The 144,179-nt window shown below is 45.0% G+C and overlaps 4 protein-coding genes across 12 annotated transcripts in view; 2 read left to right on the plus strand and 2 right to left on the minus strand.

Annotated features, from left to right (window-relative positions):
* The first annotated feature begins 26,425 nt into the window (after positions 1-26,425).
* On the plus strand, positions 26,426-38,050 carry LOC127295920 (DNA (cytosine-5)-methyltransferase CMT2). Of its 3 annotated transcripts, XM_051325930.2 has the most exons (21): positions 26,428-29,152; positions 30,594-30,625; positions 30,716-30,809; positions 31,131-31,238; positions 31,387-31,506; positions 31,603-31,696; positions 31,998-32,191; positions 32,275-32,340; positions 32,445-32,678; positions 33,154-33,212; positions 33,281-33,347; positions 34,432-34,761; positions 34,876-34,944; positions 35,237-35,323; positions 35,402-35,489; positions 36,325-36,455; positions 36,532-36,636; positions 36,725-36,768; positions 36,861-36,930; positions 37,012-37,115; positions 37,463-38,050. In XM_051325930.2, the coding sequence occupies exons 1-21, from the start codon at positions 26,462-26,464 to the stop codon at positions 37,632-37,634; spliced, it is 4,959 nt and encodes a 1,652-aa protein (XP_051181890.1). In that variant the 5' UTR covers positions 26,428-26,461; the 3' UTR covers positions 37,635-38,050. The 3 variants fall into 3 exon arrangements, with proteins under 3 accessions (XP_051181906.1, XP_051181907.1, XP_051181890.1); XM_051325946.2 differs by lacking the exons at positions 36,532-36,636; positions 36,725-36,768; positions 36,861-36,930; positions 37,012-37,115; positions 37,463-38,050 and adding an exon at positions 35,672-35,738 and having other exon boundaries at positions 26,426-29,152; XM_051325947.2 differs by lacking the exons at positions 36,532-36,636; positions 36,725-36,768; positions 36,861-36,930; positions 37,012-37,115; positions 37,463-38,050 and having other exon boundaries at positions 26,426-29,152; positions 36,333-36,455.
* A 1,498-nt stretch (positions 38,051-39,548) lies between these two features.
* LOC127295923 (ankyrin repeat-containing protein At5g02620) lies at positions 39,549-42,218 on the minus strand. Of its 3 annotated transcripts, none has more exons than XM_051325951.2 (3): positions 42,082-42,218; positions 40,976-41,367; positions 39,549-40,892 (listed from the first exon to the last, which is right to left on the minus strand). In XM_051325951.2, the coding sequence occupies exons 2-3, from the start codon at positions 41,301-41,303 to the stop codon at positions 39,604-39,606; spliced, it is 1,617 nt and encodes a 538-aa protein (XP_051181911.1). In that variant the 5' UTR covers positions 41,304-41,367; positions 42,082-42,218; the 3' UTR covers positions 39,549-39,603. The 3 variants fall into 3 exon arrangements, with proteins under 3 accessions (XP_051181911.1, XP_071675372.1, XP_051181913.1); XM_071819271.1 differs by lacking the exon at positions 42,082-42,218 and adding an exon at positions 41,494-41,766; XM_051325953.2 differs by lacking the exon at positions 42,082-42,218 and having other exon boundaries at positions 40,980-41,116.
* Positions 42,219-60,686: 18,468 nt separating this feature from the next.
* Positions 60,687-63,764, minus strand: LOC127295924 (ankyrin repeat-containing protein ITN1). The gene is made up of 4 exons (XM_051325955.2): positions 63,567-63,764; positions 62,726-63,466; positions 61,895-62,304; positions 60,687-61,809 (listed from the first exon to the last, which is right to left on the minus strand). Exons 1-4 carry the CDS (start codon positions 63,586-63,588, stop codon positions 60,979-60,981), a joined length of 2,004 nt encoding a protein of 667 aa, XP_051181915.1. The 5' UTR covers positions 63,589-63,764; the 3' UTR covers positions 60,687-60,978.
* Positions 63,765-139,514: 75,750 nt separating this feature from the next.
* Positions 139,515-144,179, plus strand: part of LOC127295925 (uncharacterized) — a 7,741-nt gene continuing 3,076 nt past the window's right edge. For 2 of the 5 annotated variants that reach the window (XM_051325958.2, XM_051325956.2), the window contains exons 1-3: positions 139,518-140,536; positions 140,614-140,811; positions 140,887-141,235. In XM_051325958.2, coding sequence (XP_051181918.1) covers positions 139,613-140,536; positions 140,614-140,811; positions 140,887-141,195 — 1,431 coding nt within the window. In that variant the 5' untranslated portion in view covers positions 139,518-139,612 and the 3' untranslated portion in view covers positions 141,196-141,235. Of the gene's footprint in view, positions 140,537-140,613; positions 140,812-140,886; positions 141,258-144,179 lie in introns of those variants that run through there. The other 3 variants (XM_051325959.2, XM_051325960.2, XM_051325957.2) reach the window with 3 other exon arrangements.

Genomic DNA, 144,179 nt, shown 5'->3' on the forward strand with positions numbered 1-144,179 from the left:
CAGAACGGATCTGGGGTCTTACCTTCGCAAAGCTTTGCGGCATTCAGAAATTGATCGCAACTTTGGCGTTCTAAGAATATATTGTCGAGTGCTTATTCGGCTGTTGGAATGACACATTTTATTGAGTCAAAGATGACTTATATTGCTCTCCCGATGGGAGTATATGCAGAGTTATTTATAACTCAAAATATACTCTTTTGCTCTTATCTCTTTCTTCTTTTCATTCTTTCTTTCTTTTTTATAATTTCATCGGGCACGCGAACAGCGTTCCTGATGGGAGTAGCCCCCGAGGCTACAGCCAAGGACTTGTGCTTGGGTGTAGGCTCCACGCCTTATGCTGCTATATTTTCTTTCTCTCCCGAAGTTTTATAATTTCTCGGGTGCGCGAACAGCGCTCCCGATGGGAGTAGCCCCCGAGGCTATGAGCAAATATTTGTATTTGATCATAGGCTCTCGCCATTTCTATTTTGTCTTTCTTGATCTTTTCATTTTTTCAAAGTAGCCCCCGAGCATTTGATCGAAAACTTGTATTTGATCAAAGGCTCGCCAATATTTTTCCATGTCGCCTTTTTATGAAACTGTTGAGGCGAATTTTTATCTGCAAAGGTGACGTTATTGCTGACGATAGCCACGATTTCGAGTCCGAAAATCGCGAGAAGTCTTCTCCCGCTGCCTTGCGGGCCCAGATTATCCATTATCTTGACACGTTGTGCAGGTGGGGGACACACGTCCTCCGCTTTTCCTGGCGCACGTACCGTAACTTCTCCAGTGTTAAAATACTTTCTTACCCCTATTCCACGTGGTTATCATCTGCCACACAATTTTTCCATCCAACGGTCCGCCGCTTCGCCGCACCTCTATATAAGATCTCCTTCTTCTTCCTCGAGCACTTCCGCTCGCGCCGTTCTCCTGCTCTCCTCTGCAAAACTTCCTCCTGCGCCCCACAACTTCCTAAGCTCATCTTCTCCAAGCTGCATTCCTGCGCCATTGTTGATGCCACCGCGTCGGTTGATCAAACACAGCACGCCAGAATCGTCAATGGCTGCCGTAGATCTGGGAAGCGCGGAGTGGGAAAGGTCCAAAATTTCCACCCAGGACATCAACCTCTTGAAGAAGCTGGGGATCAGCAAGAAGACCAAGGCGCTGTGCTTTCCTAGTGAAGAAAGCTACCCAACCCCTCCAATGGGGTATCGGGTAAGTTTTGTCGACCATCTCATCCGCGGTCTTTCCGCCCCCATTCATACTTTCCTCCGCGGATTGCTTTTTGTTTATGGTCTGCAACTCCACCACCTCACGCCCAATTCTATCCTCCATATTTCCATTTTATCACCCTCTGTGAGGCCTTCCTTGGCGTCCAGCCTAACTGGGCGCTATGGAAGCACATTTTCTTTTGTCGCCGCAATGGCTCTCCCAATGTCGCCTATAATATAGGCGGCGTTGTTATTTCCGTTCGCCCCACAGTCGATTACTTCGACGTCAAACTCCCTGACTTAGTTCAAGGGTGGCGCAAGAAGTGGTTGTACATTCAGGAGGAGAACCATGGATGTGCTGAAGACAACATCCCTCCTTTCGATGGTGCCGAGAAAATCCTTCGCCGCCGCTCCTGGGATGCAGAGGCTACCGAAGAAGAAAAAATGTCGACAGAAGCCCTGATGACTCGCATCCATGAGTTGCAGAATACTCGCGGCAAAGAGCTGTCAGGTATTCAAATCACGACGTATTTTCTTAGAACCAGAGTGCAGCCTCTTCAGGCTCGCAAATACCCTCTCTGGAAGTATGCTGGCGACAAGGATGCAGATCGGCTGTCAGCGGATTTAGAGGTCAAGGACTTAGAGAAGCTTGTCCGAAAAATCTCCTCCCTCAGCAAAAAAGATCCTGTCCCTTCTTCTTGCCGTGTAAAACCATATAGCGCCACCAATGCGCTTCCCAAGGTAACCTTTTGTCGATTGATTTGTTATTGCCTTGCTATCTTTTTTGTTACTCCTTTTTTGACATCTTCCCCTGTTTTTTGTATAGAACCATCCAAATCTTGTCTCGCTTCCTCCCCTTCCTGAAGGTGGAGAAGTCGATGAAAGGGCCGTTGTCACCGACGACAACCAAGATGCCCCCTCTTTTGTGAATGAACCCGTAGATTCTCAAAAATCTGCGGGATCCTCTGAAAAGGAGGCTGTCTCCGAAGGCACTGCATCAGCACAATCTCCTCCTCCTGCTGTTTCTCCAAGGAACAAAAGGAAAAGGGATGATGTCGAAGATTCCGGCACCTCCAAAGCCGAAGAAGCTGTTCCTTCACGCCAGAAGGCAGCTTATGATCCATACCTTGAGGCCCTCATCAGCTCGTAAGTCACCTTTTATTTCCCTTTATTTTTGTACTCGAAGTTTTTTGTCTATCTTGTTTTTTATGCTGCCGACATTTAATCGCAGTGATGATGAGGAAGAAGTACCAACTCTTGATGTGGCTGATCGAACGAGTACATCACATACTCTAGTTGTTTCGGAGACGCCAGTCGAAGGAGAGGAATCCTCGCCTCCTCAACAAAACGTCGGCGCTCCTACTCCTCCTTCAAGCCCCCTTGTCCCTTCACCAAAAAGGACAAGGGCTGAAACAATCCCGGAGCCTACCCTCCAATTGGGTAGCTCCTCTAACCCTCTCTTGGATGATGTAAGTTCTTAATTTTCTTGTCACTGTCCATATTTCCTCCGTTTGCTTCTTTATGCCATCATATTTTTCCCATACCGACATTTTCTTTCTTTGTCCTTCTTTGACAGCCTATGATCAAAGAGCTTATTCGCATCGGTGCCCAATTCATTGGGTACCGTGAGTATGCCAGCAAGACTGAAGGTAATAACTCTTTGCTGGCTCTTGTTTATAATTTCTTGTTCCTGTTTTGTCGCAATTTTGATGATTCTTAACTATTTTGGCAGAAAAACTTGCGGAAGCCAACAAGCTTGTCGACACGCTTGCTCAGAAATTAGAGCAAAGTGAAGCGGCTCGCAAGAAGGCTGAACTTGATGCTGGCAAAGCTAAAGCAGAGGCTGATAAGGCCAAGGCAGAAGCTGCTGGTGCCGAAGATCTGCAAAAAAGACTTGATGATGCCGAAACTGCTTTGAACGAGCACAAAGCCGCACAGGCTACTCGTGAAAAGGCGATCATCAAGCGCTTGAACACGCAGAATCGGCGCTTTGTCGGTAATTTTGTCGATCCATTCTATTTTTCTTAGACTTGCTTTTCTTTACCTACTGTCGACCAACATATATTTTCTGCAACAGGTAAAACAAACCAAGAATTTGAGCTTGAAGATCCCGACAACGATCCTCTTCTTGACGCGCTCTCTGTCCTTGAGTTTCGTGGAACCGAAGCTCGCGAAGGCATTGAACAGGCTGACGTAGGATTGTCATGGCTGTTCCCCTACTTCTTCCCGAAGAAAGCGGAACCCAAGACTTTCCTTGCTCTTGCCAAGGACTTCAATCCACCAGAGAATCTTGGACTGAAGATGCGCCAAGAAAACATGAAGATTGCTGTTGAAAGCACTGTTGCCTTGGTCGCTGACAGCCAACAAACTATCAACTGGATGAAGGTTGGCGACACCGAACAGATGGAGACCACGAAGTGGCAGGCACTGATTAGGGCGGCAAAGCCCAATACGAAGAAAATTCTTGCCTATCTTGGAATCAAGCCAACTTCGACTCCTAGCTCGTCGAAGCCGGAGGTCTAGTTGAATGCCTGATGTCTACGGGAGCTTCTATTCTTGTAGACAGTGTTGGGCCTCCAAGAGCAGAGGGTTGTAGAACAGCAGCAAGTTTCCCTTAAGTGGATCACCCAAGGTTTATCGATCTCAAGGAGGAAGAGGTCAAAGATATCCCTCTCAAGCAACCCTGCAACCACAAAGCAAGAAGTCTCTTGTGTCCCCAACACACCTAATACACTTGTCAGATGTATAGGTGCACTAGTTCGGCGAAGAGATAGTGAGATGCAAGTAATATGGATGAGTATGAGTGGTAATAGCAATCTGAATAAAATATGGCAGCGAGTAAACATGCAACAAAACAGTAAACAAACGGAGATTCGATGCTTGGAAGCAAGGCCCAGGGATCCTGCTTTCACTAGTGGACACTCTCAACAATGATCACATAATAGGACTACTCTACACCCTCTTGTTGGATGATGAACACCACTAATTGTGTAGGATTACACGAACCCTCAATGCCGGAGTTAACAAGCTCCACAATATTCAATGTTCATATTTAAATAACCTTAGAGTGCAAGATAGATCAACACGACCAAACCAAGTACTAACATAGCATGCACACTACTACCATCACACTATGAAAGGAGGAATAGATCACATCAATACCATCATAGTAATAGTTAACTTCATAATCTACAAGAGATCACAATCATAGCATAAACCAAGTACTTCATGATGCACACACTGCCAACATTACATCATGGAGGAGGAATAGACTACTTTAATAACATCACTAGAGTAGCACATAGATGATATTCAACTTGATCACAAAGAGAGAGAGATGAACCACATAGCTACAGCGGAGCCCTCAGCCCCGGGGGTGAATTACTCCCTCCTCATCATGGAGACAGCGATGGCGGTGAAGATGGCGGTGGAGATGGCTCCGGGGGCAATTCTCCGTCCCGGCGGCATGCCGGAACAGAGACTTCTGTCCCCCGAATTGGAGTTTCGCGATGGCGGCGGCTCTGGATGGTTTTCTCTGGTTTCGTCGAACTGGGTCGAGGTTTTAGGTCAAGGACGATTAAATAGGCGAAGAGGCGGAGTCGGAGGGGCCACGGGGTGCCCACACAGTAGGGGGGCGCGCCCCCCTGGGCCGTGCCGCCCTGTGGGGTGGGGCCCCCCTGGCTCCCCTCTGACTTTTCTCCGGTGCTCTGGAAGCTTCCTGGAATTATAAGATCTCCGGTGTTGATTTCGTCCGATTCTGAAAATATTTCCTTACTAGGATTTCTGAAACCAAAAACAGCAGAAAACAGCAACTGGCCTTTCGGCATCTCGTCAATAGGTTAGTTCCGGAAAACGCATAAATATGACATAAAGTGTGCATAAAACATGTAGATATCATCAATAATGTGGCATGGAACATAAGAAATTATCGATACGTCGGAGACGTATCAGCATCCCCAAGCTTAGTTTTTGCTCGTCCCGAGCAGGTAAACGATAACAAAGATAATTTCTGGAGTGACATGCCATCATAAACTTGATCATACTATTGTAACCATATGTAATGAATGCAGCGATCAAAACAATGTAAATGTCATGAGTAAACAAATGAATCATATAGCAAAGACTTTTCATGAATAGTACTTCAAGACAAGCATCAATAAGTCTTGCATAAGAGTTAACTCATAAAGCAATAATTCAAAGTAAAGGTATTGAAGCAACACAAAGGAAGATTAAGTTTCAGCGGTTGCTTTCAACTTGTAACATGTATATCTCATGGATAGTTGTCAATGTAAAGTAATATAACAAGTGCAATATGCAAGTATGTAGGAATCAATGCACAGTTCACACAAGTGTTTGCTTCTTGAGATGGAGAGAAATGGGTAAACTGACTCATCATAAAAGTAAAAGAAAGGCCCTTCGCAGAGGGAAGCATTGATTGCTATATTTGTGCTAGAGCTTTGATTTTGAAAACATATAGAGAGCAATAAAAGTAAAATTTTGAGAGGTGTTTGTTGTTGTCAACGAATGGTAGTGGGCACTCTAACCCCCTTGCCAGACAAACCTTCAAAGAGCGGCTCCCATTTTATTTTATTTTTATGTGGCACTCCTTCCATCCTTTATTTCACAAACCATGGCTAACCGAATCCTCGGGTGCCTGCCAACAATCTCATACCATGAAGGAGTGCCTTTTTATTTTAGTTTTATTATGATGACACTCCTCCCCACCTTTGCTTTCTCAAGCCATGGCTAACCGAATCCTTCGGGTGCCGTCCAACAATCACATACCATGGAGGAGTGTCTATTTTTGTTAATTAATTTGGGACTGGGAATCCCATTGCCAGCTCTTTTTGCAAAATTATTGGATAAGCGGATGAAGCCACTAGTCCATTGGTGAAAGTTGCCCAACAAGATTGAAAGATAAACACCACATACTTTCTCATGAGCTATGAAACATTGACACAAATCAGAGGTAATAAATTTTGAATTGTTTAAAGGTAGCACTCAAGCAATTTACTTTGGAATGGCGAAGAAATACCATGTAGTAGGTAGGTATGGTGGACACAAATGGCATAGTGGTTGGCTCAAGGATTTTGGATGCATGAGAGGTATTCCCTCTCGATACAAGGCTTAGGCTAGCAAGGTTATTTGAAACAAACACAAGGATGAACTGGTGCAGCAAAACTCACATAAAAGACATATTGTAAACATTATAAGACTCTACACCGTCTTCCTTGTTGTTCAACCCAATACTAGAAAGTATCTAGACCTTAGAGAGACCAATTATGCAAACCAAATTTTAGCAAGCTCTATGTATTTCTTCACTAATAGGTGCAAAGTATATGATGCAAGAGCTTAATCATGAGCGCAACAATTGCCAAGTATCACATTGTTCAAGACATTATACCAATTACCACATGTAGCATTTCCCGTTTCCAACCATAGAACAATTAACGAAGCAGTTTCAACCTTCGCCAAGAAAATTAAAAGCTAAGAACACATGTGTTCATATGAACCAGCGGAGCGTGTCTCTCTCCCACACAAACATTTATTCAAACAAAAACAAAAACAAAAACATACAGACGCTCCAAGTAAAGTACATAAGATGTGACCGAATAAAAATATAGTTTCAAGAGAAGGAACCTGATAATTTGTCGATGAAGAAGGGGATGCCTTGGGCATCCCCAAGCTTAGACGCTTGAGTCTTCTTGAAATACGCAGGGATGAACCACCGGGGCATCCCCAAGCTTAGACTTTTCACTCTTCTTGATCGTAGTATATCATCCTCCTCTCTTGACCCTTGAAAACTTCCTCCACGCCAAACTCGAAACAAACTCATTAGAGGGTTAGTGCATATTCAAAAATTCACATGTTCAGAGGTGACACATTCATTCTTAACACTTTTGGACATTGCCCAAATCTACTGGAAGTTAATGGAACAAAGAAATCCATCCAACATTGCAAAAGAAGCAATGCGAAATAAAAGGCAGAATCTGTCAAAACAGAACAGTCCGTAAAGACGAATTTTATTGAGGCACCATACTTGCTCAAATGAAAATGCTCAAATTGAATGAAAGTTGCGTACATATCTGAGGATCACTCACGTAAATTGGCATAATTTTCTGAGTTACCTACAGAGAATTCAGCCCAGATTCGTGACAGACAGAAATCTGTTTCTGCGGAGTAATCCAAATCTAGTATCAACCTTTCTATCAAAGACTTTACTTGGCACAACAATGCAACAAAATAAAGATAAGGAGAGGTTATTACAGTAGTAAAAACTTCCAAGACACAAATATAAAACAAAATTGTTGTAGTAAAATAAACACATGGGTTATCTCCCAAGAAGTTCTTTCTTTATAGCCATTAAGATGGGCTCAGCAGTTTTAATGATGCACTCGCGAGAAATAGTATTTGAAGCAAAAGAGAGCATCATGAGGCAAATTCAAAACAAATTTAAGCCTAACATGCTTCCTATGCATAGGAATCTTGTAAATAAATAAATTCAAGAAGCATAATGCAACAAGCATAGAAAGATAAAACAAGTGTAGCTTCAAAAATTTCAGCACATATAGAGGCATTTTAGTAACATGAAAATTTCTACAACCATATTTTCCTCTCTCATAATAACTTTCAGTAGCAACATGAGCAAACTCAACAATATAACTATCACATAAAGCATTCTTATCATGAGTCTCATGCATAAAATTATTACTCTCCACATAAGCATAATCAATTTTATTAGTTGTAATGGGAGCAAATTCAACAAAGTGGCTTTCATCAAATATAGGAGGCATATTGTAATCATAATCAATTTCACTCTCCATAGTAGGCGGCACCAAAAGACCACTATCATTATAATCATCATATATGGGAGGCATATCATAATCAACATAAACTTTCTCCTCAATACCCGGAGGGCTAAAGAGATCATTTTCATCAAAACCGACCTCCCCAAGCTTAGAATTTTCCATAGCATTAGCAACAATAGTGTTCAAAGCATTTATATTAATAACATTCCCATTAGCATGCATATAAAGTACCATGGGTTTTTTAATTCTCTCTTCAAACACATCATGTCCTAATTCAAGATAAAGTTCATAAAGATCTCTCATATTTTTGTTGTTTTCCATTATGCCTAACTAGTGTAAACAAGAAACAAAAAGATGCAATTGCAGGATCTAAAGGAAATAGCTTCGAGCACAAAAACAATGGCGCCAGAAAAGTACTGTTACCTGGAACCGGAGTATGAGTGCCTTTTACCTTTCCTCCCCGGCAACGGCGCCAGAAAAGTGCTTGATGTCTACGGGAGCTTCTATTCTTGTAGACAGTGTTGGGCCTCCAAGAGCAGAGGGTTGTAGAACAGCAGCAAGTTTCCCTTAAGTGGATCACCCAAGGTTTATCGATCTCAGGGAGGAAGAGGTCAAAGATATCCCTCTCAAGCAACCCTGCAACCACAAAGCAAGAAGTCTCTTGTGTCCCCAACACACCTAATACACTTATCAGATGTATAGGTGCACTAGTTCGGCGAAGAGATAGTGAGATGCAAGTAATATGGATGAGTATGAGTGGTAATAGCAACCTGAATAAAATATGGCAGCGAGTAAACATGCAACAAAACAGTAAACAAACGGAGGTTCGATGCTTGGAAGCAAGGCCCAGGGATCCTGCTTTCACTAGTGGACACTCTCAACAATGATCACATAATAGGACTACTCTACACCCTCTTGTTGGATGATGAACACCACTAATTATGTAGGATTACACGAACCCTCAATGCCGGAGTTAACAAGCTCCACAATATTCAATGTTCATATTTAAATAACCTTAGAGTGCAAGATAGATCAACACGACCAAACCAAGTACTAACATAGCATGCACACTACTACCATCACACTATGAAAGGAGGAATAGATCACATCAATACCATCATAGTAATAGTTAACTTCATAATCTACAAGAGATCACAATCATAGCATAAACCAAGTACTTCATGATGCACACACTGCCAACATTACATCATGGAGGAGGAATAGACTACTTTAATAACATCACTAGAGTAGCACATAGATGATATTCAACTTGATCACAAAGAGAGAGAGATGAACCACATAGCTACAGCGGAGCCCTCAGCCCCGGGGGTGAATTACTCCCTCCTCATCATGGAGACAGCGATGGCGGTGAAGATGGCGGTGGAGACGGCGGTGGAGATGGCTCCGGGGGCAATTCCCCATCCCGGCGGCGTGCCAGAACAGAGACTTCTGTCCCCCGAATTGGAGTTTCGCGATGGCGGCGGCTCTGGCTGGTTTTCTCTGGTTTCGTCGAACTGGGTCGAGGTTTTAGGTCAAGGACGATTAAATAGGCGAAGAGGCGGAGTCGGAGGGGCCACGGGGTGCCCACAAAGTAGGGGGCCACCCCCCCGGGCCGCGCCGCCCTGTGGGGTGGGGCCCCCTGGCTCCCCTCTGACTTTTCTCCGGTGCTCTGGAAGCTTCCTAGAATTATAAGATCTCCGGTGTTGATTTCGTCCAATTCCGAAAATATTTCCTTACTAGGATTTCTGAAACCAAAAACAGCAGAAAACAGCAACTGGCCTTTCGGCATCTCGTCAATAGGTTAGTTCCGGAAAACGCATAAATATGACATAAAGTGTGCATAAAATATGTAGATATCATCAATAATGTGGCATGGAACATAAGAAATTATCGATACGTCGGAGACGTATCAATGCCCCTTCTTTTTCTTTCTTTGTTTTTACGGTTTCTTTTGCTATTGTCGCCATACTAGCTTTGGCGACAATTACCTTAGCAATCCCTTTGAAGAACTCCTTCTGTAATATCCATGTAAATTTCCTGAAGATCAATGGAATTCTGTCTTGTGCCCTCATTTGATATTGAAATTTTCTTTTCCAGTTGATATTTGATAACTACTCTGCCAATCCTCATTCTGCCGATACTTCTCCTGCTTCCTCCTTCTCGAAGAAAACACTGGTCGATGATAACCTCATCGAAGGTTCTTCAAGCCAACATTTGTCGCAAGATTTACAAGAACTGCGCCAACAACTTCAATTTATGAAAAAACAGACTCTGGCAATGATGGAGCAATCTCGACAAGCATCCGAGAGAGAGAAAATTGCTCTCCAACAAGCCAAAGAGGCCACAGCTGCCAAGGATGCTGCTGTGTCGGAAGCTGAGAAAGCTACTACTCGAGAAAATAGCATGCTCGAGCTAATGTCTGAAGCTAGCGCGGATATGCTAGGTATGTTTTTCCAACCTCACACTGCTTCTTTTTTGTTTTACTGTGCCTCCCCTTAGATTTCTTGCTTTGTCGCTTAATAGGCTCGGTTCTCGACGCTGCCGCTGAAGATGAAAGAGTGAATGTCAGAACGAATCTCCTCGTCAATCTTTCTCTTAACCATGGCTGTCTGTTCTGGGCCACCCCTGAGCGAACCCAGCAAATTGTCAGGTTCCAAGATCGCGCTTGTCAGGTGCGCGAATTTCTCAATTTCTGCACGAGAACCTTAACCCTTGTTTACAAGACTTTATTTCCTCGAGATGAGGCTCCCGAAACTCTTCTTGGACTCATGGAGAAATTTAGAGATGCCCCTCGCATTCATAACTTTGTGCGAGCTCAATTGACTGCTGGAGCAAGGTTCGCCATGATTATGATACACATTTGCCATCCCAAGTTGGACCTGACGAAGATTGTTGCTGATTGCTTGGCCAAGAAATCGCGGCGAAAAAATAACATTGACTCAATCAATGAGATGGTTACTCTTGTGGCTGAGGCGATGATGGATGAACTTCTTCGGATGGATTCAGAATTCTTCGTCAAGGGGACCTATGCTGAGCACAAGACAACCAAAGGTTTATCCATAGATAGTATATTAGGCCTAAACTGAGCTGTACTATATTGCGAGCAATTATGTCTATATCTTGTCGATCTCTTTTTGTTCCGAAGAATTTGTTTATATTGTAAAGTAGCCTATATTGTTGGAGCCCCCGAGCCTCTGGCTGGAGTTTATACTGTTTTGCTATCTCAAAGATTTTTCTCTTGTTGCAAGAAGATATATTTATTTTTCCGTCGGTTACGAGCCCCCGAGTGTCTTGGTGGCGAAGTTCTATATTTTTGTTGCGAGGTTTTCAGACCAAAGCAATAGGATTTTGATGAGTATACTATATTTATAGTTGTTAGGTCCCGATGTTCTATTTAGCGAGGTATTCTTGTACCAAGGCGAAATATTTCGGCAAGTCTAGTTTATCTATATTGTGTATATTTTGTAACTTGAAGGCATTGAGCCCCCGAGCATGTCGAAGAATAAGAAGTATATCTCCACTATCTTTATTATATTGCAGCACCGCGAGCCCGCCTCATTAAAAACCTTTTCGGCCCCACTCGGTGCCCCGAAAAGGAAAAGAGTGCGTCTAAAAACTCGCGGGCGTTTCAGTACATTGTATTTTTACAGAGGAGGACTATATTTCGGCTCTAAGCGTAGAACCGCCTGAGCTGCGCCACGTTCCAGGGATTTTTCTCGGGAACCCCTGTCTTCTTGTCCTTGATCCTGTATGCTCCTCCGTCGATGACTTCCGTGACGACGTAAGGTCCCAACCATGGTGACTCAAGCTTTTCAGTACTTTGCTGGTTGAGCCGTAAGACCAAATCGCCGACCTGGAAAGATCTGGGCCGCAATCGTCGACTGTGGTAGTTTTTTAGGTCCTGCTGGTACTTGGTAACTCGTGATAGTACTTCATCTCGAGCTTCATCGAGTGCATCCATATCGTCCTCCCGAGCTTTTCGTGATGTTTCCTCGTCATACTCTGTTACTCTTGGAGAATCATGCTCTATTTCAATTGGTAGTACTGCTTCGGCTCCGTGGACGAGGAAAAACGGAGTTTCTTGTGTCGCCGTATTTGGTGTTGTTCGAATGCTCCACAAAACACTTGGCAATTCTTCTAGCCAGGTATGTCGAGCTTTTTCAAGCGGTCCTAGCAGACGTTTTTTAATGCCGTTGCAGATGATACCATTGGCTTTTTTGACTTGGCCATTGGTTTGTGGATGTCCTACTGACGCAAAGTGCAATTTAATGCCTACTTCTGCGCAGTATGCCTTGAACTCCTTAGCTGTAAAGTTAGTACCGTTGTCTGTGACAATGCTGTGAGGCACTCCAAACCGAAAAACGAGGCCTTTGACAAACTTTATTGCCGACGCTGCATCTGGTGAGTTTATTGGCTTCGCTTCTACCCACTTGGTGAATTTGTCGACAGCAACCAGCAGGTACTCATATCCTCCTGGCGAAGCTTTGTGCAACTTTCCCACCATATCAAGTCCCCATTGGGCAAAGGGCCACGACAATGGTATTGGCATCAGCTCTGCCGCCGGAGAGTGAGGTTTTGCGGCGAATCTCTGGCACGCGTCGCAGGTTCGTACTATCTCTTTTGCATCCTCGATTGTTGTCAACCAGTAAAATCCTGCCCGAAAAACCTTGGCTGCAATAGCTCGGCTGCTCGCGTGGTGACCACATATTCCTTCATGCACATCCTTTAGGATTATCCTTCCTTCTTCGGGTGTGACGCACCTTTGCAGGACGCCTGAAATACTTCGCTTGTATAACTCCCCTTTGACCACTGTGAAAGCTTTGGACCGTCGAATAATTCGCCTTGCCACAACTGGATCGTCGGGTATTTCTTTCCGAAGGATATACGATATGTACGCTTGCATCCAAGGAACTTCTACCATCATCACAAGCTCTTGGTCCTCTTCATCCTCCACGGCTTCTTTGAGGGGCACCGAAGTTTTTCTTCCTTTGCTTATTTCTACGTTTTCTTCGGCTTTGTGGATCTCTCCGCTATTTCTTCCCAAAATACACCTGGCGGGATTGGGAGGCACTGCGACCCGATGTTTGCGAGAACGTCGGCTTCATCGTTGCTCAACCTACTGATGTGATTTACCTCGCATCCATCAAACAGCTTCTCAAGCTCATTGTACACCTCCTTGTATGCTATCATGCTATCATTGACTGCATCACATTGGTTCATAACTTGCTGAGCCACCAATTGTGAGTCGCCAAAGATTTTTAGTCGAGTTGCGCCGCAAGCTTTTTCCATCTTCATCCCGTGTATGAGGGCTTCGTATTCTGCTTCATTGTTGGATGCATTTGGGAACGTCATCCGTAGGACATATTTTAACTTGTCGCCTTCAGGTGATATAAGTATCACTCCTGCGCCAGCTCCTTCTACTCTCTTGGATCCGTCAAAGTTCATGGTCCAAGTTCTCGACAAATCTGGGGGTCCCGTGTTTTGCAGCTCCATCCACTCTGCAATGAAATCTGGCAAAACTTGCGACTTGATTGTCTTTCTTTTTTCATACGTGATGTCCCGAGGGGAAAGTTCTATTCCCCAAAGGGAGACACGTCCTGTAGCTTATGGATTATTCAATATATTTGAAAGAGGTGCTTCATTGACTACTATTATCGGGTGTGCCGAAAAATAGTGGCGCAACTTTCTTGCCGTTGTAATCACTCCATATGCTAGTTTCTGGTACTGCGGGTACCGCTGTTTGGAAGGAGATAAAACTTCACTGATGAAATATACCGGCCTTTGCACTCCATGGAGTTTTCCTTATTCTTCTCTTTCGACAACTAGCACCGTGCTAACCACCTGGGGTGTGGCTGCAATGTACAGCAGGAGAGGTTCCTTTTCCTTCGGCGCCACCAAGATTGGTGGTGTCGAGATTGTGCGTTTCAGATCCTCGAAAGCTCTATCGGCTTCTTCGTTCCACTGGAATTTCTCCCCTTGCTTTATTAAAGCGTAGAACGGTAACGCTTTTTCTCCCAGCCTGGCGACGAATCTGCTTAAAGCTGCGACTCGCCCAGTTAGTTGTTGTATTTCTTTCAACTTTGTTGGCTTCCTCATTGTTACGATAGCTTGTATTTTGTCGGGATTTGCTTCAATCCCTCTTGCTGAAACTAGGAACCCAAGAAGTTCTCCTGCTGGGACGCCGAAGGAGCATTTCGTCGGGTTCAGCTTGAGGCAGAATTTGTCGAGGTTGTCGAAGGTTTCCTTGAGATCCTCGATCAGCGTCATCCCCTTTTTTGACGTTATGACGACATCGTCGATGTACACTTGCACATTTTTTCCAATCTGTGTGGCCAAACACTTCTGCATCATCCTCTGATATGTTGCTCCCGCGTTTTTCAAACCAAATGGCATTGTTCTATAGCAAAACACGCCGTAAGGTGTGATGAAAGCTGTTTTTACTTCATCTTCTTCTTTTAATCTGATCTGGTTATAACCAGAATATGCGTCCAAAAAGGAAAGACGTTCACATCCTGCCGTGGAGTTGATAATTTGGTCGATCCTCGGGAGGAGAAAGTGATCCTTTGGATAATGTTTATTGAGACACGTAAAGTCGACGCACATGCGAAGGACCTTAGTGTTTTTTTTCGGCACCAACACTGGATTTGCTACCCACGTGGCCTCTGTGTGCAGCTCCTTGATAAAACCAGCTTCTCTTAGTCGATCAATTTCTGACAGCATAGCCTTGCGGTTTGGTTCCGAAAAACGCCGCAAAGGTTGTTTGATTGGTCTCGCTAGTGGATCCAAGTTTAGGTGGTGCTCAGCAAGTTCCCTGGGTACTCCTGGCATGTCAGCTGGACACCATGCGAAGATTTTCCAGTTCTCACGGAGGAACTCGACGAGCGCGCTTTCCTATGCGAGGTCCATGTCGTTTGCGATGGATGTCATCTTTTTCGGGTCTGTCGGGTGAATCTGCACCTCCTTAGAATTTTTCTCAGTATTGAAAGTTGATTCTTTATTTGACCGTCCAACGTCTGGCAGCACGTCGTAGTCAGTCATGAGCCTTGACGCCAAATATTCAGCTTGCATCCCGAAAGTTTCTGATATTCGATGAAAATCCTTATCACATTTATCGGCTAGGGCGAAGCTTCCTTTGACTGTGATTGGTCCCTTAGGTCCAGGCATCCTCCACAACAGGTACGTGTAATGTGGTACCGCCATAAATCTAGCATATGCTGGTCGTCCCAACAGAGCGTGGTACTGTGACGGGAAATCTACGACTTCAAACTCCAACTTCTTGATTCTGTAATTTTCTCGGGTCCCAAACTGAACGTCGAGATTAATCTTCCCCAGCGGATAGCTTGGCTTCTCTGGTGTGATACCGTGGAATCTCGTGTCTGTTGGCTTCAGGTTTGCTAGGGATATGTTCATCTTCCTTAATGTATCTGCGTACATAAGGTTTAAGCTGCTGCTGCCATCTATAAACACGCGAGATACGTCAAATCCTGCGATGACCGCTGGTAGTATGAGTGCTGACTGCCCTGGTCGAGCAACTTGCTGTGGATGGTCCGCTATGATGAAGCCAATGTCTTGCCCTGACCAATTAAGGTACTCGACTGTTGGTGGAGGCATTTTTTCTGCCATGAACACCTGCCGCGAGATTACTTTCTGAGCTCTATTGGATGGCCTTCCCTTCTGAATCACCGAGACCGCTCTGTTAGAGTTAGGATCAACGTAAGGCGGTGGTGGAGGTGCTGCCGCTATTCTGAGCTGATGTCGATTGTCGTTCGTAATCGCGGGAGGAGGTGGCAAGTGAATCTCACTCCTGGGTTCTCGAGGATTTCTCTGTGCTGCCTGAGCATTAGCATGCCCTGCATACCTTAGCATTGCTTGGAAATTGCGACAATCCTTCTGCAGATGTCCTGACTGTCTTTTTCCGTTGCTGTCGAGGAAAAAGTGCATCTGACACGGCCCGTTCATCATCTCTTCGGGAGACACGAAAGGCCTCTGGAACCTTGGCCCGCTATTTTGCCTATTGTTTCGAGAGTCATCTCTATTGTCGCCTCGTTGCTCGTTGCTTCTCTGGTACTCATCTCTGTTGTTTCCTCCTGCGTTTGCTCGGAAACCAGCCGAGATTTGTCCTGGAGCATCATAGCTCGAGTACTGCCGAGGAAATCGTCGCCTTGGTTGATAATTTCGACCGCGGTCTTCCTCTGGCGACCTATGCCGTTTGTTGTGAACAACATCTTCCCCATCTGCCCATCTATTTGCTATTTCCATTAGTGCGGATACTGTCTTTGGATTGGTCCTCCCCAAATCCTCGACAAAATCTCCACGCCTGATTCCTGCGACAAACGCATCTATTGCTCTCTCATCAGATATATTTTCTGCCGAGTTTTTGATGATATTCTACCTTTGGATATATTTCCTCATTGGCTCGTCTGGCTTTTGTCGGCACGCTCTCAGCTCCTCTAGTGACGCAGGTTTTTTACATGTGGACCGGAAGTTCTTGACGAACACGTCCTCGAAGCTATCCCAGCTGTCGATAGATCCTGGAGGAAGTTTCTTTATCCAAGATCGTGCGGCTCCGCTCAAATGCACCTGGATGCTTTGCATAGCTGTTGCTCTGGTTCCTCCTGTGAGCTTCACTGTCTCGAGATAATCGATTAGCCAATCCTCTGGATCTTGGAGGCCGTCGAATTTCTTGAAGTTATTAGCTAACTTGAATCCCGAAGGGACTCGAGTTTTTCGAACTCTCCTTGTGAAGCATGGCAAACCACACATGTCCTCGTCGTTTAGCTCTGGGGACTGCCGATGTTCCCTTCTGCTTTGTCGCGCTCTGTCGACCCTTGCTTGTGCTGCCGTGTCCCTTGCCCCACTTGGTCCTTCGGGAGCTGCTGCTGTTGCTGCTGCAGGTCGTGGGCTATTTTGCCTTGCTGCTCCTTCGGGAGGTGTTGACACAAATGCCGTTCCCATGGCTCCAACTCCTGCCATCGCCATGTTGTACAGTGCCTCTCTTGGATCTCCTGGGGGTGGCCTGGATGCAAAGATGAAAGCTTGTGTCACCATATACCCAGCTTCTGGTTTCTTGGGGATGATGTTCCCTCTCGTGTCTATCGACATAAAAGACATGTCGAGGTTTTGAACCAAGTGCTCTCTTTCTCCTTCAGGTACGTTTTGTAACCTTGATCTTGCTCTGTTCCGAACCTCCCTGTGGCTATCACCCGAAGTTCTAGATTGTCGACTCAACTCTGCCCTTCGCCTACTTGATGCAGAGGCTGCCTCCTTTCTTCTGTTTAACTCAGCTGTCTGTTTTTCCAATTCCCTTGCAGCTCGTGCGAGCCTATATTGATATGCTTGTAATTCTTCTGGCGTGGCTGTGGTGGCCATTGGTTCTGAGCCATCCATAGCCCTTGCGGCTCTATCCCATGCTGCTTGCGCAAGTTGGACTCTGTCTCGCGGCTGTGGCCCGATATATTTATTGCCTAGGCCTCGCCGTAAATCAGAGGGATCAACGTATGGATTTCCCAAATCATCGAAAGCCTCAGATGTTTCCTCCTGATCACGACTTGGCTCTCCGATGACATAAATCTGATGATACTTTGTATTCAGATCTATGTTGGGTTTGGTGACACCATCATGAAGATTGGCGAAGACCTTGCCCACTGTAGTAGATTTGTCGATGAAGTCGTAGCTGTCGACACTGCTTGAGCCATCACTTATATAGGAGTCCGCAGATGACTCAAACGATATGTCGCTGAAGATCTTGGCAAGTTTTTCTCTTGCCCTGGTGCTGATGAAGCGTGACGACGAAGTTTCTTCCTCTCCTGATTCGGTTGACGATGTATAGCTTGATAAATCGGAATCGACCACCGACGATCCCGACGAAATCAGAATTTTGACACGATACGATCCCTCTTTCTCGACGCGAAAGTGAAATCTTCCGAACGTCATCTCCATAGGCTCCTCCAGATACGCATATGCATCCAAACGGGAGGGCGGGTGAGGAACAAAATCGACAAGACCAGTTGCGATCTGTTTACCTCGATCCATCGCGTTGCTTGCGGTTGATGAAGTCAACGATCTTGAACGTGCCATCGAGATCAGATCCTTGACGCCTCTAGTTCCCACAGATGGCGCCAATTGACAAGGTATCAACTTGTCAATGCCTACGGATTGTAGACTAGGGTTTAGTTAGAAGTAGAGGGCAAGTAGATCTCGAAGGTTTCAGCCGAAAAGTACTCGACGATTATGAAAACTAGGGTTGAGAGACAATGATTCGATGATTGCTTTGTCCCTCGACTCCCCCTTATATAGGAGGCGGAGCCGAGGGATTCGTATTGTACAAGTTACAGAGTCCTGGAAGGTTTCTAACTCATCCCGCAAGATTACAAATAATACTTCCTATTACAACTCTAGCTTTCCTTAACAATATCTTGGGCTTCCGAATCTTCTTATTCTTCGGGTAGTGGGCCTTCAGTAAACCCCGGGTACTATCTTCGGCAGGCCCATTGGGGATGCCTATGTCAATACTCAAACCATTTAACTCATCGAAAATGCCTATGTCAATACTCAAACCATTTAACTCATCGAAAATCTTCCTTATTTCAGACAAGACGAACATGCATAGCAACTCACATGATATTCAACAAAGGTGTGACAGGTTGATGGCGTCCCCAAAAACATGGTTACCGCTCAACAAGCAACTTATAAGAACTAAGATACATAAGCGACATATTCTTTACTACAATAGTTTTTTAGGCTACTTTCCCATGAGCTATGTATTGCAAAGACAAGGAATGAATTTTTTTAAAGGTAGCACGCAAGCAATTTACTTTGGAATGGCAGAAAAATACCACATAGTAGGTAGTTATTGTGGACACAAATGGCATAGGTTTTGGCTCAAGGTTTTGGATGCACGAGAAGCATTCCCTCTCAGTACAAGGCTTTGGCTAGCAAGGTTGTTTGAAGCAAACACAAGTATGAATCGGTACAGGAAAACTTACATAAGAACATATTGCAAGCATTATAAGACTCTACACTGTCTTCCTTGTTGCGCAAACACTTTTACCAGAAAATATCTAGACTTTAGAGAGACCAATCATGCAAACCAAATTTCAACAAACTCTACGGTAGTTCTCCACTAATAGGTTTAAACCACATGATGCAAGAGCTTAAACATGATATACTTGAGAGCTCAAAACAATTGCCAAGTATCAAATTATTCAAGACAACATACCAATTACCACATGAAGCATTTTCTGTTTCCAACCAAATAGCAATAAATGAAGCGGCTTTCAACTTTCTCCATGAACATTAAAAGTAAAACTAAGAACACCAGTGTTCAATATGAAAAAGCGGAGCGTGTCTCTCTCCCACACAAGGAATGCTAGGATTCGAATTTATTCAAACATAAACAAAAATAAAAGCACACAGACGCTCCAAGTAAAGCACATAAGATGTGACGGAATAAAAATATAGTTTCACTAGAGGTGACCTGATAAGTGGTTGATGAAGAAGGGGATGCCTTGGGCATCCCCAAGTTTAGATGCTTGAGTCTTCTTGAAATATGCAGGGATGAACCACGGGGGCATCCCCAAGCTTACACTTTTCACTCTTCTTGATCATATTATATCATCCTCCTCTCTTGATCCTTGAAAACTTCCTTCACACCAGACTCAAAACAATCTAATTAGAGGGTTAGTGCATAATCAAAAATTCACATGTTCAGCGAGGACACAATCATTCCCAACACTTCTGGACATTACCCAAGGCTACTGAAATTTAATGGAGCAAAGAAATCCACTCAAACACAGTAAAGGAGGCAATGTGAAATAAAAGGCAGAATCTATCAAAACAGAACAGTCCGTAAAGACGAATTTTTTCGAGGCACTTAACGTGCTCAGATGAAGAAGCTCAAATTGAATGAAAGTTGCGTACATATCTTAGGATTACTCATGAATTTTTACATATTTTTTAGATTCTCCCACAGAGAGAACAACTCAAATTCGTAACAGCTAAAAATCTGTTTCTGCGCAGAAATCCAAATCTAGTATCAACCTTCTATCAAAGACTTTACTTGGCACAACAATGCAATAAAGTAAAGATACAAAGGTATTTCTACAGTAGTAAAAAGCACCTTGACTCAAATATAAAACAAAAATTGCAGAAAGTAAAATAAAGCAAGACAATAAACAAAGTAAAGAGATTGGGTGTGAGAGACTCCCCTTGCAGCGTGTCTTGATCTCCCCGGCAACGGCGCCAGAAAAATAGCTTGATGACGCGTGAAGCACACGTCCGTTGGGAACCCCAAGAGGAAGGTGTGATGCGTACAGCAGCAAGTTTTTCCTCAGTAAGAAACCAAGGTTATCGAACCAGTAGGAGATGAAGGCCACGTGAAGGATGTTGGTGAAGAAGTGTAGTGCGGCGCAACACCAGAGATTTCGGCGCCAACGTGGAAGCTGCACAACACAATCAAGATACTTTGCCCCAACTTAACAATGAGGTTGTCAATCTCACCGGCTTGCTGTAAACAAAGGATTAAACGTATGGTGTGGAGAATGATGTTTGCTTGCAAAGAACAACAGAGAACAATGATTGCAGTAGGTTGTATTTCAGATGTAAAAGAATGGACCGGGGTCCACAGTTTACTAGTGGTGTCTCTCCAATAAGATAAATAACATGTTGGGTGAACAAATTACAGTTGGGCAATTGACAAATAGAGAGGGCATAACAATGCACATACATATCATGATGACTACTATGAGATTTACTTAGGGCATTACGACAAAGAACATAGACCGCTATCCAGCATGCATCTATGCCTAAAAAGTCCACCTTCGGGTTAGCATCCGCACCCCTTCTAGTATTAAGTTGCAAACAACAGACAATTGCATTAAGTACTGTGCGTAATGTAAACAATACAAATATCCTTAGACAAAACATTGATGTTTTATCCCTAGTGGCAACAACACATCCACAACCTTAGAACTTTCTGTCACTATCCCAGATTCAATGGAGGCATGAACCCACTATCTAGCATAAATACCCCCTCTTGGAGTTACAAGTATCAACTTGGCCAGAGCCTCTACTAGCAACAGAGAGCATGCAAGATCATAAACAACACATATATGATAGATCGATAATCAACTTGACATAGTATTCCATATTCATCGGATCCCAACAAACACAACATGTAGCATTACAAATAGATGATCTTGATCATGATAGGCAGCTCACAGGATCTAAACATGATAGCACAAGAGGAGAAGACAACCATCTAACTACTGTTATGGACCCATAGTCCAAGGATGAACTACTCACGCATCAGTCCGGAGGCGGACATGGTGACGTAGAGCCCTCCGGTGATGATTCCCCTCTCCGGCAGGGTGCCGGAGGCGATCTTCAGAACCCCCCGAGATGGGGTTGACGGCGGCGGCGTCTCAGTAACATTTCTCGTATCGTGGCTCTCGGTACTAGGGTTTTCGCGACGGAAGGATTATATATGCGAAGGGGCAGAGTCGGGGGACGCCCGAGGGGCCCACCCCATATGGCGGCGTGGCCAGGGGTGGGGCCGCGCCCCCCTATGGTGTGGCCGCCTCGTGGCCCCTCTTCGTCTCCTCTTCGGTGTTCTGGAAGACTCCGTGGAAAATAAGACCGTGGGCTTTTGTTTCGTCCAATTCCGAGAATATTTCCTGTGTAGGATTTCTGAAACCAAAAACAGCAGAAAACAGGAACTGGCGCTTCGGCATCTTGTTAATAGGTTAGTGTCGGAAAATGCATAAGAATGATATAAAGTGTATATAAAACATGTGAGTATTGTCATAAAACTAGCATGGAACATAAGAAATTATAGATACGTTTGAGACGTATCAGTGCGCGCCGGTGGAAGGGATGGAGTAGGCTACGATAGCGGCGCAAGCAGAGAGAGGTGAAAACCCTAACTCATCTATTGGATGTATTTCTGCGGTAGCCGGGCAAGAGATTATATAGGGTTAGGAAACCCTAGGCAACGTATGCCGCACCCACGTCGCAAGGAAGGTTTGAGTTGGTTACAGATAGCCCACGGTCCGGGAGCGACCTAGACCAACTAACTGCGACGCATCCGTCTAGGACTCTGTTTGTTTTCCTGAACTGGAAAAAAGAAAGGAGTGACGTGACGTGTCGAGTCGAGACGAGCGAGGAGGAGGAGCGCGTGTGTACCACTCCTCTTCTCACTCACTTACTAGTAGTAAAACAACCCACCTTATAAGGTGGTCTATCTTCCTCCCAACTTTACATATGGGACTAAACATCCCACCTTTTGCCACTCCCTAGTGAGCTGACACCAACTTAAACTCAAACTCACATGGGTTGCCACTAAATCTAAAATCTGATTTATGCCACTTCATATAGACCCAATATTTCAACATAAGCTAGCTACCCGGGAGCTAAGCGTGCATGCATCTATTTAGCAGCCAGCTTGCCCATGTAAGCTACTAGCGTGCGTGCATGCGGCAGCAACAACAGGGCCGTACCGCAGGCATGTGCAGCATGTTCGATCGCACAGGGCCTCCCGATTTAGAGGGCTTCCAAATTAATATGTTAAACTAGTACTCTAATGATCGATTTTATTTAATTGGACCTCAATCAATTCGATGAGAGATGCTACGTAGTACTATACTCGATTAAGGCTAGCCATAGTGCTAGTATCTTAGCTAGTATCATGCATATTGGTCCCACAAAAATACTGATGTGACAGCTAATTAAGGAGGAGAGAGGAGATTAGAGTAACATAGGTGGATTCCGTATCATAGCGCATATTACGAGAAAAGTTAATGCCTAACAAATCTTGTACACAAATTTACACTGAGATTCTAAAAAAAATATATAGCATATCTATGATATAGTACTCCATGATACACCCACTATAGAGATAGTATCATACACAAGTATCATATGAATGATACTACTACATGATACTTAGCACTATGGCCATCCTAAGGCAGTACTAGTACTTAGGAAATTTGCAATCGCATTAACTTCAAAGGCCCCCAAGCCACCCACGCCTCTTTACCCGTATCTTTTCTTTCTCTTCCATCGCGAGTGCAACTAATTCAGTTAGTCTTCCAATGAATATTAAGATTTTGTCTCAAGGATTTTTATGAAGAACTAATTAAAGATTCATTTTTGAAAGATGACACATTTCGACTAGAAATTAGCACTTTTAAATTCTTAGATTACTTTTTCACATGATGCACTTCTTTTAATTTATTTTATCACATACTACCTCCATTCCTATAAATAAGACGCACACACATTTCAATGTGAACCCTGACCAAATAAATAGGACAACAATATCACGATCATATAATACATAAGCAATATTGTTAGAATCGTGTTGTAAAATACTTTCTAATGATACCAGTTTTATATCAAATATTTTTTATATACTTCATCCTGAAAAGTATGTTTCAACTTCATCAAAACTTGCATGTATCTACAAACTAAACTCATCTAAATACATGTATATCTAGATAAAATTGAAACATCCTTTTTAAATAGAGAGATATAGATTAATATTTTATTAAAGGTAAAATACGAAAAAGGGCGCATTGTTTATTTAAATGGAGTGAGTAGTATATATAAAATTATCTTAGTTGCCAATGATTATGTTGAGGGCCTCTATTTCTTGTTTTGCTCAGGCCTCCGTATTCTCAGGTACAACACTTGGCAACAAGCTAGCAAGATATTAGCAAGTTTAAGCAGACACCTAGATCATGTACAGCTAGCAAGGTATTAGCATGTGTGCATGCAACTCCATTTAGCTAGTTTAAGCAGGCACCTAGACCATGAAATGTATGCGCTACGCTATTGGCGTGTGCATGCATGCTAACTAGGAGCAAATTTAATAGTATAGTCAGCCGTTGGCTATAAGCCAAGTGCCATGTCATTTATAGTTAACATAGAGCTAATATGTACAATAGTGAGCTATAGAATTGTACAACTTTATCAATACATGGTCCACCTTTCACTCTCACAAAGTACCTAAGAGCACGTGCTAGATGTTTCGGTCATGTATGGTCTTGGTGACTAAAGATTCAGAGGAGATGCAAACTAGTACTCTCTCCCATTCATATTAATTGAATTAATTTTATCTAAATATAGATATATCTAGTTAACAAACAACTCGTATACATACATTGGTATCTAGATAAATTTAAATCAACTAATTTAAGTTGGAGAAAGTATTACATTGTATTTCCATAAGCAGTTCTATACATGGCAGAAGGCACATCAAGGATTGACGAAGTTTTAGCTCACGTGCATGTTGAAGTAATAAGAGATATGTATAGCGATCTACCGCATTCGTTTTCAGCCGAGGAAGTTAAAGTGGCATCAAAATCAAATGTCTCCAGCCAAAACAACAAGTTGCACTGCGTGGCTAGGTTTAATCTAGCAAATTATATGTGGCTAAGCAACGAGTTTAAGGGCAGCATTTCAAATATCAAATATCAGTACCATCTTGTTTCAGATTGCAGGAATTGTGAAAATTGAAAATATTATTTGTTTAGTAAATGTGAACTTTCTGTTGTTATTTTTAATATTTAGTGAATCCGTGGCCTTAGGCCTTTCACAATGCATCATTTTCTTACCACGTTATCATAGGTAACTATGCATGTTAAGAAATAACAATCACAATGCATCGTTTCTTAGTGTTGTATTTAATTTAATGACTTTGGGCTCACGCATGCATGAGCTTAGAAATGTATTTTGCATATGGCCGCGTGCAAGTGTTGTATCTTTAGCTAAGATATACTGTAACAACCATCTCCTTCATCATTAATTATGGTGTCACATCATTACTTTGCGTATGATAGCGCGTAGAGACATGCATTGGAGAAGGCCTTAGGTGGCAGGCAGCAAGGAGCGAAGATAATAAAAAGAACACAGAAAACCAACAAACATTAAGTGGTGGTATGATCTTACATTCTGTGCGGTAACACAAAGCGGTACAATAGTGTCAAACAATTTCGATAGTAGGAGTTTATTATATAAGCGTGACACACCTAACGACCATTCAATATGAAAAGTATTTATTACATATTTAGTCCACATCGTACATCTACAATCGTCATGAGCTAAATATTTTCCCACCTAACTTCTCTTTTGCACGAAACAACCAACCTTTTACATTTAACATTTTACTTTAATGTTATTTATTTGCAATCTCTACTCAATCAATCTTTCACCATACAATTCATTTTCATGTTCTTCAATCACAATCCTTGCAATCAGTTCACTGAAAACTAGTGACACCTCGGATGCGACCGACACAAACTCACCAAGACGATATACGATTGGGAGAATACTTCCACGAAACTGTGCTTCAACAAACATGTTGATACCTTCGATCTAGATTATAGATGTAATATAGTAGTTTTTTCATGGAGACTTAAGTTTTACCGAACAAAGAAGTAATTGGTTGAAAAGATTTTTTTAACAAGTCTACGAAAGTCTAAAATGGTTTTGTTTACGAGAAAAACAATCTATCTTGATTTGTGTGTGTGTGTGTGTTGGGGAGGGGGGGGGGGGGGGGGGGGGTGGGCCCCAGTGTCGGCGGACGCACCACCTAAGAATCCCGGAATAGATCACATGTTGTTTATCTCATGCTTTTTTTAATATCCTTGTTGGATAATGCATGGTGAGCAATGTTGGGTCCATGTGAATATGAATGTGATTATAGATGTTCGTAAACCTTTGTGCGCGATCTTAAGATCATTTTTATTTACAAAAAAACTGAATCGACATACTAACACCAAACCAAAACACGTGTCTTGTTTTTTCTCTCTTTATTATAGCTCCTTTGTCCACGAGTAGCCTTGTTATAACACTAAAGAGGGGAATGCGAGGGAGGAGAAACGAGAGCAAAAGGTAGATTGCAAAATGCATGAGTATAGACTGCAAAAATAATTTTATTGTGAATATAGCTAATCCTACCAAGGTCATATGTGGTCCTATACGACATCTAAGACCAAACTGAGTAGCCTAATTGCATAACTAATGCCGAACTAAATAATACACGCTGTAATTTGCTCACGAGCTGAAATACCAATCTGCCCTTGGGGCTCATCTTTTCCTTCTAAGAAAGGAAAAAAAAAACACATTTGTCTTTTTGCATAGGGTGCAAGATTAATCTTTTTTTGCGGGTAAGGTGCAAGATTTATCTTGTGTATTAATAAATACACAAAAGAACTCGAGGTCTTATACGCTCTTGTGTTTTTAACACTTGGAAAATCAATTTTGTTTCAGATTATTTTGACATTAGAATTTGTCCCACTGGACCAGTGCTCTTGGGTTATGGCCATATCTATTGACTTACCTAACTTGGTGCCACGTTTGCATTTCCCTGGTGAGCTGAGCTCACTACTGACAGCTCAGTTTAGTTATGGCCGATATCTATTGACTTACCTAACTTGGGCTGCTCGGTCCGGTCACCGCCCCATGGAAACTCCGCCCCACAACCCCATCTCGCCCCCCTCCCCGCCTCCGGTCGCCGATGGCTCCCCGGCGGCCGACGCCGGGGCGGGCGGAGAGCAGGCGGACGGAGGATTCGGCGCCGGGCTGGAGCCCCTGTGGTCGCTCCTCTTCGGCACCCCGGAGGAGCTGGAGCCCATGTGGTCGCCGCCAAGGGAGTTCGACGTCAGCGCCGAGTTCGCCGCCGCTGTGGCAGACCCGGAGCCCCTGGTGGATGACGGAGGAGGTCCCTGGGATGGCGCCGCGTGGAGGTCAACGGGGCTCGTCGCCGGCGAGGGCTCCACCCGGGCGCTATCTCCGCCCACCGCCGCGCCGGGCTTCGCGGAGTTCGACCTCCCCGCGTCTGATTCTTCCCAAGGCGCTCCCGAGGTGAGGCCGCTCGATCATTATTCACCCATGCCGGAATCTCCGTCTACTCCGGTTGCCGTAGACATGCGGGAAAAGCTCGTATTCATCTCCGACATCTCCGCGCCGGTGCCGGAGTCTGTACCATCGCCGGCGCCGGCGCCGGCTTGTTTGGAAGCTAATGTACAGGAGAGTGCACCGGAGTGCACGCTGAACACCATGCCATCGCCTCCTGCAACTTCCGGGGACGATGCCGATTTGTCTCGTTTGGAGACAGAGGATGCTTCCAACTATTGCTCTGCTTCAGAGAAAATTGCCTCAGCAAGCATGGCTGCTGTTGATTTGAACGCAGAGTATGACCCCGGGGCCAATGTCGACGGTTGTGGTACCTCAGGTGCCATCAGTACAGATGCCAAATCTCTTTGGGGATCACAGAAGATTGCGACACCCACAGTGGCAGCAATTGTCGCACCCCCAGATTCGAATGAATACTCATTTGGAGCTTCCAAAATCACAGTGGCAGCAAATGCTGCACCTCCAGAATCGAATGAATACTCATTTAGAGCTTCCAAGCTACGCTCTGTGGATAAGCCGATCAAAGAGGCCACCACTACTACACTACACACAGTAGGGAAGCCAATCAAAGGGACCACCACTGCTGCACCAGGCAACGTTGGTAAGTCGATCAAAGATACCACCACTACTGCACCAGACAACATTGGTAAGCCGACCAAAGAAACCACCACTACTGCACCAGACACAACACGTAAGCTGATCAAAGAGACTACCACTACTGCACCAGACACAGGTGACTTGCCCAACAGGGTGGAACAGCAAGGATCACCAGAAATTGTTAAGAGGAAAAGCACCTCCAGTGGCAATGAGAACAAACGAGGTGGTCTAAACATTCAGGTTGTGGTGGCTTTACCAGCGGTGAATTATAGGTCCATAAAGCGGGGAGCAGTATCTGTTCGTGCTCCAAAGAAGACTAGGATGGCTTCAAAGGCATCATCAGTGGGTTCAGGCAGGTTACCACCTATTTCGCCAGTGGTAAACAGTGAACCTCCAATGCATAAAACAGAGCCTTATCCGCATTCACCACCTAGCAAGTATGATCTTGACACTGTAAAGAACTCGCCATTAAAGAGAGTGGATAATACTGATGTTGTACCGTGCAATTTGGGGCTACTGAGTGCAGAGTCACAAGTGGTAACTGAGGTACCCAAAGAACTAGATGGAAAACTTTCTAAGCCTGTAAGGGCAAAGAGGTTGAGGGGCTCAACAGAGTCACAAGTGGTAACTGAGGTACCCAAAGAGCCAGAGTCTAATCCGCATTTACCACCTAGCAAGTATGATCTTGACACTGTAAAGAACTCGCCATCAGAGAGAGTGGATAATACTGGTGTTGTACCGTGCAATTCGGGGCTACTGAGTGCAGAGTCACAAGTGGTAACTGAGGTACCCAAAGAGCCAGATGGAAAACTTTCTAAGCCTGTAAGGGCAAAGAGGTTGAGGGGCTCAACAGAGTCACAAGTGGTAACTGAGGTACCCAAAGGGCCAGAGTCTAATCCGCATTTACCACCTAGCAAGTATGATCTTGACACTGTAAAGAACTCCCCATTAGAGAGAGTGGATAATACTGGTGTTGTACCGTGCAATTCTGGGCTACTGAGTGCAGAGTCACAAGTGGTAACTGAGGTACCCAAAGAGCCAGATGGAAAACTTTCTAAGCCTGTAAGGGCAAAGAGGTTGAGGGGCTCGACAGAGTCACAAGTGGTAACTGAGGTACCCAAAGGGCCAGAGTCTTATCCGCATTTACCACCTAGCAAGTATGATCTTGACATTGTAAAGAACTCGCCATTAGAGAGAGTGGATAATACTGGTGTTGTACCGTGCAATTCGGGGCTACTGAGTGCAGAGTCACAAGTGGTAACTGAGGTACCCAAAGAGCCAGATGGAAAATTTTCTAAGCCTGTAAGGGCAAAGAGGTTGAGGGGCTCGACAGGTAAATGCTCGCCAAATTTGAAGAGGACAAAGAAAAATAGTGGCTCAATTTGTGAATCGCCTAGTGTCACAATGATGCTAGATCCAAGCAAGAAAAATAGTGGCCTAATTTGCGAATCGCCAAGTGTCACAATGATGCCAGATCCGAGCAATAGTGCAAAAGTTATCTTTGATAAGAATTTGGTTGATTCAGAGATGGTGGAAAGTGATGATGGATCCTGTTGTTTTGTGGGGGAGGCAGTGCCGGAGGAGGAGGCTAGGCAGAGGTGGCCTCATCGCTACGAGAAGAATCATCACTTTGTGGAGAAGGTAGGCACTTGGCTCCACTACCTGCTCTTTGCACGGTTGCATCATCATATAAATGATATAAGAACGACTGAACAAGATATTGTTATAGTGAAACATAAGAATGAGATATTTGTTGTTGTAGATTGATTGAGAATAAATAAATAGTGTTGTTTGACGTTTAGACTCGCCAAGAGTAGGAATTGTTTACTAGAACTATATTCATGTGTTCATTCAGCAGTACACAACCACAAATATAACAATACACCGCTGATTAGTACACATGCAATGCAATACCTTCCTAGCAAAAATATTCAAGCATGTAGGCGACATCAGAAGGCACACATGTCAAACAGGCATACATATTAGACGTATATGATGGATTGTAGCAAGTGCCAACATGATGGTTAGTATCAAGTAGCAACAAATAGGGAAGATAAGCATTAATGCTAGAGATTTATATAGTTTCCATATTAGCTGTACAATGCCCATGTTTATGAGGTTTTTCTCTGCATATTTACCACATCTGTATGTGTATATACACTGGACTAGGGCCTCAAGGGAGTACAAGTTGTGTTTATGTAAGAGTTAACACCCCGAAATCTCTGCTCCCTATATCAATATAATCATGTAATTTTATAATAATTCCAACCATTCTGTTTGCTCCAGTACAGGTTACGGTTATATCTGTAGGTAATATTTCTGCTACTTAGTCCAATATGCACTATGGAAATTGGAAGCCACCATGCTTTTGAATGAGAAAGTATTTTAATTTCAAACCCAGAAAATGGACCCTTGAATCCTTGATCATTCGTTTTTGCAAGTCTATCTTGTATGCAGCTAGCCAGTTAGGGACACGTGAGTCACAAATAAATTTAAACAACGGTTTGAACAATGGATATTGAGTTTAATATGGTAACAGAAGTGAACAAAGTTCTTAAATCTGGATAGACATCACTAGTGAGGTTGACTAGATGAAGGTTCAGCCCAATTTTTACCTATTCAGTATAACGAATAACAACCTTTGTGTTTTCTCAAAAAAATAAAATTCAATCCAATGAAGGATTTACTTGTGTAGGAAACACAGAACTAAGAAGAAATTTTATGAAAAAACAGGAAGAAACTAACCATTTCTCTGTGTGGACAATAGCGAAATCTTGTAATAAGGGTTACCCAGACATGTTGGCTACGTAGTTTATACTCCCTCCGATCTGTAGTAATTGTCTCTAATATAGATGTATCTAGACACATTTTAGTTCTAGATACATCCATACTAGTGACAAGTAATATGAATCGGAGGGAGTAGCTTCTTACATAAATTCTGTAGTTCTTGTATTTTTATATGAAATTTGTTAATTCTTGTACTACCACATACTACAAGTTTATAGTCTACCTTATGTTGTATTTGTAACAATTGAGTTTTATGCAAGTAACGTTTTTGTGTTTGTCGTTTCTCTGTTTGAAGGATATGAGGAGCGATATCCAACTGCTTGCAAAGTGAGCACACAATGTGTTATCTTTTTTGCTTTCTGATTAATTTACTCCTGTTACTAGGCTAACACCAATACATCCTACCTTACATTACAGTGCTGCCGATGCTGTCTTGGAAGTTAAATGTCACTATTTGCAAGCCAGCATATCTGGATCTACTTTTTGCATTGGAGATTGTGCATTTGTGAAAGTGAGTTTCCTATATGTATCTTTATTGCTTGTGCCTCTTCATTTTCATGGATTTTTAACTCATTAAATGTTTCAAACAAGTATCTGAAAATATTACTCAGTGATCAGTCTTATATATCCTTTTCCCATTTTTTGAGTGTTGTATCTAAGTGATCAAGTTCATGCACATTTTATTTGCAGAATCTTTATCTACGTTTATCTAGAACTGATGCTTGACTGTGAAGTATAGCTAACATGACTTTGCTATTTCGTTATAGTATTGAACATTTACCATGGTATCAGACACTTGTTGTACAACCCTAACAGGGTTGATTTTTTGCAGGGTCCAGAAGGAAAACCAAATTACATAAGCAGAATACTCGAGTTTTTTGAAACAGTTACCGGTGAACGTTACTGCAGAGTGCAATGGTTTTTCAGAGCTGAAGACACGGTAAGTTATGTTGCCTTGCTGTTTGACGGAGAGCTACACATGTCTTGAAGAACCATTTTCATGTTATAAATATGAAACTTTATAGTGAGATTAGGTTTATGTCATAGGATCTCTAACCATGCTTTCGACTTCTTATTCGATCTCTCAGATCATGGAAAACCAAGCACAGTCTCATGACCCAAGGAGGCTCTTTTACTCAGATCTGAAGGATGACAATTCACTAGATTGTATTGTCTCCAAAATTTCAATTGTGCAAGTTTCTCCTTGTGTATGGCTTCATCTTGCATCTTAGATATTTTCGTGTAATGAATGGTATGCTGAATTTTTTTCCAGTGAGAAGTATGAATTTTTGTTTATGTTACAGGTTGATAAAGAGTCAAAGTCGATATCTCCATCCCAATATTACTATGACATGAAGTACTCTCCGGACTACAGTACTTTCTCTACCTTGGAAATGGGTCTGTGTTCTCAAACAACAGTGATACATACATGGCTATACTCTGAATGAAAGAGACGGGAAATGCTTTATAATGCCAACCAATCATGGCTTATATTTGAAAGCTGCTCTCAACATTTTGCATTTGTTCCAAGTAGTTTTCAGATTTATCATTATTATTATCATTTTCATTCTGGTCATAGTTTCTGAAATTTCAAAATATATGGTTTTGTAATTTTTTTGTGTAGTTTTTGCTGTATCTTCTGTTTTTATTATTGTTTTGAGCTTATCTCAGCATTATGACTTTGTTTTACGAAATGCAGGAGATATGCATGCCAAATTGCAGTCAAGTCACGTAAGTAGTATCAATATGAAAAAGGTTGACTTCAGTAAGAAGCAAAAGTCTCCTGTACCAAATAAGAAGGATCTCTCTTTGCTAGATCTCTACTGCGGTTGTGGTGGAATGTCAACTGGACTTTGTCTTGGGGCTAATGTTGGTGGTGTGAATCTTGTGACGGTACTTCTGTTACACGACATATTATATGTGCTATAACTTAGTAAGAGTGCATGCTTTGTGAATGTTTTGCTCATTGATTACAGAGATGGGCTGTTGATAATGATGAAGTTGCATGTGAAAGCTTCAGATTGAATCATCCAGAAACTCGGGTACTATGACTTTAATCAGTTCATGGCCCATGCTATATTTTCTTTCAATAGAGTTTTAATGCTATTTCTGGCCCATGTCTAAACACTGACATTCTGCTAAATAGGTCCGGAATGAAACTACCGACGATTTCCTTGAATTGCTGAAAGAATGGCAAAAATTATGCAAAGAATATGTGAGGCAAAGTGAAGTAAAGGACCAGGCTGATGCTTTAACAGAATCCAGCAATGGAATTCCAGACGAGTCTTCAGTCCCTCCCGAAGAGCTTGAAGTATGGAAGCTAGTTGATATTTGCTATGGTGATCTCAATAATGTCAGAAAACGGTGCTTATATTTTAAGGTTTGTAATGATTAGTTTCCTCCTTACATTTATGGTAATCACCTGTCAGATTTATCAGCACAAGCAGAAATTCCAAATCCCTAAATTCCTTTTTGATCGAATTAACAGTAATTACTCCTGCACTATTTTGTTGTGTTTTCGATGGGATAAACAGGCCTCATTAGGTTCAGTCCAAACTAGGCTAGAAGATAACACTATAGGTCACTTTAGTCCCTATAAATAACCCTCCACTATGGCGGGGGCCCTGAATAGTCATACTTCTTGAAGAGGCCACCAAATACTTTAATTTTTGTACCCATGACAGAACATATTGATTTCCTTGTGTGCATTCAGGTTATCAAATAAGTTCACTCTCTTGCCTTAACCTAGCATGCTCTTTCATTTGTGCGTAGATCACATACTTTTCTTCTTTTTGTTCATATATCGCTTTTATTCTGAACTAAACGTGCTATTTTACTACGCAATATGTATCCAGGTCCGTTGGAAGGGTTATGGCCCTAATGATGACACATGGGAGCCAATTGAAGGATTAGGGTATGCAAAAATTATTCTTACCACGATCCATTTCACGTAATATGAACTGTTCGACTTTATTAATGCAGGAACTGCACTGATGCAATTAGGGATTTCGTTATTGAGGGTCATAAGCAGAAGATACTACCACTTCCTGTGAGTGCTATTCTTCAGAGTCGGCTTTGGTGAATCTGAGTTTACTGAGTATATGATACTACTAGACTAACCCCCCACCCAAAAAAAAAGGAAACCGAATATTGATACAAATTCAAGTCCAGTTCAATCAGTGACCTCCAGAATAGAGATCCAAGGCCACATTGCAAGACCTAAACTATGCAATTTTGACATGATGCAGAATTGTCCTTTGTGGCTATGCATCTCTTTGTGCTGCGATGTTATGTTTTAAATAAATGATAAATGACATCAATTCTTCATTCCATGTGGGATCCATCATAATGTGTATCACATCAAAGCTATACCAGGCGCGTGGCACATCTCTCTGAGTTTGTAATAATGGTTATAGATACTGGCTGCAATCTGTAGATTTGTTAGTAGTTGATAAATGAGCATATAAATAATTGGGAGCATGATTATGAAATCCAAAACTTCCAATTTTTTAACCTTTACAGTAAATTCTGTGAAAGGAGTAACTCAAAGGGCGAAGAGTGAACCGTTCTGGATGTCTTGGGTAATGTGACATATATGTTGCATCATTGTCTGTAACAACTGCCCTAGAACTAGTCGAGGTGAAAACTGCTAGACGGCTTTGATACTTCAAGGTTACAATCTAGAAAGCTTTTGTCCTCCCCATTCAATCTAGAACATTTTTGGGTTGAAAAGCAGCCTCGTTCCGTACTTTAGGGTTAGAAAGGAAAATTTTAAGATAAATATGACATATTATTGCTTTTAAACTGCACTTATATAATAATTGACATATGTTGCCTGCTCTTCTCTATTAGTTTGAACTTTTAGGGGAACTGGCAGGTGAATGCATGTTGAAATATATTGCCCGTCCTTCTCCATCAGTTCGAACTTTTGGTTGAACCGGCTAGTGCATGCAATTCAATAATCACATTACAACACTACAATTCTTGTGGTATTCAAGCCCATGTATTGAATCAATTCTCTCCATGGAAAATTCTGTCGTTCATATCAATACTGGTAGTTAGATATTACACATGCCTGCTATGGCCTCATTGGTTAATGTTTATTTTCATATTTTGCTTTTGTGTATTTTCAGGGTGATGTTGATGTTGTATGCGGGGGTCCACCATGCCAAGGCATTAGTGGCTACAACCGCAATAGAGAATTCGATGCACCATTTAAGTGTGAGAAGAACATGCAGATTATTGTCTTTATGGATGTCATGCAATTTTTGAGGCCCAAATATGTCTACATGGAAAATGTCCTTGATATATTGAAGTTTGCTGACGCGACACTTGCAAAATATGCTTTAAGTCGCCTAATTTCTATGCATTACCAAGCCAAACTGGGGATCATGGCTGCTGGATGTTATGGTCTTCCACAATTTCGGATGCGTGTATTTTTGTTGGGCTGTCATCCTGAGGAGGCAAGTACAGTCTTTTCTTGGGGAACTATGACAGAGAGAGCCTTACTAGCAAATTCATCTTCTGATATTGGAAAGTTACTTTGGTGTTACCTTATTACCAATTTTACTATGTAGAAATTGCCCCCATTTCCTCTGCCTACACATGAAGCGATTGTGAAGAATGGTTGCCCTTTGGCTTTTGAGGTAAATGTTAACTGGCTGAATTTGGTTTGTGATAAAAATATAGCGTGTTCCCACCTTACCCATACATTTATATGGAAGGGTGTCAGTTCGTTCTTTGTATCTCACATCATTATCCTGTTATAAGTCAGAACATGCTTTCTCTTGCATCTGTACTGTCTCGTATATTTACACTCATTCTGTGGGTTGTAATCTGCTTGTTTTGCATATCCATCATCTGGGAATTTCCACATGTTGATGCAGAGTATTCTTTGACCTCTAGTGCAATTGTGACACTTTTTTTTTAATCTTGTAGCGTAATTTGGTTGGGTGGTCTGACAGCACGAAAGGGCAACTAGCGAAGCCAATTGTCCTTGAAGACATTCTTTCAGATCTTCCAAAAGTAATTCACAATCTTAGAGATCTTAAATCTCTAATTTTAATAACCTTTTTTTTCATAAGCTGTTGTACACCTTTGTAGGTGGGAAACGAAGAAAGTCGTGATGAAATGGCATATGTAAAGGGCCCTCAAACAGAGTACCAAAGATACATTCGAACATTTAAATCTGGTGGGTACCTAAACTTTAATGTCTTGTATGCTTTGTAGTTTTATCATTCCCGACACCATGTGGGGCCAGCACTATGTGCGCGCAGTGTTAGGCCAGAAAACGGATGGAAGACAACATGAGGCTTAGCCTAATGTTTTCTTTTAACGCGAGTTGTTGACATTGGAAGATTTACGGTTGTTTAGGCAAGTCTGATGCGACTTGAGGGTCAAGTCGAGTCGTCCAGATAATGTACATATCCACCATGCCACGGTACGCAGTCATCCCTGCACAACTACACTCTCAGAAGCTTACTTCGTGATCAGTTGGGGAGGGTAGGGCCCAGGGTTGTATTGCATAAAACGAAATATATTCAGTACTAATGGTGGGGAATACTCAGGGATAATAAATACTCCCTCCGTCCCACGAAAGTTGTTTGAAATTTGTCTAGATTTGGATGTATCCAGACACTAAATAGCATATAGATACATCCAAATTTTGACAAACCTCAGACAAGTTCCATGGTACGGAGGGAGTAAAATTCAGTTGAAAAAATATTGATAGCAGAAGGGGTGGTGCTAAAGGGTATTGTTTTTATTTTACCAGCAGTCTAGGGTTTGGGTGTGTCCCTTGGAGTTCTTGTACTATATATTTTCCCTTTGGACTGTTGAGTACAAACAATATCCATTTGTCTACTCCAGTATTGACACGTGGGATGTAATAAGCTAATATTAGAAGAAAACTTGTTTTGCTTCCTCACATAATTTCTGTAATTTTTATTTAGCACTGACCAAGTCTGTTGATGGTACTTCATCATAATTGTGCATGAAACTCTCGCATAAATCTCTTATGTGTGCAGAAGTGCAGGGTCCTAAATCTCATGTTGCAAAAGCTAAGTCAAAAAAAGCTAAGCCAAAATTGTATGATCATCGGCCGTTGGCACTTGGTAATGACAACTACTTAAGGGTGTTGCAAATTCCCAAGAAAAAGGTTTGGCAAGACACTTATATGCTCAGATTTCATCTTAGACAAGACATTCCTCTCAATCTCACCAGTCCTATTCCAGGGAGCTAATTTTAGAGACCTTCCGGGAGTTGTAGTTGGTCCGGACAATGTAGCTAAATTAGACCCAACAAAGGATAGAGTGCTTTTACCATCTGGTCGTCCTCTGGTAAGATGCTTAAGATGCACCATACTTCCCTATATGTGCAATTTAAAACAAAAACCACCAGGTTGTGATTCTTATTTTCTTTTTTCAGGTGCTTGATTGTATACTAACGTATGAGGATGGTAAATCCTTAAGGTTGGTTTCAATTGGTTTTAAAAGTACACTGTTGTTTCATAGATACGTCTTCCTGTTTCTGATTGAACTGTTTCTTGTATGATGCGTTTTAGACCTTTCGGCCGATTATGGTGGGATGAGGTAGTTGGAACTGTGCTGACGTGTCCAAATGCTCGTATGCAGGTTACTTACGATTCTGTCTTCATTATTTACTTAGCCCATGATTTTAAATATCACCTAAGAAACTAAGAGAGTATGTTTCAGGCCTTGATACATCCTGCACAGGACAGACTGCTCACTATTCGTGAAAGTGCTCGATTGCAAGGTTTTCCTGATAGCTACAGATTCCGTGGAACAGTCAAAGACAGGTAATTGTTCTCATTTTTTTTCATGTAAGCTTTGAACATGCTGTAGAACTTTATGTACATATATTAAGAAAAGAATTCAATAGGCCTTAGAAGGCCAACAAGAGCAGCACATCTGCAAGAAGCAAACAGGTCCGCACCAACAGAAAACACAAGCACACCACGACCTAAGCCTAACCATTGCTATCTCTTTAGTGCTTAGCACTGTGACGACCCAGGACCTATACTCCCACCTAAACGTTTGAGTACTTCAATTTCTCATTATGTATAGAAAAGCACATAATGTTTAGGTATTGTCAATTTTTCCAACCTGTAGCACAAATGTTAACATGTGACACACCTGGCTGCAGGTATCGCCAAATTGGAAATGCCGTGGCCGTACCTGTTGGCCGTGCACTTGGGTATTCTTTGGCCATGGCCTATCTGAACAAGATTGAAAATGATCCCCTCATGGCGCTACCACCCAAGTTTGCGTTCTCCCATAATATAGAAGATACTACATATTCCAGAGTGGACGGTTGACTTGTTTACCCACATCTGTCTGTTCATTCTCTGCTAGAAAAGCTGGGTCGTGCGATTCATGGTCGTGAATATCGTTAGGGTTGTGAATATCCAATAGGTCATGCCCATTTTAAAATAATTCTTGATTCGTTCCATTGACATGTTGTATCTTGTAACATTTTCACTAGTTTTTTAAAAGTTGATGAAGACAGGTATAAGTGGCTCAGTAAGGTTTCTCCAGAGAGAACCTTGTGTTGTACTGTAAAAGAGTTCCATGTATTCCTTAGAAACTCACATAGGGAGGTAGGTGTAGGTGGCTCCAGTAAGGTCTCTGGCTAAGTTTGGGGCCGAGAGAGACTTTGTTGTTGTACTATGAAAGAATGTATGTATAGACATGTTCGGTAGTCAGTGGAATAAAATGCATGTACATCATCTGATGTGTCGGTGTTTGTATTTGAGATTTTTTAGCAGGGAGTGAACATACCAAAAATAATTATGTAAGTAGTTCAATAAATGTACTGCAAGTTGTATTCTGGATGTAGTAGCTTCTTTGAATCAACCAACTGAGTGGCAACGTCTATATGGTCATTCCTTTTTCAGGTTAACTCTATGCCACTACAGCACTCATCCTGCTATCCGCGTTGTAAGCACGAAATTTGACGAGAATTCTAGCATGGTTTGACATACCTTTTTCCAGACCAAGAAACGAACATATGACACAATGGAAAGGTTCACAATTTGGACATTAGGCATGTTTCATAACTCCTTCATTTCTAAAAAAGTTTCTTAACTTTGTCTAGATACGGAGATATATAGACATGTTTTAGCTATTGATTTATGTGTATCTAGAAAAGTTGCGAAGCTTTTTTAAAAACGGATGAAGTACAAATATTGGGAGGAATATAAATTTAAGAACAACTTGTGTACTATTTAATCTACTTGTTGGGTACCCAATGTGTACGGGTATCTGTTGGATATGGATGTGGGTAAAATTTCATATTTTTTTATCCTGACCATACCCTACATATTGCCATCCTTAATAAGCACAATGAATCAGTGACGGTGCTTAAATTTTCATTGTGTTTGTTTTATTCTTGATGAAACATGAAGCTTCATTACATAATAGAGTAGGTCTTCATCTAATGCATCTCAATCTGGAAGGACATGTCCCATTTTTAGTATTTACATGTATATACTCTCTTCGCGTTCATAAAAAAAATGTTAAAGATTTATCTAAATTTAAATGTATGATTAGTATGATTTTTAAATAAGAACCGGGAGACAGCCCATCTTCTTAGGATAAATTCAAAACATCCACTTCCACGTTATCATTGACTAGTATATGTGTTTAATCACAAGGATTGATCGCTCCAATCTTACCATTTCAACTATCAATTAGTGTTTCTTATATTATATAAATTTAAAACTATGAACAAATGCTTAGTACGTTGGTATTCCGTGAATTACCATGATACCAACAGCTCATAAAATATCACAAATAAACGTATTCAAGTACTGTATCAAATTTCACACCAACATAAATGCAGCCGTCATATACGTGCAGTGATTTTTTCTTCCAGGTTTTTTGGAATTTACAAATACAATTTTCTTGTGCCTAAAATATAGACTTTTCCTAATACTTTTTTCTTGCTATCCCTCCCTCCTCTCTCGCCATTGACTACCGATTCAGGTTCGCCGCAGCGTTGAATTTGTTTCAAGATTCATGATGATCTATGAGTTGCACATAAGTTGCAACCAAGTTATATCTGAGATTCGATGATATCAGCGTCCGAGATTTACTTAAATCTAAATCGCATGAGACGATGAGATGTAAACGTGCCCTTCCCTTACGCTTTCAGAACACACCGGCGAACCATTGTGACACGTATTTACTTGGAGCTACCGATCGAAGAGATGTGATTAGCATTCGTGAGGGTATTCAAGCGTGCCTGCCTACTCGATCGTCAGGGTAATTTAATTTGAATGCTGTTCAGATTGCGTACATCTTCTTGAACTCCTCGTCCACCCAGTCGTGCTCCGACAGTCCAGAACCCGAGTGGGAGCGCGAGCGGCTCATCGACGATCGCTTGATGCTGCGCAGGCGCTTGGCCTCAATCCGGTGCGCGATGACCCAGTAGAGCATGGTGCCGATGGTGGTGACCAGTATGGTGGCGCCCATGACGGTGACCGCCACGGCGAGCCACCGCTCCGTCCTCCCCACCACCACGAACGAGAGCGCCAGGAAGGCGACGCTGATGAGCACGCACGCCACCCACATGAGCTTGTTGATCACCGCCATCATCTGCTTCTTGGCCTTGCGCTCGATCACCACCACCGACGTCTGCACCACCACCACCGCCAGCGAGATGAAGAGCGCCACCGAGTCGAACACGAAGAAGATGATGAAGGGCGTCTCGTGGGCGATGTTGGCCTCCCCCAGCTCCTGCCCGGGCCCCAGGCTGTCCGCGTCCACGTACTCCCCGGGCACCGTGAAGATGGCCGCGAACGCCACCGTCGCGATCAGCACCGCCACCACGGTCGTGGAGTTGATGGCGTTGTTCAGCCCTTCCTCGTGGAGCTTGTTGATGCGCTTCTGGATGCCCTGCATCCGCACCCGCGTCTGCCGCGTCTGCTCCAGCTGCGAGTGCACCTCGTGCTTGATGTCGCTCACCTGCTGCTTCAGCTCGCGCCCCGGGTTGCCGCCCCCGCCCGTGGGGCTCAGTGCGCGGGCCGACACCACGCCGTGCTCCGCCAGCACGCCGGCCACCTCCCCGTTGCCCATCTTCTCCGCCGTGTCCAGCGGCGTCTCGCCCGACCGGTTGATCGCCTTCAGGTTCGTGTCGGGGAGCTCCAGCAGCCGCTTGATGATCTGGTGCCGCGCCTTGCGGGACGCGATGTGCAGCGCGGTGTTGCCCTTGGTGTCCGGCAGGTTGAGCAGCGTGGCGTCGGCGGCGAGGAGCGCGTCGAAGAGGTCCAGGCTGGTGCCCTTGGCGGCCATGTGCAGCGCCGTCTGCCCCTTCTTGTCCACCCGCAGCGCGATGCTGGGCTCCGCCTCCAGCAGCGCGCGCACCACCTCCACGTGCCCGTTCCTCGCCGCCGAGTGCACCGCCGTCTTGCCGTTGCTCCGCGCGATCAGCGCCAGGCTGCCGTCCACCTCCAGCAGAAGCCGCACCACCTCCATGTGCCCCTGCGTCGCCGCCGTGTTCAGCGCCGTCGTGTTGGACGCGTCCACCGTCATCGCCAGCTCCGGCAGAGCCTGCAGCAGCTCCTTCACCACCTCTGCAACCCACCAGTCGGTCAGTGTCTGTCGCACTCGCATTACCACGACACGATCCACAGACAAACATCAGTATCAGCAGTACCTACATCCCCTTGCTTGGCGGCAATGTGGAGCGCGTCGTAGCCGCTGCGCGCCTTGATGCCGGCGGTGGCCACGTCGTGGTACTTGACCATCTCGCTCACCAGCTCCACGTACCCGTACTCCGCCGCCACGAACAGCGGCGTCTCCCCGGCCTGGTTCTGCTTGGACAGCAGCGCGCGAAGCTCCTCGGGCTCCGCTCCCGACAGCGTCTCCCGCACGGCGGCGAGCTGCCCGGCGCGCGCCGCCCCGTGCAGCGCCGTGTCGTCCCGCTTGCCGGTCAGCTGCTTCGTCATCTTCTTGCGCCGCGTCGCCGCCCGCGGCGAGTCCATTGCCTCTAACTTAAAGTTAACCAGAGGCGCGTCAAGACGAGGTAGCAGCAGTTAGCAGCAAGCCCTGCAAGAACAAGACGACTGAATGAGCACGAGACTCCATCATCAGGCCATAACACGAGAGGATTAGCGGCCATTCTTCGACCATTTCCATCGTTCTTTTCTGCCCACTTGCATGAATTTCACCTACCAGATTACCCTATCGATTCTAGCCCCATTACTTCTGGAGCAAAATAAAATCTACCAAAGAAAAAGCTAGAGAATGCCAAAAGAGAAAGTTCGATGGAGAAGAAAAGCGAGTATGAACCAAACAATTGTAAAATGTGACCAGCTACATAGTGCCATGCCAGTGCAGATGCCCCTGCCCACTGTCGATTTAATCTGTCTACACGGTTTTTTTTCTGTCTACAAGGTTAAAGGTGCCTCCATTTGCAATGCGCCAATCGGATTAGACATCTAAACTCTAAAAGAAAAGAGAGATCTCAATGGCAATCACCACAGGCTATACGCACTGCGACCTCTGACGATGATCAGTCTTTCCATTCCCCACTAATCCCCACCCCACGGCCAGGCTTTGCGATAAAGAAAGAAGAGGCCATCGGCGACGCCACATAGGAAAGGAACACGAAGGGGATCAATCGATCGATCAATCAATCACATGGTTCGAATCCAAATTCGCATTACAATATAGTAGAATCCCTAACGCCATGACCCCATGAATAAGGATTTTTGGGCGCCCACATGGTCGGCATTGGCAAGAAGAACAAAGAAAACATACCGGCGTGATGAGCTCTGCGCCTCCATGTGAGCCATGGGGCCGCCGGTCGATCCGCACGCACGTAGAGCAGAGTATGTCGTAGGAGGAGGCAGGAACACGATCGATTATTATGATAATTTCGAATTGGATCAATGGATGAGCAGCCAGCCACAGATCGAGTGGAATCTTAGTTTTTTTTTTCTTTCAGAAACGTTTTTGCTCGGTTTCATTTGATTTCATGCGTCTATATTAAGAGAGCGACTGACTGGACTAATCGTGAGCGGTGACGCGGATACGTAACTGTCGCGGTACGTATTCATATCTTTGTTCTCGATATCGTTTATAAGCAGTTGGTGATGATGCACGCATGGTTAGGTGACGATCGATTCTCGTTTCTGTTCCGCGTGTGCTTTCTTATTGGTCTCTATTAATATACCTTGCATTTTATTTTCCGGTTCTTGGTTTGGTGGTGACCAATTGGAGCAGTGGGAACTTTGAAAAGGAATCCGGGCAAAGGTGGTCGCTGACCGTTGACGCAGCAAGATTGCAGCCCTCGTCCAGTGACTAGTGCACCACACAATCTCGATTAATTAGGACATGGCAACCTATTATGGGGCAGCCGTGGAACCAGAAATTTGTCGAAACCTAGGACAACAATTTGTTTTCGGGAATATAAGTATCATATGCAGTAAATATTGTTTCTGCAATACTTCTAATGCTGAAACACAAGTATAACGCATTACACGTTCACAACACATTCAAATGTTCATAAATCCATAACACTTTTAAATGTTCATATGTGTTAATATTAGATAGGATAGGAATTCACAAGAACTCCCAAAAGACTAATGAAATTCGAACGATCAACAATAAAAGTTGAAATGCCCAATTGCACCCACAAAGAGACTCTATAAGATAAAAAGTGTGAGAGATGGATTAGTAAAGCATATGAACATGCCCTCAAAACAATTCATCTTGATTCATGATGTAACGAGATTTACAGAGAGAGTACCAATGATGTGCTAATTAGCCCTAGGTTTACAAGGTAAGTCCTCTTCTTAATGGCTTGAAACGGTTAAGCAATAAAGCCAAAATCAAGTTGTCTAAATAGCTCTTTCTCGGTGTAACATATATATCATCAAGTAAATGAACCATTCATTTTTAAGCTTGTCACACAATTTAGACTCGATGATCTATATTACTGAAAAAGGACTCTCAACCCATGCTTTTGACACCGGTAACATTAAGGACAACTCAATAAGCTTAGACCAATGGGTAGACCAAATGCTTCCATGTTTTTTTTCGAGGATGACGGGGGAGAAATCCCCACCGTTTGTTATTCATATCTCGAAGCAGCTACGTAGCCAGTCTGTATGTACAACAAGGTGAAAACATGGGGGAGGGGGGGGAGAGTACAAAACCATCCAACCACCTATACAGATCGAATACAAGTGAGGAGAAAAGACCGGAGCTGGTCAAGGGAGGCTCTATCATCGATCCGGTACCGCCATCTCCAGAGGGTAAGGTCATCGCAAATCCTCCGAAGAACCACGGCCGATGTAGCAGTGCAGGCATTGAAGACAAGATCGTTCCGGGCCTTCCACAGCCCCCAGAGGACGGCAGCCACGCCGGCGTGCCAAACCTGGGCGGGGATGGGAAGGGGTGACGGGAGCTCCCAAATAGAGAAGTCCATCTGGGGGATCCGAACCCCCAGGCAGCGCCAAGTCTCTCGCGCAAGGAGGCAGTCGAAGAAGAGGTGTCGTCCGGTCTCAACCTGAGGACAAGCCGCGCATACATCCGAAGGCGCGCAGCTTTTGAAGAACAGGTTAGCCCGGGTACTCAGGCGGTCGATGTCAGTGAGGTAGGCGAAGATCCTCAGCTTCGTGGGGAGGCGCAAGGCCCACGATCGGCAAGCAGAAGTATCATGCGGGTGAACGGGCGAGAGAAGCCGGTACGCCTGTCGGGTGCTGAAAACCGGCGCGGTCGGAGAAGCCATACGCCGCAGGTCCGGACCCTCCCGAAGAGGGGTGGCGTGGAGGTGCTGCAGAGCCAGGCGAAGCTCCGTCTCCGCCACAGAGGAGAGTCGAGCCTGGAGGTCGAGGCCGAGGGCGGCCACCGTGGCCACCGAAGCGTGGGGTCGGGTGCAGTGGGAGTAGAGCGCAGCAAACCGCTTCGCCAGCGGTTCGCCAGGAAGCCACCTGTCGTGCCAGAAGGAGGTGGTAGTGCCGGACACCACCGTCACCCGGGTGATATCCCGGTAAAGTGGAAGGCACTCCTCGACGATCCTCCCAAGGAAGGAGGGGGAAGGAGAAGGTTCTCCAAGGTCTCGACCTGCATGTGAGAAAAACCAATTCTTCCAAGGTAGTGGGTTAGGTTGGTGGAGTTTATGGACAAAATTAAGCAACAAACTCCTGTTCTACCGGCGAAGATCCTTGATGCCGAAACCACCCTCCTGCTTAGACAAAAGAACCTTATCCCAAGCAATTAGACAACGAGCACCAGAACAGGAGTCTTTCCCAGTCCAGAAGAAAGCCCGGCGCCTCTTATCCAGACGCTCAATAACACCCTGAGGAAGCAAGTACGAGCACATGTAGTAGGTAGCAAGATTATCCAGTACAGCATTACACAAGACAAGCTGTTGTGGGTATACTTCATGGGTGTACCATCGACAGTGCCTAGATCCGGCAAGCCCGGGTGGCCCACAGACGGTGATGAGGCATGTGGCCCATCGGGCGGCCCAGTTGCTGTTGATCATGCAGGAAGAAGTCCACCCAGATCGCAAGCCGGATCCGTACCGACATAAGAGTAACCCGGATCCATGGAGGCCCATGAGGAACCCGGATCCAGTACGATGTATATGGAAGGCGGATCCGTGACGTGCACGGCAAGATATTGTACCGTAGCTAGGCTGTCTGTAATCCGGCTAGGACTCTCCGTGTAAACCCTAGATCCGTGCGCCTTTATAAGCCGGATCCCGGGAGCCTAGAGGCACAATCACAACTCATTGTAACAACGCGAAAGCGCCCAGATAATTCCAGACAAGCAGCAGTAGGCCCTGTCATCGTGCAGGTGTTCCGAAGCTGGGTAACTCGCGTACCACCGTCCCGTGTGCACTCCGCCCTATGGCCCCTACTTCTTCTCCCCCTCGTGAGGATCCCTCCTCCGGGGTACCGTCGATTAGGCAACGACAGTTGGCGCCCACCGTGGGGCCTGTGGCGTCTGGAGGCCGGAACCGGGAGGGTTCCGCCATGGGAAGCTACGACGACACCATCGCTGTGGGACGCGTCCTTTACGCCGGAAATCTGCCGATTGTCCCTCCGGATGAGTGCTGGATTCCGGCTAGGACAAACCCCGTCAAGCTCTCCATCGTCCCTATAGGCGGCATACACATCTTCATCGGGGAAACCGTCGATTCCGACGGAAACCCACTGGTAAGTAACGCAGACGCGACCGCCGCAGAGCTGGACGCTGTCGCGAAGATCCGATCTGAGATGCAGGAGCTTCCCAAGGAAGATTCCGCCTTAGATCTGGAAATTTCAAAGCCCACCCAATCCGCCTCGAGCAGAAACAACGGTGGAAGACCAATGCAGATCCGCCCGGGTCTCCTGTGTGTTAGAAAAGCAGAGGTGCCACTTCGTACACTTCTTGGCCCATACCGCCGGAACCGCCCCTCAAGAAGCCGGAGCTGGTCCTGAGCAGGTAGAGGCACCGGAAAACGGCGCAGATCCGGATCAGGCTCAGCCTGTCGGAAAAAGCGAAGCTCCGGTTGAAGAGTCGATTTTGGGCAATCTGAGCCCAATTTCCGGAGATACCTCCTCCATGGAGTCTGATGACTTCGTTCGCAAGATAAGGGAATACGGATACAGTGATCAGCCCGAAGTCGACTCCGCCCAGCCTAAGGTGTTCTCGCAACGATAGCAGCGCAGGGAAAACCGGATCCGAAGAGCCAACCAGCCAATCTGACCCTCAACCATCCCAACAAGGATCTCCAATGTCTCGGTGCGACCCCACAGGTGATCCTTCCTCGGAGGAAATCCTGTCAGCAGAAGAGATGGTCGCGCGAGCAGTCCTTAACACACCTATAACCCCGGGCGACGCCGCAGATCTGGAGGCCCTAGAGGCTACTAGAAAGGAAATGCTGGCCACAGCCAAGAAGCTCGCCGGTACCGAAGCCGCGTTAAGGGAAGAGAGGGCAGAAGCTGCAGGATTGGCGGAAAACTTCGACAGACAGGACCGCGAGATCGCTGCCACACTCGAGCAAGTCAAGAGCATGAGGGCTGAGTGGGAAGTAAAAATGATCTATGCGCAGGCGGAGGCCGATCGAATTGTTAGAGAAGCAATTCCGCCTCGCAGGATACCCTTCAACACGCCCGCAGAGCACCAGCCGCTGGAAACCCCAAAGGACAACATGCAAAAAGCTGCGGAATTGCTGAAGAAGAAGGACGAAGAGGTTGATATCAACTATCTCCGCACACTTGTCGCTTCAGCAATGCAGCAGCAAAGCAAGGCGGATACTTCGCGCAGGTTGGAATCCAATCCGGATAACTGTGTATCTACCGCGCAGAAGGACGCCCGCGCTGATCGGCATCCCGACGATGAATCACACACCGGATCCTCGGAGCGCAGAAGAAGGAAAGCCAGGGAACACCCAAATCCGATCCCCGTACCATCAAAGACGCCACCGTCAGATCCAAGAAAGGGGAAGGATGCAATGTACTCTGGACGAGACAAATACCGCAACCCCTCTCCTCCGCCCAACGGTTACCCGCGACCCCCTCGCCGCCGTAGTCCAGCCGGAAACACCAGGCCCCCAGGGCATGGTGGGATTGTTATCCGCGACAACGTGCTGCCAAGAAACAGAAATAGGGAGCGCTCGCCGGAACCTCGCCGGAACCAGAACAACGTTCATGAGCCCGAGCCCAGAAGGAGTCGGAATGAGGACCGTGGTCCAGAACCTCGCCGGAACCGCGATCCAGAGCCTCGTCGGAGCCATGACCCAGAGCCTCGCCGGAGCCGTGACCCGGAACCGCATCGGAACGACCAGGGCAGCCAACGCCAGGGCGAAGGCAGCCACAGGAGCCGGAGCCAGCACCTGGAAGGCCGAGGAGAGTCAGAAGGCGGAAGCAAGAAATCGCACCGCCCACCTCGCAGGTCTCCCTCACCACCACCTAGCGGTGGAGGCGGAGGTGGAGGCGGAGGCAACGGTCGAAGATCTCGCTCTCGCTCAAAGTCTCCTCGCCACGGCTCACGCGACGCACGGGATCGCCTCAACGAATACAGAACCGACTACATTGGTCCAAAGTGCTTTGGCAGGATGATTCGAGAGGAACCAAAGCCAAGGATGAACCTCAAGCTACCCGGAAACCTGAAGCATTATGATGGCACCGAAAGGCCGGATACCTGAAGCATTATGATGGCACCGAAAGGCCGGATACCTGGATTGAGGATTACTACAATGCTGTAACCTTCGCTGGAGGAACCCCTAACATCGCCTGCCGCATGCTTCAGTTGTACCTTGTAGGTCCAGCCCGGATCTGGCTCAGCGACCTCGAGAAGAATTCCATCTTTTGCTGGTTCGACCTGAAGAACGCTTTCGAGAAACACTTCAGGGGCACCTACAAGAGACCTGCCACAACAAGCGACACTGTGCATGTATCCAGAAGAAGGGCGAAACATCGAGGAATTTCCTCACCCGATGGTTGGCATGCAGAAACGAGTGCGAGAACGTCGACAACCGCACAGCAATGCACGCCTTCATTGGGGGCTTGCAGCGAGGAGGATTGCTACGGCACAAGCTAACTTGCATGGTCAATGCAAATCAACTGACGTTGGACGACATGATCACCATCGCCAGCGATCACACTGCCGCCGATGACGACGCAGGCGGTGATCTCGCAGCCACAGCAATCCCCTTGCATCAGCAAAAGAAGAACCGTGACAACGGTAGCAACAGCAGCCATAAGCGCAAGAACCCTGATGACCAGAAGAGTGGCGGATCCGAGATGATCGCCATGGCGTTTCAACGCGGAGGTTCAGGAGGCGGCAGAGGACGCGGACGCGGAGGCGGAGCCGGCAGGGGTCAGCAGCATACCTCCGAGGTCACAACCCGGCGGATCCCGCGCCCCGCAAACCTATGAGGAATACAGAGACATGCCCTGCCTGGCCCATCTGGATCCGGCTACGGGGAAGTCCACTCACACCAACCGCAACTGCAAGTGGGTCAATGATCTAAAGAACGACCCGGAGGCAGGATACAAGCGCGCCCGGAAGCACCGCCCACGCGGCAAAGGTGGCAAGGGCAAGAACAAGGACAAAGAAGATGATAGTTCCGAGGCGATGGATGAGGATGATAACTCGCCGGATCCCAAGGCAGGAGCCGCAGGTAAATCCAATCCATTCGACAAAAAGAGCGTGGGGGCTTACCACACTTTCCTCGGAACCCCAACAGTACGCGCCTCCAAGTCAGCTACCCGGATCCTGAACGCCATAGTTCCGGCTGTGCCGCAGTACGTCAGGTGGTCGGAGATACCGTGCACATTTGATAGGAAGGATCACCCCGCAATTGTGCCAAAAGAATGCTACGCCTTGGTTGTAAGTCCCCGCATTGATGGGTATGACTTCTCCAAGTGCCTCATGGATGGCGGAGCCAGCTTGAACATTATGTACCTGGAGACTCTAGAGCGGATGAACCTCACCAAGGAACAGCTTAAACACAGCACCACTGAGTTTCACGGTGTGGTTCCGGGTAAGAAGGCGAACTCCCTCGGCAGCATTACACTTCCCGTGGCTTTTGGCGATGTTCATAATTTCCGCGAAGAGAAGATCACGTTTGAAGTTGTGCCCTTCAAGAGCTCCTACCACGTCATCTTCGGCAGGCCCACCTACCACAAGTTTCACGCAAGAGCGTGCTACATCTACAACAAGCTCAAGATTCTGGGTCCTAAAGGTATGATTACCGTATCCGGAGACTACAAAAAGGCTCATGAGTGCGAGTTAGGCGAAGCCGCCTTCGCAGAGTCTGTGATATCTGGAGAAGAGCTGAAAGGCTACAGAGCCGCGGTGGATCCGACTGAGATGCAGACCACCAAGAAGCAGATCTCCGAGGAGAAAACCTCCTTCAAGGCCGCGATAGAAACCAAGAAGCACGACCTCATCAAAGGCGACTCTTCCAAGCAGGTTTCGGTCGGAGCCAACATGGACCCCAAATAGGAAGACGCGCTCGTCGAGTTCCTCCGCGCTAACATGGATATCTTCGCATCGCAACCTTCTGACATGTCCGGAGTACCTAGGGAACTCGCCGAGCACTACCTCAACATAAATCCGGGGGCCAAACCAGTGAAGCAAGCTATGCGACGCTTTGGAGATAAGAAGCGCCGCGCCATAGGAATGGAATTAGCAAAGTTACTAGAAGCAGGTTTTGTAATAGAAGTTATCCACACCGATTGGGTCGCGAATCCCGTCCTTGTACCCAAAAAGAACACTGAAATACTAAGAATGTGCATCGATTACTCTGGCTTGAACAAACATTGCCCGAAGGATCCGTTCCCCTTGCCGCGCATTGACCAAGTCATTGATTCGACGGCGGGGGCGGAACTTCTATGTTTTCTTGATGCGTATTCCGGGTATCATCAGATCCGGATGAAGGAATCCGACCAAAAGGTGACTTCATTCATAACCCCGTTCGGTACTTACTGCTATGTTACTATGCCTTTTGGTTTGAAAAATGCAGGTGCTACTTACCAACGTACGATGCAGCGGTGCCTGAAGGACCAAATTGGCCGGAACGTGCACGCTTACGTCGACGACATCGCGGTCATGACCCGGAAAGGATCCGACTTGATCAGCGACCTCACGTAAAACCTTCGACAACCTCCGCAGTACAAGATGATGTTGAATCCGCTGAAGTGCGTTTTTGGCGTGCCACCGGAAAACTCCTTGGCTTCATAGTCTCACACAGAGGCATTGAGGTTAACCCGGAAAAGATCAAGGCAATCCCGTGCATCAAAAGGCCAACTTGTCTCAAAGATGTGCAACGACTAACCGGTTGCGTCGCAGCAATCGCAGGTTTGTTAGCCGTCTTGGCGAGAAGGCGCTACCTCGTACAAGCTGCTAAAGAAAATGCAGACAAATTTGCTGGGATGACGCAGCCGACGCAGCTCTTCGGGGGTTGAAGGAAATACTTACCTCCCCACCTATCTTGGCAGCCCCAACAGAGTCGTGAGCCAATGCTCCTTTATCCGCAGCTACCAACAAAGTCATCAGCCTCGTCATCGTGGTGGAGCGAAAGGAAGAAGGTCATGAATATGACGTCCAAAGACCTGTCTACTACATTAGCGAGGTGCTGACGGAGTCAAAACAAAGGTACCCTCACTTTCAGAAGCTAGCCTATGGTGTATTCCTAGGCAGCCGGAAGCTGAGACACTACTTCCAAGAGCATCCACTAACAGTTGTGAGCAAGGCTCCGCTGTCAACAATTCTCAACAACGCTGACGCAACAGGACGTACGGCTAAATGGGGCATCGAATTATCCGCCTTCGACATCGCTTACAAGCCCAGGACTGCGGTAAAATCCCAAGTCTTGGCAGATTTCGTCGCAGATTGGACAAGCTCCGGATGCAAGTCCTGGAGCCGGAACCAGAGACATGGGTCATGCACTTCGATGGATCCAAGCAGCATCAAGGCTCAGGAGCCGGAGTCACCCCGAAGTCCCCTACCGGAGAAGAACCGCAGATGTTCCCGTGCATCCACTTCGAAGCTACTAACAACATGGCGGAATATGAGGCTCTACTACACGGTCTGCGCATCGCTAAGGAAATTGGGATCAAGCACATCATATGCCGTGGAGATTCCGACCGGTGGCACAACAAGTAGCCGGAACCTCGGAACGCCGAAACTCCGTCATGGCGGCCTACAGAGACGAAGTTGATGAGATCGCCAAGTGCTTCCTCGGATACGAAGTCAAGTACGTCAGAGAGACGATAACACAGCGGCAGACATGCTATCCAAGCTCGGATCCGGCAGAGGAAAATTCCGCCCGGCATTTTCCCCGGAGCATCTCCGGATACCCTCGGTGAAGGGCGCTAACCCGGAAAACCTGCAGGTGGCAAGTGTCTCCGGCTAGGGAAGTGATGGCTATCATTCCGGCTTGGACACAGCCTTTCTGGACTACCTCATCGATCAGAAGTTGCCAGCAGGACGAGGTCCTCGCACGACAGATCGTCGACGAGCGTAACCTACACAATAGTTGATGGACAGCTCTATAAACGAAGTGCAGCAGGGGTATTTCTTAAATGCGTCTCCAATCAAGATGGCATTGAAATCCTCAGAGAGATCCACGCAGGGGATTGCGGGCATCATGCCGCTCCCAGATCACTCGTTGCAAAAGCTTTTCGGTTAGGTTTCTATTGGCTTACAGCTAAAGAAGACGCTGATAAAATAGTCAAGACCTGCCGAGGTTGTCAGTATTACGCTACTCAACCAAACGCTCCAGCCCAAGAGCTGAAGACCATACCTATCACCTGGCCATTTGCGGTCTGGGGGCTCGATATGGTTGGTAAGTTAAAAAGATCATCTCCTGGCGGTTTTGAATACCTCCTGGTCGCCGTTGACAAGTTCAGCAAATGGATCGAGGCTAAGCCGGAGAAAAGCCGATGGTGCTACGGCACTAAAATTCGTCTGCAGCCTCGTGATGAGATTCGGCATCCCACACAAAGATAATCACGTATAATGGCACAAATTTCGCTCAAGGAGAGTTAAGGGATTACTGTGACACAATGGGGATTCGACTGGACCTTGCATCTGTGGCTCATCCACAATCTAACGGTCAGGTTGAAAGGGCTAACGGTCTAATATTATCAGGAATTAAGCCGCGCCTTGAAGAACCGATGCGACGAGCAGCCGGAGCTTGGGCTGACGAGTTGGAAGCTGTTCTGTGGAGTCTACGAACTACCCCTAACAGATCAACAGTGGTTTACCCCATTTTTCCTGGTATACGGATCCGAAGCCGTGCTTCCTCCGACATCATCCACGACTCACCGCGTAGTTTCCGCCTACAATGAAGAAACAAATGATGAGGCCAGACAGCTATGGTGGACCTGATCGAGGAAGCTCGGAACTTAGCTGACCAGCGCTCCGCCATCTACCAGCCAGTAAGCTCCGACGCTATCACAGTCGTCGAGTTCGGAAACGCTCCTTTATGGCAGGGGACCTGGTCCTCCGCCTTCGACAGGTGAAAGACCATAAGCTGCAATCTCCATGGGAAGGACCCTTCGTCGTTAGCAAAGTGCTTCATAACGGGTCATACTACCTTGTTGATTTCCGCGAGCTAAGGGATAGACCTGCTAATTGGCACCGGAAACGCAAGCGTGAGGATCCGGATGACATCTACGATGAAACAGATCGCCCCTGGAATATCGCACAGCTACGTCCTTTCTACACTTAGCATATTTTTTCCGAGTTACAAACTCTGTAATAGTTATACATGATCAATGAAATAAAGCTTATGGTTCACTCTTTGAGTCTTTTACCTCCTTTACTTGTTCATTTTAGATCGTGTATGTTTTTTCCGACTAAAACCGCAGAGCTGGATATTTCCGCCTAGGCGTGTATGAAAGTTGTGATTTCCAAAACCGTCCTTTAGGGCGTAAGCTTAAGTTTTCTGATTAAGTTGTTCTGTTGCGAACTTGTGGATTCCTAGTAGCGATTTCCGGCACCTATGCCTGGGGGCTTGTTTCCGCGGTTATTGACGGATTGCCATTGGGCTTCGTCGCCGCTGGCGAGCGTTTCCAGCTAAGGTCTTCCGGCTCGCGGAAGGTCAAGCGAGTAAGCCGGAAAACAATGAAGTCAGCACTTGCTTTCCGACATAAAACGAAACATGCACATAATATTACCGGATAGCAGGATAAGTGTTTCCGCCCCATGCATAATCGTTTTGTTCCTAGCTACTTAAGAATTTAAAGTCTTATTACAAACCCTCGCTGGGGCCAAAATGATGCAACTTGTTTCATTGTTTAAAACAGAACTCTACTCGAGTCCCCCTCTTCGTATTGCCGGTAGGTGGAGCCGTCGTCGCCGTCACCGCATCCGGCTTCGTAGTCGTCTCCGAGTTTCCTCCGAATGCTTTCGCTGCTTGACCCGGATCCTTCCCCATAATACTCTGCTCGCCTGCCTCCTCCTCTCGCATCGGAAAATCCTTCGGGCAGATTGTGCTTGTTATACCGTAACGAGTGATCCACTCGCCGACAAACAATTGCTCATAGCCTTCGGTTTCGCGAGGAGGGCACCCATGTCGGAACTTCCTGGGGCTCCGCGTGCAACGTCCGCCAAAGTTGAGCGAGGGGAAGTGAGCCTTGCAGGTGGCCAAGACTAGGGAGGCGGCTCCGCGTGCCGAAGACTTCTGCGCCCTTGATGAAATCCGGCACTGTCGCATAAGCTTGGTCATCGTATCGATGACCGTGGTTCTGGCCTTCTTCAGCGACAGAGCCGTGGCGATTCCGCGACATGTGCTTCAAATAGCGCGTCAATTGAAATCCGCGCTTCATCGTATGCTTCCGTCCTCTTAAGGTTTGACTCTTTGGACCACTCAAAGCCAAGGCTTGCTGTGGAAGAAAGAGGTTCAGTTCCGTCAGAGAGAAAACATACAAGGTGGTCGGAGCAACAACGCGGAAAAATGCTTACTGAAGATAAGGTTGTCAATGGCCTCCGCCTCCACCTCCGTAACTCTGTTCTTGGATATCACGGAGAGCACGCGGCCCTGGCTTTTCTCCAGCTTGTCAATCAGCTCCGCCTGCTCGCGGGCATGCTTCTCGGAAAGTTCTTTCCTCGCCTCGCCTCCTTGCTTGCGGATTCTTGCATGAAGGTTACGAGGACTCGTTCTCCGCCTCAAGCACCTTGACCTTGGCGGATAGTTCATCAAGTGAGGAGTGCTTGGCGCTTTCTTCCGAAAGCAGAGTTGCACATATTATGCACCCCGAACAGCTATGTCAAGACAAAAAGTGAAGATCCGGATCTCGTACCTTGAAGTCGGGTCTCAAGCAGCTGGATAGCCTTTTGACTATTTTCCGCGTTTCGGCGCAGCCCCTCGATCTCTCGTGATTTGCTCCAAAGCACGTGCACGCGCAGATCTTCGTGCGCTTCCGCGTGGTCTGAGAAGCAGCAGAGAGTTAGTCGGATATTAAAATCTGGGGGGCTGGCGAAGATTTCAAAGTCTTAGATAAAAATTTCAAATTTCCGCCTAACAGTATATTTTGGGTAAGCATCGGCTAATACATGTTACACGGAACTATATCACCCAATGCTTGGGGGCTAGTATTACCTGCCGCACTTCCTTGTGCTTGGCGAAAAAATCCTTCAGGCTGTCCTCCAGTTCCGCGAGCTCTCGCATCTCCTCGTCCGGCTTTCCCCATACCTTGTTCAGCATCGCGGAAACTTCCGCGTGACGTTGTGCAAGGGTAAGCTTTTGGAGGGACGGAGTTGGTTGGAGGTTGACTCGAGTCGCGTTGGTAACTTGGAGGAGCTTAACTTTTTGCTCTTGTTCTTCTCCAGTAGGCCCCGCGAAAGCGGAGCTTGGCTGATCTGGCGGAGGAACGGGTGAGGAGGTCCCCTTGGCGGAGTCGCCATGGTGGGCAGGATCTTCAGGAAGGTCATCAAGGTCGACGACGTCTTTCGGATCCGGCTTGCTGGCAGATGAAGCCTTGGGCGGAACTTCCACCTCAGGAGTAATTGGAATGGAAGCCGGAGATGGTTTGGCTTTCTTCTTGGGGACCCTTGGGGCCTTGGGGGGCTGGCTTCCGGAGCTTCAGAAATGACATAAAAGCATAAGTACGAGTTTGAGCGTAAAATCAGAACTTGGATCTCGGAAATAGACGCTTACCCGGAAGGCTTGAAGAAATGCTGGATGGCAGGCTGCCCCTGTTAATCAGCGAGAGGCGCTTCTTCTCCGCCTCCGCTTTCCGGGTAGCCGCAATGCTGAGTGCTTCGCGGGGGCGTTTCGCATAAGGGCTGGAGGGGGCTGGCTTCTTCCTCTTCGCAGGACGCGGGGCTTCAGGAGCTTCCGCCTCCGATGCGGCTTCCGGATCCGCGTTGCCGGTGGATGGGACTCGAAGGAGAGTTCCGAGTTCATTTTCCTCAAGTGCCTCGAGCTAATGCAAAGTTAACACTTAGACAAAGTTTGAAGAAAAACAATAAACCAAAGTTAAGACGACGTACCGCGGTTCCGGATCCCTCCGTGTGGATGTCTTTGTTGCATACGTGAACGTGGAGTTCACGTGGGATTTTGATGAGGACCCGGATCCTCTTGTCGATGGCGTCGGCGGAGAGATTGTCTTTGGTGGCGCGCATTGGATCATCGCGCCCTGTGTATTCAAACATCAGGCGGTCCCTGTGTTGCAGCGGCTGGATCCGCTTGGTGAACCAGGAAAGGGTTAAATCCTTCCCCGTCAGCCCCTCCTCCGTGAGCTTGCAGATCCGCCTAACAGCGCGGGTCAGCTGAGGCGAGTCGGAGAAGTGGGGGCAGTGCGTCCATGACGGAAGCTCGGTGGCGGGGCAGTTCTTGAAAGGCGGCAGCTTCCTGTCGCTCGCGGGGTCGGAGACGTCCTTCAAGTAGAAGAAACCCCCAGACCAGTACCTCGCGGATTCGTGGCGGTCGGTGGGGGGTAGACGCGGCCCGGGCGGATTATGAAGGTGACGGAGCCGCAAGTCGCCAACTCGGAAGTCTGGCGGATCTTCTCCTTCTTGACAGAAAAATAGTATTGGAAGAGGGGAAGCTCTGGAGTTACCCGGAGGTGGCCTTCGCAGAGAGCGACGTGGTTGCTGATGGCGAGCACGCTATTCGGAGATATGTTGTGGGGTTGGAGTCCATACGTCTTCAGAATCTCCCGAAAGAAGTCCGAAGGCGGAAATGAAAATCCGCGCTCCACCAGTGCCTTCGTCAGCACCATCTCGTCGTCCTTTGGAGCTGGAGCTGGTTCATGTGGAACTGGCCTCCAGCTTCCGGGTTGCAGGAAGCCCTCCGCCTCGAGGTTCTTCAGCTCCATCTCGGTGGTGGTACAGGGCCACCATTTTCCCTTAGCTTCGGAGTCGCGCTTGCGAGCTTTTGATTTCTTGGCAGCCTCTTCCGCCTGCTGCTCCGTCTGACCCGCCCCGGAGGTTTTCTCCGGGTGAGCAGAGGTCCCCTCAGCCTCCGTGCCGGAATCCTTTGAAGGATCCAGCCTGACTGGAGCGAAGGGAGGAGGGGCGGAGGAGATTGGCGTTGCCATGATTGGTTCCGAGTTCGGAGGTGGAGTCGTTGAAGACATCTGAAGAAAAAGAGTTTGGCGGAAAATGTAATTTAGCCGGATCCAACGTCATCTTCCCCAGGTTCGTCCCTACCAACTACGGCGCGGAGGTGAAGCTCGAGGACTTACCGTAATGGCGTATGCGGTGGTCGGAGCTGCCGGCGACGAGTTTTCCGCACGGTGGCTCGCCGGAGTTAAGAACACGAAGAACACTGCGGTGGTGGGCTCGCTCCGGTGATGCTCCGGCGACTTTTCCGGCACGGCGGAGGAAGAGCTCACGGGCGGCGCTCGGCAGAGAGGTGAATAGGGGGGTGAATGGGGGTAAGGGGTTTCGACGGCGGATATTTATAGGCTGAAGGGATAAGATTCGTGCTCCGCATCCTGTGGTCGGAACGCAAGCGTCGCGCCGTTGGATGCGTGACACGTGTCCCAAACCCTAACGGTAAAAATGGCTAGAGATAAGTTACCGCACAAATCGCGCGAAAATGGCGCCAGAATTGGCGGAACCGTTTGAGTCTTTTAAGATTCCGGGTAATTGCGTGAGGATAAGTTGGCTCTCGTTCGCGAGCAGGGAGTAACCCGGAAATGTTCTTTGGAACGTCGATGGATGAAGTCTCGCAGGATGAGAGCATTTTCCGGCTGTAAGTTGGAAAAAGAAGAAAATGCAAAGTTGGAGTTCTTCAAGTTTCTCCGCGTTGCCAACGATGCCGGAAACTTAAGGTACAAGCATGGCGGAAACTGCAGGTGAAACTCGGAGAACTCTGGGGGCTACTGTTGTGGGTATACTTCATGGGTGTACCATCGACAGTGCCTAGATCCGGCAAGCCCGGGTGGCCCACAGACGGTGATGAGGCATGTGGCCCATCGGGCGGCCCAGCTTGTCGTTGATCATGCAGAAGAAGTCCACCAGATCGCAGTCGGATCCGTACCGACATAAGAGTAACCCGGATCCATGGAGGCCCATGAGGAACCCGGATCCAAGACGATGTATATGGAAGGCGGATCCGTGACGTGCACGGCAAGATATTGTACCGTAGCTAGGTCGTTCGTAATCCGGCTAGGACTCTCCGTGTAAACCCTAGATCCGTGCGCCTTTATAAGCCGGATCCCGGGAGCCCTAGAGGCACAATCACAACTCATTGTAACAACGCGAAAGCGCCCAGATAATTCCAGACAAGCAGCAGTAGGCCCTGTCATCGTGCAGGTGTTCCGAAGCTGGGTAACTCGCGTACCACCGTCCCGTGTGCACTCCGCCCTATGGCCCCTACTTCTTCTCCCCCTCGTGAGGATCCCTCCTCCGGGGTACCGTCGATTAGGCAACGACACAAGCCTACCCCCCGAGGATAAAAGTTGTGCACGCCAACCAGAGAGACGACGATCGAAAGATAGAACAAGCGGAGCAAAGGCCGAAGCTGGAAGTTTTGTGGGAGAGAGGGGCAGCCCTAAATAGGGCTGGGGGAAGGAGGAGATGGTGCATCCCAACTCCATTGCCATGGAGGTGGCAGCGGCAGGGTCCACGTGCATGGGAATGAAGCAGGACTTGTGGAAATTGATAGCAAGCCCAGTGGCATCCGCGAAGTCGCTAAGCACCTTTTTCAGGCAGGTAGCCGCTTCAGGGTCGGCTCTGCAGAGGATGAGGGTGTCGTCAGCGTACTGAAGGACGGGGCAGGGGGAGTTGTGGAAAATATTCAAGATTTATGGAAGTAGAAAAAAAGAGGAATGGATTCTCACGGTGAATGTAAGTATCAAGTTGGCCTCTTACGGTTGCACAATCATCATTAGAGAAATCTGCATGATAAATGGAAGATTGCAAGCAAGCTTGTCCGTATCAAACGATGAGAAATAATTCTTTGGACTAAAGAACAAGAAGCTCTTTAATACCTTTATAGATGCCGCACAAAAGCGATGGTCCATCTCAACACATATCTTGCCAGCGGGAACATAGAATATCTCAACTTCAAAGGATGAAAGTTCGTGTAGATCATCCCATCAAGCCTCAAACGACACCCATTTGGTATTTGTTCATCCATATGCGGAACTGGAATACCCGTTGCCATTCAAAATTGTTGGACATCATCAAACAAGTTATCCCAACCACATTCTCTCATAGAGGCCAACCGATCTTTCACATCACTAACTAATTCCATTGCATGCACAATACTTAGATCTTTCTTTTGCAAAACATGTGAAAGCTCATATGATGTGGCAGGAAAACTTATTATAACCTTTAAAATAAAAATAAAATTTTGATTCCCCATTTTATCTATTAAACCGGTGCTTGCATCAATCCATGTCTCTCATCATGGAGAACAAACAATGTTGCCAACCACGTTTGTTGCAATCAAAGCAAAGCTATATAATGTGAACCCCATCTAGTATCCCCGGGCCCAGGGACGGAGCTCCCTTGTAGGCAATGGTGTCAGCTGACACCGGTGGATATTAGCAAATCCTTCACTAATTAATGTTAAATATTAATAACTATATAGCATGACACCACTGGAAAAGAGAGAAGTAAAGCTAACCCTAGTGCCAAAAATTTCTAGCTTCGTCCCTGCCCGGGCCTAGTGAGACTTGTTTCTTGATTCAAGCCTCTTCCACCTGATCTATCACCCCTATCAAGCATATCCATAATATGTTGATGATGTTCTTCCTTAAGCACATCTCTTGTTTTGCAAGATGCACTTGATGTGTTCACAATCCCGATGATGTACTCAAAAAAATCAAGAATGGATGAATAAGAAGTAGTAACAGAGACAACTACCAATTGCAAACGATAGGGAAAGCAATGAACATAGAAAACATAAGAGTTTTTCATCTAAGATTTTTTTTTGCAAGACATTTAATTGACCTCTTATATTGGAAGCCCCATCTGTGCTGGAAAAAAAATCATATAGTGTTGTTCGTTGATACTATTGTAGTCAGTCTACAGAACTCTTTTGTGCAGCTCAGAAATGAATGTGTTTATTCACGACACTTTGTATATTCATAGTGTATTCGCGCACATATGCGTATTTACAAATTGGCGGAGCCAGCACATAAGCATTGGGTTCAGCTGAACCCAATGAGATTATGTAAATCCCTTTATAATTGCCATTAATTTCCTCTAAATTACTAGTTTGAACCCATCTAGTTCTATACACCATGTGGTGTACCCAATGATGAATTTTTCTAGCTTCGCCCCTTACAAGTGTCATATATTTTTTAAACGCAGTTGATTTGTGATTCAGGGTTGCAAATAAGAGCAGATAAGACCACTGGAGCTTTGAGAGCCAAAGGAATTGCTGTTGTTCATTACTTTCACCATCCACAGCGTACCAGAGATAAATAAACAGGCCATGCAACTTGCAAACGATGTTAACATATAAACCTTTGATTTAGATCCGTAGAGTCCTAGAGAGCACAAGGGTTTTAGACTACGGGACGCAGCCTTTACACTTCACTACATCAGAGCTTTGCGAGATTCGTATATGCGTAAAGCCTCAAAGTGAACTCTTTTCCTGCTGGTGGCGCACCGCCGCCTCCATGCATCTTCTGAACTTAAGCGCGAAGTAATGGGCAACAAAAAACCACAAGAACTGTAAAGTTGTTATCTTTTGGCCTCAGCTTCACTCGTGGAAGCTTTTGCTGCTGCTTTGGTCCCTGCAGGGCTTTCTTCTTCTGAACCTTTCTGAAGCCTAGACCATGGCAGCGAATTCTGCAGCTCATGATTAAGCTCCAATCTGTCGCCACCGATTTGATGGGGCAATCAGGTGTCCTCCTTAACTTGCCTAGATGATCAATCAATTTTATGGAATGCCCCCCAAGGGACTAGATGGTCGATCAACTTATGCACAGAGTCACCGAGTATTTTTCGATAAGAGGAAATATACTACAGTACTAATATCAAGCTGATCATATCAGTTATACGCAACCCACACTGAATCACAAGTCAACCAAGTCCACTCTTATATGCTCTAGAGCACGCAGGAGAACCACCTAATCCTTTGGTGACGTTTCTCCTTTATTACCCGGTGACCAAGTTGAGGTCAAGCTTTTCTTTGATCGCCAGTCTCTATCGCGGCGACATGTTAGCGTGTTATCACCACTCCAGGTTTGTCCTGTCCGGAGGAAGAGAACATGGAAAATCTTGCACTCCTCGCGTGCCGTGGAATAGGAATAGTAAAGGAGCCCTGCTCTCCATGTCTTCACACTACAGGATTAGCAGATGCTTCTAGAACCTTCTCGGTTGTTCCAGACGGCATTGCAGGCAGAGCAAGATATACAAGGAACAACCGAGTGCTAAATACACATATTATTCTTCTACCACTGTACTATTAACAAAATGAGAAGAAAATAAAAAAGTAAAGAGAAATCTGATGAAAGCCAGCCATGCATAGGGAGCACAGCACAGGCTGCATTCGTATTCTGAAGACCAATCTATCTCAAGTACTAGTATACACTATACAACAAGACCCCTGGCTCCTGGCTCCTGCTAATCCAGGAACGAGAGAATAACAGTTCACAACAGCTTATTCAAATGTATACAATAAACCCCTAGCACCCCCAGGGTCAAGCTGTCTATAGCGAGTGGCATCCTTTTTTTTACATTCGTGTCGTGTCGCTGCCAAAAATACTCTGAATCCATTCACTGGAAACAACATCTTCATCAGATGGCGTATATCCGGTCTATCTCGGAGTCTGATTCTGAGTTGTGTTGCCATGAGTTTGAGCCGCTCCGCCTCGTCGATTTCACCTTCTTCCTGATATACCGCGTGCGCTTGGATTTCACCACATAGTATGTCATTGTGCCAAGCACACCAGCCATGATCACCCCACCTATGACCGTCACCAGGATCGCCGCCCACTTGAAGCGCCGGCCCACCACTATGTAAGATGAGGATATGAATGCCACTGTGGTGCACACAGAAGCCAGCCACATCAGCTTGTTGATCACCTCCACCACTCGCCTCTCTGCTTTGGTCTCACCCCTAACAAGTGTTATCTGGACCACCACTACTGCCAATGATGTGAACAAGGCGATGGCGTTGAAGATGAAGAAGACCTTGAAGGATACCGCGTGCACAACTATTGCTTCGCCCTTATCGTTGTTGCCGCCTGGCACTGTGAAGATCGCAGCAAATGCAACCGTAGCGAAGAGCACGGCCACGACCGTGACGGAGTTGGTCGCATTGTTGATGCCTTCCCTGTGGAGTTTCCTCAGCTCCTTCGCTATGCCATATACATTTTTGTTGGTCTTTCTGGCTTGCTCAAGTTGAGTGTGTACATCCTTCTTGATCTCAGTCACTGTTTTCCTGAGCTCATCACGGGGCTGATTCAGATCATTTGCTCTCACTGCACCAGCACGGGATAAACAATCCTTGATCTCTGCAGACTCCTCTGATAGCGGAAGGCCCTCTGCGATGTCGAATGCAGTCTTGCGATCCCTAGTCAGCGCATTCACGTTCATGTCCGGGAGAAGCAGAAGCTCATTCACAATCTACAACAGACACAAGTTTGTAAGAACAAGATCAAAAATTAGTATGCTTGCACACCAGATTTAACATGGCAGAAGGAAGAGTTACCTCTGATCTTTTCTTCCTGGTGGCCACATGCAAAGCTAAGTTGCCGTTTCTGTCAGGTAGCATGACTATGGCCGGATCAGCGTTCACGAGTGCTTTGACAACCCCAGCGCTCGTCCCTTTAACCGCCATGTGCAAAGCAGTCTGTCCTTTCTTATCAGTTCTCCGAGCAAGCTGACGGTCGCATTCTAGCAAAGCCTTAACTATTTCAACATGACCCTGACGGGCAGCGAAATGCAATGCGTTCTTTCCGTTCGCCTTTGATAGTTCAACCAGGCCAGAAACCCGCTCGAGCAGAAGGTTCACTACTTCGAGGTGGCCTCTGATCGCCGCGGTTATCAGCGGAGTCACGTTTGATTGGCCAAAGGTTTTCCCAAGGGATGGATCATGGTCCAGGAGTACCTTCACAATATCTATGAGCAATGTCAGTCAGATGCCCAGGTTAATTTGTAGCACAAATATATACAGTAAAGATGAAAAAAAAAACATGAATGATGAACTAATGATTGCACAAATATATACAGGCCGCATAAGAGTATGACAATTTAAAAACTAACTAGTGGCATAGGATTCATGGAGATAGATCGAAGAGTAGATAAAAAAGTAAACACATACTATTTGGAATCTGGGTGTAAAGGATAACAACAACCTTCCTTGGTGATATTTTAAGTAATAAGAACCAAAGTGCCATATACAGTAGTAGTTATTCGTCATGCAAATGGAACTATGAGATTCAGCCTACAACACCCAGGCTCAGCATGTAGGAGTAGTAAATATGTGCTCCACTAGAATGGGAAGTGGTGGTTTTATGCGGTTGTGAAGAAGTGTGCTCACCACGGTGTCCTTCCTTTGCGGCGACGTGCAGCGCATCGAACCCTGATTTGTTCTTCCTGGCAAGGCTATCCTTGTCCGAGTGGTTGAGCAGCTCGAGGACGATGTCGATGAATCCTTTCTCGGCGGCGATGAGCAGCGCGGTCTCCTCGACCTCGTTGGCCTCGTTGACGACGGCGGCGCGGATCTCGGCGACCTCGGTGTCGAAGTCCTCCCCCGTGCCGGTCATCTGCGCGTCGATCTCGGCGATGATCTGGCGCACGGCGTCGAGGTCCCCGCGCTGCGCGGCGAGGTGGAGCTCGGTGTCGTTGTGGCGGCCGGTGACCTGCTTGACGTACTTCTTGCGGTCCATGCGCTTGCCGGAGTTGGAGAGCACGAGCACGGGCGGGGCCGCCCTGGGCGACGGGGACGGGGAGTGGTCGAGGCGGTTGCTGGAGCGGGACATGACGAGCGCCGGGCCCTTGGAGGGCGTCGGGGAGGAGGCGGGCGAGGGGTGGTGGTCGAGGCGGTTGCTGGAGCGGGACATGGCGAGCGCCGGGCGCGAGGGGGACGCCGGGGAGGAGGGCTGGTCGAGGCGGTTGCCGGAGCTGGACATGACTAGGCCGGGCCGCCGGGCGAGGCGCGAGGACTGCGACTGGTCCAGGCGCTTCCCGGAGAGGCAGGACTCGAGCGGCCGCCTGCCCAGCGGCGACACCCCGCCCTCCGACCCCGGCGACGCCAGCCCAATCTCCAAATCCCCCTCGCCTGCAGCAGCAGCACAGGGGAATGAAGGAATCGTCAGCCAGCACGATCACCAAAAAAAAAAAACACGACCGATCAAATCAATCAGTCGAGCGACACATACCTCTGTCGGAATCGACGGCCATGGCGGCGGCGGCGGCGGGGTCAGGCGCGGAGGGGCCGGGCCGGCATGGGCGGCGACGAACGGGAGGTGGGGAGAGTCAGAGACGAATCGAATCGCGAGGAGACGAGTGTCCAGGCAGGCTCGCGTCGCGGTCTCCCCCGCTTCTGGTTGGTTTGGTTGTGTGATGGAATGAAATCGATGAAGCGACGATTGCTTTCAGTTTTGCGCAGTCTGGGCTTGGTTTTGTTTATGTGGCTTTGGCTCCGGTTTGGTTTGGTGCGCTGCATTCGCATTCGCATATGGGAGCCTTTTCTCGCTTTCCCGTCTTGAATTATTATCTCCTTCTGTTTTGCTCAAGAGGCTGTCGCCCCCCAATAACTGAAAACTATGCACTAGATAGATAGATACTCTGTCAGAGGCCCTACATCCTCTGTTTTTTTTTTGGGATGTAGTACATCCTGTGGTTGATTGTGAAGAGAAATGCATTTATAATGTTTTCGAATCACATCTATTATTTTGAAGATCAAATCACATCCCATATACTCCTAAAATCCAATCATGTGCTCGATTTTGAAGAGAAAATGCTTTATATCCCTGTGAATGTTGTCAAATCACATCTACTGCGAAGATCAAATCACATCTATTATGAAGATCAAATCACATATATTATGAAATTCAATCGAAACGAATGGCGCGGCTAGTCTACCACTCCACCCCTCTTCTTAACATTGTTTCGTCGATCAAATCGGCCTGGTTTTATGTTCATGTTGATGCGTTCAATCTCCTGATCCCATATTGTCATCTCTTGCCAAACAACTATGCTCCTCATAAACAGTTGACGCTAATTGGGCGATTCACACCTCCTTTTGCGACATGCTTTCATCAGTGTCTTAAACTGACCGATAAGATTCGATTGGAACACCCTAAGCCCGCACGAGATGTGTTGTTGCCGATGCTATGTCCGCGGAACATCATTGTCGCTTAAGGATTTCCTCAAGCAAACATATATTTGGTCCATGATCCTTTGTTTCTTCTCTTATCAAATATGATGACATGGTGCCACCTAGTCAAGCTGATTCAGAAAGACAATCTTTGTTATGTCAATTGTCAAGGTTCGCCAAGAGTACGAGTGAAAGGATTGAAATGAGTTATTTGTACATTGTTTTGCAAGTTTATACTACCTCTGTTCGATTTTAATGGCGAGTGACATGCGCATGCATATATCGTACATGGCCACGCGTTAATTAAAACCGAACGGAGGTACTAGTATAAGGTGGACACCCCTAGTCCTCGTGGACAATGCTTAGGGCTCCTTTGACGAACAGGAATTTCATAGGAGTTTTGGATGGTTGGATTCTTATGATTTTTTGTCCTACGCGGCTCATTTCATTTACAAAATTGTGATCTTTTGGGAAATGTTCTAGCTAGGGATTAACTCCTTTGCACTTTATTTTTGATCAATTTTCCATTGATTCAAACACTCTGTTAAAATTCTGGTAGGGTTCCTTTGATTCAAAGAATTCTTGTAGGATTTGGATCCATCGAGTTTTTCTTTCTATGATCGACGGTTCAATTAGCATGATTGAAATCCTCCGAATACTTTTCAAGGGAATCATTTACACTCTATTTTGGAGGGAATGTTTCACACACCAAAACCTCTTACTAGAGGTATTTTGTTTTCTCTAAGCTATCAAACACTTCTTCCTCCAATTTTCTCTAGTTTTCCAATGATATATATATATGATTCAAGAGGACAAGTCACTTCAATCTCGTGATTTTCCCGTTCATGCATTTTGAGAATCTTGTGAATCAAAGAGACACATAGTTTATAAATCTTATATTATTCACGATGACAAGACGCTCCAATCATGTTTCTCCTAGTCGTGGGTATTGGTAATTTATACAAATCAAAGAGGCCCTTACAAATCTTGTAGGGAGATGTTGGTCCCAAAAAAATGTGTGGCATGAGCGCAACACGAGACAATGAGTAGTCAACATGTTTGTTCGTCGAAGGTTTTTGCAGTTTTTACTTAAAGACATGAATGGTTTGGCTGGTATGTGGTTAGGGTTTGTATAGGTCTAAATTATACGAAGGATGTTTAACATGTTGAAATAATTTATTCATCTAGTGTAAAAATATAGTGTTGTCTTAGTTTCCTGAGAAATATCATTTCTCCATCGACTTTACACATTTGTCCACTAGGGTAGAAAATTGTTCAACATGTAGTAAAAATTGTTCGGGAATGGAGTTTTGGCTCCCGAGAGCATATGCTCTTGGTTAGAATAGTAAAATTTAAAAATACAAAATAAAATCCAAAAAATTCTATAACTTTGTGTTTACGTGATTTGACACTATGGTTTGTGTTCATGCAAAATTTCATATAAAAACCAACATATATGTTCCCCAATAAAAACAACAAAGTTTCATGATCTAAACATGCAACCAATTGAGCACTCAACTTGTCTCTTTAACACATGTCATAATATTTGCATTTTCTCCATACTTTTTGTGGACAAAACAAGGAAGACGAACATGTACATGCCTATTTTTATGTATTTTTTGACATTCACATCATCATTTTTGCTTCTAGGGGCATATGCTTTTGGTAGCCGAATTGTATTTCCGAAATTGCTCATCTAAGAAAAAAAAATTGTTCTTAGAGTCATTATAAATAGAATCTCGATATCTATCTATGTTTCTTCTCAGCATCCTCGTTGAAATAAAATGTTCTTAGAATGAATGAAAGCGTAGGTACATACTTTTATCTTTTATAAAACTATTTTCACTTGTTATTCAAAATCAAAATTTGCAAGTTTGAGTAAGCATAAGAGAAAATATCACTAGCTCCAATTTTGGATGCATAATACAAACGAAATTTCTAGCTGAGAATCAGTCAAGTCCAAAAATTCTCATCACGATTTTACGTCATATAAGTTGCAAGTAGAGTTGCAACTCGGACGTTTTAGCTGTAAATGGGTTCTAACCGAAGAAATTGCGTTGTAACTGGTTGAATATCTAACCGCAACTGTATTCTTCTAGGTGTAAGTGGGTTATGACTTAAAAATGGTCCATGTTGCACGATAATTGTTCATGCAGAAAAAGTTAAAGTATTACAAAATTATGGAGACAGACATTCGGTTGGCTGAGAATTATCTACACCCACAAACGGAGTTGCTAATGTGTAGTTCATGATGTTTCTAATAATACTGATTTGATATTATAGATGTTAATTATGTATATATATACTTGACTAAACTAAAAAAAATAGAGTAACCAAGAGTAGAGCACAAAGGTAATATAGTAAAGAGGGAATATAATCTGTAAAAAATACTACGTGCAAAATGTGGTCCAAGGAAGTGTAGTGCAGTAGCAGGACGGTACTCCGCGGGAAGCAATCCTCGTTTTGGTGAAAGAAAGAAGACTGGGCCCCCGCCTTCACTCCGCAGACACGCATTTGGCATGGCGATAGGAGAAATGGGCCAACGCGCGTACATGTGCTCCATCTTTGTCTTCCTTTTTATAAGCTGCACGCGCCCCTCTCTGTTGTACTTGTACACACCTCTTACCGGAGAGTGCGTGCGTACGTGGATAGGTGCCCTGCAGCTACGCGTCCTCCCAAGTTAATTAATAAGGCTAACACTGCGGCTCATCAACGCCTATGTGCAAGGGGCTTCTTCAGGTTCAGGGATAGGCTTCGTCGGCGATACTTTCCTGATCCGGTGCCGGCTTCGGCTTTGGCATCGACGAAGGACATCTTTGCTTGGCGAGCATGGTTCACGCGGAGGACTCTAGGATTCGATTTACTTTTCTTTGCTAGTGAGGGTCCTCTCCTTAGTTTGGTTGCAACAGCAGATCCGTTTGTATCCTTTTCTGTCTTTGTATTTGTACGAGTCTGTATCATGTTTTCCTTGACGTATGAATACAAATGATGTATGCCTACGGGTGTACAGTTCAAAAAAAAAGTTAATAAGGCTAACGCGGCCGCATAAAAATTGCGTATTTAACGTTGCCGGGTACAAATATAGAAGTAGCTAACAATTTATGAAAAATGATAGAAATCGAACTTGCAATATAAGGAGTTCAAATACAACATGTCGATGCACTAGACTTCTGGCCAAAAGCATAACACACGAATCACATATCCGAGCTAAAAATATCTTCTTCTCGAGCCATTCACGGTGAGTAAGGTCCATGCCGTCGGTCAACATGGTCGCCATGATCTTGGTTTTCTAGCTGAGCAGGATGATCTTCAACTCCGTTTGCTTGTTATACATCTTCTTTGCGACCGCACGAGCATTGATCTCTTTAATCGCAAGTTTTTTGGTTTGTATCTCGTAGTAGTTCTTGATGGCCTCTTCTTTTTCCCGACACTTCCTTTCGTCCCTCTTCTTGCTCAACACCTCCTTGTCGGGAAATAAAGTGTCCTGATCGTCTCCATCACCGCTAGCGAGGAGGCATCTCGCTTGGCCTCCGCCTTGGAGCTGGTCTGCCCCCTCCGCCTCTTTAGTGGTGCACTTGGGGCCTCGCCATCAACATCGATGACACTGGATTCGCCGGGCGCGTTGGCGTCATAGGACACATATAGGTCGTGCCACTAAGGGCAATTCTTGAGGCCTTCCAACAGTGGACCAAGATGAAGTTATTTAGATCGTTGGCAACCTTGAATTGGCCCAAAGATTATGTCATCAAGTCGGCAACGCCAAGGCTGGTCACTCACCTTACGCTTCTTCATATTGTCGTAGGCGGTGTTGAACTTGGTGGTCTGCTCTTGGATCCACGCCCACCCCTTTGTGCTCGTGGAAGACGTTGTGCATCTTGTTCCAAAATGTGCCACCCCTTTGTTGAGCGCCATAAATTGGATCTTGTCCAACTTCCATCCATGCCTCGCAAAGGCACACATCCTCAAGCTCGTTGAAGTTGTCAGTTCTAAGAGACGCTCCTTTGGTGACTTGAGGTTGCTTGTTCTCGAACAAGGGCGCCTCGCCGATGGAGATAGGGGCGGCCTAGGTGGCACCTTGGGTGGCATCACGTTGCGTCTCGGTGCCACCTTCGGGGGCATGTTACGTCCGAGTGCCACCCTCTCCATTGATCATGTATGCCATGGTGGCCTCCATGGTTTTGTTGCTATCATAGTAGGATTGCCACACATGTCATGGGGATGGGTTAGGACTGATAAATCGATGAAGGCATCAAATGGCGCGAAAAATGTACTCATACCAGATGCGTGGGCAAACCGGGACTGGCCGCAGTTTTGCCGATCAGGTTGCGAGGGACAGGGTCATCGTCCGACAATAGCCACTTTGCGGGCTTTCTTTGCCCGGTCCCTGAAGAGCCGCCCGTCGAGGCGTTGAGGTCCATGTTCGGGAGCGACGGCGCGGCCGGGGAAGACTCGCCGAACTCAGGCGATGTGTCCCTTGAGAACCGGAACACCGTCGGTCCCTAGCTCCTCGCAATCGGAGGCTGGGACGTGGTGGAGCCGTGGCTCATGACCAACGTGTTGGCTAGCGCCTGGCCGCTCACCATGAGCACTGCTAGGGCCGCTAGGGCCTTGGCGTTCGTGCGCACCTACACTGTGGATGTGTAGGGAACAACTCATTTCTCCCCTTTCCTCTCTCTCTCTCCTCTCCCCTTCCTTGACAGCTCCTAGAGAGAGATCGGGCCACTCCCGAGCCTTCTCCGGTGGTTTGCCGGCTGGAGATGGCGAGGGAGGGGTGCCGGAGTAGATAGTAGGTGTAGGTTTTTAGTTTTAGGCTATATGCTGGTAGTCTGGAGTAGGGCTTCGGGTTCTTCTGGCTAGATCCCGAGCAGCTCGAGGTGTGGCTCCACTTTTGTTTTGCTCCGGCGGCCGGAGTGGGCGGTGGTGATGTCTACTTCGAGGATCTCCGCATATAAGGCCTCCTGTTGCCTCTTGATCTGTTGTTTTTCGGTGCTGCTTCTTCTTCTCCTGGCCGGCCGTGGATGCGAGGGGGATGAGAAGGGTCGCTTCATGACGGCGAGATCTGGAGGTGGGCGGGGATGTTTCTCCCTCCTAGTGCCTTGGCGCGGCCTGGGATGGTCGCTCGTGGAGGCCGTTCTCCCGTTTCCAAGGTGGAAGGGGATGGACGGTGTCCTGGTGGTGAATCCCCTCAATAAGCGTCGTCCTCGTCGCCTTCTCCCTGATGATGTTGATTGATACATCTCCAACGTATCTATAATTTCTTATGTTCCATGCTAGTTTTATGACAATACCTACATGTTTTATTCATACTTTATATCGTTTTGATGCATTTTCCGGAACTAACCTATTGACAAGATGCTGAAGTGCCAGTTCCTGTTTTCTGCTGTTTTTGGTTTCAGAAATCCTACAAAGGAAATATTCTCGGAATTGGACGAAATCAATGCCCACGATCTTATATTTCACGGAAGCTTCCAGAGAGCCAGAGAGGGACCAGAGGGGAGCCCTGGGGGCCCCACCCCACATGGCGGCGCGGCCAAGGGGGGGCGCGCCAGCCTATGGGGGGGTGATGTCTACGCCCCCTCCTTTTCCTGTAGACAGTGTTGGGCCACCAAGAGCAGAGGTTTGTAGAACAGCAGCAAGTTTCCCTTAAGTGGATCACCCAAGGTTTATCGAACTCAGGGAGGAAGAGGTCAAAGATATCCCTCTCATGCAACCCTGCAACCACAAAGCAAGAAGTCTCTTGTGTCCCCAACACACCTAATAGGTGCACTAGTTCGGCGAAGAGATAGTGAAATACAGGTGGTATAAATATATATGAGCAAAGGGCAACGGCACTTAAAAGTGCTTTGCCTAGGACAAGAAACAAGCGGTAGTAACGCAGCAGTAGTAACGCAAAGAAATGTAAACAAGCAGCGATAGCAGTATTTAGGAACAAGGCCTAGGGATCATACTTTCACTAGTGGACACTCTCAACATTGATCACATAATAGAATAGATAAATGCATACTCTACACTCTTGTTGGATGATGAACACCATTGCGTAGGATTACACGAACCCTCAATGCCGGAGTTAACAAGCTCCACAATTCAATGTTCATATTTAAATAACCTTAGAGTGCATGAAAGACCAATACGACTAAACCAAGTACTAACATAGCATGCACACTGTCACCTTCACGCTATGTAGGAGGAATAGATCACATCAATACTATCATAGCAATAGTTAACTTTGTAATCTACAGGAGATCACAATCATAGCATAAACCAAGTACTAACACGGATGCACACACTGTCACCATTACACCGTGTAGGAGGAATAAAACTACTTTAATAACATCACTAGAGTAGCACATAGATAAATTGTGATACAAAACACATTGCAATCATAAAGAGATATAAATAAGCACTTCACTATGCCATTCATAACAGTTGAATAAGTATTCTCGTGAAATATAGCCTAAGAGACCCACACGGTGCACACACTGTCACCTTTACACACGTGGGACAAGGAGTCTCCGGAGATCACATAAGTAAAATTCACTTGACTAGCATAACGACATCTAGATTACAAGCATCATCATATGAATCTCAATCATGTAAGGCAGCTCATGAGATTATTGTATTGAAGTACATAGGAGAGAGATGACCCACATAGCTACCGGTACAGCCCCAAGCCTCGATGGAGAACTACTCCCTCCTCATGGGAGACAGCAGCGGTGATGAAGATGGCGGTGGTGTCGATGGAGAAGCCTTCCGGGGGCACTTCCCCGTCCCGGCGGCGTGCCGGAACAGAGACTCCTGTCCCCGCATCTTGGCTTCGCGATGGCGGCGGCTCTGGAAGGTTTTCTCTGGTTTCGTCGAACGTATCAGGGTTTTCGCGACGGAGGCTTTAAATAGGCGGAAGGGCAAGGTCGGTGGACTTCTGGGGGGCCCACACACCAGGGCGGCGCGCCCTCTCGGCCGCGCCGGCACACGTCTGGTGGCCCCGTGGCCCCCCTCTGACCTCTCTCGGGTGTTCTGGAAGCTTCGTGTGAAAATAGGATGCTGGGCGTTGATTTCGTCCGATTCCGAGAATATTTCCTTACTAGGATTTCTGAAACCAAAAACAGCAGAAAACAGGAACTAGCACTGCGGCATCTCGTCAATAGGTTAGTTCCAGAAAATGCATAAATATGACATAAAGTATGCATAAAACATGTAGATATCATCAATAATGTGGCATGGAACATAAGAAATTATCGATACGTCGGAGACGTATCAGCATCCCCAAGCTTAGTTACTGCTCGTCCCGAGCAGGTAAACGATAACAAAGATAATTTCTGGAGTGACATGCCATCATAACCTTGATCATAATATTGTAAGCATATGTAATGAATGCAGCGATCAAAACAATGGTAATGACATGAGTAAACAACTGAATCATAAAGCAAAGACTTTTCATGAATAGTACTTAAAGACAAGCATCAATAAGTCTTGCATAAGAGTTAACTCATAAAGCAATAATTCAAAGTAGAGGTATTGAAGCAACATAAAGGAAGATGAAGTTTCAGCGGTTGCTTTCGACTCGTAACATGTATATCTCATGGATAGTTGTCAATGCAAAGCAATATAACAAGTGCAATATGCAAGTATGTAGGAATCAATGCACAGTTCACACAAGTGTTTGCTTCTTGAGGTGGAGAGAAATAGGTGAACTGACTCAACATAAAAGTAAAAGAAAGGCCCTTCGCAGAGGGAAGCAGGGATAAATCATGTGCTAGAGCTTTTCAAGTTTTAAAATCATATAGAGAGCATAAAAGTAAAATTTTGAGAGGTGTTTGTTGTTGTCAACGAATGGTAATGGGTACTCTAACTACCTTATCAACCAGACTTTCAAGAGCGGCTCCCATGAAGGACGTTATCTCTACCAGCAAGGTAGATCATCCCTCTTCTCTTTTGTTTACACATGTATTTTAGTTTCATTATTGATGACACTCCTCCCAACCTTTGCTTACACAAGCCATGGCTAACCGAATCCTCGGGTGCCTACCATCAATCTCATACCATGAAGGAGTGTCTATTTGCAAAATTAAGTTGCTTACTGATGAATCAGAGCAAAACATGTAAAGAGAATTATTAATGCAAGTTGTAATTAATTGGGGCTGGGAACCCCATTGCCAGCTCTTTTTGCAAAATTATTGGATAAGCGGATGAAGCCACTAGTCCATTGTGAAAGTCTGTCAAAAGTAAATGACAAGATCGAAAGATAAAACACCACATACTTCCTCATGAGCTATAAAACATTGACACAAATTAAGAAACATTTTGAATTGTTTAAAGGTAGCACATGAAGTATCTACTTGGAATGGCAGGAAATACCATGTAGTAGGTAGGTATGGTGGACACAAATGGCATGGTGTTTAGCTCAAGGATTTTGGATGCATGAGAAGTATTCCCTCTCGATACAAGGCTTAGGCTAGCAAGGTTATTTGAAACAAACACAAGGATGAACCGGTGCAGCAAAACTCACATAAAAGACATATTGTAAACATTATAAGATTCTACACCGTCTTCCTTGTTGTTCAAACTCAATACTATAAATTATCTAGACCTTAGAGAGACCAATTATGCAAACCAAATTTTAGCATGCTCTATGTATTTCTTCATTAATAGGTGCAAAGTATATGATGCAAGAGCTTAAACATGAGCACAACAATTGCCAAGTATCACATTATCCAAGACATTTTACCAATTACTACATGTAGCATTTTCTGTTTCCAACCATATAACAATTTAACGAAGCAGTTTCAACCTTCGCCATGAAAATTAAAAGCTAAGAACACATGTGTTCATATGCAACAGCGGAGCGTGTCTATCTCCCACACAATCACGATGTAATCCAATTTATTCAAACACAAACAAAAATAAAAGCATACAGACGCTACAAGTAAAGCACATAAGATGTGACCGAATAAAAATATAGTTTCAAGAGAAGGAACCTGATAATTTGTCGATGAAGAAGGGGATGCCTTGGGCATCCCCAAGCTTAGACGCTTGAGTCTTCTTGATATATGCAGGGGTGAACCACCGGGGCATCCCCAAGCTTAGAGCTTTCACTCTTCTTGATCATAGTATATCATCCTCCTCTCTTGACCCTTGAAAACTTCCTTCACACCAAACTTCTCATAAAATTCATTAGAGGGGTTAGTACATAATCAAAAACTCACATGTTCAGAGGTGACACAATCATTTTTAACACTTCTGGACATTGCTCAAAGCTACTGGAAGGTAATGGAACAAAGAAATCCACCCAACACAGCGAAAGAAGCAATGCGAAATAAAAGGCAGAATCTGTCAAAACAGAACAGTCCGTAAAGACGAATTTTTAATAAATACTTCCGTTGCTCAGATCAGAAAACTCAGAACTAATGAAAGTTGCGTACATATCTGAGGAACACGCACGTAAATTGGCATATTTTTCTGAATTACCTACAGAGAAAACAGCCCAGATTCGTGACAGATAGAATTCTGTTTCTGCGCAGAAATCCAAATCTAGTATCAACCTTCGATTAGAGGCTTCACTTGGCACAACAAAACACAAAACTAAGATAAGGAGAGGTTGCTACAGTAGTAAACAACTTCCAAGACACAAATATAAAACAAAGTACTGTAGCAAAATAACACATGGGTTATCTCCCAAGAAGTTCTTTCTTTGTAGCCATTAAGATGGGCTCAGCAGTTTTAATGATGCACTCATAAGAAATAGTAGTTGAAGCGAAAGAGAGCATCAAGAAGCAAATTCAAAACAAATTTAAGTCTAACATGCTTCCTATGAAAAGGAATCTTGTAAATAAACAAGTTCATGAAGAGCAAAGTAACAAGCATAGGAAGATAGAACAAGTGTAGCTTCAAAAATTTCAGCACATAGAGAGGTGTTTTAGTAACATGAAAATTTCTACAACCATATTTTCCTCTCTCATAATAACTTTCAGTAGCAACATGAGCAAACTCAACAATATAACTATCACATAAAGCATTCTTATCATGAGTCTCATGCATAAAATTATTACTCTCCACATAGGCATAATCAATTTTATTAGTTGTAGTGGGAGCAAATTCAACAAAGTAGCTATCATTATTATTTTCATTATCAAATATAGGAGGCATATTGTAATCATAATCAAATTTATCCTCCATAGCAGGTGGTACCATAAGACTACTATCATTATAATCATCATAAATAGGAGGCAAAGTATCATCAAAGTAAATTTTCTCCTCAATGCTTGGGGGACTAAAAAGATCATGCTCATCAAAACCAGCTTCCCCAAGCTTAGAATTTTCCATAGCATTAGCAACAATAGTGTTCAAAGCTTTCATATTAATAACATTCCCATTAGCATGCATATAAAGTTCCATCGGTTTTTTAATTCTCTCTTCAAACACATCATGTCCTAATTCAAGATAAAGTTCATAAAGATCTCTCATATTTTTGTTGTTTTCCATTATGCCTAACTAGTGTAAACAAGAAACAAAAAGTTGCAATTGCAGGATCTAAAGGAAATAGCTTCGAGCACAAACACAATGGCGCCAGAAAAGTACTACCTGGGACCGGAGTATGAGTGCCTTTTACCTTTCCTCCCCGGCAACGGTGCCAGAAAATAGCTTGATGTCTACGCCCCCTCCTTTTCTTGTAGACAGTGTTGGGCCTCCAAGAGCAGAGGTTTGTAGAACAGCAGCAAGTTTCCCTTAAGTGGATCACCCAAGGTTTATCGAACTCAGGAAGGAAGAGGTCAAAGATATCCCTCTCATGCAACCCTGCAACCACAAAGCAAGAAGTCTCTTGTGTCCCCAACACACCTAATAGGTGCACTAGTTCGGCGAAGAGATAGTGAAATACAGGTGGTATAAATATATATGAGCAGTGGCAATGGCACCAGAAAAGTGCTTTGCCCAGGACAGTAAACAAGCAGTAGTAACGCATCAGTAGTAACGCAGTAAAACAGTAAACAAGCAGCGATAGCAGTATTTAGGAACAAGGCCTAGGGATCATACTTTCACTAGTGGACACTCTCAACATTGATCACATAACAGAATAGATAAATGCATACTCTACACTCTTGTTGGATGATGAACACCATTGCGTAGGATTACACGAACCCTCAATGCCGGAGTTAACAAGCTCCACAATTCAATGTTCATATTTAAATAACCTTAGAGTGCATGAAAGACCAATACGACTAAACCAAGTACTAACATAGCATGCACACTGTCACCTTCACGCTATGTAGGAGGAATAGATCACATCAATACTATCATAGCAATAGTTAACTTTGTAATCTACAGGAGATCACAATCATAGCATAAACCAAGTACTAACACGGATGCACACACTGTCACCATTACACCGTGTAGGAGGAATAAAACTACTTTAATAACATCACTAGAGTAGCACATAGATAAATTGTGATACAAAACACATTGCAATCATAAAGAGATATAAATAAGCACTTCACAATGCCATTCATAACAGTGAATAAGTATTCTGTGAAATATAGCCTAAGAGACCCACACGGTGCACACACTGTCACCTTTACACACGTGGGACAAGGAGTCTCCGGAGATCACATAAGTAAAATTCACTTGACTAGCATAACGACATCTAGATTACAAGCATCATCATATGAATCTCAATCATGTAAGGCAGCTCATGAGATTATTGTATTGAAGTACATAGGAGAGAGATGACCCACATAGCTACCGGTACAGCCCCAAGCCTCGATGGAGAACTACTCCCTAGTCATGGGAGATAGCAGCGGTGATGAAGATGGTGGTGGTGTCGATGGAGAAGCCTTCCGGGGGCACTTCCCCGTCCCGGCGGCGTGCCGGAACAGAGACTCCTGTCCCCCAGATCTTGGCTTCGCGATGGCGGCGGCTCTGGAAGGTTTTCTCTGGTTTCGTCGAACGTATCGGGGTTTTCGCGACGGAGGCTTTAAATAGGCAGAAGGGCAAGGTCGGTGGACTTCTAGGGGGCCCACACACCAGGGCGGCGTGGCCCCCCCTCTGGCCGCGGCGGGCACACGTCTGGTGGCCCTGTGGCCCCCCTCTGACCTCTCTCGGGTGTTCTGGAAGCTTCGTGTGAAAATAGGATGCTGGGCGTTGATTTCGTCCGATTCTGAGAATATTTCCTTACTAGGATTTCTGAAACTAAAAACAGCAGAAAACAGAAACTGGCACTGCGGCATCTCGTCAATAGGTTAGTTCCAGAAAATGCATAAATATGACATAAAGTATGCATAAAACATGTAGATATCATCAATAATGTGGCATGGAACATAAGAAATTATCGATACGTCGGAGACGTATCCGGGGGCCACCCCCTGGCTCCTCCGAGGCCGCCCTTCCGCCTATATATTCTCTCCGCCTTGAAAACCCTAAAAAGATAAGCCACGAGACGAGAAAAGTTACGCAGCCGCCGCCATCGCGAAGCCAAGTTCGGGGGACAGAAGTCTCTGTTCCGGCACGCCGCCGGGACGGGGAATTTCCCCCGGAAGCCATCTCCATCGACACCACCGCCATCTTCATCGCCGTTGCTGTCTCCTATGATGAGGAGGGAGTAGTTCTCCGTCGAGGCTAAGGGCTCTACCGGTAGCTATGTGGTTAATCTCTCTCTCATGTACCTCAATACAATGATCTCATGAGCTGCCTTACATGATTGAGATCCATATGATGAGCTTTGTATCACTATTAATCTATGTGCTACTCTAGTGATGTTATTAAAGTAGTCTATTCCTCCTCCATGATGTAAAGGTGACAGTGTGTGCATCATGTAGTACTTGGCGTAGGTTATGATTGTAATCTCTTGTAGATTATGGAGTTAACTATTACTATGATAGTATTGATGTGATCTATTCCCCCTTTCATAGCTTAAAGGTGACAGTGTGTATGTTATGTTAGTACTCGGTCTAAATTGCAACGGTCTATTATGCACTCTAGAGGTTACTTAAATATGAATTCCGAATGTTGTGGAGCTTGTTTACTCCGGCTTGAGGGAGCTCTTGTAGCCCTACACAATGAATGGTGTTTGTTATCCAACAAGAGAGTGTAGAAAGTAGCATTTATTTATTTAGTTATGTGATCATAGGCTTTGCAATCTAGATGTCATATGCTATTCAAGTGTTTTATTATAACTTTGGAGTTACTGTGACCTCGGTGTAATGGTGACAGTGTGTGCGCCGTGTGTAACACCCTTATGAATTGTGGTGTGTTAGTACCTCCTATGAATGCTCACGGTGACAGTGTGGGGTGTTTATTAGTACTTGGGAATACACCTTTGAGGTGTGCTTTTGCACACTTGCCCAATGAATTTGAGTTCTTTATTCAACATGAGAGTAGTATGATGAAGTGCTTATTTATATTCAATTATGATTGCAATGTTGAGAGTGTCCATTAGTGAAAGTAGGATCCCTAGGCCTTGTTTCCAAATACTGCAAACATTGCTTGTTTACTGTTTTACTGCATCTTTACTTCCTGCAATATTACCACCATCTATACCACCTGTGTTTTACTATCTCTTCGCCGAACTAGTGCACCTATACATCTGACAAGTGTATTAGGTGTGTTGGGGACACAAGAGACTTCTTGTATCTTAATTGCAGGATTGCTTGAGAGGAATATCTCTGACCTCTACCTCCCTGAGTTTGATAAACCTTGGGTGATTCACTTAAGGGAAACTTGCTGCTGTTCTACAAACCTCTGCTCTTGGAGGCCCAACACTGTCTACAGGAATAGAAGCGTGCGTAGACATCAAGCTATTTTCTGGCGTCGTTGCCGGGGATCTGAAGAAAAATGTTACACCACAGAGAATTGCCTCCCACGGCAACAAGCTATTTTCTGGCGCCGTTGCCGGGGAGGTAAGGCAAAAGGTATTCACATCCTCTGACTACTAAGCTATTTACTAGCACTGTTGCCGGTGTGTGAGTGCTCGAAGGTATTTCCTTTAGATCCTGCAATTATATCTTTTTGTTTCTTGTTTTCACTAGTTAGGCTTAATGGAAAACAACAACAAAATGAGAGATCTTTATGAACTTTATCTTGAATTAGGACATGATGTGTTTGAAGTGAGAGTTAAAAAACCCATGGAACTTTATATGCATGCTAATGGGAATGTTATTAGTATGAATGCTTTGAACACCATTGTTGCTAATGCTATGGAAAATTCTAAGCTTGGAGAAGCTGGTTTTGATGAGCATGATATTTTTAGTCCCCCAAGTTTTGAGGAGAAAATTTTCTTTGATGATACTTTACCTCCTAATTATGATGATTATAATGATAGTGGTATTTTGGTGCCACCTACTATGAAGGATAAAGGTTATTATGATTATACCATGCCTGCAATTTATGATGATTACAATGATGGTTATGGTAGTTTTACTCCCACTATTACTAATAAAATTGATTATGCTTATGTGGAGAGTAATAATTTTATGCATGTAGCTCATGATAAGAATGTTTCATATGATAGTTATATTGTTGAATTTGTTCATGATGCTACTGAAAGTTATTATGAGAGAGGGAAACATGGTTACATGCATCTTAATAATATTAAGTTTCCCCTCTTTATGTTGAGAATCTTGAAGTTGCGCTTGTGTTGCCTTCCTATGCTTGTTGCATTGTGCTTACATGACTTGTTTATTTACAAGATTCATTTTCATAGGAAGTGGGTTAGACTTAAAAGTGTTTCTTATTTGCTTTTGATGCTCTCTTTTGCTTCAACTCTTATTTCTTGCGCGAGCATCATTAAAATTACTGAGCCCATCTTAATGGCTATAAAGAAAGCACTTCTTGGGAGATAACCCATGTTTTTATTTTGCTACTGTTTTGTTGTGTCTTGGAAGTTGTTACTACTGTAGCAACCTCTCCTTATCTTTATTCTATTGCATTGTTGTGCCAAGTAAAGTCTTTGATAGTAGGGTTGATACTAGATTTGGATTACTGCGCAGAAACAGATTTCTTACTGTCACGAAATTGAACAGCCCCATCTCTAGGTAACTTAGACAAATCTGCCAATTTACGTGCGTGATCCTCAGATATGTACGCAACTTTCATTCAATTTGAGCTTTTTCATCTGAGCAAGTTAAGTGCCTCTGAAAAATTCGTCTTTACGGACTGGTCTGTTTTGACAGATTCTGCCTTTTATTTCGCATTGCCTCTTTTGCTATGTTGAATGGATTTCTTTGTTCCATTAACTTCCAGTAGCTTTGGGCAATGTCCAGAAGTGTTAAGAATGATTGTGTTACCTCTGAACATATGAATTTTTGATTATGCACTAACCCTCTAATGAGTTTGTTTCGAGTTTGGTGTGGAGGAAGTTTTCAAGGGTCAAGAGAGGAGGATGATATACTATGATCAAGAAGAGTGAAAAGTCTAAGCTTGGGGATGCCCCCGTGGTTCATTCCGGCATATTTCAAGAAGACTCAAGCATCTAAGCTTGGGGATGCCCAAGGCATCCCCTTCTTCATCGACAACTTATCAGGTCACCTCTAGTGAAACTATATTTTTATTTCGTCACATCTTATATACTTTACTTGGAGCGTCTGTGTGCTTTTATTTTCGTTTTGTTATTTTCATTCTCTGAATAAATTCATGCTTGTGTGGGATAGAGACACGCTCCGCTTTTTCATATGAACACTAGTGTTCTTCGCTTTTACTTTTAATGTTCATGACGGAGTTGAAAACCGCTTCGTTAATTGCTATTTGGTTGGAAACAGAAAATGCTTCATGTGGTAAATGGTATATGGCATTGAATAATTTGATACTTGGCAATTGTTTTGAGCCCTCTTAGATCATGTTTAAGATCTTGCATCATGTACTTTGCACCTATTAATGAAGAACTACCATAGAGCTTGTTGAAATTTGGTTTGCATGATTGGTCTCTCTAAAGTCTAGATATTTTCTCGTGAAGTGTTTGAACAACAAGGAAGACAGTGTAGAGTCTTATAATGCTTTCAATATGTTCTTATGTAAGTTTTGCTGTACCGGTTCATACTTGTGTTTGCTTCAAACAACCTTGCTAGCCAAAGCCTTGTACTGAGAGGAAATTCTTCTCGTGCATCCAAAACCTTGAGCCAAAACCTATGCCATTTGTGTCCACCATACCTACCTACTATGTGGTATTTCTCTGCCATTCCAAAGTAAATTACTTGAGTGCTACCTTTAAAATTTCATTCTTTGTCTTTGCAATATATAGCTCATGGGAAAATAGCTTAAAAACTATTGTGGTATTGAATATGTTGCTATGTATCTTATTTCTTATAAGTTGCTTGTTGAGCGGTAACCATGTTTCTGGGGACGCCATCAACTATTACACTTTTGTTGAATATCATGTGAGTTGCTATGCATGTTCGTCTTGTCTGAAGTAAGGGTGATTTATCATGATCAAATGGTTTGAGTATGCATATTGTTAGAGAAGAACATTGGGCCGACTAAAGCCATGAATCATGGTGGAAGTTTCAGTTTGGACACTAATCCTCAATCTCTTATGAGAATATTATCTGTTGTTGAATGCTTATGCATTAAAGAGGAGTCCATTATCTATTTTCTATGTTGTCCCGGTATGGATGTCCTTAGTTGAGATCTATCAAAAACGAGAAATCAAATGCGATCTATCTCCTTGGACCTTTGTACAGGCGGCATAGAGGTACCCCTTTGTGACACTTGGTTGAAACATATGTTATGCAATGATAATCCATGTAAATCCAAGCTAATTAGGACAAGGTGCGAGCACTATTGGTATTCTATGCATGAGGCTTGCAACTTATAGGATGTCTTATGCATAACACATATGAATTATTACTACCGTTGACAAAATTGTTTCTATGTTTTCAAAATAAAAGCTCTAGCACAAAAATAGTAATCCATGCTTCCCTCTGCGAAGGGCCTTTCTTTTACTTTATGTTGAGCCAGTTTACCTACTTCTTTCTATCTTAGAAGCAAACACTTGTGTCAACTGTGTGCATTGATTCTTACATGTTTACTTATTGCACTTGTTATATTGCTTTATGTTGACAACTATCCATGAGATATACATGTTACAAGTTGAAAGCAATTGCTGAAACTTAATCATCCTTTGTGTTGCTTCAATGCCTTTTACTTTGAATCTATTGCTTTATGAGTTAACTCTTATGCAAGACTTATTGATGCTTGTCTTGAAAGTACTATTCATGAAAAGTCTTTGCTATATGATTCAGTTGTTTAGTCATTATCTTTACCATTGCTTTGATCACTTCATTCATTTCATATGCTTTACAATAGTATTGATCAAGATCATGTTGGTAGCATGTCACTTAAGAAATTATCCTTGTTATCGTTTACCTACTCGAGGGCGAGTAGGAACTAAGCTTGGGGATGCTTGATACGTCTCCAACGTATCTATAATTTCTTATGTTCCATGCTAGTTTTATGACAATACCTACATGTTTTATTCATACTTTATATCGTTTTGATGCATTTTCCGGAACTAACCTATTGACAAGATGCCGAAGTGCCAGTTCCTGTTTTCTGCTGTTTTTGGTTTCAGAAATCCTACAAAGGAAATATTCTCGGAATTGGACGAAATCAATGCCCATGATCTTATATTTCACGGAAGCTTCCAGAGAGCCAGAGAGGGACCAGAGGGGAGCCCTGGGGGCCCCAACCCACATGGTGACGCGGCCAAGGGGGGGGGGGGGGCAGCCTATGGGGGGCCACCCCCTGGCTCCTCCGAGGCCGCCCTTCCGCCTATATATTTTCTCCGCCTCGAAAACCCTAAAAAGATAAGCCACGAGACGAGAAAAGTTACGCAGCCGCCGCCATCGCGAAGCCAAGTTCGGGGGACAGAAGTCTCTGTTCCGGCACGCCACCGGGACGGGGAATTGCCCCCGGAAGCCATCTCCATCGACACCACCGCCTTCTTCATCGCCGCTGTTGTCTCCTATGATGAGGAGGGAGTAGTTCTCCGTCGAGGCTAAGGGCTCTACCGGTAGCTATGTGGTTAATCTCTCTCTCATGTACCTCAATACAATGATCTCATGAGCTGCCTTACATGATTGAGATCCATATGATGAGCTTTGTATCACTATTAATCTATGTGCTACTCTAGTGATGTTATTAAAGTAGTCTATTCCTCCTCCATGATGTAAAGGTGACAGTGTGTGCATCATGTAGTACTTGGCGTAGGTTATGATTGTAATCTCTTGTAGATTATGGAGTTAACTATTACTATGATAGTATTGATGTGATCTATTCCCCCTTTCATAGCTTAAAGGTGACAGTGTGTATGCTAGTTAGTACTCGGTCTAAAGTGCAACGGTCTATTATGCACTCTAGAGGTTACTTAAATATGAATTCCGAATGTTGTTGAGCTTGTTTACTCCGGCTTGAGGGAGCTCTTGTAGCCCTACACAATGAATGGTGTTTGTTATCCAACAAGAGAGTGTAGAAAGTAGCATTTATTTATTCAGTTATGTGATCATAGGCTTTGCAATCTAGATGTCATATGCTATTCAAGTGTTTTATTATAACTTTGGAGTTACTGTGACCTCGGTGTAATGGTGACAGTGTGTGCGCCGTGTGTAACTCCCTTATGAATTGTGGTGTGTTAGTACCTCCTATGAATGCTCACGGTGACAGTGTGGGGTGTTTATTAGTACTTGGGAATACGCCTTTGAGGTGTGCTTTTGCACACTTTCCCAATGAATTTGAGTTCTTTATTCAATAGGAGAGTAGTATGATGAAGTGCTTATTTATATTCAATTACGATTGCAATGTTGAGAGTGTCCATTAGTGAAAGTAGGATCCCTAGGCCTTGTTTCCAAATACTGCAAACATTGCTTGTTTACTGTTTTACTGCATCTTTACTTCCTGCAATATTACCACCATCTATACCACCTGTGTTTTACTATCTCTTCGCCGAACTAGTGCACCTATACATCTGACAAGTGTATTAGGTGTGTTGGGGACACAAGAGACTTCTTGTATCTTAATTGCAGGATTGCTTGAGAGGAATATCTCTGACCTCTACCTCCCTGAGTTTGATAAACCTTGGGTGATTCACTTAAGGGAAACTTGCTGCTGTTCTACAAACCTCTGCTCTTGGAGGCCCAACACTGTCTACAGGAATAGAAGCGTGCGTAGACATCATTGATGTCTCTCTTCTCTCGGTCGGTCGTGGCGGCGAGGGAGAGTTGAGAGGCCGCTGCATCTCGTCAGATGACAGGTGATACGTCTCAAACGTATCTATAATTTCTTATGTTCCATGCTAGTTTTATGACAATACTCACATGTTTTACATACACTTTATAATGTTTTTATGCATTTTCCGGGACTAACCTATTAACAAGATGCCGCAGTGTCAGTTCCTGTTTTCTGCTGTTTTTGGTTTCAGAAATCCTACACAGGAAATATTCTCGGAATTGGACGAAACAAAAGCCCACAGCCTTGTTTTCCACGGAGTGTTCCAGAACACCGAAGGAGAGACGGAGAAGGGTCACGAGGTGGCCACCCCACCTGGCGGCGCGGCCAAGAGGGGGGGCACGCCCAGCTATGGGGTGGGCCCCTCGGGACTCCACCGACATCGCCCCTTCGCCTATATATTCTCTCCATCGCGAAAACCCTAAAGAATCAAGTCATATTCCACAAAGAGTTCCGTAGCCACCGCCATCGCGAAACCAAGTTCGGGGGACAGAAGTCTCTGTTTCGGCACGCTGCCGGGACGGGGAATTGCCCCCGGAGTCATCTTCATCGACACCACCGCCATCTTCATCGCCGTTGTTGTCTCCCATAATGAGGAGGGAGTATTTCTCTGATACGTCTCAAACGTATCTGTAATTTCTTATGTTCCATGCTACTTTTATGATGATACTCACATGTTTTATACACACTTTATGTCATTATTATGCATTTTCCGGCACTAACCTATTGACGAGATGCCGAAGATCCAGTTGCTGTTTTCTGCTGTTTTTGGTTTCAGAAATCCTATAAAGGAAATATTCTCGGAATTGGACGAAATCAACGCCCAGGGTCTTATTTTTCCACGAAGCTTCCAGAAGACCGAAAGGGAAACGAAGTGGGGCGACGAGGCGCCGCCACACCAGGGCCGCGCTGCCAAGGGTGGGGCCACGCCGCCCTGGCGTGTGGGGCCCTCGCGTCGCCCCTAAACCTACCCTTCCGCCTACTTAAAGCCTTCGTCGCGAAACCCCCAGTACCGAGAGCCACGATACGGAAAACCTTCCAGAGACGCCGCCGCCGCCAATCCCATCTCGAGGGATTCAGGAGATCGCCTCCGGTACCCTGCCGGAGAGGGGAATCATCTCCCAGAGGTCTCTTCATCGCCATGATCGCCTCCGGATCGATGTGTGAGTAGTTCACCCCTGGACTATTGGTCCATAGCAGTAGCTAGATGGTTGTCTTCTCCTCATTGTGCTATCATGTTAGATCTTGTGAGCTGCCTATCATTATCAAGATCATCTATTTGTAATGCTACATGTTGTGTTTGTTGGGATCCGATGAATATTGAATACTATGTCAAGTTGATTATCAATCTATCATATATGTTGTTTATGTTCTTGCATGCTCTCCGTTGCTAGTAGAGGCTCTGGCCAAGTTGATACTTGTAACTCCAAGAGGGAGTATTTATGCTCGATAGTGGGTTCATGTCTCCATTGAATCTGGGACGGATGTGAAAGTTCTAAGGTTGTGGATGTGCTGTTGCCACTAGGGATAAAACATCAATGCTTTGTCTAAGGATATTTGTGTTGATTACATTACGCACCATACTTAATGCAATTGTCTGTTGTTTGCAACTTAATACCGGAAGGGGTTCGGATGATAACCTGAAAGTGGACTTTTTAGGCATAGATGCATGCTGGATAGCGGTCTATGTACTTTGTCGTAATGCCCTGATTAAATCTCATAGTACTCATCATGATATATGTATGTGCATTGTTATGCCTTCTTTATTTGTCAATTGCCCAACTGTAATTCGTTCACCCAACATGCTATTTATTTTATGAGAGAGACACCACTGTGGACCCCGGTCCATTATTTACATCTGAAATACAATCTACTGCAATTGTTCTTTACTGTTCTTCGCAAGCAAACATCATCTTCCACACTATACAATTAATCCTTTGTTTACAGCAAGCCGGTGAGATTGACAACCTCACTGTTACGTTGGGGCAAAGTACTTTGATTGTGTTGTGCAGGTTCCACGTTGGCGCCGGAATCCCTGGTGTTGCGCCGCACTACACTCCGTCACCAACGACCTTCACGTGATCCTTAACTCCTACTGGTTCGATAACCTTGGTTTCATACTGAGGGAAAACTTGCTACTGTATGCATCACACCTTCCTCTTGGGGTTCCCAACGGACGTGTGTTAACTGCACGCATCATTCTCCCCCGAGGCTGAGGGCTCTACCGGTAGCTATGTGGTTCATCTCTCTCTCCCATGGCGTGATCTTTATGTGATCATGAGCTTTGTATCACTATTAATCTATGTGCTACTCTAGTGATGTTATTAAAGTAGTCTATTCCTCCTTCATGATGTAAAGTTGACAGTGTGTGCATCATGTAGTACTTGTCGTAGGTTATGATTGTAATCTCTTGTAGATTATGAAGTTAACTATTACTATGATATATAGTATTGATGTGATCTATTCCCCCTTTAATAGCTATTGTTGACAGTGTGTATGCTATGTTAGTACTCGGTCTAAATTGCAACGGTCTATTATGCACTCTAGAGGTTACTTTAATATGAACTCCGGATTCACTCTCCACGGTGTGACGGTGACAGTGTGCGCATCGTGTGTGATTCCTTTATGACGTTGTGGAGCTTATTTACTCCGGCTTGAGGGTGTTCTTGTAGCCCTACACAATGAATGGTGTTTGTTATCCAACAAGAGAGTGTTTGAGAGTAGCATTTATTTATTCAACTAGATGACTCCCCAAGCGTTGCTGCGGGAATGTTTTGATAAAAAAATGCACCCATCGGGAAAAATTAAGACAAATAAGGAGAACATTCTCAGAGTATGAAACGGGAACATTAGTGATCTTCTCAATGTTGTTAATTTATTTTATCAATAGTTATAGGTTGGTATCCCATGATAGCAAAACAGAGAACATATTCAAAAATAGATACCAATGTAACTGATGTTAAGCTTTTGTGTCAAATTAAACATAACAACTTGATTACAAAAAAGAGAAACATAAGTAAGCATGAATGTTTATTGCTACCGGTATGATGGACAATTAGCTAACACCATGCACTAAATAAAAATGTGCCATAATATTGATCAAAGAATGACATCATCTGGACTCTTCAACCAGTAATCGACGCTGACCTGTTGAGCATCATTTTAGTAATGGAAAAAAACAATCCTAGTAATGCAAATAATGTAAGGTAACAATTTTTACACGAATAAATGTAGGACATGCATATATATTTCTATATAGTTTCATTTTCAAGGTCGCAAATGCATTTCGGACGTCACGCCATATATTTAGATCACCAAGAAAATTTAGAAAGTCGTCCAAATGAAAGTAGTACCAGGCAAGAGAAAGCTACACCTACTGTAATTTTTATGATCAAGGCGTTCAACCTCTACCCCCTGGACAGAAGCATGCTGAAACTGATATGTCAGTTCTAAACTAACTGATGCCAATATACCACTCGTGATGGCATGGTTGAAGAGAAGCGACATGATGGATCTGACAACATATAGGAAAAACAATTCAGATTACATGTTTGAAGCGGCTGAAACTATTTTGAGATGACCTTGGCCATTCTTTAGATATTTGAACTCCGGTTCATTCCTCTTCAGATTACGACATGCATATATTATCTCAGCACCAGCTTAGTACCCAAAGTATGACATAAATAGATTTCCTTATTTCCTCTTGGGTTTGACAATCTTGTTGATGTGTCAACAGAAAATTGAATAAATTCAGAAACCTGTAGCATCCTTCTTTTACAGGCTGAGACATCAAGTATTATCTTATATGTGGCCTGAAAAAGAAGAGCCTTATATGCCACTTCGGAGAACGTCTTGAAATTCCCTTGGGAAATATTAGCGTCCAGAGATTCACCGATGCAAAATAAAGAACTGATAGAAATTAGATGCAATAACGAATTGCTGAAAAATGTGTGACAAAATAGATAGAAACAAATCACTAAATGTTATGGCTTAACTGGTTTGAGATAACCTGAATCTGAGCAAGGAATATGGAGAATTCCATTTGCAACCTTGAAGTGAAAAGCCTGAATGAAGGTAGTACTTTTTTTTAGATAAAAGGCACTGCGTGCCCGACTTTAAATTAATAAAGCCCTCAGGTTTGATAACAACGAGTTATTACATGCTGCGGCGTACAGCTTCGCCAAAAAGAAACATGCTGCGGCATACAACTTAGCCAACAAGGAAACTAGACCGCAGGTGGCGAAGCCCTTCCCCCTGGAGGAGCTCCTTGAGACGCCTCATCAGTCCTTCCTGACTGCGCATTTGGTGCGAGGGCGGCGTGTAGAAGTCTGAGCTGGGTGGCCATCGTCCTGAGCCCCGGTCTGTCCGGAAGTTTGGCGAGCGGCGTCCATAGCTGCAGGAAGAGCATAGATTTGAAAATAATGTTAGCTGGGTGTTTCATCAGCTTGGATTCAATGGTTAACTTATTTCTAAAGTGCCATAAGGCCCAGGACTGGGCCAGGAACAACGTCCAAACCACGCGTCTAAAGCTACCCGAAAGACTAGACACTATGGCGTAGAGCTGGTGAAAGTTTGCCGGGCACCAACTACACCCAAGTAGCTGGCGAAAGACACTCCAAGCGAACTTGGCAGGGGAGCAGGTAAAGAAGATGTGGGATGCATCTTCCTCGACGCCACAGAGAGAGCAACGGCCATTCCCTGGCCCGTGCCTCGCCGCAAAGTTGTGACTAGAAGGGAGTCTGTCCAGAATAAGTTGCCAGGAAAAAATCCTAACTTTGAGCGGGATTTTCGCCGCCCAAACATCCTTGAAATGGGCAATGGAGGCTCCTGCTGAGAGCTTCCTGTACATCGAGTTCACCGAGTACTGCCCAGATTGCTCTAGGTTCCAGCTTATCATGTCCTGCCCCTCGGCGAGCACAACATTCTCAATGATATCACGGAGTTGGTGCCATTCCTGCAGGGCTTCCACATCCAGAGCCCTCCGAAATCCCATTTGGGTGGAGCCACCGCAGACCTGAAACACAGAGCAGCCTGGGTTCAAGGCGAAACTGAACAGCCTAGGGAATTGATCTTTGAGGGCTATGTCTCCATGCCAAGTATCCAACCAGAAGAGGGTTCTCTGGCCATCCCTGACCTTGTATGACGCTCCGAGCTTAAAGAAGTGTTTGATCTTGTGAATGCTACGCCAGAACTGCGAGCCGCCCTGGCCCGAGCCCGCAAAGATATTGACAACAGAGGTGTATTTTGCTCGCAAGATCTGGGCCCAGATGGGGTTGTCTTGCTGAAACAGTTTCCACACCCACTTTAGCATTAGAGCGATGTTCATCTTCTTAGAGTTGATAATCCCTAAGCCTCCACAGGCTTTTGGTCGACAGACAGCCGGCCAATTGACCAAGTGATATTTTCTTTTGGGCCCCGCGCCCTCCCAATAGAATCTGGCTCTATGGGTGTCGAATTTGGCGTGGATGCCATCCTGAAGTAGGAACATTCCATAGCAAACATGGGAAGGCTGGCCAGGCAGGAGTTTGAAAGGATAAGTCGTCCCCCTGACGACATGAACTTGCCCCACCAGGGTTCCACCCTACCAGCAAGCTTTTGAACTAGGAACATCCACTGTTCTCTGGTGAGTTTGCGATCAGAAATTGGCAGGCCGAGGTAGGTGAACGGGAAAGAGCCTAACTTGCAGTTCAAGGCGTCGGCCACCCTCTGTTTTCTAGCGTTGCTCGCACCCAGCACGATGACTTCAGACTTGTGGTAATTAATTTTCAGGCCAGACATGTCTTCGAAGCACATGAGGAGAAACTTGAGATTTGCTATTTGCTCGTCATTGTCTTGGATCATGATCAAAGTGTCGTCGGCATATTGTAAGTGAGAAATCCCCCCCGGGATAAGATGCGGGATGACCCCAGCCAGGTGGCCCGCAGCACAAGCTCTGGTGAGGATCAAAGAAAGAGCCTCAGCCATGAAATTGAACAGGAGAGGCGAGAGAGGGTCCCCTTGACGCACTCCCCTCTTGTTTCTGAAGAAGGGGCCAATTTCCCCGTTGATTGAGATCGCGGTTTGGCCACCCGTGACCAGTTGACTCAGGCGATGGACCACCCCTGGGTCAAAGCCTTTACACCACAGAACCTCCAAGAGGAAATCCCAGTTGACCCGGTCGTAGGCTTTCTCAAAGTCGAGTTTGAGAAGTATTCCTCCTAGCTTCTTGGTTTTTAATTCATGGACAATCTCATGAAGAGACAGGATGCCGTCTAGGATGAACCTGCCCTTGATGAACGCTGTCCGGTTTGGGCTGATGATCCTGTTGGCAATGGGGTCGAGTTTCGAGGCAAACGCTTTGGAGATGATCTTGAAGATGACATTAATAAGCGCAATGGGCCTGAACTGGGTGATCTTATCCGCTCCAGGGACCTTAGGTATGAGCGAGAGCACCCCAAAGTTGAGTCTTGCAACGTCAATCCTCCCTAGGATGAAGTCGTTCAGAATATGGAGCACTCCATGTTTGACAAAGTGCCAGAACTTCTTGAAGAAAAGAACTGGGAACCCATCCGGCCCCGGAGCCGTGTCCGATTTCATGTCCATCACAATATCCTCTAACTCCTTCTCTGTCAGGGTGCGCATCAGCAAGCTGTTTTCCTCGGCGGAGACCCTCTGATGCTCTCCCCAAGAGTTCGGGTGTAACCCACACACCCTCTGTGCCTCCGAGCCGAGAAGATCCCGGTAAAAATCGTATATGTGCTTTTGAATGAGGTGCTTGTCTGAGATCTCCCCTTGCGGCGTAATGAGGGAATTGATAAGGCATTTTCTGCAGCGTCCATTAGCCACCGCGTGAAAGTAAGCCGTGTTGGCGTCTCCTTGCAGAGACCATCTTACCCTGCCTCTTTGTCGCCAATATTCTTCCTCCCTACGGAAGACCGCCAACAGCTGTTCTTCCAGGTGGTATCGGAAAGCCCATTCCTCTTCCGAGATACCCACCGCATCTGCTTTTTCATCCAGAGCCTTGATCCTCTCGACGAGACTCTGTTTGTGCTCTCTGTTCTCCCTTCCTTTATTCGCGTTCCAACCCTTAAGTTTTTATCTGAGCCCCGTGCTCATAAATTTCCACCAATCGACAATGTCCCTCCCTTGCACCCTAGACAGGAGGTTGACCCAACACTCCTGCATCAGCTCTTGGAAGCCCTCAACTTCCAGCCAACCAGATTCGAAGAAGAATCTATTGCTCTTAGGCGGCACCCCTTCGCCCGAGTCAAAAATGAGAGGAGTGTGATCAGAGCCAAGACTCGTTTCAGCTGTTAGCGTGCAAAGAGGGAACTGAGGTTCCAGCACAGGCGAGAAGAACACCTTGTCCAACACGCATCTGACCGGATTCAACTGCTTGTTCGTCCAGGTAAAGCGCGCCCCTGTGCGCGGGATTTCACGCAGCCCCCAGGCTGCAATATGGTTGTTGAAAAGTTCCAGCCTTGGCCAATTGATCCTGTCATTGTTCTTGTCTTGATCAGACCTAATGAGATTGAAATCCCCTCCCATGATTATTGTAACAACCCAAAAATTTCAAAAAAAAAACAAACAAAATGAATTTCCTTAGTTCCAAATTTTGGAACCAACAAAAACTTTTATTAAAATAAGAATTATACATATAGATCTTGTTTAATCTTGTGTTTTGACCTGATGAGTGTTATTATGCTTTTGTGCTAAACCCTAAAACCCTAAAGTGATCAAGTGAAGATCACCAACCCAATAAAACCAAAGAGAAAGAAATCATTTAAGAAACAGCTTAAACCCTAATCTTCTCCAAACTTCTTTTGGTTTTATTTTGAGAAATCAAAATAAAATAAAAGACATATGGTGGCATATAGCCCTAATAGGTAACTCTTGAACCCTACTTTTTTTAATTATGCTAAATGGTGGTGAACCATTGTGAACCCCACTAAACCCTAAACCTCACCCCTCTTTTCACCACTACTAGTTAAAATGAAATAAAAAGAAATTAAATAAGAAAGAGGTATATGTGCCTATGGCTACTTTTATAAAACTTTACCCTAAGCCTTTCTACTTTGCTTAGAGGTTTGGAAAACCTTCATACACCTTACCTAGTACTTACCAAACCAAATCCAAGTGGTTTCCAAAGAAATTAAAAAGAAACTAAAAATGCCATAGAGGCATATGTGAGAAAAGTGCAATTTTGTGAATTTGAGAAGTTTGACCCTAGGACTTGTTGTGAATGGATGGATCACTTCCATATACCATTTCAACATTTCAACAACATCTTTTGGGCCAAGAACACTCAAATCAAAAATCAAATGCAACATATGCATAGAGGCATATGAGACACATAGCCCTTTTCACCAAATCTTGACCTATGCTTTTCTACCTTGACCAAATGGTGTGAAACCTTCTCCAAACCTAATATAACCCCAAATTGACCCTAACCCATGTCCAAGTGAAGCAAGGTGAACCCTTTTCAAAAAATAATAAAACTTAACACATCAACTCTTATGTGTTATGGCCATTTTTGCAAATCTTTGACCAAGACCCTTTTAATTAGTTTCAATGGTTGGAAAATGTTTCTAAACTAATAAGAATCACATTAGAGTCAACAAAAGTCAAAACAAATGGAGAGAAATCAATTGGTGAGAAAATCCCATTTTCCCTCACATACACATAGAACCAAATTTGCAAATCTTCAACCAAGGCCACCATGGCTTGATCTATTGGTTGTAAAACTCTTATATATGATAAACAAACACAATTGCATCAAAGAAACAAGAATCAAATCAAAGGAATTCTCAAATCCAATTCACATATGATAAGGGTCATATGTCACTTTTATTTTATCTTCACCACTTTGCACCCTTTTATCTTCTGATTCCTCAACCAAACTTAGTCAACTCTCTCCATGTCATCCAAGACCATGTCAAGGTCAACAACTTTCATGTTGACCACCACACCTCTTGTTGACCAGGTTGACCAGTATAGTGCTGCCAAGTGGAGACTCTGGATTAAAGAGAAGATCATCTCACTTTTGCCATTCTGCATTTCTTCACCAAATTGACCACCACCACCACCATTCCACTTCTATGAATATATGTTTGAGATCCACCAAAGGATTTTCAAAAATTTGAAACTTTTTCTCTTGCGGGCATTTAACCAAACACCTTATAGGCAGGGATAAACTTTGAGCCCATACTGAAATTTGGCATGGACTTGGTCCAACCCTGGCCCTCCTCAGATGCTCTGGCACCTCCTCTCACCATTCAACACCAGTGCCACCACTTGCCTGCCCTGGCATTGGACTCTCTTTGACCAGAACACCACCATGCCGGCCCTCTTGTCCCCTCACCATGCTCACCCCTCTCCTCTCCCATCCAGGCCACCTCAACATGTCACCTCGCTTGCCCTCAACCTCCTGAAGCTGACCATACACGCGCTGACCTCAGGAGACGCTGGCACTGGCCAGAACGCGACGTGCCCAGACACGCCCTGTGACGCCAGCATGCGCATGGTGGCGACGCAGAGCGCGCCAGAGCGTCGCTTGCCCCCGTCGATGCTGACCACCTCCCGTCCTCTCCCTCTCTCCTACGCACTCACCGTGGACCCTGCAACCTCCCAGACAACGCCATCTCGCCGCGGGAACCCTGTACGTGACACCACCGTCGACGACGCGCGCCGGTACCCGCGACAGAGACCGCACGCGCTCGTCCTCGTTTCTGCCTCTTTTTCATCGCCTTCAAGCCCCACGTCTCCGCCGTGACGTCGCCGAGCCAGGAGCGTCAGCGCCAGAGCCCCAGAACCGCTGTAGCACCATCACCATGACCACCACCGTCGCAGCACTTCGGCCACCTCCAGACGCTATAAAAGGAGACCTCCTCGTGCTTCACCCTCCACATCAAACTTGCTCTCCTTCCTCTCCTCAAGCTCCTCGACCTCACCTCTTGCTCGATTCACCACCATAGCCAGTCAATTTGATCACCGGAGCCGCGGAGGTGCTGAGAGGCTCGCCGTCGATTGCGTCCTCCTCAAGCTCCCCCTCGACCACCGTTCGACTCACCGTCCTCGACAACTTCGAACGCCGCCGACGCCCAGTCTCGCCGGAGCTCAGGTGAGCCGCCCACCTCCGGTTAGCGCCGCCAGTAACCCTGCCCCTCGCCGGAGCTCTTCGACGATGAGGACAAACCTCAGCCGCCCGATCTCTTCTAATCCCACGGCCTCCATTCGCGTACCGCTTCGGCGTTTTAAAACGCCCTGACAGTGGACCCCACTGTCAGGCGGCCCGCTCGCCTCGCCAGCACAGCTGGGCCGGCCCATTTAGTTCCCGCCCTCGTTTGAATTTAAATCGGTGTATTTCTTTTTCAGTAAATTTTTGCAATCTGATGCCAGATTCAAAATTTACTAGATCCAAATCTACTGAGCCGTTTTCAACAAATTTTATATTTTTAGAAAGCTCATGAAAGGCCCCATCCAACCACACTGGATTCAAAGCAAAATATGTTGTAGAATTTGAATAGTAAAAATAACAAATCAGTAACTTTTCAAACTTCAAATAAATCTTAAAAATCAACCATAAACTATTTTGAGGTGGTTCCACCTCTCAAAAATCACATTTGATGTTGTCTAATTTATTATGTAATAAAATACTATAGTTGTTTCATATGATCATGGGCTAGATTCAAATAATGGCTATCTGGCCATTTCTAGCTCATTTAAACTTTGTCAAAAATAGTATTTAAATAGTATGAGGGTAGCATCTCATTTAAATCTTTGATCCAAGTGATTCAATGAGAGTTGTTGACACATGTATTAATGACCCATAGGTTCTTGTTTGAAAATATTAAACCTTTCATAGTAGTTTCGAATTGTTCAAAACTACTTATTAAATCGTATGAGATGCTTTGGTCTCATTTAAATCTTTGTCTCAAATAATTCTACATGAGGTAGAGACCATGGTCTATTAACTCTCATAGTGAATTATTTGATGATATTAAATCTTTACTATGTTAGTATTAAATTGTATGAGGTGTTCACCTCATTTAAATCTTTTTCTTGAATGATAAGTGTGAAGAGGTTGACCTGGGTCCACCTAGGTCACATATTATGCATAAGAGAAATTAAATCTTAATAAGATGATGAGAGGAAATTATTTTCCTAAATAAGAAAACAACACACTTACCCACTTAATAGTAATGAGTGATGCTAGTTTACTTGTGTGAATTATATGAGGTGTTCCACTTCATTTAAATCTTGTCCCAAGTATTTTCATATGAAGTTTGAACCCCTGGTCAAATACTCTCACATGAAATACTTGGAGATTTTAAATCATAATAGGCACTATTAAATGGTATGAGGTATCCCGACCTCATTTAAATCATTTTCTCAAATGATGATGATGAATGGTTGACTTAGGTCAACCTAAATTCATGTGTGATGGTTTGAGAAATTAAATCTTAAAGAAGATTCAATGAGAGGAAATTATTCCTCAAGAACTATATGGAAACTATCATTTACATATAAAATAAGAGGAAATTATTCTTCCTCAAAGCAATACCACCAATGCACCAAATTGTATTAATTGTGTGAATAGAATAGTTTGTGTGAATATATGTGATGTTTGGAATAGCCAATAAATTGTTTGGTGATTGTATCCTCGTATTCGTTTATAGACGCTAGTACGGGAGACTATCAAGAGGAGGAGGTATTCTACCAAGAAGAAGGAGAAGAAGACCACTTTGATCAATACACCAACCAAGGCAAGCTAACAATCTTGCATGATATTTACCAATGCAAGCTAACATCCTTGCAAGCAATTTTATTGCAAGCAAATATTCTTGCAAGACTACCCAAGTGCAAAGCTCCACAAGAGCAAGGCACCTTTACTTTTTACTTTATGCTTATGATCCTATATCCCAGTTTTACTTTACAAGCTTTTGTTTTTGATTATTTTATAACTTGCTTTTATAGTTAACTTTGGTCTAGAGATAGAATACTACAAGAGTATCAAACTTAGCCTAGAAGGCTATAAGCTAGTTAGCACCCCCTCATGACTAGTTGCTAGTGTTCAATATCAAAAGTGGCTACTCTAGATGGGAACTTGTGATTTTTGAAATGACTTTGAAAACCTTGGAATGATGAGTCTTCTATTGAAAGATTTTGAAGGTGAATATGACTGGTGAATGACTTGGTGAATTTTACCAAAAACTGATGATTAGGTTTGGATGCGATACCTTCCCAATTTTGCAAGTACCCCCACAATACCTGATATGGGTAGGGCTTAACTAGAAGTTTATGTATCTTAGTATGGGTTCCCTCTAAACAAGCGTCATCGGGGTTATGCTGGAGGCTGCCTCTACCAAAGTGAAGTGATATGAAATGACGTGAAATGAGGTGAATGTCCGGCCCAAGCCCGGTGCCGTTCCGGGTTAACAGCTTGGTTTTCACCGGGAGGCCAAGCTCATGGGGAGAGATGCCTATACTAGGATATGTAAGTGAAAGGTTATGGTTGGTAGTCCGCACACGGAGTGTGGTAAATCAGGGCCGATTAACCCGACGGATTATTGCAAATGTTGTGGCACAAGTGTACGACCTCTGCAGAGTGTAGATCTATTCGAATAGCCGCGTCCACGGTTATGGACGGTTGGAAAGGCCATACTGTTCCGTCATCAGACCATTTTCAAAATGTGACATGTGAAGGGTGATTTTTGAACTTGAAAAGGGTGAATGGTGACTTGTGTTTTGAATTGAAAGGTGACTTTGATTTTGAATCACAACAGAGTTGTGGGAATGACACTAATGTTCCCACTTGAGTTAGTCGAGCAAATGAAGGTTTTTGATTATTAAAGTGTTTATGAAATAAAACTGGCTTTATGCAAATGAAACTTAGAGCTTAGCATCCCCTTCTATAGTAGATAGTGTTTACCTTAGTATTAGTTTGCGAGTACTTTAAAGTACTCATGGCTTTGTCCCTGGCTATTCAAATGGCCAGACTATGAAGAGGAGTACCTGAACCCGGAAGATGGACAACAGGACGTCCACGACAACTAGGATCACTCCTGACGTCAACAGTTGCCTGTGGAACAGATGGACCCTGACCGCTACTACTACGCTACTTCGCTTCCGCTATGTGTTTTGTAATTGATCAATAGATCATCTACTTTTGTAATGAGACTGGATCATGTGATCCCTTGTTGTAAGACAATTATGCGTTGTAATGAATGATGTGTTGTGATATTAATCTATTATGTCTCGCAAAAACAATATTCCTGGGATTGCGATGAATGGCATAATAGGCATCTGGACTTAAAAATCCGGGTGTTGACAAGTTGGTATCAGAGCCATTGTTGACCTTAGGAGACCCTAGTTAGAATGGACGTCTGTAAAACTTAGTTTCAAAACCAAAGAAGTGAATATTTGTGAAAAACCTATTCTCACTCTTAACCTTGAAATCTTTTTCAAAATGAGAAATTCATGCTCTACTTTTCCTTGTAGCACTATCTAAAAATTCTGCACACTTAACTACTTCTTTAACTTACTTATCCTACTTGCTCACAGATGAAGTACCAATGGGAATCCTATAAGCTTGGATCCGGAGACGACAAAAGTTTCGAAAAGGAATTGAAGCAACTGGTGGACTATCTAGGACACCCGTATCCCGAGTTCTTCGGAATACCCCTCAAAGCTCAGTTAGGAGAACCACCCCGGTGGGACGTTTCTACTGATCTACGAAGGAAGCTTGATGCCCCAGTATGGGAAACCATTTGGTTTTCTGTAACGGGAAACACTTGGAAAGAAGGACTAGACAAAGCTATGCAAGAAGCAATTTCCCGTCTGTGTGGACAAAATGAGGACAAGATCAAGAACACTCGCTTCATCTACTACCCAAGACATGACTCCATGGGAAGACCGATGACCATGCCCCCACCACAACCAAAGATGAACCCCTCTGAAGCACCTCAGGACTTCAGGCAGTACAAGACCCGCAGAGATTTGGACAACGCCCTCGCCTCTCGTCAAGCACCTCACCCGTGAAGAAGAAGAATCCAACCGGAAGAGTAGTATCACCCCAGCACTTAAGTAGGTGTGAGTTGTATCAGGATCCCCCTTGTATCGTAGAACGATGAATGGTTCTTCAAACCAACGGTGTGTTAGATTTGTAATGTATGATGCTTGGTATGAATGAAAAAGTGTTGTTGGTTCTTACCCCCGCAACACTACTCAATTTTTTTCAATTTGTGAACTTTTAAAAATTTAACAAAACAAACCATAGAAATTTCCCTCTTATCTTATCATCTACCTCAATGTTCAGATGGCCCCACCAACCCGCAACGCCACCCCAGATGCCATGATGCAACTACTGCAGACAATGATGGCAGACCGAGAAGCCGAGAGAGCTGAACGACAAGCCAACATTGCTGCACTGCAACAGATAGCTCAGAACAACCAAGGCCATGGAAACCACGATCACCCGGGGTCAAAGTTGAAGAACTTTCAGCACACCAACCCTCCGATGTTCAACAAGACTGAAGAACCCCTAGACGCTGATGACTGGCTCCAGACAATGGAGAACAACCTCGAAGTTGCGCAAGTTGAAGCCGCAGAGAAAGTACTGTTTGCCACGCACTACTTAGCAGGACCAGCCAGAGCTTGGTGGACCAGCACCCGTGCCATGAATGCAGGACAGATGATGACCTGGGAAGACTTCAAGACTAAGTTTAGCAAATACCATGTGCCCCAAGGACTGATTAAGAAGATGAGAGATGAGTTCCGTGAACTCAAACAAGGAAGGATGTCCGTGGTGGAATACCGCGACAGGTTTCTTACTCTGTCAAGGTACGCCCCGGATGAGACCGACACCAATGAGAAGAGAAAGGAAAGATTTCTGAACGGACTGCACGACGAGATGCAGACTGTGTTAGTGAACATTCCGTTCGCTGACTTGGAAGCCCTTGTAGACTCAGCCATACAGATGGAAGGAAAGCTACATCAGGCCAATGAGAACCGCAAACGCAGAATGATGAACCAGAATGGACCCCACCATAACCAGAAGTATCGCAACAACTCCTCTGGAGGATTCACCCCAAGATACAACAAGCCCCCTGCCCAGAATTATCGCCCCAACTACACCAACAACAACGGAGGACCCCCGAAGCACGGAGGGAACAACAACAACAACAACAACCGCCCCAACAACAGCAACAACAATGGAAACAACAACAACCCCAATACCGCCCCGAGGACTGGAAGCAATGCTACCCCCGTCAACCCCAAAGACAAGTCCACCGTCAACTGCTATGAATGTGGAGTTGTGGGTCACTTCTCCAACGAGTGCCCCAAAAAGCTTGCCAGGATTGCCGCCAACCCCGCAGCGCCTGCTCAGCAACAGCGTCGCTTCGCAGGTAGAAGGAACCAGAACAACAACAACGGACGTTTCTACCACATGACTGCCACTGAAGCCCAGGAAGCACCTCAGGCCATGCCAAGTATGTCCTCCTGTTATTAAAATGCTCAATCTCTCTTAGAAACCTAACTTTTCTTAAAATCTCGGGACGAGATTTGTTTAAGGGGGAAGGGTTTGTAACAACCCAAAAATTTCAAAAAAAAAACAAACAAAATGAATTTCCTTAGTTCCAAATTTTGGAACCAACAAAAACTTTTATTAAAATAAGAATTATACATATAGATCTTGTTTAATCTTGTGTTTTGACCTGATGAGTGTTATTATGCTTTTGTGCTAAACCCTAAAACCCTAAAGTGATCAAGTGAAGATCACCAACCCAATAAAACCAAAGAGAAAGAAATCATTTAAGAAACAGCTTAAACCCTAATCTTCTCCAAACTTCTTTTGGTTTTATTTTGAGAAATCAAAATAAAATAAAAGACATATGGTGGCATATAGCCCTAATAGGTAACTCTTGAACCCTACTTTTTTTAATTATGCTAAATGGTGGTGAACCATTGTGAACCCCACTAAACCCTAAACCTCACCCCTCTTTTCACCACTACTAGTTAAAATGAAATAAAAAGAAATTAAATAAGAAAGAGGTATATGTGCCTATGGCTACTTTTATAAAACTTTACCCTAAGCCTTTCTACTTTGCTTAGAGGTTTGGAAAACCTTCATACACCTTACCTAGTACTTACCAAACCAAATCCAAGTGGTTTCCAAAGAAATTAAAAAGAAACTAAAAATGCCATAGAGGCATATGTGAGAAAAGTGCAATTTTGTGAATTTGAGAAGTTTGACCCTAGGACTTGTTGTGAATGGATGGATCACTTCCATATACCATTTCAACATTTCAACAACATCTTTTGGGCCAAGAACACTCAAATCAAAAATCAAATGCAACATATGCATAGAGGCATATGAGACACATAGCCCTTTTCACCAAATCTTGACCTATGCTTTTCTACCTTGACCAAATGGTGTGAAACCTTCTCCAAACCTAATATAACCCCAAATTGACCCTAACCCATGTCCAAGTGAAGCAAGGTGAACCCTTTTCAAAAATAATAAAACTTAACACATCACCTCTTATGTGTTATGGCCATTTTTGCAAATCTTTGACCAAGACCCTTTTAATTAGTTTCAATGGTTGGAAAATGTTTCTAAACTAATAAGAATCACATTAGAGTCAACAAAAGTCAAAACAAATGGAGAGAAATCAATTGGTGAGAAAATCCCATTTTCCCTCACATACACATAGAACCAAATTTGCAAATCTTCAACCAAGGCCACCATGGCTTGATCTATTGGTTGTAAAACTCTTATATATGATAAACAAACACAATTGCATCAAAGAAACAAGAATCAAATCAAAGGAATTCTCAAATCCAATTCACATATGATAAGGGTCATATGTCACTTTTATTTTATCTTCACCACTTTGCACCCTTTTATCTTCTGATTCCTCAACCAAACTTAGTCAACTCTCTCCATGTCATCCAAGACCATGTCAAGGTCAACAACTTTCATGTTGACCACCACACCTCTTGTTGACCAGGTTGACCAGTATAGTGCTGCCAAGTGGAGACTCTGGATTAAAGAGAAGATCATCTCACTTTTGCCATTCTGCATTTCTTCACCAAATTGACCACCACCACCACCATTCCACTTCTATGAATATATGTTTGAGATCCACCAAAGGATTTTCAAAAATTTGAAACTTTTTCTCTTGCGGGCATTTAACCAAACACCTTATAGGCAGGGATAAACTTTGAGCCCATACTGAAATTTGGCATGGACTTGGTCCAACCCTGGCCCTCCTCAGATGCTCTGGCACCTCCTCTCACCATTCAACACCAGTGCCACCACTTGCCTGCCCTGGCATTGGACTCTCTTTGACCAGAACACCACCATGCCGGCCCTCTTGTCCCCTCACCATGCTCACCCCTCTCCTCTCCCATCCAGGCCACCTCAACATGTCACCTCGCTTGCCCTCAACCTCCCGGAAGCTGACCATACACGCGCTGACCTCAGGAGACGCTGGCACTGGCCAGAACGCGACGTGCCCAGACACGCCCTGTGACGCCAGCATGCGCATGGTGGCGACGCAGAGCGCGCCAGAGCGTCGCTTGCCCCCGTCGATGCTGACCACCTCCCGTCCTCTCCCTCTCTCCTACGCACTCACCGTGGACCCTGCAACCTCCCAGACAACGCCATCTCGCCGCGGGAACCCTGTACGTGACACCACCGTCGACGACGCGCGCCGGTACCCGCGACAGAGACCGCACGCGCTCGTCCTCGTTTCTGCCTCTTTTTCATCGCCTTCAAGCCCCACGTCTCCGCCGTGACGTCGCCGAGCCAGGAGCGTCAGCGCCAGAGCCCCAGAACCGCTGTAGCACCATCACCATGACCACCACCGTCGCAGCACTTCGGCCACCTCCAGACGCTATAAAAGGAGACCTCCTCGTGCTTCACCCTCCACATCAAACTTGCTCTCCTTCCTCTCCTCAAGCTCCTCGACCTCACCTCTTGCTCGATTCACCACCATAGCCAGTCAATTTGATCACCGGAGCCGCGGAGGTGCTGAGAGGCTCGCCGTCGATTGCGTCCTCCTCAAGCTCCCCCTCGACCACCGTTCGACTCACCGTCCTCGACAACTTCGAACGCCGCCGACGCCCAGTCTCGCCGGAGCTCAGGTGAGCCGCCCACCTCCGGTTAGCGCCGCCAGTAACCCTGCCCCTCGCCGGAGCTCTTCGACGATGAGGACAAACCTCAGCCGCCCGATCTCTTCTAATCCCACGGCCTCCATTCGCGTACCGCTTCGGCGTTTTAAAACGCCCTGACAGTGGACCCCACTGTCAGGCGGCCCGCTCGCCTCGCCAGCACAGCTGGGCCGGCCCATTTAGTTCCCGCCCTCGTTTGAATTTAAATCGGTGTATTTCTTTTTCAGTAAATTTTTGCAATCTGATGCCAGATTCAAAATTTACTAGATCCAAATCTACTGAGCCGTTTTCAACAAATTTTATATTTTTAGAAAGCTCATGAAAGGCCCCATCCAACCACACTGGATTCAAAGCAAAATATGTTGTAGAATTTGAATAGTAAAAATAACAAATCAGTAACTTTTCAAACTTCAAATAAATCTTAAAAATCAACCATAAACTATTTTGAGGTGGTTCCACCTCTCAAAAATCACATTTGATGTTGTCTAATTTATTATGTAATAAAATACTATAGTTGTTTCATATGATCATGGGCTAGATTCAAATAATGGCTATCTGGCCATTTCTAGCTCATTTAAACTTTGTCAAAAATAGTATTTAAATAGTATGAGGGTAGCATCTCATTTAAATCTTTGATCCAAGTGATTCAATGAGAGTTGTTGACACATGTATTAATGACCCATAGGTTCTTGTTTGAAAATATTAAACCTTTCATAGTAGTTTCGAATTGTTCAAAACTACTTATTAAATCGTATGAGATGCTTTGGTCTCATTTAAATCTTTGTCTCAAATAATTCTACATGAGGTAGAGACCATGGTCTATTAACTCTCATAGTGAATTATTTGATGATATTAAATCTTTACTATGTTAGTATTAAATTGTATGAGGTGTTCACCTCATTTAAATCTTTTTCTTGAATGATAAGTGTGAAGAGGTTGACCTGGGTCCACCTAGGTCACATATTATGCATAAGAGAAATTAAATCTTAATAAGATGATGAGAGGAAATTATTTTCCTAAATAAGAAAACAACACACTTACCCACTTAATAGTAATGAGTGATGCTAGTTTACTTGTGTGAATTATATGAGGTGTTCCACTTCATTTAAATCTTGTCCCAAGTATTTTCATATGAAGTTTGAACCCCTGGTCAAATACTCTCACATGAAATACTTGGAGATTTTAAATCATAATAGGCACTATTAAATGGTATGAGGTATCCCGACCTCATTTAAATCATTTTCTCAAATGATGATGATGAATGGTTGACTTAGGTCAACCTAAATTCATGTGTGATGGTTTGAGAAATTAAATCTTAAAGAAGATTCAATGAGAGGAAATTATTCCTCAAGAACTATATGGAAACTATCATTTACATATAAAATAAGAGGAAATTATTCTTCCTCAAAGCAATACCACCAATGCACCAAATTGTATTAATTGTGTGAATAGAATAGTTTGTGTGAATATATGTGATGTTTGGAATAGCCAATAAATTGTTTGGTGATTGTATCCTCGTATTCGTTTATAGACGCTAGTACGGGAGACTATCAAGAGGAGGAGGTATTCTACCAAGAAGAAGGAGAAGAAGACCACTTTGATCAATACACCAACCAAGGCAAGCTAACAATCTTGCATGATATTTACCAATGCAAGCTAACATCCTTGCAAGCAATTTTATTGCAAGCAAATATTCTTGCAAGACTACCCAAGTGCAAAGCTCCACAAGAGCAAGGCACCTTTACTTTTTACTTTATGCTTATGATCCTATATCCCAGTTTTACTTTACAAGCTTTTGTTTTTGATTATTTTATAACTTGCTTTTATAGTTAACTTTGGTCTAGAGATAGAATACTACAAGAGTATCAAACTTAGCCTAGAAGGCTATAAGCTAGTTAGCACCCCCTCATGACTAGTTGCTAGTGTTCAATATCAAAAGTGGCTACTCTAGATGGGAACTTGTGATTTTTGAAATGACTTTGAAAACCTTGGAATGATGAGTCTTCTATTGAAAGATTTTGAAGGTGAATATGACTGGTGAATGACTTGGTGAATTTTACCAAAAACTGATGATTAGGTTTGGATGCGATACCTTCCCAATTTTGCAAGTACCCCCACAATACCTGATATGGGTAGGGCTTAACTAGAAGTTTATGTATCTTAGTATGGGTTCCCTCTAAACAAGCGTCATCGGGGTTATGCTGGAGGCTGCCTCTACCAAAGTGAAGTGATATGAAATGACGTGAAATGAGGTGAATGTCCGGCCCAAGCCCTGTGCAGTTCCCGGGTTAACAGTTGGTTTTCACCGGGAGGCCAAGCTCATGGGGAGAGATGCCTATACTAGGATATGTAAGTGAAAGGTTATGGTTGGTAGTCCGCACACGGAGTGTGGTAAATCAGGGCCAGTTAACCCTGACGGATTATTGCAAATGTTGTGGCACAAGTGTACGACCTCTGCAGAGTGTAGATCTATTCGAATAGCCGCGTCCACGGTTATGGACGGTTGGAAAGGCCATACTGTTCCGTCATCAGACCATTTTCAAAATGTGACATGTGAAGGGTGATTTTTGAACTTGAAAAGGGTGAATGGTGACTTGTGTTTTGAATTGAAAGGTGACTTTGATTTTGAATCACAACAGAGTTGTGGGAATGACACTAATGTTCCCACTTGAGTTAGTCGAGCAAATGAAGGTTTTTGATTATTAAAGTGTTTATGAAATAAAACTGGCTTTATGCAAATGAAACTTAGAGCTTAGCATCCCCTTCTATAGTAGATAGTGTTTACCTTAGTATTAGTTTGCGAGTACTTTAAAGTACTCATGGCTTTGTCCCTGGCTATTCAAATGGCCAGACTATGAAGAGGAGTACCTGAACCCGGAAGATGGACAACAGGACGTCCACGACAACTAGGATCACTCCTGACGTCAACAGTTGCCTGTGGAACAGATGGACCCTGACCGCTACTACTACGCTACTTCGCTTCCGCTATGTGTTTTGTAATTGATCAATAGATCATCTACTTTTGTAATGAGACTGGATCATGTGATCCCTTGTTGTAAGACAATTATGCGTTGTAATGAATGATGTGTTGTGATATTAATCTATTATGTCTCGCAAAAACAATATTCCTGGGATTGCGATGAATGGCATAATAGGCATCTGGACTTAAAAATCCGGGTGTTGACAATTATGGGCATAGTGGTGTTCTCCACTTTGATAGAAAGATCCTGGAGGAAGGAAGCCGAGAGCGCGTGATCAGCCGGGCCATAGATGCCAAAGATCCTGAGAGTGAGCCTGGCCGCTCTAAGGATGACGTCCACAGAGACGAAGTGACGCCTAGTGTCAATCGCTCCGATCTCGAACATGCTTTCCCTAAAGCCCATAAGCATACCACCTGATCTCCCGGAAGCAGGTAACCAGCACCAGACAAAGGTCTCCCCTACTTCAAGGCTTCTGAGCTCTTGGTCGGTAAAATCTTGTTTTATAGTTTCTTGAAGGCACACGATGTCAATCCGGTGTTTGCGGAGGTAATCCTTGAGCATGGTCCGGCGCCCCCTAACGCCGAAACCACGGATGTTCCAGAACATAGCTCTCATTAGGGAACCACCTTACGACCCCGTGCTTGGCGGGTAAGGATTCGTTTCCCCAGGGAAGGCTGCTTCTTCTGAATCTTCTTTGATTTGACTTGCCGAACCTGTTTCACTGGCGATCTTTCTCCAACAGGCCCCCCTGTTGGAGAGGCAGAGGGAGGTTGTCCCGCCTCCCGCTCCTGTTGCCCCTTGAGTTCTTTAGCTTTGCGCTGCTCTTCCTCGATCCTGTCTCTAGCCAAGGCCAAATCTGCCTGGACGAGTTCTTTTGCGCGAATAACGGAGAGAAGAGGGGCGGGATTGCCAGAAGCAGAAGGAAACAGAACACAGCTATCGTGCGCCACCGCCAAAAGCTTGTCATCAGGGACAGATTGTAAAATGGCAAAGTTTGAGATAGACTTGGATGACGTACCTGGCACTTTGTCTTTAGCGCGCTGCATGGCCTTCTCCATGATTGGGATGGGCGAGGATCCCGCTCCTCGCGCGCTGGTTCTGGTCGACACCGGTGGGTTGGACTTGCTTCGAGGAGCTCTAGTCACTGAGGCCGCCAGCTCCGCAATCACAACGCCTTTACGAAGCGGCAAATCCCCCTCCATCCCCTTGACTTCGGGTATCGCATCAGAGAAATCCAGCTGGACGGCGATTTCCTTGCGCGCCGGGCTGAGCCTGAGAGAGGGGCGGTCGGCATTGGACTTGCTGCGGCGTTCCCTAGCGCGCATAGCCTCCGGGTCCGACTCCCAGGAGATAGGACTCTCGATACCAGCTTCTTTGCGATCTTCCGCAGACAGGAGCTGCGCCTTCCACGGGGAAGGATGATGTCTACTTCCCCCTCCTTTTCCTGTAGACAGTGTTGGGCCTCCAAGAGCAGAGGTTTGTAGAACAGCAGCAAGTTTTCCCTTAAGTGGATCACCCAAGGTTTATCGAACTCAGGGAGGAAGAGGTCAAAGATATCCCTCTCATGCAACCCTGCAACCACAAAGCAAGAAGTCTCTTGTGTCCCCAACACACCTAATAGGTGCACTAGTTCGGCGAAGAGATAGTGAAATACAGGTGGTATAAATATATATGAGCAGTAGCAACGGTGCCAGAAAATAGCTTCTTTGGGCGTGTAGTTGATGGTGGTAGTATTGCAGCAGTAGTAACACAGTGAAACAGTAAACAAGCAGTAGTAACGCAGCAGTATTTAGGAACAAGGCCTAGGGATTAGACTTTCACTAGTGGACACTCTCAACATTGATCACATAACAGAATAGATAAATGCATACTCTACACTCTTTTGTTGGATGATGAACACATTGCGTAGGATTACACGAACCCTCAATGCCGGAGTTAACAAGCTCCACAATTAATGTTCATATTTTAGTAACCTTATAGTGTAAGATAGATCAAAAGACTAAACCAAGTACTAACATAGCATGCACACTGTCACCTTCATGCATATGTAGGAGGCATAGATCACATCAATACTATCATAGCAATAGTTAACTTCATAATCTACAAGAGATCATAATCATAGCATACGCCAAGTACTAACACGGATGCACACACTGTCACCATTACATCGTGCAGGAGGAATAGAACTACTTTAATAACATTGCTAGAGCAGCACATAGATAAATTGTGATACAAATACATTGCAATCATAAAGAGATATAAATAAGCACCTCACTATGCCATTCATCAGTGAATAAGCATTCTGTGAAATATAGCCTAAGAGACCCACACGGTGCACACACTGTCACCTTTACACACGTGGGACAAGGAGTCTCCGGAGATCACATAAGTAAAACTCACTTGACTAGCATAATGACATCTAGATTACAAGCATCATCATATGAATCTCAATCATGTAAGGCAGCTCATGAGATTATTGTATTGAAGTACATAGGAGAGAGATGAACCACATAGCTACCGGTACAGCCCCGAGCCTCGATGGAGAACTACTCCCTCCTCATGGGAGCAGCAGCGGTGATGAAGATGGCGGTGGAGATGGCAGCGGTGTCGATGGAGAAGCCTTCCGGGGGCACTTCCCCGTTCCGGCGGCGTGCCGGAACAGAGACTCCTGTCCCCCAGATCTTGGCCTCGCGATGGCGGCGGCTCTGGAAGGTTTCTGTGGGTTTCGTCGAACTTATCAGGGTTTTCGATCCAGGGGCTTTATATAGGCGAAGAGGCGGCGCAGGAGGGTCGAAGGGGCGACGACACCATAGGGCGGCGCGGCCAGGGCCTGGGCCGCGCCGGCCTATGGTCTGGGGGCCCGGCCCCCCTCCGGTCCTTCCCGGGTGTTACGGATGCTTCCGGTGAAAATAGGAACTTGGGCATTGATTTCGTCCGATTCCGAGAATATTTCGTTACTAGGATTTCTGAAACCAAAAACAGCAGAAAACAGGAACTGGCACTTCGGCATCTTGTTAATAGGTTAGTTCCAGAAAATGCACGAATATGACATAAAGTGTGCATAAAACATGTAGATAACATCAATAATGTGGCATGGAACATAAGAAATTATCGATACGTCGGAGACGTATCAGCATCCCCAAGCTTAGTTCTGCTCGTCCCGAGCAGGTAAAACGATAATAAAGATAATTTCTGGAGTGACATGCCATCATAACCTTGATCATACTATTTGTAAAGCATATGTAATGAATGCAGCAATCCAAGACAATGGTAATGACATGAGTAAACAACTGAATCATAAAGCAAAGACTTTTCATGAATAGTACTTTGAGACAAGCATCAATAAGTCTTGCATAAAAGTTAACTCATAAAGCAATAAATCAAAGTAAAGGTATTGAAGCAACACAAAGGAAGATTAAGTTTCAGCGGTTGCTTTCAACTTGTAACATGTATATCTCATGGATAATTGTCAATGCAAAGCAATATAACAAATGCAATATGCAAATATGTAGGAATCAATGCACAGTTCACACAAGTGTTTGCTTCTTGAGGTGGAGAGAAATAGGTGAACTGACTCAACATAAAAGTAAAAGAATGGTCCTCCATAGAGGAAAGCATCGATTGCTATATTTGTGCTAGAGCTTTTATTTTGAAAACATAAAGAGAGCATAAAAATAAAGTTTTGAGAGGTGTGTGTTGTTGTCAACGAATGGTAGCGGGTACTCTAACCCCCTTGCCAGACAAACCTTCAAAGAGCGGCTCCCATTTTATTTTATTTTGGGTGGCACTCCTTCCAACCTTTCTTTCACAAACCATGGCTAACCGAATCCTCGGGTGCCTGCCAACAATCTCATACCATGAAGGAGTGCCTTTTTATTTTAGTTTTATTATGATGACACTCCTCCCAACCTTTGCTTACACAAGCCATGGCTAACCGAATCCTTCGGGTGCCGTCCAACAATCACATACCATGGAGGAGTGTCTATTTTTGTTAATTAATTTGGGACTGGGAATCCCATTGCCAACTCTTTTTGCAAAATTATTGGATAAGCGGATGAAGCCACTAGTCCATTGGTGAAAGTTGCCCAACAAGATTGAAAGATAAACACCACATACTTCCTCATGAGCTATAAAACATTGACACAAATCAGAGGTAATAAATTTTGAATTGTTTAAAGGTAGCACTCAAGCAATTTACTTTGGAATGGCGGAGAAATACCATGTAGTAGGTAGGTATGGTGGACACAAATGGCATAGTGGTTGGCTCAAGTATTTTGGATGCATGAGAAGTATTCCCTCTCGATACAAGGTTTAGGCTAGCAAGGTTATTTGAAACAAACACAAGGATGAACCGGTGCAGCAAAACTCACATAAAAGACATATTGTAAACATTATAAGACTCTACACCGTCTTCCTTGTTGTTCAAACTCAATACTAGAAATTATCTAGACCTTAGAGAGACCAAATATGCAAACCAAATTTTAACATGCTCTATGTATTTCTTCATTAATGGGTGCAAAGCATATGATGCAAGAGTTTAAACATGAGCACAACAATTGCCAAGTATCACATTACCCAAGACATTATAGCAAATTACTACATGTATCATTTTCCAATTCCAACCATATAACAATTTAACGAAGAAGAAACTTCGCCATGAATACTAAAAGCTAAGAACACATGTGTTCATACGAACCAGCGGAGCGTGTCTCTCTCCCACTCAAGCATTTATTCAAACAAAAACAAAAACAAACAGACGCTCCAAGAAAAGCACATCAGATGTGACCGAATAAAAATATAGTTTCAAGAGAAGGAACCTGATAATTTGTCGATGAAGAAGGGGATGCCTTGGGCATCCCCAAGCTTAGACGCTTGAGTCTTCTTGATATATGCAGGGGTGAACCACCGGGGCATCCCCAAGCTTAGAGCTTTCACTCTTCTTGATCATAGTATATCATCCTCCTCTCTTGACCCTTGAAAACTTCCTTCACACCAAACTTCTCATAAACTTCATTAGAGGGGTTAGTACATAATCAAAAACTCACATGTTCAGAGGTGACACAATCATTCTTAACACTTCTGGACATTGCTCAAAGCTACTGGAAGGTAATGGAACAAAGAAATCCACCCAACACAGTGAAAGAAACAATGCGAAATAAAAGGCAGAATCTGTCAAAATAGAACAGTCCGTAAAGACGAATTTCTAATAAATACTTCCGTTGCTCAGATAAGAAAACTCAAAACTAATGAAAGTTGCGTACATATCTGAGGAACACGCACGTAAATTGACATATTTTTCTGATTTTTCTACAGAGAAAACAGTCCAGATTCGTGACAGATAGAAATCTGTTTCTGCGCAGAAATCTAAATCTAGTATCAACCTTCGATTAGACGCTTCACTTGGCACAACAAAACACAAAACTAAGATAAGGAGAGGTTGCTACAGTAGTAAACAACTTCCAAGACATAAATATAAAACAAAGTACTGTAGCAAAATAACACATGGGTTATCTCCCAAGAAGTTCTTTTCTTTATAGCCATTAAGATGGGCTCAGCAGTTTTAATGATGCACTTGCAAGAAATAGTATTTGAAGCAAAAGAGAGCATCAAGAGGCAAATTCAAAACACATTTAAGTCTAACATGCTTCCTATGCATAGGAATCTTGTAAATAAACAAGTTCATGAAGAGCAAAGTAACAAGCATAGGAAGATAAAACAAGTGTAGCTTCAAAAATTTCAGCACATAGAGAGGCATTTTAGTAACATGAAAATTTCTACAACCATATTTTCCTCTCTCATAATAACTTTCGGTAGCAACATGAGCAAACTCAACAATATAACCATCACATAAAGCATTCTTATCATGAGTCTCATGCATAAAATTATTACTACTCCCAACATAAGCATAGTCAGTTTTATTAGTTGTAGTGGGAGCAAATTCAACAAAGTACCTATCATTATTATTCTCATCAAGTGTTGGAGGCATAGTATAATCACAACAAAATTTACTCTCCATAGTAGGTGGCACCAAAAGACCACTATCATTATAATCATCATATATGGGAGGCAAAGTATCATCAAAGAAAATTTTCTCCTCAATGCTTGGGGGACTAAAAAGATCATGAAAACCAGCTTCCCCAAGCTTAGAACTTTCTATATTATTATCAACAATGGTGTTCAAAGCGTTCATACTAATATTACTACCAGCATGCAAATAAGATTCCATAGGTTTTTTAATTTTCGCATCAAACAATCCATGTTTTAAATCAGGAAATAGAATAAGAAGATCATTCTTGTCCATTATGCCAAACTAGTGTAAACAAGAAACAAAAAGATGCAATTGCAGGGTCTAAAGGAAATAGCTTCGAGTACTTACAGCGCCGGGAAATAGCTTAGTAGCCGAGGTCCGGAGTGTGAGTACCTTTTACCTTTCCTCCCCGGCAACGGCGCCAGAAAATAGCTTGATGTCTACTTCCCCCTCCTTTTCCTGTAGACAGTGTTGGGCCTCCAAGAGCAGAGGTTTGTAGAACAACAGCAAGTTTTCCCTTAAGTGGATCACCCAAGGTTTATCGAACTCAGGGAGGAAGAGGTCAAAGATATCCCTCTCATGCAACCCTGCAACCACAAAGCAAGAAGTCTCTTGTGTCCCCAACACACCTAATAGGTGCACTAGTTCGGCGAAGAGATAGTGAAATACATGTGGTATAAATATATATGAGCAGTAGCAACGGTGCCGTAAAAATAGCTTGTCGGCGTGTAGTTGATGGTGGTAGTATTGCAGCAGTAGTAACACGGTGAAACAAAGAAACAAGCAAAGAGTAACGCAGCAGTATTTAGGAACAAGGCCTAGGGATTAGACTTTCACTAGTGGACACTCTCAACATTGATCACATAACAGAATAGATAAATGCATACTCTACACTCTTTTGTTGGATGATGAACACATTGCGTAGGATTACACGAACCCTCAATGCCGGAGTTAACAAGCTCCACAATTAATGTTCATATTTTAGTAACCTTATAGTGTAAGATAGATCAAAAGACTAAACCAAGTACTAACATAGCATGCACACTGTCACCTTCATGCATATGTAGGAGGCATAGATCACATCAATACTATCATAGCAATAGTTAACTTCATAATCTACAAGAGATCATAATCATAGCCTACGCCAAGTACTAACACGGATGCACACACTGTCACCATTACATCGTGCAGGAGGAATAGAACTACTTTAATAACATTGCTAGAGTAGCACATAGATAAATTGTGATACAAATACATTGCAATCATAAAGAGATATAAATAAGTACCTCACTATGCCATTCATCAGTGAATAAGTATTCTGTGAAATATAGCCTAAGAGACCCACACGGTGCACACACTGTCACCTTTACACACGTGGGACAAGGAGTCTCCGGAGATCACATAAGTAAAACTCACTTGACTAGCATAATGACATCTAGATTACAAGCATCATCATATGAATCTCAATCATGTAAGGCAGCTCATGAGATTATTGTATTGAAGTACATAGGAGAGAGATGAACCACATAGCTACCGGTACAGCCCCGAGCCTCGATGGAGAACTACTCCCTCCTCATGGGAGCAGCAGCGGTGATGAAGATGGCGGTGGAGATGGCAGCGGTGTCGATGGAGAAGCCTTCCGGGGGCACTTGCCCGTTCGGGCGGCGTGCCGGAACCGTGACTCCGGTCCCCCAGATCTTGGCCTCGCGATGGCGGCGGCTCTGGAAGGTTTCTGTGGGTTTCGTCGAACTTATCAGGGTTTTCGATCCAGGGGCTTTATATAGGCGAAGAGGCGGCGCAGGAGGGTCGAAGGGGCGACGACACCATAGGGCAGCGCGGCCAGGGCCTGGGCCGCGCCGGCCTATGGTCTGGGGGCCCAGTGCCCCCCCTCTGGTCCTTCCCGGGTGTTCTGGATGCTTCCGGTGAAAATAGGAACTTGGGCGTTGATTTCGTCCGATTCCGAGAATATTTCGTTACTAGGATTTCTGAAACCAAAAACAGCAGAAAACAGGAACTGGCACTTCGGCATCTTGTTAATAGGTTAGTTCCAGAAAATGCACGAATATGACATAAAGTGTGCATAAAACATGTAGATAACATCAATAATGTGGCATGGAACATAAGAAATTATCGATACGTCGGAGACGTATCAAAGGACGGCAAGGAGGTGAGGCATCATCTTCCTGGAGCGAGGTGGAATCCATCAGGATCGACGGGGAGGGCGGGCTCTGTGCACCCCCAGACCCAGGTGATTCCTCCGCCAGCTTCTCCACGCTGGCCGCCTGATGCACGATCTTTGCCAACACCGGGAAGATGTCTCCTTTACCGGCCAGGTTGGAGCCGTACTGACTCAGAGCTGAAGCAGGGAGAATGGGGTCCAAAGCAAGAGCGTTCCCGCCAGCAGATTTGTGGTTAGGAGGGGCAGATGCACTAGCGCCAGGCACGGCGGCCTCCTTGTTCTTCTGGATGTGCTTCCCTCTGCGCCCGTCCCAACCGTCGCCCTCCGATTCCTCTGGGTCTTCGTCCTTGTCATCCGCGGGGTGCGGCGGTGGAGGGGGAAGGCCACCCCCCACCGAACTGGTTGGCGCCGCCTCTGTCACCACGCGGACCTTGAACCCTTGTGAATTGATGAACAGGGTGAAGAAGGGTGGTAGACGCGTTGACGGTTTGTATCCTAGCAGCAGGCGAACCGGCTCTGAGGGAGAGGATAGCGAACTTTCGTCCACAGCAATAGGTCTGCCTAACTCGCGGGCAGCCAGGAGGATGCGGACTGCCTGCCGATATGGTGGCGGAACGTCGTACAGCTTGACCCAGACTTCAACAAGTTGTTCCGCCGCCGAAGGATCCCCAGCGTTGTTTATCACTATGACATGCAGTTTACTGGACGGGAGAGTGAGCCCGCCTCCCCTAATGGCCATGCGCAGACTTTCCTTGGAGGGGAAGAACATCGCAAAGTCAGAATCATTGATCTTCTGCACATGCCACTCCCAGTCTTCATCCACAAGATCCTTGAGCTCTGCCTCCATCTGCTCCGCCGATAGAGCCCCCTTCTCCAGGATCACCAGAGCAGCATTGGGAGCTGGCGGCAGCAGCTCCTCCTCTGGCACGTCGCAGCAGGTGAAGCCCACACCATCACAACCGTAGCCCGCCCAGAAAGGTTCGGAAGCCTTTGCTAACGAAGCACACATGGCCGAGGGGTGGCCAACCTTATTGCACTTGAGGCAGAAAGGCTCGTCTTTGCAGTCAGCTTGGAAATGCCCTGGCTTGCCGCAGTTGAAGTAGACGATGACTGCAGAGGCTCCTCCCTCCGAGGATGACCGCGCCTGAGAGGACCGCTCCCCTTGAGCGGAGCTCTGACCCCGGGCCGCACCCCTCCCCGAATCGCGCCCCCGCAGATTCTGAGGTGGGGGAGGGGGCCTCCGCTGCTCCTGGAACCTGCGATCCCGCGACCGCCCATCATCCTCGCGGAGACGGTGAAGCTCCGCATCCCTCGCGCGTTGCTGGCGCCGCTGCTCCTCCTGTTCCCTTCCCAGCTTCTGCCGTAGATCTTGCTCTCTTCTCCAGCCAACGTCGCCGCCCAGCTCCTCGAAGGGACGCTTTCCACGACGGTCACGGTCCATCGCCACCAGCCTGGGGATGGGAGGGCCGGCGGGGTTGGGGGAGAAGACAAGGGATTTGGCTCTGGCTCGGTGCCGGCGGATGTCACAAGAGGCGGCTGGAAACCCTAAATCCCGATCTAGGGTTCCAAGCGGTAGCCAGAGCCACTTAAGAAGGGGAGCGTCCTGTGAGGAGTGGGGATTGGAAAGGACTAAGGTACCCCTGTCCTCCTCCGCCTCCATCCGCGACGTTGCTTGTCGAGAACTGTCCACGTGTCTCTCATCCAGCGGTTCTGAGGCTTGCCACTCCAAACCGTCAGAGGCACCCACCTGGGCCGGCCCACCAGGCTCGGCCCGCTCCAGTGGGAGAAAACGATCCGGCCCAGTTCCAGTCGCCGCGCCCGCCGCTCCCCCAAGCGCAGACCCTAACAGATCTCCCTGGAGGGTAGCCGCCTGCGCCGCCGGCGGCGAGCCACCCAGCTCCACCGTGACCTCTCCCACGAGGAAGGACCCAGAAGACGAACACGACTGCGAACCAGACAACGGCGGCCGACCCTGGATGGCGCGCCCCCCAGGGGCCGAGGTGAGATAGGGGAAATCCACCCTAGAACCCAGGTCCGGTGCTGCCGGGGGCTCCCCATCCCCAGCAGAACGACGCGCCTGATGGAGGTCCCGCCGCGCTCCGGCGAGCTCCGATGAAAACGCCACAGGCACCACGACTCTCATCAGATCTGCCCCCATGGCAGACTCCGAATCTGACTCCGACCAGCCCAAGGCCTCGAAGCTGTTGGCCAAGACGAGCTCCGCCGCCGTGCGCGCAGCTGGCGGCGCCCCATGCCGCCGGCGGGGACAGCGGGAGCGGGGGAGAGGGAACCCTATCCCTGCCCCGGCTCCGGTCGCCACCCGCGTCGCCCAGCCTGACTCGCACGCGCGCGGTGAGACACATCCTTTCGCCGGTTGGCTCCTCCAGATATATCTATCACTTATGAGATGGTTTTGGATCTTGCGCAGCTGCCTCTCGCGCTTGTGCCGACGACGGGTAGAAGAGGAGCTTCAAGGGGTCGACGCAGTGCAGTGAGTACATGAAGGTAGTACTCCTAACGTAACCTCAGTTTGCAAGTTCGTAACAGCAATACCACATAAATACATCAGTATAACCTGTGTAGACATAAAACATCAATGTCAATATGATGCAAAGCAAAATAAATCTAGCCCAAATTCCAAATGGCACTAAAACTTGCCAACAAATTAGGGGCCGTGAGTAGCATGAGCAGGTGAATCTATGATCCTGGGCGGAAAGCATCGTGTACGATCTGCTCAAAGTGGTAGAAGCTCACATGTGTACGGGCCGTGAGTAGCATGAGCAGGTGAATCTATGATCCTGGGCGGAAAGCATCGTGTACGATCTGCTCAAAGTGGTAGAAGCTCACATGTGTATGGGAGATATGGATGAGTGTTGGCCACCAAAATTCACCTATGTACGGGGTATACTGTACGGATGAGTCTTGGCTCCGTTGGTGTCACCATTCTTCTCCTCAGCGCATCAGGACTCCATAGCGGCCGCTGACCTTGTAGCAGCGAGAGCGGATCATGATGATTTCAGCTATGTACGGGGTGTCATTGTGGATTGGGAGAGGAGAGGAATCGATGCGGACAATCGACGCAAATAATAGAATTTATAGGGGAGGGGGGGGGGGGGGCGCGATCCTGCGCAAACCTCTCATATACCTGCATCAGTTTCCAGTTCGGATGTTTCTTGCGGGGGGCGAGGAAGAGGTGTCGTGGACTGATTGAGAGGAGGTGGTAGTCGGTGGAGAGGAGAAACAATTTTGGGTTGGCTGCTGCTGTTACTTATGAGCCATCGTAATGGGCAGTATGATTGTAGGGCTAGTCGGTATTAATTGCAGGGTTGCTTGAGAGGGATATCTCTGACCTCTACCTCCCTGAGTTCGATAAACCTTGGGTGATTCACTTAAGGGAAACTTGCTGCTGTTCTACAAACCTCTGCTCTTGGACGCCCAACACTGTCTACAGGAATAGAAGCGTGCGTAGACATCAAGCTATTTTCTGGCGTCGTTGCCGGGGAGGTAAGGTAAAAGGTATTCACATCCTCCAACTACTAAGCTATTTCCTAGCACTGTTGCCGGTGTGTGAGTGCTCGAAGCTATCTCCTTTAGATTCTGCAATTTATCTTTTTGTCTCTTGTTTTTATTTTCACTAGTTAGGCATAATGGAAAACAACAAAAAAATTAGTGAGCTTTTTAATCTTTTTCCTGAGTTAAGACATGGATTGTTTGATGCGAAAATTAAAAAACCTATGGAACCTTATTTGTATGCTAGTAGCAATGTTATTAGTATGAACACAATTACTGCCAATGCTATGGAAAAGTCTAAGCTTGGGGAAGCTAGTTTATATAAAAATAATCTTTTTTGCTCCTCAGCTTTGGAAGAAGTATTTTGCCTTGATAATGCTTTGTCTCCAATATGTGGTGATTCGAATGATGCTTGTGATATTCCAAATCCACCTACTGAAAGTATTCCCTTCAAGATACCTATGAAAATTGTTGAACTTGCTATGAACAATTGCTATTTTGGAGATGGGACTGTCCATCCTAGTGATCATTTATTCTTTATACATGAATTATGCGAGTTGTTCGAGAGTGCAGGTATTTCAAAGGACCAAGTTAAGAGGAAGCTATTCTCTATATCTCTGAAGGGCAGAGCTGCGGAATGGTATAAGATGCTGAAGAATGGTCGATCTATTGGTTGGGAGGAAATTGTACCTCTCTTTTATTCTAAATTTTATCCTCCTCATGAAGTGCATATTGATAGGAATTACATTTATAACTTTTATCCTCGTGATGGAGAGAGTATTTCCCAAGCATGGGGGAGATTGAAGTCACTAATGCTCAAATGTCCCATTCATGAGCTTCCCCGTAATGTTATTATTAATAATTTATATGCAAGGCTTTCAGAACACCACAAGGACTATCTAGATGCCTGTTTGGAGGGATCTTTCACAAGCAAGGAGGTTGAAGCTAGATGGGATCTTCTTGAACGAATTCAAAACAATACTGAAGATTGGGAGAATGACAAAGGTAAAGAATCAGGTATAAACTACGAGTATGATTGCATTAAGTCTTTCACTCAAACTGCTGATTTTCAAGAGCTTAGTGCTATAGAGCCTCAAATTATGGTCGATTGCTATAGAGCCTTTGCTTCTCATATTAATGTTCCTAAAGAAAATTGGTACATGTATCATGAACCTTTCAAAGACACTTGCATGGAAAATAAAATTGTTGTTAATGATTGCAATAAACATGCCCAAACTTCTGAAAATACTATTTCTTATAAGCATGTTAATTTTTGTGGAATGCATAGACCTTGTGGAATTAATCAAATCGAAGATGAATATTGTATCCATCATAGGAATGAAAAAACTAGAATGTGGTACAAGGCTCTAGATGATCTTGGTGAAAAAGTTTGTGCCCTCTATCCTTTTATTTGTGAACTTTGCCATAGAGGTGGTCATTTTAATTTTCAATGCTCCTCCAATGATAATTCGAACCTCATGAGTGCTGCAAATTTGTATTGTGATGATGAAATCACTCCTAATCAGCATGATGAACTTAGAGTTATCCAGAAAAATTTCTTTGTTAGATATGAGTGATCTTGATATGAATAGTGTGTTGCATGGATGTTATCTCTACTGTGTTAATAATTGCCATGCCAACACCTACATACAAAGTGTTATAAAGGATGGGACTTTACCAAAATATGACATGACTAATATGTGTTTTGTTCTTATTAATGAAAGAGAGGTATCCTCCCAAGTTTCTTCTATTATTTCTAATAATAAACCAGGTTATATGGAGAAGCTTCCTTTCAAGCCTCTCCTTCCTAAAGGGGAAAAGAAAAAGAAGAAGGGAACGAAGAAGAAGAAGAAGAAGAGGGGGAATAAAAAGAAAGAGGTAACGGCATATCCCCGCGTGTATGAGATAACGATAGGTAACCGTAAGTGTGTTGCTCCTAATGATTATTATGATAATGAATCTGAGTACAATGATCTTCCTATGCCCTTTACCTATATTAGTGATCATGATTTGGAAGAGCACACTACTTTTGATATTAAAGATCTCTCGGACACTAATTCTGAAAATGATGATGTTAATAATTGCCATAGTATTAGTACTATCCATGTTTCTTTCCATAATGATATAGAAAGTTCTAAGCTTGGGGAAGCTGGTTTTGATGAGCATGATATTTTTAGTCCCCCAAGCATGGAGGAGAAAATTTACTTTGGTGATACTTTACCTCCTATATATGATGATTACAATGATGACTATCATATTTTCGGTCCACCTACTATTGAGGAGAAGATTAATTATGATTACAATATGCCTCCTATATATGATGATTATGGTGATGAGAATAATAATGATAGCTATTTTATTGAATTTGCTCCCACTACAATTAATAGTAATGACTATGCTTATGTGGAGAGTAATAATTTTATGCATGTAGCTCATGATAGGAATGTTTCATGTGATAGTTATATTGTTGAGTTTGTTCATGATGCTACTGAAAGTTATTATGAGAGAGGGAAATATGGTTATATGCATCTTAATAATATTAAGTTTCCCCTCTTTATGTTGAGAATCTTGAAGTTGCGCTTGTGTTGCCTTTCTATGCTTGTTGCTTTGTACTTTCAGTACTTGCTCCCTTACAAGATTCCTTTTCATAGGAAGTGGGTTAGACTTAAAAGTGTTTCTTATTTGCTTTTGATGCTCTCTTTTGCTTCAACTCTTATTTCTTGCGAGAGCATCATTAAAATTACTGAGCCCATCTTAATGGCTATAAAGAAAGCACTTTTTGGGAGATAACCCATGTTTTTATTTTTGCTACTGTTTTGTTGTGTCTTGGAAGTTGTTACTACTGTAGCAACCTCTCCTTATCATGTTTATTTTGTTTTTGTGCCAAGAATTGCCTCTAATGGTAAGAAAGTGGTATTTGGGAGATTTGCAATCTTGTTTACTGTTTCTGGTTCGTCACGAGAAAAATCGTCCAAAATCACCAGAACGTAAGTTTGAGCTGCCAATTTACGAGCATCTTCCCCAGGTATTTATCTAACTTTCATTAGTTCAGAGTTTTTTGATTTACGCAGCGTAACTATTTTTCAAAAATCAATTTTTACGAACTGTTCTGTTTTGACAGATTCTTGCACTGTTTTGCATTTGCATCTTTTTGCCCACCTTTTTGAGTTCTCTTGATCAAAGAACCTTATTGAAGTTGTGCTACAGTAGCTAATGCTTATTAAAATGCTTTTTTATGTCATACTGAACTTTGTAGATTTGATTAATATTATCATTGCACTAACGCTGCTAATGAGATTTGTGATGAGTTTTGTATGAAGGAAGTTTTCAAGTGTAGGAAAGAAGAATGATGAGATGAGATGAAGAATGGACAAAAGCTCAAGCTTGGGGATGCCCATGTCACCCCAAGATATATTCAAGAAGTACAAGCGTCAAAGCTTGGGGATGCCCAAGGCATCCCCTTCTTCATCAATAAAAATATCAGGTCCTGTTTCTGTTCACTATATTTTTATTGTTTCATATACTATGTGTTATTCTTGGAGCGTCTTTATTTTCTGTTGTGTATTTTATTTTCAATAAAGTGGGCACCATCATACCATGTTTGTTTGGGAGAGAGACACGCTCCGCTTTTTCATATGAACACTTGAGTTCTTAATTCATGTTCATGGTGGAAGCTGAAAGCCGCAGCACTTATTGTTATTTTGTTGGAAACAGAAAATGCTTCATGTGGTAGTTGGTATATTGTCTTGAATAATTTGATACTTGGCAATTGTTTTGAGCTCTCAAGTAGATCATGTTTAAGCTCTTGCATCATGTAGTTTAAACCTATTAGTGGAGAACTACTGTAGAGCTTGTTGAAATTTGGTTTGCATGATTGGCCTCTCTAAGGTCTAGATATTTTCTGGTAAAAGTGTTTGAACAACAAGGAAGACAGTGTAGAGTCTTATAATGCTTGCAATATGTTCTTATGTAAGTTTTGCTGTACCGGTTCATACTTGTGTTTGCTTCAAACAACCTTGCTAGCCAAAGCCTTGTACTGAGAGGGAATGCTTCTCGTGCATCCAAAACCTTGAGCCAAAACCTATGCCATTTGTGTCCACCGTATCTACCTACTATGTGGTATTTCGTGCCATTCCAAGTAAATACTTCATGTGCTAATTTTAAACAATTCAAAAGCTATTATCTCTTATTTGTGTCAATGTTTTATAGCTCATGAGGAAGTATGTGGTGTTTATCTTTCAACCTTGTCATTTACTTCTGACAGACTTTCACCAATGGAGTAGTGGCATATACATCCGCTTATCCAATAATTTTGCAAAAAGAGCTGGCAACGAGGTGCCCAGCCCCAATTAATTAACTTTCATTAATAATTCTCTTCACATGTTTTGCCCTGATCTATCAGTAAGCAACTTAATTTTGCAAATAGACACTCCTCCATGGTATGAGAATGTTGGAAGGCACCCGAGGATTCGGTTAGCCATGGCTTGTGTAAGCAAAAGGTTGGGAGGAGTGCCCACTACCATTCGTTGACAACAACAAACACCTCTCAAAACTTTACTTTTATGCTCTCTATATGATTTCAAAACTTGAAAAGCTCTAGCACATGATTTAATCCCTGCTTCCCTCTGCGAAGGGCTTTTCTTTTACTTTATGTTGAGTCAGTTTACCTACTTCTTTCTATCTTAGAAGCAAACACTTGTGTCAACTGTGTGCATTGATTCTTACATGTTTACTTATTGCACTTGTTATATTACTTTATGTTGACAACTATCCATGAGATATACACGTTACAAGTTGAAAGCAATTGCTGAAACTTAATCATCCTTTGTGTTGCTTCAATGCCTTTTATTTTGAATCTATTGCTTTATGAGTTAACTCTTATGCAAGACTTATTGATGCTTGTCTTGAAAGTACTATTCATGAAAAGTCTTTGCTATATGATTCAGTTGTTTAATCATCATCTTTACCATTGCTTTGAATCACTTCATTCATCTCATATGCTTTACAATAGTATTGATCAAGATTATGATAGTAGCATGTCACTTCAGAAATTATCCTTGTTATCGTTTACCTACTCGAGGGCGAGTGATGACGCGTAAAGCACACGCTCGTTGGGAACCCCAAGTGGAAGGTGTGATGCGTACAGCAGCAAGTTTCCCTCAGTAAGAAACCAAGGTTTATCGAACCAGTAGGAGTCAAGAAGCACGTTGAAGGTTGATGGCGGCGGGATATAGTGCGGCGCAACACCAGGGATTCCGGCGCCAACGTGGAACCTGCACAACACAACCAAAGTACTTTGCCCCAACGAAACAGTGAGGTTGTCAATCTCACCGGCTTGCTGTAACAAAGGATTAGATGTATAGTGTGGATGATGATTGTTTGCGTAAAACAAGAGAACAAGTATTGCAGTAGATTGTATTTAATGTAAAAGAATAGGACCGGGGTCCACAGTTCACTAGAGGTGTCTCTCCCATAAGATAAATAGCATGTTGGGTGAACAAATTACAGTCGGGCAATTGACAAATAGAGAGGGCATGACAATGCACATACATGATATGATAAGTATAGTGAGATTTAATTGGGCATTACGACAAAGTACATAGACCGCTATCCAGCATGCATCTATGCCTAAAAAGTCCACCTTCAGGTTATCATCCGAACCCCTTCCAGTATTAAGTTGCAAACAACAGACAATTGCATTAAGTATGGTGCATAATGTAATCAATAACTACATCCTCGAACATAGCATCAATGTTTTATCCCTAGTGGCAACAGCACATCCACAACCTTAGAACTTTCTGTCACTGTCCCAGATTTAATGGAGGCATGAACCCACTATCGAGCATAAATACTCCCTCTTGGAGTTAAGAGCAAAAACTTGGCCAGAGCCTCTACTAATAACGGAGAGCATGCAAGATCATAAACAACACATAGGTAATAGATTGATAATCAACATAACATAGTATTCTCTATCCATCGGATCCCGACAAACACAACATATAGCATTACAGATAGATGATCTTGATCATGTTAGGCAGCTCACAAGATCCAACAATGAAGCACATAAGGAGAAGACGACCATCTAGCTACTGCTATGGACCCATAGTCCAGGGGTGAACTACTCACTCATCACTCCGGAGGCGACCATGGCGGTGAAGAGTCCTCCGGGAGATGATTCCCCTCTCCGGCAGGGTGCCGGAGGCGATCTCCTGAATCCCCCGAGATGGGATTGGCGGCGGCGGCGTCTCAGTAAGGTTTTCCGTATCGTGACTCTCGGTACTGGGGGTTTCACGACGGAGGCTTTAAGTAGGCGGAAGGGCAGGTCAAAGGGCGTCACGGGGGACCCACACAGCAGGGCCGCGCCGCCCTGGCGTGTCGTCGCCCCGTGGCCCCACTTCGTCTTCTCTTCGGTCTTCTGGAAGCTTCGTGCAAAAATAGGCCCCTGGGCGTTGATTTCGTCCAATTCCGAGAATATTTCCTTTGTAGGATTTCTGAAACCAAAAACAGCAGAAAACAGCAACTGGCTCTTCGGCATCTCGTTAATAGGTTAGTGCCGGAAAATGCATAAATATGACATAAAGTATGCATAAAACATGTAGATATCATCAATAATGTGGCATGGAACATAAGAAATTATCGATACGTTGGAGACGTATCAGCATCCCCAAGCTTAGTTCCTGCTCGTCCCGAGCAGGTAAACGATAACAAAGATAATTTCTGGAGTGACATGCCATCATAACCTTGATCATACTATTGTAAGCATATGTAATGAATGCAGCGATCAAAACAATGGTAATGACATGAGTAAACAAATGAATCATAAAGCAAAGACTTTTCATGAATAGTACTTCAAGACAAGCATCAACAAGTCTTGCATAAGAGTTAACTCATAAAGCAATAAATCAAAGTAAAGGTATTGAAGCAACACAAAGGAAGATTAAGTTTCAGCGGTTGCTTTCAACTTGTAACATGTATATCTCATGGATAGTGTCAATGTAAAGTAATATAACAAGTGCAATATGCAAGTATGTAGGAATCAATGCACAGTTCACACAAGTGTTTGCTTCTTGAGATGGAGAGAAATAGGTGAACTGACTCAATGATACGTCTCCGACGTATCGATAATTTCTTATGTTCCATGCCACATTATTGATGATATCTACATGTTTTATGCATACTTTATGTCATATTTATGCGTTTTCCGGAACTAACCTATTGATGAGATGCCGAAGGGCCAGTTCCTGTTTTCTGCTGTTTTTGGTTTCAGAAATCCTAGTAAGGAAATATTCTCGGAATCGGATGAAATCAACGCCCAAAGATCTTAGAATCCCCGGAAGCATCCAGAACACCCGAGAGTCGCCAGAGGGGGGCCACAGGGGCCCCAAATGATAGGCCGGCGCGGCCCAGGCCCTGGCCGCGCCGCCTTATGGTGTCGTCGCCTCGTTGACCTCCTGACGCCGCCTCTTCGCCTATTTAAGCCCCCTCGACCTAAAACCTCGATTAAAAAAAAGCCACGATACGGAAAACCTTCCAGAGCCGCCGCCATCGCGAAGCCAAGATCTGGGGGACAGGAGTCTCTGTTCCGGCACGCCGCCGGGACGGGGAAGTGCCCCCGGAAGGCTCCTCCATCGACACCACCGCCATCTCCATCAACGCTGCTGTCTCCCATGAGGAGGGAGTAGTTCTCCATCGAGGCTCGGGGCTGTACCGGTAGCTATGTGGTTCATCTCTCTCCTATGTACTTCAATACAATAATCTCATGAGCTGCCTTACATGATTGAGATTCATATGATGATGCTTGTAATCTAGATGTCGTTATGCTAGTCAAGTAAATTTTACTTATGTGATCTCCGGAGACTCCTTGTCCCACGTGTGTAAAGGTGACAATGTGTGCACCGTGTGGGTCTCTTAGGCTATATTTCACAGAATACTTATTCACTGTTATGAATGGCATAGTGAAGTGCTTATTTATATCTCTTTATGATTGCAATATGTTTTGTATCACAATTTATCTATGTGCTACTCTAGTGATGTTATTAAAGTAGTTTTATTCCTCCTGCACGGTGTAATGGTGACAGTGTGTGCATCCGTGTTAGTACTTGGCGTAGGCTATGATTATGATCTCTTGTAGATTATGAAGTTAACTATTGCTATGATAGTATTGATGTGATCTATGCCTCCTTTCTTTGCATGAAGGTGACAGTGTGCATGCTACGTTAGTACTTGGTTTAGTTGTGTTGATCTATCTTACACTCTAAGGTTATTTAAATATGAACATTGAATTGTGGAGCTTGTTAACTCCGGCATTGAGGGTTCGTGTAATCCTACGCAATGTGTTCATCATCCAACAAGAGAGTGTAGAGTATGCATTTATCTATTCTGTTATGTGATCAAAGTTGAGAGTGTCCACTAGTGAAAGTATGATCCCTAGGCCTTGTCCCTAAATACTGCTATTGCTGCTTGTTTACTGTTTTACTGCGTTACTACTGCTGCGTTACTACTGCTTGTTTACTGTCCTGGGCAAAGCACTTTTCTGGTGCCGTTGCTACTGCTTATTCATACCACCTGTATTTCACTATCTCTTCGCCGAACTAGTGCACCTATTAGGTGTGTTGGGGACACAAGAGACTTCTTGCTTTGTGGTTGCAGGGTTGCATGAGAGGGATATCTTTGACCTCTTCCTCCCTGAGTTCGATAAACCTTGGGTGATCCACTTAAGGGAAAACTTGCTGCTGTCCTACAAACCTCTGCTCTTGGAGGCCCAACACTGTCTACAGGAAAAGGAGGGGGGGCGTAGACATCAAGCTATTTTCTGGCGCCGTTGCCGGGGAAGAAAGGTAAAAGGCACTCATACTCCGGTTCCAGGTAAAGTACTTTTCTGGCGCCATTGTGTGTGTGCTCGAAGCTATTTCCTTTAGATCCTGAATTGCATCTTTTTGTTTCTTGTTTACACTAGTTAGGCATAATGGAAAACAACAAAAATATGAGAGATCTTTATGAACTTTATCTTGAATTAGGACATGATGTGTTTGAAGAGAGAATTAAAAAACCCATGGAACTTTATATGCATACTAATGGGAATGTTATTAATATGAATGCTTTGAACACTATTGTTGCTAATGCTATGGAAAATTCTAAGCTTGGGGAAGCTGGTTTTGATGAGCTTGATCTTTTTAGTCCCCCAAGAATTGAGGAGAAAATTTACTTTGATGATACTTTGCCTCCTATTTATGATGATTATAATGATAGTAGTCTTTTGTTACCACCTGTTATGGAGGATGAATTTGATTATGATTACAATATGCCCCCTATATTTGATGATGAGAATAATAATGATAGCTACTTTGTTGAATTTGCTCCCACTAGTACTAATAAAATTGATTATGTTTATGTGGAGAGTAATAATTTTATGCATGAGACTCATGATAAGAATGCTTTATGTGATGGTTATATTGTTGAGTTTTCTCATGACACTACTGAAAGTTATTATGAGAGAGGAAAATATGGTGGTAGAAATTTTCATGTTACTAAAACACCTCTCTATATGCTTAAAATCTTGAAGTTGAGCTTGTCTAGTTTTTCTATGCTTGTTGCATTATGCTTCTTGAATTTGTTTATTTACAAGATTCCTTTGCATAGGAAGCATGTTAGACTTAAATGTGTTTTGAATTTGCCTCTTGATGCTCTCTTTTGCTTCAACTACTATTTCTTGCGAGTGCATCATTAAAACTGCTGAGCCCATCTTAATGGCTATAAAGAAAGAACTTCTTGGGAGATAACCCATGTGTTATTTTGCTACAGTACTTTGTTTTATATTTGTGTCTTGGAAGTTGTTTGCTACTGTAGCAACCTATCCTTATCTTAGTTTAGTGTTTTGTTGTGCCAAGTAAAGTCGTTGATAGTAAGGTTCATACTAGATTTGGATTACTGCGCAGAAACAGATTTCTTTGCTGTCACGAATCTGGGCAAAATTCTCTGTAGGTAACTCAGAAAATTATGCCAATTTACGTGAGTGATCCTCAGATATGTACGCAACTTTCATTCAATTTGAGCATTTTCATTTGAGCAGGTCTGGTGCCCTTTTAAAATTCGTCTTTACGGACTGTTCTGTTTTGACAGATTCTGCCTTTTATTTCGCATTGCCTCTTTTGCTATGTGGGATGGATTTCTTTGTTCCATTAACTTCCAGTAGCTTTGGGCAATGTCCAGAAGTGTTAAGAATGATTGTGTCACCTCTGAACATGTGAGTTTTTGATTATGCACTAACCCTCTAATGAGTTTGTTTCGAGTTTGGTGTAGAGGAAGTTTTCAAGGGTCAAGAGAGGAGGATGATATATTATGATCAAGGAGAGTGAAAGCTCTAAGCTTGGGGATGCCCCGGTGGTTCACCCCTGCATATATCAAGAAGACTCAAGCGTCTAAGCTTGGGATGCCCAAGGCATCCCCTTCTTCATCGACAACATTATCAGGTTCCTCCCCTGAAAATATATTTTTATTCCATCACAGCTTATGTGCTTTGCTTGGAGCGTCGGTTTGTTTTTGTTTTTGTTTTTGTTTGAATAAAATGGATCCTAGCATTCATTGTGTGGGAGAGAGACACGCTCCGCTGGTTCATATGAACACATGTGTTCTTAGCTTTTAATTTTCATGGCGAAGGTTGAAACTGCTTCGTTAATTGTTATATGGTTGGAAACGGGAAATGCTACATGTAGTAATTGGTATGATGTCTTAAATAATGTGATACTTGGCAATTGTTGTGCTCATGTTTAAGCTCTTGCATCATATACTTTGCACCTATTAGTGAAGAATACATAGAGCTTGCTAAAATTTGGTTTGCATAATTGGTCTCTCTAAAGTCTAGATAATTTCTAGTATTGAGTTTGAACAACAAGGAAGACGGTGTAGAGTCTTATAATGTTTACAATATGTCTTTTATGTGAGTTTTGCTGCACCGGTTCATCCTTGTGTTTGTTTCAAACAACCTTGCTAGCCTAAGCCTTGTATCGAGAGGGAATACTTCTCATGCATCCAAAATCCTTGAGCCAAACACTATGCCATTTGTGTCCACCATACCTACCTACCACATGGTATTTCTCTGCCATTCCAAGTAAATTGCTTCATGTGCTACCTTTAAACCTTCAAAATGCTTCTCAATTTGTGTTAATGTTTTATAGCTCATGAGGAAGTATGTGGTGTTTATCTTTCAACCTTGTCATTTACTCTTGACAGACTTTCATAATGGACTAGTGGCACATCCGCTTATCCAATAATTTTGCAAAAAGAGCTGGCAACGGGGTTCCCAGCCCCGATTAATCAAACTTCATTAATGATTCTCTTCACATGTTTTGCTCTGATACATCAGTAAGCAACTTAATTTTGCAAATAGACACTCCTCCATGGTATGAGATTGATGGTAGGCACCCGAGGATTCGGTTAGCCATGGCTTGTGTAAGCAAAGGTTGGGGGGAGTGTCACCCATAATAAAAACTAAAGTACATGTGTAAACAAAAGAGAAGAGGGATGATCTACCTTGCTGGTAGAGATAACGTCCTTCATGGGAGCCGCTCTTGAAAGTCTGGTTGGCGAGGTAGTTAGAGTACCCATTACCATTCGTTGACAACAACAAACACCTCTCAAAACTTTACTTTTATGCTCTATATGATTTCAAAACTTAAAAAGCTCTAGCACATGATTTAATCCCTGCTTCCCTCTGCGAAGGGCCTTTCTTTTACTTTTATGTTGAGTCAGTTCACCTATTTCTCTCCACCTCAAGAAGCAAACACTTGTGTGAACTGTGCATTGATTCTTACATACTTGCATATTGCACTTGTTATATTGCTTTGCATTGACAACTATCCATGAGATATACATGTTACAAGTTGAAAGCAACCGCTGAAACTTAATCTTCCATTGTGTTGCTTCAATACCTTTACTTTGATTTATTGCTTTATGAGTTAACTCTTATGCAAGACTTATTGATGCTTGTCTTGAAAGTACTATTCATGAAAAGTCTTTGCTATATGATTCATTTGTTTACTCATGTCATTTACCATTGTTTTGATCGCTACATTCATTACATGTGTTTACAATAGTATGATCAAGGTTATGATGGCATGTCACTCCAGAAATTATCTTTGTTATCGTTTACCTGCTCGGGACGAGCAGGAACTAAGCTTGGGGATGCTGATACGTCTCCGACGTATCGATAATTTCTTATGTTCCATGCCACATTATTGATGATATCTACATGTTTTATGCATACTTTATGTCATATTTATGCGTTTTCCGGAACTAACCTATTGATGAGATGCCGAAGGGCCAGTTCCTGTTTTCTGCTGTTTTTGGTTTCAGAAATCCTAGTAAGGAAATATTCTCGGAATCGGATGAAATCAACGCCCAGCATCTTAGAATCCCCGGAAGCATCCAGAACACCCGAGAGTCGCCAGAGGGGGGGGCCACAGGGGCCCTAGATGATAGGCCGGCGCGGCCCAGGCCCTGGCCGCGCCGCCTTATGGTGTCGTCGCCTCGTTGACCTCCTGACGCCGCCTCTTCGCCTATTTAAGCTCCCTCGACCTAAAACCTCGATAAAAAAAGCCACGATACGGAAAACCTTCCAGAGCCGCCGCCATCGCGAAGCCAAGATCTGGGGGACAGGAGTCTCTGTTCCGGCACGCCGCCGGGACGGGGAAGTGCCCCCGGAAGGCTCCTCCATCGACACCACCGCCATCTCCATCAACGCTGCTGTCTCCCATGAGGAGGGAGTAGTTCTCCATCGAGGCTCGGGGCTGTACCGGTAGCTATGTGGTTCATCTCTCTCCTATGTACTTCAATACAATAATCTCATGAGCTGCCTTACATGATTGAGATTCATATGATGATGCTTGTAATCTAGATGTCGTTATGCTAGTCAAGTGAATTTTACTTATGTGATCTCCGGAGACTCCTTGTCCCACGTGTGTAAAGGTGACAGTGTGTGCACCGTGTGGGTCTCTTAGGCTATATTTCACAGAATACTTATTCACTGTTATGAATGGCATAGTGAAGTGCTTATTTATATCTCTTTATGATTGCAATATGTTTTGTATCACAATTTATCTATGTGCTACTCTAGTGATGTTATTAAAGTAGTTTTATTCCTCCTGCACGGTGTAATGATGACAGTGTGTGCATCCGTGTTAGTACTTGGCGTAGGCTATGATTATGATCTCTTGTAGATTATGAAGTTAACTATTGCTATGATAGTATTGATGTGATCTATGCCTCCTTTCTTAGCATGAAGGTGACAGTGTGCATGCTACGTTAGTACTTGGTTTAGTTGTGTTGATCTATCTTACACTCTAAGGTTATTTAAATATGAACATTGAATTGTGGAGCTTGTTAACTCCGGCATTGAGGGTTCGTGTAATCCTACGCAATGTGTTCATCATCCAACAAGAGAGTGTAGAGTATGCATTTATCTATTCTGTTATGTGATCAAAGTTGAGAGTGTCCACTAGTGAAAGTATGATCCCTAGGCCTTGTCCCTAAATACTGCTATTGCTGCTTGTTTACTGTTTTACTGCGTTACTACTGCTGCGTTACTACTGCTTGTTTACTGTCCTGGGCAAAGCACTTTTCTGGTGCCGTTGCTACTGCTTATTCATACCACCTGTATTTCACTATATCTTCGCCGAACTAGTGCACCTATTAGGTGTGTTGGGGACACAAGAGACTTCTTGCTTTGTGGTTGCAGGGTTGCATGAGAGGGATATCTTTGACCTCTTCCTCCCTGAGTTCGATAAACCTTGGGTGATCCACTTAAGGGAAAACTTGCTGCTGTCCTACAAACCTCTGCTCTTGGAGGCCCAACACTGTCTACAGGAAAAGGAGGGGGGGCGTAGACATCACTCAACATAAAAGTAAAAGAAAGGTCCTTCACAGAGGGAAGCATTGATTGCTATATTTGTGCTAGAGCTTTGGTTTTGAAAACATGAAACAATTTTGTCAACGGTAGTAATAAAGCATATGTATCATGTAAATTATATCTTACAAGTTGCAAGCCTCATGCATAGTATACTAATAGTGCCCGCACCTTGTCCTAATTAGCTTGGATTAACACGGATTATCATTGCATAACATATGTTTCAACCAAGTGTCACAAAGGGGTACCTCTATGCCGCCTGTACAAGGGTCTAAGGAGAAAGTTCGCATTGGATTTCTCGCTTTTGATCATTCTTCAACTTAGACACCCATACCGGGACAACATAGACAACAGATAATGGACTCCTCTTTTAATGCTTAAGCATTCAACAGTTAATATTCTCATAAGAGATTGAGGTTTTATGTCCAAACTGAAACTTCCACCATGATTCATGGCTTTAGTTAGCGGCCCAATGTTCTTCTCTAACAGTATGCATACTCAAACCATTTGACTGTGAAAACCGCCCTTACTTCAGACAAGACAAACATGCATAGCAACTCACATGATATTCAACAAAGAGTTGATGGCGTCCCCAGGAGCATGGTTATCGCACAACAAGCAACTTAATAAGAGATAAAGTGCATAAGTACATATTCAATACCACAATAGTTTTTAAGGCTATTTTGTCCCATGAGCAATATATTGCAAAGGCGAATGATGGAAATTTAAAGGTAGCACTCAAGCAATTTACTTTGGAATGGCGGAGAAATACCATGTAGTAGGTAGGTATGGTGGACACAAATGGCATAGTGGCTGGCTCAAGGATTTTGGATGCATGAGAAGTATTCCCTCTCGATACAAGGTTTAGGCTAGCAAGGTTATTAGAAACAAACACAAGGATGAACCGGTGCAGCAAAACTTACATAAAAGACATATTGTAAACATTATAAGACTCTACACCGTCTTCCTTGTTGTTCAAACTCTTTACTAGAAATTATCTAGACCTTAGAGAGACCAATTATGCAAACCAAATTTTAACAAGCTCTATGTATTTCTTCATTAATGGGTGCAAAGTATATGATGCAAGAGCTTAAACATGAGCACAACAATTGCCAAGTATCAAATTATTCAAGACATTTTAGAATTACTACATGTAGCATTTCCCGATTCCAACCATATAACAATTTAACGAAGAAGATTCATCCTTCGCCATGAATACTATGAGTAAAGCCTAAGGACATATTTGTCCATATGCAACAACGGAGCGTATCTCTCTCCCACACAATGAATGCTAGGATCCATTTTATTCAAACAAAAACAAAAACAAAAACAAACCGACGCTCCAAGCAAAGCACATAAGATGTGATGGAATAAAAATATAGTTTCAGGGGAGGAACCTGATAATGTTGTCGATGAAGAAGGGGATGCCTTGGGCATCCCCAAGCTTAGACGCTTGAGTCTTCTTAAAATATGCAGGGGTGAACCACCGGGGCATCCCCAAGCTTAGAGCTTTCATTCTTCTTGATCATATTGCATCATTTCCCTCTCTTGATCCTTGAAAACTTCCTCCACACCAAACTCAAAACAACTCATTAGAGGGTTAGTGCACAATAAAAATTTACATGTTCAGAGGTGACATAATCATTCTTAACACTTCTGGACATTGCACAAAGCTACTGGACATTAATGGATCAAAGAAATTCATCCAACATAACAAAAGAGGCAATGCGAAATAAAAGGCAGAATCTGTCAAAACAGAACAGTTCGTAAAGACGAATTTTAAAGTGGCACCATACTTGCTCAGATGAAAATTCTCAAATTGAATGAAAGTTGCGTACATATCTGAGGATCACTCACGTAAATTGGCATAATTTTCTGAGTTACCTACAGAGAATTAGGCCCAGATTCGTGACAGCAAAGAAATCTGTTCCTGCGCAGTAATCCAAATCTAGTATGAACCTTACTATCAACGACTTTACTTGGCACAACAATGCATAAAACTAAGATAAGGATAGGTTGCTACAGTAGTAAACAACTTCCAAGACTCAAATATAAAATAAAAGTACTGTAGTAAAAACATGGGTTGTCTCCCATAAGCGCTTTTCTTTAACGCCTTTCAGCTAGGCGCAGAAAGTGTTTATCAAGTGTTATCAAGAGATGAAGCATCAACATTATTACCAGGGGTGTTGGGAGTTTCATCAATTTTAGGCCTATAATAATTCTTTGGTTTAGGCACCTTAGAGACATACATAAATTTTTGCTCTTTACCCACATAAGCTTTCTCATTATATTTAAGAGAAGAAAAAGTTGACCCCAAAGTCCCCATAGCCTTTTCAAGTTCGCCAATCCTATTGATTTGATTATCTTGGACAACACAAGTTCCTAGGACACTAATTCTTTCATCAATTTCTCCTAACGATTTATCAAGTTCATCAGTTTTATCAAGTAACATTTCCAATTTAGTTTCAACACTTGGAATTTTTTTCTCTATGGTTTCCAATTTTTTCATAACATCCTCAAGAGAGATTTCAATTTTAGTTTCATTAACAGGTGGTATTCCAACTAGACTCTCAATGATGTAACTAGCTTCTAAAGCAGGAGTACCTAGGAAATTACCCCCCGAAAGAGTATCAAGAACATACCTATTCCAACTAGATATACCAACATAAAAGTTCCTAAGTAGGATAATAGTGGAGTGTTTCTTAGTGCACCTATGATGAGCATCACTAATTCTATACCAAGCATCTTTAAAACTTTCTCCACCTTGTTGTTTAAACGAACGAACTTCAACTTCAGGATTACTCATTTTAGCAGTAGTAAATAAAGCAAACTAGATAAAGTAAATGCAAGTAAATAATTTTTTTGTGTTTTTGATATGGAGAACAAGACAGTAAATAAAGAAACTAGCAACTAATTTTTTTGTGTTTTGATATAATGCAGCAAACAAGAAAGTAAATAAAATAAAGCAAGACAAAAACAAAGTAAAGAGATTCGATTGTGGAGACTCCCCTTGCAGCGTGTCTTGATCTCCCCGGCAACGGCACCAGAAATTTACTTGCTGGCGTGTAGTTGACGTGGGAGTTAGAAATCTTTGTGGTGTAACTTTTCTTCGTTCCCCGGCAACGGCGCCAGAAATTTAGCTTGATGACGCGTAAAGCACACGCTCGTTGGGAACCCCAAGTGGAAGTTGTGATGCGTACAACAACAAGTTTCCCTCAGTAAGAAACCAAGGTTTATCGAACCAGTAGGAGTCAAGAAGCACGTTGAAGGTTGATGGTGGCGGGATGTAGTGCGGCGCAACACCAGGGATTCCGGCGCCAACGTGGAACCTTCACAACACAACCAAAGTACTTTGCCCCAACGAAACAGTGAGGTTGTCAATCTCACCGGCTTGCTGTAACAAAGGATTAGATGTATAGTGTGGATGATGATTGTTTGCAGAAAACAGTAGAACAAGTATTGCAGTAGATTGTATTTAATGTAAAAGAAGGACCGGGGTCCACAGTTCACTAGAGGTGTCTCTCCCATAAGATAAATAGCATGTTGGGTGAACAAATTACAGTCGGGCAATTGACAAATAGAGAGGGCATGACAATTCACATACATGATATGATAAGTATAGTGAGATTTAATTGGGCATTACGACAAAGTACATAGACCGCTATCCAGCATGCATCTATGCCTAAAAAGTCCACCTTCAGGTTATCATCCGAACCCCTTCCAGTATTAAGTTGCAAACAACAGACAATTGCATTAAGTATGGTGCGTAATGTAATCAATAACTACATCCTCGGACATAGCATCAATGTTTTATCCCTAGTGGCAACAGCACATCCACAACCTTAGAACTTTCTCACATCGTCCTGCATTTAATGGAGGCATGAACCCACTATCGAGCATAAATACTCCCTCTTGGAGTTAAGAGCAAAAACTTGGCCAGAGCCTCTACTAATAACGGAGAGCATGCAAGATCATAAACAACACATAGGTAATAGATTGATAATCAACATAACATAGTATTCTCTATCCATCGGATCCCGACAAACACAACATATAGCATTACAGATAGATGATCTTGATCATGTTAGGCAGCTCACAAGATCCAACAATGAAGCACATAAGGAGAAGACGACCATCTAGCTACTGCTATGGACCCATAGTCCAGGGGTGAACTACTCACTCATCACTCCGGAGGCGACCATGGCGGTGAAGAGTCCTCAGGGAGATGATTCCCCTCTCCGGCAGGGTGCCGGAGGCGATCTCCTGAATCCCCCGAGATGGGATTGGCGGCGGCGGCGTCTCAGTAAGGTTTTCCGTATCGTGGCTCTCGGTACTGGGGGTTTCGCGACGAAGGCTTTAAGTAGGCGGAAGGGCAGGTCAAAGGGCGTCACGGGGGACCCACACAGCAGGGCCGCGCCGCCCTGGCGTGTCGTCGCCCCGTGGCCCCACTTCGTCTTCTCTTCGGTCTTCTGGAAGCTTCGTGCAAAAATAGGCCCCTGGGCGTTGATTTCGTCCAATTCCGAGAATATTTCCTTTGTAGGATTTACGAAACCAAAAGCAGAAAACAAAGAATCGGCTCTTCGGCATCTCGTTAATAGGTTAGTGCCGGAAAATGCATAAATATGACATAAAGTATGCATAAAACATGTAGATATCATCAATAATGTGGCATGGAACATAAGAAATTATCGATACGTCGGAGACGTATCAGCGAGTAGGAACTAGGCTTGGGGATCTTGATACGTCTCAAACGTTTCTATAATTTCTTATGTTCCATGCTTGTTTTATGACAATACTCACATGTTTTACATACACTTTATAATGTTTTAATGCATTTTCCGGGACTAACCTGTTAACAAGATGCCGCAGTGCCAGCTCCTGTTTTCTGCTGTTTTTGGTTTCAGAAATCCTACACAGGAAATATTCTCGGAATTGGACGAAACAAAAGCCCATGGCCTTATTTTCCACGGAGTGTTCCAGAACACCGAAGGAGAGACGGAGAGGGGCCACGAGGTGGCCACCCCACCTGGCGGCGCGACCAAGAGGGGGGGGGGCGGGGGCGCCCAGCTATGGGGTGGGCCCCTCGGGACTCCACCGACATCGCCCCTTCGCCTATATATTCTCTCCGTCGCGAAAACCCTAAAGAATCAAGTCATATTCCACGAAGAGTTCCGTAGCCGCCGCCATCGCGAAGCCAAGTTCGGGGGACATAAGTCTCTGTTCCGGCACGCTGCCGGGACGGGGAATTGCCCCCGGAGTCATCTCCATCGACTCCACCGCCATCTTCATCGCCGTTGCTGTCTCCCATGATGAGGAGGGAGTAGTTCTCCCCCGAGGCTGAGGGCTCTACCGGTAGCTATGTGGTTCATCTCTCTCTCCCATGGTGTGATCTTTATGTGATCATGAGCTTTGTATCACTATTAATCTATGTGCTACTCTAGTGATGTTATTAAAGTAGTCTATTCCTCATCCATGATGTAAAGTTGACAGTGTGTGCATCATGTAGTACTTGGCGTAGGTTATGATTGTAATCTCTTGTAGATTATGAAGTTAACTATTACTATGATAGTATTGATGTGATCTATTCCCCCTTTCATAGCTATTGTTGACAATGTGTATGCTATGTTAGTACTCGGTCTAAATTGCAACGGTCTATTATGCACTCTAGAGGTTACTTTAATATGAACTCCGGATTCACTCTCCACGGTGTGACGGTGACAGTGTGCGCATCGTGTGTGATTCCTTTATGACGTTGTGGAGCTTGTTTACTCTGGCTTGAGGGTGCTCTTGTAGCCCTACACAATGAATGATGTTTGTTATCCAACAAGAGAGTGTTGAGAGTAGCATTTATTTATTCAATTATGTGATCATTGTTGAGAGTGTCCACTAGTGAAAGTATGATCCCTAGGCCTTGTTTCTAAGCATTGAAACACCATTTCCAACAAGTTCTGCTACATGTTCGCTTGCTGTCATTTTTATTTCAGATTGCAACTACTTATAATCATCCATATCACTTGTATTTCACTATCTCTTCGCCGAACTAGTGCACCTATACATCTGACAAGTGTATTAGGTGTGTTGGGGACACAAGAGACTTCTTGTATCTTAATTGCAGGGTTACTTGAGAGGGATATCTCTGACCTCTACCTCCCTGAGTTCGATAAACCTTGGGTGATTCACTTAAGGGAAACTTGCTGTTAACATCTGCTCTTGGAGGTCCAACACTGTCTACAGGAATAGAAGCGTGCGTAGACATCAACAGGCAGTGGAGATGGGATGATGGTGCTGCGTCTGAGGGCCTTTGTGCTCTAGTCTCAGGAGCTCTTCAGCGGAGGACCGAAGCCGGCGGCTTCCGCCGCCCTGCCTCTGTATCCTTTGGTCGAAACGCGACCCTCCTCAACCTCTTCTTCCCAGAGACCAAGCAGTCCGAGGGGAAGACCAACTCCTCCAGCCACGACGCCGACCAAGTGGTTCATCCCCGGCGCCGGTGTCAGTTTTGTGGCGGAGCGTGTCGACGGTGACCTCCATCAGATGCGGTGCTCAGTTAGAAGGACCTGATTGCTTTCTTCAGAATCTTTCTAGGGTCTTTCCTATAAAAATATTGTCCTTATCCAGATTTCCCCTGTTCTGTAGGGGTTTTTCTGCAATGTGTACTCACCGCTTTGATAATACTAGCAGCATCTAGGGTCTTCGGACCCTATCCCTGTTCAAAAAAATAGACTGTGGATGTGTAGGCCAACACATCGGCCCTTTCTTGGGCGAGGTTTGTGGCCGCTAGCTTGGTCCTCACGTTCACCCGACGGATGGCTCTATTCCTCGACTCTAAGGCCCTCTCCTCCAGCTGAGCCCCTTCTTTGGCTTGACTGCCGCACCGGGTATGCCGACTCTTTTCAAGCGGCCGCGTGCACGTGGCCGAGCGTCACCTGGGGAGACGGGATATTTGACCGCAACATCGGCCGTGGCGCCGACCGCCGCTGCCGGCCTCGACCGCGGCATCAAGCATGTCGGCATCACGAGTTGCAGCCTCCATGGATCGAGCTAGGGCACATGGGTGGCGACTAGGTGAGGATGGGGGACCGAGTGAAGGGCGAGCGTGGACGCTTTACCCCGAGGTAGACATATTCTCCTATTGCGTGATGGTGGTGGGTAAAAGCACAAGCAATGAAAACGGTAAGTTTATGTCGTCCCAGTATAGCCACCTAACTACCTAAGTATGATGAATAGATGAAACTATAGCTTTAAAAAAAAACCAAAACTAATAATTATTGATGAATTCAACAAAGTACAAATGACAATCTCTCTTGCCTCATTTTCCCTTTCTCTCTTTATACTCTCTTTTTTTTGGTTTTTTTTTTGGGAAGAAGTGGCCTTCTCTGTAAGTTACAACTTTACGGGATACTAGTCTTCTAGCTTGAAAACATTCGAACCGACATAAACCAGTGGATAGTATGTTAAGGCATAACATTAGACATTATTCGCAAAAAAAGACATAACATTAGACATGCCCTAATTAAGTGCGGTCATGAGTCATGACCCACGTAAATGGCGTGTACAGTCCAGAAACGTTGCACATTCCGTCTGCAGATGCGGGCATCATCGCTCAACATGTGCGGCTGTCGCCACGAGCACCCTCCCGAGTCCTGACGACGACATTGGTTCATCTTGACCTGCCGGTTGGTGAAGTCGCTCACTCTCCACTATCACTCTCCCGCAGCCACTGCAAAACATAATTTAACGCTCTCACCGTCCCGCAGCCACCTGCAATTTGCAAGACACAAACATAATTTATAGCACTGCAGTCTGCAGAACATGAACGGTGGTAACAATATTGAATCGATGGTCTTATCGTACTCAAGTGATAGCACAAGATGATACGAGATCATTATCCATTTCCACGTCCGTGTACACTGTCCAGACCACGAGGATCGGGTCGCTAAGAACAAAATCAGTGGTTTGCGTTCCATGTGCTGATTTGATAAGGGGCTGATCAAAGTAACATGACAGCTTCAGCAGAACTCATACCCTGTCAGTGTCATGCGCCTACGCACTGGCTAACAATGTCAAGAAACTTTTCTTTTGTTGCGGAAAAGGCCTATATATATTATCTGAAACAACCCCTTACAAGAACATCCTTATTAAAAGAAAAGGAAATAAAACACAAGACCTTGACAACGATGAGCCCAACTGTCGGCCAACCTCCGCAATGGCGGACGCGCTTGAGCTTGGTGGAGGTGCTGAGGGGATTTTCCGTTTTTGAAATTTAGGGGCTTGGAATTAATACTCGCTTGTATCCTTTCCAACGTGACTAGATGCTGAAATTTATGAATTACTTGCCATGGGTACTAGATGTTGAGGCTTGGTGAAACAATCAAAGAAGAAAATGAAGAAGATCTACCAAAATAAAGCTAAGGCTATGATCTTTATTCGACGCCACCTCCACGGAGTTTTAAAAGCTAAATACCTTACATATAATGATCCACTTGTTCTTTGGAACAAGCTGAAAGAAAGGTATGGTCATAAAAAAACAGTGATTGTCCCTAAAGCTCGTTATGATCGGTTCCACCTAAGGCTGCAAGATTATAAAAGTTCTTTAAAATACAATTCAACCATGTTTAAAATCACTTCACAATTGTTATTTTGCAGAGAAAAAGTTAGTGATGAGAAATACATTCCACGCCTAAAATGTGTTGTTTCCGCAATAATATAGTGAGAAAGGGTTCATAAAATATTATGAGCTTGCTTTTTGGTTACTAGTGGCTGAACAAAATAATGAGCTTTTGATGAAAAACCATAAGTCGCTTCCAAGTGGTTTTCTGAAGCGAATGCAACTAGACATGATAATCAGAACAGAGGAAATAGACGCGGTTGTGGTTATGCCCGGGGCTCATAATTTCTGTATGCTCGGGCTGGCTTAATTATTATTACCTTTGTTCTAATTTTTTTAAAATTAGAAAATTAATTTATGTTTCACAAAAAAATTGCATATATTTTGGAAAACGAAGGGAGCAGTTAGTATTATATGACAGAATTTTAATATGACGAGCATGAGAATCGTCACTAGTACGGTACATCAGTGGTTACAGCAGCCACTGGTAGCTTTGCTGTTCAGTGAAAGGGGGACGGCGGGTTTTTCCTTTCCACAGCTTCGATGCAGCTGAGATGGGGGCCTCGCCGGCGTTCCCCTCGGCTGCAAGCCCTAGGCGGCGGGCCGGACCTCATCAGCACTCTCCCGGACGACCTGCTCCTCCTCGTCCTCGCCCGCCTGGAATGCGCCGCCGCCGCCGCCCGGACCGGCGTCCTCTCCCGCCGGTGGCGCGGCCTCTGGGCGCACCTCAGCCGGATCGTCCTCCGCGACCTCCCCTTCTACTCCCTCGAGCCGGCGCTCGCCCGCCTGCCTCCTCCCCCGCCGGCGATCTCCCTCCTCGAAATCTGCCTCCCCGAGCCGAGCGGGCCCATCTCCGAGGAGCAACTTGCCGATTCCGCCGAGGTCAACTCGTTGCTCCGCGCCGCCGCGCAGATCGACCCGGAGGAGTTCTTCCTGGTCTTCCCCTCGGGCCTAGTCGACGGTTGCCTCGTCCTCCACCTGCCTTGCTTCCACCGCGCCACCTCCATCGTGCTGAAGCTGGACCTTTCTAATTTCGGGGATTATTCCACCATCCTAGCCGGCGTTGAGTTCCCAGCGCTCCAGTCGCTGTCCCTGTCCTGCTGCACCGCCGACTTCGGTGCATTGCTCTCCTGCTGCCCCCGGTTGCGCACGCTCCGGCTCGCTGATGTTTGTTTCTATAAGGGTGCCTTCAGGGTCAACTCACCCTTTCTGCAGGAGCTAGTTGTCGTGGCTGGGGCATGGATAGACCAAGCCACCATTGTTGCCCCCGTGCTGAAGCAATTGACCATGTCCTTACGCACCTACCAGGAGCTCAACATTTCCATTTTGGCACCAACGGTGGAGAATGTCTCGTGGGACTGCCGTTTCTCCGGGCACTCTATCGCGTTTGGTCTTTGGCGGCTCGCGCAGCTCAGCCTACAGGCGGCGGCAGAGATGCCCCCGTCGCTGCACATTCATGCCTGCATCGTCTGTCCCCTTTCCTGCTCAATTTGCGGCAAGTTTCAAGTAAACTAGATTTTGATGATATATCTTTTTTTTTTCAGAGCTGGCCTATTTTTCAAGGTGAAGTGGAGAACATTACGCATGAGATAGATAAGCATATGATTGCCGATTTCTCTGTTTTGGAGTTACATCTCGATACTTGGGGGCATGTTTTTGGAGCACTCGCGGTTCTACTCCTTGGGATGAATCGAATTCGCACTTCTATGCGGAGACTTAAGGTCCTCCTACAGAGATCAATGGTAATTCTCTCCTCTGGTCATGTCTCAATAATAAATTTTGTAACAAGTTACATATATTTATTTATTTTACTTTAGCCAGAGGACGTATGCCCACCAGATTGTCCATGTGAGCCCACGGACTGGAGATCCCAAACAATCTCCTTGACTGCTCTTGAAGAAGTGGAGATCAGTGGCTTCGAAGGAGACGGACACGAGATTGATTTCTTGAAACTCATATTCAAACGATCGCCGATGCTTAGAAGAATTACTGTGAAGCTGTCACATGAGGTCTCACTGCGTAACTTTGGACGCAGAAAAATATACGATATCTTCAGGGCTTGTTCTCCTATCGAATTCTATGTCTCTTTTACCTCAGATGAGTATATGTTCTGCAGGCTTGATTAACACTCTTCTAGATGCCACAAGGATATAGCTGTTAATCCTCGTAAGTTTTCTCAAAATCTAAAGTCAGGTTGTTGGTTATTTTCATGCCGTGCAAAGTCTTTAGCGTTGTTGCAAGTGTGTCATTGATATGACAATATTAAAGTGTGGTGCATATGTACACCCTGTTATTAGCTAAATGTGCCTACTGGTGTATTTGTGTGGGCAAAACTTCATATCTTCATCACATAGAAGCCTGGATGGCGTAGTGAGTGAAAAACAATTTGAATAGTTTTATGCAGGCTCCATACCTTAATTAGTTGCACTTTTGTAATTAATCTTCTGTGTTGAATTGTTGATTATGCCCGTATTTTTGCATCTGTATTCAGTGCCAAAAAGATAGTTTCTGGGTTACTAGTTGTTATGGTCAGCATCTCTTATGCCAGGAAGAGGCCCAATAATGGGCTAAATTAGGGGCTTAGTCTAGTTATTTTATTATATAAAGAGTTGTAATCAGACTTTTACGTTTAAGCAATAATCAATCTTATTATTGCCGACTCCCAGAGGAGTCGGCCTTCTCCTGCCTCCGCCGCCGCCAGCTCTAGCCGCCGCCCTTCCCAGCCAACGCGATGGCGCCCTGCCACCGGCGCCGCCCTTCTCTTCCCCGCTCGCAACACTTCCACCCCTACAACCTACGCCCTCGTTCTGGTAGAACCCTAACAACTCTACCAATTTGGTATCAGATTCCTCGGTTGCGATCATGTCTTCGGGCCAACCCTCCGCCACCGTCGCTGCCACCTCCGAGACGCCGCCGGCCTCCACCACCGCCGCGCACGTGGCGCCGAGCCGCCCCCCGTCCTCTCCCCGGCGGAGTTGTCTGCGGCCGTCCACGACCTCACCATGGAGATCGCCAATCTCCGGACGTTCCTGCAGGTGACGCACGGGCTGCCAGCCACCGTGACCGCTCCACCACCGCCGCCGCCACCCCCGCCCGCGCCACACGCGCCGCCTCCACCGGCCCCGGCCTCCACCCAGGGCGTCCCATCACGAACATCAAGTGGCCGGCGTCGCCGTCCCAGCAGCCCTCATGGGTAGACGCGCCGGTCTTCACACCGGCCCCTGCCCAGCCGACCGTGCCCGCACCGGCGGCATACACCGCGACCTCCTTCGGTGGCTTCAGCGGCTACGACGATCCTTATGCGGGGGGAAGCGATGTCTACTCGCCCCCTACCACACCGGCCCAGACCTTCGTCGTCGCGCCGCCCGCCCAGCAGCCCCCGCGCTACACCAAGTTGGAGTTCATCACCTATGATGGTGCCACCGACCCCCTCAACTGGCTCAACCAGCGCGAGCAATTTTTCTGGGGGCAGTGGACACTGTCGTCCGACCGCACATGGATCGCTTCCTACCACCTCCGCGGAGCCACCCAGACGTGGTACTACGCTCTCGAGCAGGACGAGGGCGGGATGCCACCGTGGGAGCGCTTCCGCGACTTGTGCCTCCTCCGGTTCGGACCCCCCGGTACGCGGGAGTCGCCTAGCCGAGCTGGGGCGCCTGCAGTTCACCTCGTCAGTGCAGGACTTCGCCGATCGCTTCCAGTCGTTGGCGTGCCATGCACCTGGCGTCTCGGCTCGTCAGCGCGCCGAGCTCTTCGTGGGCGGCCTTCCCGACCACATCCGGGTCGACGTGGAGATGCGCAAGCCGCAGGACCTGCAGACCGCCATGTACTACGCCCGGGCATATGAGCAGCGCACCCTCGCCATCCAGCAGTCCTTCCAGGGCAGGGGAGCTCGCCCTCCGCCACGCCCTGCCCAGACGGCCCCGGCGCGCCCGGCGCTGCTGGCTGCCCCTGCGACCCCTGCAGCGCCTACACGGCCTTTCCGTCGCCTGACGACGGCCGAGCAGCTCGAGCGGCGTCGCAAGGGCCTATGCTTCAACTGCGATGAGCCTTACGCACCGGGTCACACGTGCGCTCGCCTGTTCTATTTGGAGACGGTCGATGACGAGGATGGCGAGACCCACACCCCGGAGCTTGACGCCGGGGCTACTTCCGAGCCGGGCGCCACGACCTATGGGCCGGTCGACGCGAAGGCTTTCGTCGTCTCCCTCCACGCATTGGCGGGCATCAAGACGGCGAAGACCATGCTTCTTCCGGTGACGATCAGCGGGGAGCGCCTCACCGCGCTGGTTGACACGGGCTCGACGCACAACTTCCTGGTCGGCGACGCCATGCGCCGACTCGCACTGCAGCCGTCGGGGGACGAGCACTTCAGCGTCACCGTCGCCAACGGGGACCGCCTAGCCTGCCAGGGTGTGGCTCGGTAGGTGCCCATCACCATCGGCGACGAGCACTTCTCCGTGGATTGCGTCGGCATCAACTGGGCTGCTACGACTTCATCCTCGGCATCGACTTCCTGTCCACCCTCGGGCCTGTCCTCTGGGATTTCAACGCGCTGTCCCTCATCTTCTGGGGCGCGGGCGGCCGCCGCGTCCAGTGGACGGGCCTCGCGGCCTCGGGCCGGCGGCGCCGGCTCGCGGCGATGGCTGCCGCCTCGACGAGACGCATCCGCTCCCGGACGACCTTCTGCGGCAACATAGCGACATCTTCACCGAGCCACGTGGCCTACCTCCGGCGCGGGCTCGCGATCACCGCATCCACCGCCGCCGGTACGCCGCTCGTCGCAAAGACGCCCGTACCGCTACCCCCAGCTGCAGAAGGATGAGCTTGAGCGCCGGGTGGCGGTCATGCTTGCCCAGGGCATCATCCGGATTTCGACATCACCCTTCTCGGCGCCGGTGCTCTTGGTGCGCAAGCCCGACGGCACGTGGCGTTTCTGCATCGACTACCGCGCGCTCAACGCAGTGACGTCCAAGGACAAGTTCCCCATCCCGGCCGTGGATGAGCTCTTGGACGAGCTACACGGGGCGTGCTTCTTCACCAAGCTCGACCTGCGCTCGGGCTACCGCCAGGTGCGGATGCATCCGGATGATGTCCCGCAGACGGCGTT

This window comes from Lolium perenne, chromosome 4 (assembly GCF_019359855.2).
Source record: "Lolium perenne isolate Kyuss_39 chromosome 4, Kyuss_2.0, whole genome shotgun sequence".
NCBI lineage: Eukaryota > Viridiplantae > Streptophyta > Magnoliopsida > Poales > Poaceae > Lolium > Lolium perenne.

Bases quoted from the DNA above. Each gene is read 5' to 3' on its own strand.
- LOC127295920 (XM_051325930.2), top strand. From the start codon at position 26,462: ATGGAAACTCCGCCCCACAACCCCATCTCGCCCCCCTCCCCGCCTCCG. The intron at 31,507-31,602 runs GTATGGCTTCAT...TTTATGTTACAG, and splicing joins TTGTGCAAGTTTCTCCTTGT to GTTGATAAAGAGTCAAAGTC. The intron at 35,324-35,401 runs GTAATTCACAAT...ACACCTTTGTAG, and splicing joins TTCTTTCAGATCTTCCAAAA to GTGGGAAACGAAGAAAGTCG.
- LOC127295923 (XM_051325951.2), bottom strand. From the start codon at position 41,303: ATGGACTCGCCGCGGGCGGCGACGCGGCGCAAGAAGATGACGAAGCAG. The intron at 40,893-40,975 runs GTACTGCTGATA...GGTGGGTTGCAG, and splicing joins CGCCAAGCAAGGGGATGTAG to AGGTGGTGAAGGAGCTGCTG.
- LOC127295924 (XM_051325955.2), bottom strand. From the start codon at position 63,588: ATGGCCGTCGATTCCGACAGAG. The intron at 62,305-62,725 runs GTGAGCACACTT...CATTGCTCATAG, and splicing joins CGCAAAGGAAGGACACCGTG to ATATTGTGAAGGTACTCCTG. The intron at 61,810-61,894 runs GTAACTCTTCCT...TGTCTGTTGTAG, and splicing joins CCAGGAAGAAAAGATCAGAG to ATTGTGAATGAGCTTCTGCT.